Below are 144,179 nucleotides of genomic sequence, written 5' to 3'. Positions count from 1 at the left end.
GGCGGGGCCTTTTGTTGATCCGCCAATAAAGGATTTAGTTGTGTCCCCATTGGGTATTGTTCCAAAGCGCGAGCCCCAAAAATTCCGGTTGATTCAGCACTTATCGTTTCCCAAGGGTTTGTCGGTAAATGACGGGATTGATCATGAGTTGTGCTCCGTAGTGTATACCTCATTCGATAAAGCGGTGGGGTTAGTTCGTGCTGCGGGTCCAGGCGCGCTGCTCGCAAAAACCGACATCGAGGCGGCGTTCAGGTTGTTGCCAGTTCATCCAGAAAGCCAACGGCTGTTGGGTTGTTTTTGGAATGGGGCTTTTTACGTGGATCGGTGCCTTCCGATGGGGTGTTCCCTTTCTTGCGCGTACTTCGAGGCTTTTAGTAGCTTCGTGGAGTGGGTGACGAAGGGTGTGGCCGGGGTCGATTCGTTGATACATTACTTAGACGATTTCTTGTGCGTCGGCCCGGGGGGTTTGCCGGTTTGCGGTAATCTGCTTCATGCACTGCAGAAGGTTGCGAGGGATTTTGGGATCCCTTTGGCGCCAGAAAAGACTGAGGGCCCGGTAACGACGATTTGTTTTTTTGGAATTGAGATAGATTCGGTGGCTATGGAGTGTCGTCTTCCTATGGATAAGTTGGGGGCTTTGAGTCAGGAGGTACGTCGGGCTTGCAAGTTAAAGAAAATTACGCTGCGGGAGATTCAGTCGTTGCTGGGGAAGTTGAATTTCGCCTGCCGGATTATGCAAATGGGGAGGGTGTTTGGTAGACGGTTGGCGGCGGCTACGGCGGGAGTGCGTGCGGCACATCACTTCGTACGGCTCAAGGAGGAGCATCGGGCGGATTTGCAGGTATGGGATGACTTCTTGGGCCAGTATAACGGTCGCTCGCTATGGATGGCTCCAGCGCAGGATACGAGTGATTTGAATATTTTTACGGATGCAGCTGGAGCGGGCGGTTTTGGAGCTTATGGGGGGGGTCCGTGGTGCGCAGGTCAATGGCCGGCTAGCTGGGTGTCCAGTGGACTCACGCGGAACCTGGCCCTGCTCGAGCTGTTCCCCATCGTGGTTGCGGCGACCATCTGGGGGGACAGGCTCAGGGATAAGAAGTTTCGTTTTTACTGCGACAACATGGGGGTGGTGCTGGCCATTAACAACATCACGGCGTCCTCTCCTCCGGTAATTCAGTTGTTGCGACATTTAGTGTTGGTGTGCTTGTCGTTGAACGCGTGGGTGGTGGCGGTGCACGTGCCGGGGGTACGGAATTGTATCGCTGATGCTCTTTCTCGCTCGCAGTGGGACCGGTTTCGGCAATTGGCACCGGGAGCGGAACGTCTCGGTTTGGTCTGCCCGGAACATCTTTGGGATCTGGTCTCGGTCCCGTAGAACGATTGGTGGAAAGGTCTTTGGCGCGCACAACGTGGAGTGCTTATTCTGCTTGTTGGAGGCAGTGGGAGGAGTGGGTAAGAGAGTTGGGTGACGTCAACACGGATAGAGACAGGTTGGTGGCACTTTTGTACTGGTTAGGGGACGCTTGGGAGGCGGGGTTTTCATTGGCGAAGGTTAACCGTTTCATGTCGGCGGTGGCGTTTGGTTTTAAGTTACGGGGCTTTAGGGATGTGTCTAAGGAATTCTTAGTGGGGCAGGCTTTGAAGGGTTTGCGCCGAGGTAGGGTCGAGGCGGATCGTAGAAGGCCTGTGTCGTTTACTCTGCTGAGCTCTTTGGGCGGATCATTAGCATCGGTCTGTCGTTCTTCGGCCGAGATGAGGTTGTTTCGGTTAGCTTTTTCTTTAGCGTTCTTTGGGGCATTTAGAATCGGCGAGTTGGTTTCGCCGAGTACCAAGCAAGCTGGGGGGTTGAGACTGAGAGACGTGAGCCTATATACAGATCGGCTGGAGGTATGGTTGCGTCGGTCAAAAACTGACCAATTAGGAAAGGGGAAGCTGATAGTGTTGTTCGCTCTCCCGGGTTCGGCTATGTGCCCGGTGGCGTGCAGGCAGGGTTTTAAGCCACAAGTGGGGTCTCCGGAGTTGCCATTGCTATGTCACGAGGACGGGTTATTTTTGTCCAGATTTCAATTTGGAGCGGTATTCAAAAAATGTTTGGCGGCGGTCGGTGTCGCGGCGGACGCGTACTCATCTCATTCTTTCAGGATTGGCGCAGCAACGGAAGCAGGGCGCTGGGGGTTGGATGATGAGGGGGTGCGGCGCATCGGTCGTTGGGAGTCCAACAGATTTAGGTCTTATGTCCGCCCCCATCTGTTATGAGTTTTGCCGTTTGCACTTATAAGAATGTTTTGTGTGGTGGTATCTAACTTGTTTTCCGTTTCAGATCTGCCTCCGTGTTTGGTGTGGTTGCTGGGCCACTCTTACGTGCATTGGGGGGCTTTGAGGGCGGACGTCCGCCCGGACGGTCGCCAGTTGCGCATTCCGCGACAGGATGCGGTTTTGCATTGGCTGGGATTTAGGGGTATGTCGTGGAGTAGGGTGTTAGCGGAATTCCAGACATATGCCCGGCTTGATAGGGTCCCGGAGGTCTTGGTCTTGCACGTGGGTGGGAATGACTTGGGTGTCCGCCCTTTTCGTGAGTTGGTGCGGGATATTAAACACGATATGTTGTGTTTGTGGGTTTCTTATCCCAGGTTGGTAATTGTGTGGTCGGACATTGTCCCAAGAAAACATTGGCGGCTGGCTAGGTCAGTGGAAAGAGTCAATAAGGCTCGCATTAAGGTTAATCGCGCGGTGTCCCGATTTGTAGCCAAAAACGGGGGCATTTGCGTTCGGCACAGGGACTTGGAGTCAGGAGTGGGGAACTACTGGAGGAGCGATGGGGTTCATTTGACCGAGGTTGGGATTGATCTGTGGAGCTTGGCAATAGCAGAAGGAATTGAAAGGGCGGTGGTGGTGTGGCGGAACTCACAGGCTTAAGGTGGTCAAGGCCTGTTTCGCTGTGGCGGGGGGAGTCCTTGAGGCCAGTCAGTACAAAATTGGTGGGGGGGTCGCATCGGGGGTATGCGTCCCCCAAAAAATGTACATGGTTGAAGACTTCATCGGGTGTTATCCCTTTGAAGTGGTCTTCTGGTGGAAGGTATATCACTCGAAGGCTTCATCGGGTGTTATCCCTTTGAAGTGGACTTCTAGTGGTCGGTATAGCACTTGAAGGCTTCATCGGGTGTTATCCCTTTGAAGTGGACTTCTGGTGGTTGGAGCCATCTGCAGAGGTGAGCGGTGCCTCCGAGCTGGTTTACGGCTGGAGGTAATTGGTGGTTTGCAGATGGCTAACTCGAGGTGTGTAAAAAAGGAATATCTAAAATGGCTTCAAGGACTGCCTCTGCTCGGTCTAATGTTAACGTTAAATTGTTATTTATGATTCTGACCCATGTTGGGTCATGTGAATTATTAGGAGGAATTCTCTGGTGGATTCCTAATTAGTTATCCGAACGTTTCGGATTTAATTTGTTTTAAAACTGTGAAATTAATAAAACGGCTGCTGTGGCCATTTCACATCCAACCTCGGTGTCACGTGTCTTTTTCCTAAAGGTGGGGGTGGAGGGATTGGTAGGGATAAGGGAAGGTGCACTAACACATGACTCTACTTAGGCAGGTCAAGACGAGGCTGGACGCAGCCTGCAGGGCTTAGGAGGGAAGCCTCCATGACAGCCCTAGGAGGGAAAGGGTTAACTTTGGAGGGAAAGTTAGAGGTGGAGGAGGGACAGGGAGGAGTTAGGGGGCCGTTACGGAGCTTCCCGCTGTTTTTCGGCAGTGAGCCGGAAGCAGCGGGAGAAGTAACACTCACCCAAGTAAGCTCCCACCCTCCCGCCCATTTGTTGTTATCCCTTGTGGTATTTATTTAGTCCGTTTATGAGTGTGGTAATTTTATTGTGTGCTTATTTAACATGTTTTTCTTTTCATTCGGAGTAGGTCCTGGTGTCATGGCAGCTGGCGGGGGGAGTCCTTGAGGCCAGTCAGTACAAAATTGGTGGGGGGGTCGCATCGGGGGTATGCGTCCCCCAAAAAAGGTACATGGTTGAAGACTTCATCGGGTGTTATCCCTTTGAAGTGGTCTTCTGGTGGAAGGTATATCACTCGAAGGCTTCATCGGGTGTTATCCCTTTGAAGTGGACTTCTAGTAGTCGGTATAGCACTTGAAGGCTTCATCGGGTGTTATCCCTTTGAAGTGGACTTCTGGTGGTTGGAGCCATCTGCAGAGGTGAGCGGTGCCTCCGAGCTGGTTTACGGCTGGAGGTAATTGGTGGTTTGCAGATGGCTAACTCGAGGTGTGTAAAAAAGGAATATCTAAAATGGCTTCAAGGACTGCCTCTGCTCGGTCTAATGTTAACGTTAAATTGTTATTTATGATTCTGACCCATGTTGGGTCATGTGAATTATTAGGAGGAATTCTCTGGTGGATTCCTAATTAGTTATCCGAACGTTTCGGATTTAATTTGTTTTAAAACTGTGAAATTAATAAAACGGCTGCTGTGGCCATTTCACATCCAACCTCGGTGTCACGTGTCTTTTTCCTAAAGGTGGGGGTGGAGGGATTGGTAGGGATAAGGGAAGGTGCACTAACACATGACTCTACTTAGGCAGGTCATGGTATTCAACATAGATTTTATTTCTTTAGGTAAATGCCAGTGGCTACAAGTGCAACGTTTCGGTCATGAGACCTTCGTCGGGCACTGAGCCGTGCTGGGGACTGATTCAGCGATTATTTAGCAATTGTATTGGCGCAGCTACAATTGAATATGGCGGCTTACCGCTCTATAGGGCGCTAGAGAGACTATGTTGTATTTATTTATATACAGGGGTGTAGCTAAAGGCTCATGGGCCCAGGTGCAAGAATTCAGCTCGGGCCCCCCTACCCCTTCCCAACACCATCATCATCAGACCAAAAGCTAGCACAGGCTTCCAGTATCCGTAGTTTCAGTTGCTGCACATCTCGTATCTTCACAGCATAGACAATTGCCTTCAGATGACCCCAAAGATAAAAGTCTAAGGGGGTCAGATCGGGAGGCATTTATTCTACGGTGTTGCTATCAGTGTGTGAAGAGTGGGAGAAGAGGGTTGCATTGACAATCCAACACAATGGGCAGCACTTTGAACACATTTTATAAGTGGTCAGAAACTTGTAAATAACTCATGAAAGAATAAAGTAAAACCAAGCACACCATTGTTTTTCTTGTGAAATTCTCGATAAGTTTGATGTGTCACATGACCCTCTTCCCATTGAAAAAACTAAAGTTGGATACAAAATGGCCAACTTAAAAATGGCCGCCATGGTCAACACCCAGCTTGAAAAGTTTCCCCCCTCCCATATACTAATGTGCCACAAACAGGAAGTTAATATCACCAACCATTCCCATTTTATTTAGGTGTATCCATATAAATGGCCCACCCTGTATAATGCCCCCACACAGTATAATGCTCCCATAGCTGCCCCCACAGTATAATGCTCCATAACTTATAATGCCCCCCATAACAGCCCCATGCCATATAATGCTCCCGATATCAGCCCCCACAGTATAATGACCCACATAGCTGCCCCCATACATTATAGTGCCCCCCATATCAGCCCCCATACAGTATAATGCCGCCCATATCAGCTCCCCATATAGTATAATTCCCCCATATCAGCTCCCCATACAGTCAAATGTCCCCCATATCAGCTCCCCATACAGTACAATGCCCCCCATATGAGCTTCCCATACAGTATAATGCCCCTCCATATCAGCTCCCCATACAGTATAATGCCTTCCATATCAGCTCCCCATACAGCATAATGCCTCCCATATCAGCCCCCATACAGTATAATGCCCCTCCATATGAGCTCCCAAACAGTATAATGCCCCCCATATGTGCTCCCCATACAGTATAATGCCCACCATATGAGCTACCCATACAGTATAATGCCCCCCCCCATATCAGCCCCCCATACAGTATAATTCCCCCATATCCTCCCCATGCAGTATAATGCCCCACATATAGTATAATTCCTCCATATCAGCCGCCATGTAGTATAATGCTCCCCCATCTTATCAGCCCCCCATGCCATATCAGCCCCCATGCCGTATAATGCTCCCCCCACGCAATATCAGCCCCCATACAGTATAATGCCCCCATGTGTGAATAATAGAAAAATAACATAATTACTTACCTATCACCGTTCCCACGTCGGGTGGAGGATCCTTCGCCTCCTCCCGTGTGTGATATGAGTGACTCGGCGCAGACGGGCGCGATGATGTTGCTACATCCCGCCAGCCTGCGTCGAGCCGCTCAGGGCACAGTGAATGCTGGATCAAGGAGATGTCCGCTCCTTGCTCCAGCATTGAATGGATCCGGGACCTCGGTGAGTGACTCGCGACCCCCCGGAGGTCTTCAAATGAACCCCCAGGGGGACGCGACCCTCAGTGTGTAATGTATTGTGTTGTATTGTGCAGTTTGAGAGAGGAGGTGGGGTTGTAATTTAATGCCCCCCCTCTCCACCGCAAACAGCACGATACAACACAATACATTACAAGACAACACAATACATTACAAGGCAACACAATACAACACAACACAATACATTACATTACAGACTCTGCAGCTCACCTGGAGTCCTCCGCACCGGCTCTTCCACTCCACTGGCTGGAAGACGTGTCACATGACAACACGGTCACATGGTACACTTGGTATACCAGGAAGTGGCGGCTTCACGGCACAGAAAATTTATTTAACAAGCCTGCTATATAGCAACGGGGGCCCGTGAACCACCCCAGGCTTAGGGGCCCGGTCGCAACTGCGACCACTGCGACCCCTATAGCTACGCCACTGTTTATATATTCTGTGGTTTATGATAATATAGTCACTTTAGAACAGAGGTCTAATAAGACTGGAATGGTATCCATAGCATAAAGAACGGGAAAGGTCTGGAAAAGTGGATTGCTAAAAAATACAAAATATATGATACATATTGAGAACAAGTGTGTCAAATATATGTATCTTATTGCACATTGTGTATATTGAATGTATTGATTCTATGTGTTTTAAACAAAGAAAATTGGAACATTTTAATGTTTTATATTGTTAAATATTGCTGGCTATTTAAATCACAGTTATTGTACACGGCTCACATGCCCCGGAGGAAGCCGGAATGGCAAAACCCACGGTCGGGCTAGAGTGTTGGCGTGCCGCATCTGCTTTTATTATACACACAAAATGACTCATCTAGCAATTTAAGTAAGGGGCTAGGTGCTGTGCAGTTAAAGCATCCTCCCTAAATACCAAAAGAAGGCAACTCCTATATATATATATATAATATATATATATACAGACAAGAGGAGAAAAAGGAGCTAAGAAGCCAAATATAGTAAAATTGAGTACTTTTATTTAAACACATAAATACACACAACATAGTTTAAAAGAAGGTACAAAAGGACAAGAAGACTCTGTAGTTCCAGTAAAGCACAACAAGACAGGCTCCCCATAATGGTCCAGGGCAAAGTTACGGACACTCCGGGTAATGAGTATGGGGTGTAGGCGATAAACTAAATGATATAAATAGATAGATATACCCTAACATGGTACAACCTGTATATGCAGTGAACAGGGTAAGGGAGAAAAATATATCAATAGTAACAGTCAGTCCGCAGACTGATCAATCAACCCCACCCCTCTGTCTAGGGAGAGTCTTACCCATAGTACGTTGATTAGGAGAGTCGGTCAAGCGTGCAGGTAAACCCCTTTTACCTGCACGCTTGACCGACTCTCCTACTCAACGTATAGAGTATTGATATATTTTTCTCCCTTACCCTGTTCACGGCATATACAGATTGTACCATGTTAGGGTATATCTATCTATTTATATCATTTAGTTTATCGCCTACACCCCATACTCATTACCTGGAGTGTCCGTAACTTTGCCCTGGACCATTATAGGGAACCTGTCTTGTTGTGCTTTACTGGAACCTCAGAATCTTCTTGTCCTTTTGTACCTTCTTTTAAACTATGTTGTGTGTATTTATGTGTTTAAATAAAAGTACTCAATTTTACTATATTTGGCTTCTTAGCTCCTTTTTCTCCTCTTGTCTGCATCTGCTTTTATTGTTTGATATGTTTGAAACTTTTGATATACTGTGAGTATGAAATAAAGAAGCGTGGAGTGAAATCAATCCCGAAGGTGTTGCTCTATATTTTTTTTTTACCCCTAAAGTTACAGGTTCTCGTCCTGTCTGGGGAATTGGTGTCGGGAGCCGATACTTAGTCCGTGGAACAACAGGGCTCAGAAGAGTCGAAAACCCACAAGTGGGACTGTGAATTGTCTATTACATACAGGCTGTGGAAGCGTGTGTCCTCTGAGAATATTTTGGAGTGTTTCAATATGTAACTCCAACTTTGAATAACAATTTGTTATGAGTTCCAAGCTGAGGAGCCTTGTGGCAGTAAGCTCCTTCTAATGGCAGTTTCAGGCAGTCAGAATTTATCATTTATCTCTATGGCTGCAAGAAGAGAAGCAAGAAATTTGGAGCTCTGTGACAGAAAAATGGAGCTCAGACCACTGTAAGGTTTAAGCCGCTAGAGGCGCCATTTTGCTAGGAAAGTTTCCTGTGTCACAGGTAGGAACAGATAAAGCAGCTTTCTAGTGAAAGGATACAACTAAACAGCTTCTATTAACAGAGTTTATTGGTGTCTGGCAGGAGTTTCCCATAGTACATTGACAGTGAGCCCTAATCTACCCCCCACTCAGTCCCTGCCTACTTGCAACGACCCGCCCTAGGCGACGGGGTACAACTGGGCGACGGTCCCTACGCTCAGTAGGTGCACGACAGACAAACAGACAAGGGGACACAAGCAAAGGGAAATGGGGGAGTTGCCCACGGCAAAACACCGTGAGCAACAAGAGTGGTGAACGAGCCGAGTCAAACCAGGAGTGTACGAGGTACCAAATGCAGAGCAGGAGAGTAGTCAGTAAGCCAGGGTCAGTATGAAGCAAGGTCAAATAGCTAGAAGCTGCAGAAGGGCCAGGAAAACACACGAAAAGAATCACAAGCAAAGGAGGAACAGGAAAGGCAGGTATAAATAGACAGAGGGCGGGAGCTAGCTCCGTCTGGCCAGGCTGCGATAGGCTCTCCCACTCCTAAGCCTGCCATCCTGAGTGATGGAAGAAGGAGTCAGTCTCAGAGACATAGAATCAGGTGCAGACTAATTACCCATGGGCGTATACACAGAAGTTGTGCCTGGCAGATCCTTTACACCTCATAATAAATTTGGCCCACTTTGGCTGTCCTAATGGCAGAAATTGAAACCCATGGCTGCTTTTTAAACAAGCGTAGATTTGCACTATAATTTGCACCGATTTCTGGCGAAAATGATAATACCGTAAATCTTGCAGATCAACTATGGCCCCTGTCCACTAATGCTTAATCCCTCCAACTTTTTTTGCTGCTTTTCAAAGAGTGGCAAGCGTGGCGAGAGTAGTGAAAATTTGCTCATTGAAATGCAAATATGATCTGCACCAAAACTTGTGATCTTTTAACGCTAGAAAACTGGTATAAATTGACATTGTTTATTGGGGTAAAAAATTATTTAAATCTACAAGCCCATGAATCCAGATAAGAATACAGTTACTACAACACATTGGGGCAGATTTACTAATGCTGGTCATATACTTAAGATATTGATCGTAAGAACGATCCCACCAGCTACAGAATAGGCAGAACTGGCCGATCAGGCAGTAAGTTTTAATAAAAACTGACTTCCTTGGGCTTGCACACAATGGCAAATAATCAGCTAATTCAGCCAATCATGCCATGCACGAGTTGTTTCAGCCAAAAATATCCAACCTGGCCGACCACATTTTTAGAAGACAGAAGTCCGCTGTTGGCCATTGTGAATGATCGTTTGTGTTAATTTTACAAGCAATGGTCGGCCAATTTTGCCCAATTTTTCTCTTATGTGTAAGATTTAGATAGCGTAATCTTAAACCAGGGAGTCAGAAGATGTATTCTGACATTTAACAGAGATCAGATGCTCGCCAAATCCCAAATCGAAAATGTCCCAGATCTTAAGAGCCCACAGTTCCTCAGAGCTTGTCTGAGATTTCCATCACTGCCCCTGCACTGTTTATCTAAACCACTAAGGCTCTGCTCACATCTGCGTCGGAGGATCCGTTAGGAGCCTTTGTTATAGATTCCATAATTTTTGTTGGCAAAACAGCACAACATGGAGTGCTATGTTGTCCGACAAAATGACAGAAACCATGGCAGAAACTCAACAGAACCCATTAAGGGTAATGGGTTCCGCTGGGCGCTGTTGGATTCTGTCATGCAAAGGATCCAACTCTGTCGCTTTTCCCGTTATTCTAATCCACTGATGGTACAGAATAACGGAAATTGTAGCGCAGATGTAAACAGAGCCTAGCACTGCTTAACAATTTGATTGATACATACTGGACTGAACGGAGCCAAAATATGTTAAATTACTGACATCACTATGTTTGATGTCATTCACACATATTTCACATTAAAATATATGGGACTAAATACTGTGTTAAGTCATTTTAGTCATTATGAGGTATCGAGTTCAGTGCACTTGCAAATGTGTTTATCAGGGGGCGCTCATTCCCGATAACTGCCCTTTGTAAACAAGGCAACAATCAGCCGATGAACATGCTCGTTCATCTGCTGATTGTTTTGTTTTAAATGCCGAAAATATTATCGTTGTTGGCAGCACATCTCTCTGTGTAAACAGGGAGACGTGCTGCCGACATGATAGAAATGTATGGGGACGAGCGATCGTAGTAACGAGCGCTCATCCCCATACTAGCTCTTTGTGAAAGCAGCACCGATCAACGTGCTGTCTTGTTGATCGGCGCTCGTTATACAGGCCAAAATGGGCCGGTGTAAAAGGACCTTAAAGCAGGATCCTTAATACTATATCAATCTGGTATCTTTGCATTTATAACCGACATGAGATTATTACTGAGGGTACAATGCAGCCGGGGGCTGTCCCTCCTAATTAAAGGGAATGTGGCATGTCTGCAAAACAGAACACTTGCATTTTCTTTATTAGGACATGTTTAGCTAGCCCTTAGACAATACAGTGAGGTCAGTGGCCACTGCCATATGATCTGCTACACTGCTATGCTCAATATCTCCCTGACTAACCAGTATGTAACTGGAGAAACACGTAGGAGCTGGAGCTTCATTTAGGGAAACAATCACAATATTAGGGATAGGTTCCAGAGACAACAGGGTCGTTCTTTTCAGAACTAGTGCCCGGTGTGTTGTCAACAGTGAGGCTTAAAGAGGCTCTGTCACCAGATTTTGCAACCCCTATCTGCTATTGCAGCAGACAGGCGCTGCAATGTAGATTACAGTAACGTTTTTATTTTTAAAAAACGAGCATTTTTGGCCAAGTTATGGCCATTTTTGTATTTATGCAAATGAGGCTTGCAAAAGTACAACTGGGCGTGTTGAAAAGTAAAAGTACAACTGGGCGTGTATTATGTGCGTACATCGGGGCGTGTTTACTACTTTTACTAGCTGGGCTTTCTGACGAGAAGTATCATCCACTTCTCTTCAGAACGCCCAGCTTCTAGCAGTGCAGACACAGCCGTGTTATCGAGAGATCACGCTGTGACGTCACTCACAGGTCCTGCATCGTGTCAGACGAGCCGGCACCAGAGGCTACAGATGATTCTGCAGCAGCATCGGTGTTTGCAGGTAAATCGATGTAGCTACTTACCTGCAAACACTGATGCTGCTGCAGAATCAACTGTAGCCTCTGGTGCCGATGTGTCCGACACGATGCAGGACCTGTGAGTGACGTCACAGATCTGCACTGCCAGAAGCTGGGCGTTCTGAAGAGAAGTGGATGATACTTCTCATCAGAACGCCCAGCTAGTAAAAGTAGTAAACACGCCCCGATGTTTGCACATAATACACGCCCAGTTGTACTTTTACTTTTCAACACGCCCAGTTGTACTTTTGCAAGCCTCATTTGCATAAATACAAAAATGGCCATAACTTGGCCAAAAATGCTCGTTTTTAAAAAATAAAAACGTTACTGTAATCTACATTGCAGCGCCGATCTGCTGCAATAGCAGATAGGGGTTGCAAAATCTGGTGACAGAGCCTCTTTAAGGGACAGACAGAATGCCATTGTGCAAGCTCATATGATCCAAGCCTACCCTGCTGTATATTCAAGGAACTATAGCCCTGTATTCATCACTGTGAATAGATATAGATGTGTATGTCCAATAATACAACAGTATACACAATACTATATTGATATTCCATTTTATATGGGTTATATTAAAAGCTAAGTTTTAGATACTAATCCTTCCTCTACTAACAAGTCTTTTTGAATCGACTTTTATAAAAAAATAAAATTTTTTACTTTTTACGATACAGCTTCTTTGTATTCTGTATACATAGAAGCTGTATCGTTCTCTCTCAGCCGATTCCGCTTAGGTCCTGTGTTTCCTAAGTTATGAACTTAGATATGATCGATATTAGCGTTTTGAGTCTGCTGGGCACTTTAACTACAGCATACTATGTATTCATACTTTTTGGTACTGTTACTTTTTTGTAATTATATGATCTACAATGTGAATTTACAATCAGGATATCTACACCTAATCATCATAGGTATTCTGTCTGTTTTTATGTATTTTTTAAATTGTGAGCTCAATAAAGATTAATTCATATGTTTATGTAATTTGGTTCTGTGCGTTTACATTTTTGGAATTTTGAAATATATAAACCATGTAAAATGACATGATTATGATAAACAAAAGTTCCAAATGTTTCAGTTCTGAAAATGAATTTAATGCATTTCTTCATGTAGATTTTGTGGGCTGCCATGTGGACATTCCTCTTTTAGTGTAGGCATACTTCCATTTGTGTGCAAATCTGAGTAGACAAAAAAAAGCACAGGATGCAGCATATACAAGACTGCAGGGCATGCGAAGAGGAGAGGAGGGAGAAGAGAGCATGGAAAACTTTGTATAGGCTGTTATGAAGGCTGGGTGACTTGTGACCAAAGACAGTTCTCCACAGATTCCAAAATGTCTGCCTACGGTTGCAACTTTTATTCCAGTTTACAGTAGGAACCTCGGTTCACAAGAACAAATTTCCGCTAAATTACATTGTGACAGGAAACGTTCCTATCCAACTTTGAGACCATTGATATTTGAATTATTTATATAGCAAAACTATTTTGCAGTTGAACATCTGAACAAAAACAGTTTTCATTCAGAATCTTATATACCTTAGGATCTAACATTATAATCGAATCCTCTGGTGCCAAAAAAAGATACAGCTGAGTAAAAAGAATCTTGTTAAATCACATTTTGTAAAGATAGAGATACTTTCAGGCAGTGTGTTCTTGAGAAATAGAAATAGATGATAGATAGATTGATAGATAGATAGATAGATAGATAGATAGATAGATAGATAGATAGATAGATAGATAGATAGATAGATAGATAGATAGATAGATAGATAGATAGATAGATAGATAGATAGATAGATAGATAGATCATAGTAAAGCAAAGTAAAGCAGCAAGGATTTTGAATAAAGCCTTTCTGCTCCTTTCTGTGGTATAGTATCAATAGGAGAGTTCATGAGAATTGCTCCCACATTTGGCAAGTGAGCTGACCCTGAGGCATGGAGGTTTTATCATCTGGCTAGGTACCTAGGTACAGCGGTGGTAGTTAATTTCCGATAGACACCTTTGAATACAAATACCCCTGTAGAACTTTTAGTCCAAAACCTGCTTTTTTTCCCTTGACCCTTGACACATTCAAAAAACCTTTCACTGAAGAGCTAACCAAAAGCATCATACAAAAGAAGAGAGGGAGCCCGTAGCAAACCTCAAAATTGAACTTCCTCCAGTTGCTGGTTCATACCACCACAACCCTCTATCCTTGTACAATGGAGCGTGGTATTTGTTTTCTCCCATCTTCTTCTAAGTAAGCAGTAATTTTTGTATAACGGTCAATTGATTATTTAAAGAGGCTCTGTCACCAGATTTTGCAACCCCTATCTGCTATTGCAGCAGATAGGCGCTGCAATGTAGATTACAGTAACGTTTTTATTTTTAAAAAATGAGCATTTTTGGCCAAGTTATGACCATTTTTGTAATTATGCAAATGAGGCTTGCAAAAGTCCAAGTGGGTGTGTTTAAAAGTAAAAGTCCAAGTGGGGCGTTTTTAAGTCGATCTTACCTGCAAACGCTGATGCTGCTGCAGAATCAACTGTAGCCTCTGGTGCCGATGTGGCCGTCACGATGCAGGACCTGTGAGTGACGTCACAGATCTGCACTGTCAGAAGCTGGGCGTTCTGAAGAGAAGAGGATGTTACTTCTCTTCACAGCGCCCAGCTAGTAAAAGTATTAAAAACGCCCCGATGTACGCACCTAATACACGCCCACTTGGACTTTTACTTTTAAACACACCCACTTGGACTTTTGCAAGCCTCATTTGCATAATTACAAAAATGGTCATAACTTGGCCAAAAATGCTCGTTTTTTAAAAATAAAAACGCTACTGTAATCTACATTGCAGCGCCTATCTGCTGCAATAGCAGATAGGGGTTGCAAAATCTGGTGACAGAGCCTCTTTAACTGTCTAAATACAAAACTATTGTATTCTTACATTTTAATATCATGCATTAATACATGGAACAGCAGAAACAATAATAGAGGAGGCACCTGGTGGCACACAGACTGCTATATCGGTAGACATTACAATCCGGGATTGTAGTCTACGTGTGGAGCCTCCAGTCACTTCCATGCTCCACAGTATTCTTCTCTAAAATAAATGCTTCAATCTAAGGACTGTGTTGGAAAATACAGATTTTTTTTTCGGTACTACATTGATTCTTCACTAGTGTGCATGAGGCCTGATGGTCTTATGTTTCTCGCTAGCATTTTTGGTCATAAGAGAAGGGTTTAAACATTTTACATCTAAGAAGCCACAGTCCTGCAAGACGTAGGTCATATATTGAGCCATGATCCTCCTTCCTGCTCCCAAAAAATCCTGCTTAGACCAGTCAGAATGCTGAAAAATGTCAACCTAGGGCAGCATTAAATCCAGAAATAAAGGAAGCCAAAAAGCGCTACTTCATCACAAATTAAAGATGTCCTCCAGTAGGTAATACGTAATTCCGTTTCAATAAGGATAATAGGGTGACGCATTTTGACACCGAACTGTCGTCTTCATCAGACCATGTAGCCCTAGGGCAGGAGCGTCTTGATATTGGGGATGTGAGGAACTTTTCCTGGAGTCAGTGTGTTGAATTTTTATTTGGGCTATACAGTGTGTAGCGCCATTGCATATAATCTTTATATATGTATTTCTGAGTGGATTGCTGGACTTTATTCACTGAAATTGGGTGCTCCACTGAATACAGGTTAGTGCAAACCATATGTCAGTACATTGTCATTTATTTTGCTAGTACTGTATTTCTATGTGGATTGGCCGCAGGAAAATCTGCACGTAATATGCATTATGTGCATGTGACTTTTTGTTGTGGCTCAGTATGATTCTGGTGGTACCGAATTTATATCGTTTTTTATTATCATTTACTACTTTTAAAAAATAAAACTAATTAGTTAAACAACATTTTTTATGTCGATGAGGGATTGTTTTCTGCGGGGCGAGCTGTAGTTTTTATGCATACTACTTTATATTCACTTTTTATATCATTTCTTTGAAGAGGTAAGGGGAACAAAAAACAGCAATCCTGGTGTTCACCCTGTGGGTTACATAATGTTATATTGTAATAGTTTGGGCATCTACTGTTGCGGAGATAATAATTATGTTTATTCTTTTTTTCTAACAATACTTTATGGGAAATTATACACTAAAAAAATGGAATTAACAAATTATAATATTTCTTTCAGTTCTACTAGGGGAATTGAACATACAAACGACAGATCGTGTCATGGGGAGGGCGATCAGATGATCGAGGTGGCATCTTAGCGGCACCTAAGCAATTAAACTGACGGGATATTTTTCTATTAAAAAGGAGAAAAAAGAGAATTTTCTTTTGCTAACTTTAATATTTATTGAACTTATTAAACTAAATGTAACTTTTTTTCCCCCTAGGGGACTTGAAGCAGCAATCTTTTGATCGTTTTCATAATTCTTTGGATTACATAGTATTTTAAAGCATTATTGCCTGCGAGTGTTATACAGTGCCAATCATGGCCTCGTTCCGCTGTTGATCACATGAGCACAGCCTCTGTGTCTGTGCGATTAATATTACATACATGTACGATATGGATCCTTAACTTAATGCATTCAATGTAGTTCATAGAGCGTTAAGGGTTTACTTTTGATCATTTGACAGAAATGGCAGATCAGGGACATAGTTTAATAAACAACTTGATAAAATGGCAAAATGAGCTTGCACAAAGCAGAGGACAATGGGTAAGCGGGGTAGGCAACTACCTTGGGCGCCACCTCCAAAAAAAGGATTGGGGGTGCAATTTTATAAAAAATTTTTTTATAGGGAATTGAGGCACATCAAATGTGTGCAGGGCTGTTTAAGGACCTGCACATATAAGGTCACAAGACCAAATGGGTGCAGGTTCTGAAGCCATGGGGTGGAGAAGCAAGGCTCCATGGAGCAGGAGAGAGTGTGATCAGCTTTTTGTGAGCGTATGCGGTTTGTATGTGTTTAGGGGCCTGGTCTGGGGTCTGTAGTTATTTAGGAGGTCTGGGAGGGTCTGTATTTTTTTTAAGGGGTCTAGTCTGGGGTTTATACCTTGGGGTCTGGGGCATGTATTTTTTTTTGGGCTCACAGAGTCTGTATTTAATTTAGGGTCTGTACTTGTTTTGTGGTCTAGTATTTATACTGGGGTTTCGTCTGAGGTATGTATTCATTTTGGGTTGTGATAAAGGAGTCATATGCACATCTTGGAATGCATTAAGTTTGTTGGTGTTTGGGGGAATAACCTATGTAAATGATGGGCATATGCATCCGTTATCACACTGCCTCTAGGAATCTCACTGATGTCACCACTCAAAGTAGGCAAGTAAGGTGTGTGAGTCTTACGTGTGTGTGTATATGTTGTATATGTGTGTGCTTGTTGTGAGTGTAAGCCTATCCCTGACTGTACATATGTGTTAGTGACTGTATGTCTGTCCCTGACTGTCCATATGTGTTAGTGACCGTATGTCTGTCCCTGACTGTACATATGTGTTAGTGACTGTATGTCTGTCCCTGACTGTCCATATGTGTTAGTGACGGTATGTCTGTCCCTGACTGTCCATATGTGTTAGTGACTGTATGTCTGTCCCTGACTGTCCATATGGCAGCATTCCTGCACTTTTAGTTACTGCCAGACTAGTTGTGGACCAGAGATTGGGGGATCAGAACACACTGGAGCTTGAGAAGGTGAGTAAACTACTGGAGACCAGGTACTTATTAACTTTTACTTATTGACGTGTTTATACTGCCATCAGCAGATTTGCTGGGAAGAATCGTGCTGCATCTAGCACAATTCTTCTTTTCAAAAGGACGAAAACCACAACAGTATATAATGGTGCCCATTGTTAGTCAACGGATACCACGCCGCTTGATGGATATGACAATGCGCTGTAGTTTCCATTACAAACGGAAAACATGATACAAGCGTGAACAGAACTTTACCCATTTACTTTCATAGACCGCCAGAGATGTCCTAATGAACAACTTTACTACCAATGACCCAATCACTACCATTTTGAATTGATTTTATGCTAGCGGAGCCGGAAGGCAATTTGCCTTATCTGCCTAGGACACCAAAAGAGAACGCAAACAATTGGCCAAACCCGCCAAACACTGCTAACAAGCTGAAGACCAACATCAGTCGGTCTCCAGCCGTTGTATAAGTGAAACTTTAAAATAATGTTTGCAAAAAATGGTCGAAATCATACATTTTGCCTTGTTTTCATCTCATGTGTATGATCATCTTTAAAAAATATCCCTGCCACCTGGTTCCTGAGTCAGAATCATGCCACAGACACCTGATAATATATAACTTTGTATCAGCCCAATATCAAAACTACGTCTTATTCTTCCCATTGAAATGTTCTATTTGTCTTTTTATTTGTTCTTTTTTAGTTTTTTAGTAACCTGCTGTAAAGTGTTAATACACTTCAAATGTATTTGCTTTTAACACTTAATGTAGCCCAGCACCACTTGCTTTATTTGAATGTGGCTCTAGAGATACAATTCTAGAGTCTGTGGGAAGTTTCAGACTGAAGTCATGCTTAAAGTTTGAAATACGTTTTTATTTAAAACATACAAAAACATGTTGAGAAATTGTGATTTGACTACAATGTAGTTAAAAATGTAATATTATCATCTCAAAAACAGAAATAAAAACGCATTCATTCAAGTAACTCATTGGTGGATTTTAGCTGCATTATGTGGTCAAAGCAGTGATATGTTAAAAGACTAGACGGGCTCTGTTCACACTGGCATTGGGTTTTGTTCAGTTGGGTAAATACAAAAATGCACGATAGAAACGTATGCAAGAAATAATACTTCTGGCTTTCAGTCTTCACATGGCAAGCAGGACGTACATCACTATAGGTTTTTAGATGGCAGGCCCTCCATACTGTACATTAGGTTGGGTTTCCACTATTCAGATAGTGAACAGAACAAAAATAAGCACCGTGCTGCAGAGTAGAAGCTGGTTCAAAGCAGGAGCCTGAAAAACAAAATATGTCATTTAAAGAAAAGGCACAACGTTCTAAGATATTTCAGTAATGCACATCGGGATACCTCCCATTCCAGAATTGCACTATGCAAGATTCAGTCAACATTTGACATAAGTGGGTTGACAACATAGTTAATCATAACTAAACATCATAAACTGCCCAAATACCACTTTTCCATATGTCTATGGGACACCAGCCAAATCTAGAAATGTTTAATCCCTCATGGTACATTTTAATATGTTTAGGTACGTAGTGTAGTAATGACATTGAATAGTAGCATGTTGGATACCAGCGTGTTAGACCACCGAGGGTTTCCATCTTGAGTTTGATGGCTTTGAATTGGTTGCTTTATTTGTACAATATTTATTCCTTTGCTGAAGAAAAAAAAAAGTTCTAAACTGTATACATATTTCCAATTTTATTACCAAGAGTTGAGATCCTGCAGCAGCAAGTGGTATGATATCACTTAAAACATTTGTCCAAAATATGTCCCTAAGTTGCACCACTGTAGCCCTAAAAAACATAAAAAAAAAGGTAATGTTTACCAATTTGCATAGTTGTCACTCGCTTTTAGAATCCTAGTTATGAACCCACCGCACATGTGTCGCCAACACCTGTAAAGACAATGTCATCTACTGGGAATAGATGTTACAAATGTTATGGTGAAGATGTTGAAGTTTCATGAGGAGACTTTTTGAAGAGCATACCTGCTCTAGTTCTGAAGACAAAGCTTCAGCCCCTGTACTCTTTGGGTTTAATGCTGATAATGGGATATTTTTGGGGTTCACATCTCAATCCACTCAATGTCCACGTCCTAATTTATTTGAATAAGTATAGTTAGAATGTGAACATTCATGTGGATTGATTTTTGGATACACAGAATGATCCAATGGCAATGTATTGTTATTGGGACACCCAGTTAGACAAGCTGATGATGACACAGAGCTGGGAACTTTTTTCTGTGATTTTTCCCTTGCACATTTTTAGAGTATGTTAAAGAGACTATTATACAGTTTCCCCTGGACGTCCTATATTATTATAGTCAATAAGTTAAATAACAAATTCACTATCTTAAAATTAATATCAAACAAGAATGTAAGACTGGATGCTCTCTTAAATCCAGATATACAGAACACATCAGTAACGTCAATTTAAAAAAAAACACCATTACCTGAATTGTATGTCTGTAGAAGCTTTTCTTGGAGGAAGCCAAATGACTGATACATTTGATTTCATCGTGGAATTTGTGTGACTCACTGCACTCTGTTGAAACATCATAACATATATGCAAATAAAATATGATTAAGAATAGCAGAAAATAATTATACCATCTGAACACGTTAGAATAAGGACTTGTGTCATGTTTTATTTCCATGATAACCCATGTCGTCTCCTGCTTCCGCCGCATTGTATCCTGGAGCCTAATTTACAAGTATGTATTTTCTTATTATATTATATATATATATTATATTATTATAATTTTTATCATTTCTCACTCAGGTTTGTTGTTTTACTGTAAAGTGTGGGTGATAAAGCCCCACGTTTATATGGAACATTACTTTACATGCTATTGTATTTTGGGCCCATCGTGGTATTGTACCCAATTGATGTGATGATTTGTGCACTGTGCCTTTGACTGTGTGTTATTGTCTGCAGTTGTCTTCCCCCTATGTGACCCTTCTGGAGAGTGTTCAGTCTGGCCACAGGGATGTATGGTGTTTGTAATATGTGGTCAGCCTGGCCTTTGTACATTATGTTGCACTGTGACATTTGGTTTTTTGATTGCAGGTGCGGCTATTGGTGCTTTACTTGCTGCCTTCTAAAACCTTAGGTACTAAGATGTACGGCCTGGATGCCATTTTGTCTGCTTTTCCGTGCCCTGACATGATGACGACTCAGGGTGGCGACAGATGCATTAAAAATGGCGGTGAACCCATGGGCTACCGGCAGTCGTCTCCCTACTGTGTGTGTCTCCGATTGTGTGAGCAATGGTGGTGATGAGCAGGAGCTTGCCCATGAACAGCAAGTAGCAGTCAGTCATTTTGAGGCCTACAAGGCCTGAATAGCCGGACCTCCCCCTGTACCAGGGAAGGGCACACTTGACTCCATCTGCAACAGTATCACAGCAAGCCAGTCATCATACAAGCCTGTCTAAAACCAGTGCCTCCCATATTGGGAGGATCTGAGTTATCATGTGGCGTGTGCACCATCAGCACCGGTCTGAAAATTGAAGTTTGAGTAACTAATCTCCTGTTTCATGCCATCTTTTGCTGTGACATTCCCATTATGGCCTTATACCACCTGTGCCGCATCTTATATTACTGGGAGAAGACTAAGGGATAGGAACTATAAAGAAAATGTAGTGGAATAGGCCAGAACATATGCGGGGCCTGTTCCCCCATGATTTGCTGCACCCTTGTTTCCTCCTACCTGGAAAAGTACAGAAACACAGCACCTGTCTCATCTCTCATGCACAAACTTGGGTTCAACAGGACAGTACCAGATTGCTGGCACTGTCCCGTTGTCTTGGAGTGGTAGGATTCTGTCATGACCGAAGTAATTAGTTGTAAATAGATTTTGTAGGCTGTCTGGAAGCTCACATGTAACTTTCTCTTAGTAGAGGTAGAGAGTGACACAGCAGTTGCTGTATCTGTAATAGGATTACTTTGTCTGGAACTCTTGCTAATATAGTTATGGGGACACTATGATTGGCACTGTTGTATGATTATTCTGGCACTGTCATGGGACGCTGAGCCTACTACTTTTACGGACGCGCTTGGCTAGCTTTGCTAATGGATAACTGTGGCTAACACTGTTATGAGGGCACTGTGGCTATCACTGACATAAAGAGACGATGACAACTGATATGTGGGCGATGTGACTACACTATTATAGGGTCACAAGCTTCTGAAAAAGGGACAGCTCCCTAAGCACACTGCATGTGCCTGCCATGGTTTCCTAGCTTAAAAAAGTGTACATTTACATTGGGTGCCAATATTATAATGTCACATTGTTGCATTTCTGTATTGGCATCTATTAGCGGTAAATGGCACCATTATATTGGCACTATATGAATCTCATGGATCTCCTCTGGGATTTATAAGACTGTTGTAATGCCCAAAAGGAAATAACTAGAATATTGCACCACTGAAATAAGTAAGATTGTGCAGATTCATGTGAATTGTATACTACCTTCTCTATATGAGGAAATAATACAAATAAATACTGTGTGTAAACAGCTTACGATGGAAAAAGAAAAAGGGACTTGGAAAGCCTAGATTGAACTAACCTCGGGAGTCATACAAGTCAGGGTCTGTACATCTGTGCCATTGACAACGAATGTGCCCTGGGCAGTGCTACCTCTAGGTGCACGAGCCTGAATCATGAAACCTTTGAAGTCGATGCTACCGGGTTCTTTGCTGAGAGTAACTGCAAAATAAGACACAAAACATAATGTTATCCTGGACCACAGTGACAAGAGAGTGACATAAAATTCAGCAACCATCCATCTAGAGAACATCTGAGTATTAACTATGGTGGCGGGACTGAAATTATTTTGTTCAAATCTAGCCATAAACATAAATTTATCACCTTCCCACATAGTAAAGTCCTAATAACACAGAGGTGTCCACCATTAAGTTAAACAATTTGTCATGATATCCATTCAATACAATCTTGTCATCTAGTGAAAAAACATATACGTTCAACCTATACGTTGTTTGTTTTTTTAACATGAACGACCGGTGGCTGATGAATGACGTCCGTTGGGGGCATCGGTCAGAGGTATAGATTTTTTTACAAGTTGTTTAACACAACGTGCCATAAATCATAGGAGGTGCTGGGTTTAGAGATAAGTTATGAGAGGACATATCTGTATGTAGCTGGTACATGTGAAAACGTAACCCTGCTTAAAATGAGAAATAGGATTCTGAGAGCGCATTTACATATGTCTGGCCCCTTGCTTTTCTTGTCCACTGGCGTAGTATAAAAAGACAGGAGGTAAACTAATGACAAAACTACTCTCATAGTTTCCTGTGAGGCCAGTTTTGTGCCCGGTGGCATCAGTTGTGACGCTGGACGTCTCCCCATGCTGGACAGAGAAACAATTCATGCAACTTTTTTCTGTGTACGCTAGACAGGTGCACAATTTTTGCAACAGTTGCGTCCGGCTCAGGCAAAAGAGAACTGACTGGACACAACTAACCTATGTAGACCCACCCTAACTATAATTAGAAAATACTAAAGGGATTTTCTGAAATTGTAAAAAATATAGTCTTACCGCAGGAATTATGCTACAATAATAATCGAAAAAAAATAGACAATACTCACCTGTTACATCCCCCACCGCTTCAGTGGTCTCTGCCAAATTTTGTTTACTTTATTGCATTGATGACATATCCATATACCCACGTGACCGCTGCAGTTAATTACAGGACGCATCGGTGTACAGCACGAGACCGCTGAGGCTAGTGATTGGCTGCAGCACTCACGTGGTTATACGGACAGGTCATCACTGTAGCAAAGTAATAACAGATCGGCGAGGACCACCGAAGTGGTGCGGGATGTCACATGTGAGTATTGCTTATCTTTTTATTATAGCATAATTCCTGCTTTTAGGCTATTTTTTTACGAATTCAGGAAAACCCATTAAACGTCTTAGTTCCTTGTACGGTTATCACATTTATTTGTAAGTCAGCTACATTACAACAGATTCTGAAGCAATACTTGGCAAAAGGCATACTGAGGTTATTTAACACTATAATTCTAGTCTAAATGTGTACAACCCCAAGGAACCGTATGTTCAATAGTAATTTCAGATCTTTAACTTGCCCTATTTAATTTTTGGTTTTTGGTCATCTTGAGACAACAGAAATGAACTACATTAGAGCCTGGATGATCCAGACAATCAGTTCACGGGCTGATCACTTACCTCTAAACCCTAATGTTCCTGTGTGGTTGACACTAGAGAAGCTGAGACTATATGGAGGAGGGGAAGTTTGAGCATCGGCACCATGCCTTGGCACCATTGTTGCACAAGCAGGTTCGACTTTTCCACTTGGATACCCATCGGAATGCATGGGAAGAAACATGAGCAATAGTAAAGTAAAGATTTTTGCAGGAAGTTCCATCTTAGCAATACTGTGGAGCACAGAAATACAAAGTTTAGTACATATAATAAAAGGAGACAAGCAAGTGTTTCAATATGTAACTCCAACTTTGAATAGCAATTTGTTTTGAGGTCCAAGCTTAGGAGTTTACTGAATACAGATTTAAGGGGAGCAGTGTGACGGTAAACTCCTTCCTCCCCCTGAGCTCACCACCAGGAGGAGGAAAAAGACGCAGGGAATAATGGACAAGTGATCATCCCTGTATATCTCAACACTGTGAAAATACGGGATACAACAACTGTATACCAGAATCATTTCTGTGGCCGAAGATGTGACAGGATGGCATGTTTAAATACGGCCTCTTTGAAAATACCTGTGTGTACCTGAGAAAGAAGTCAGACCAACTTCAAAACGTGTTGTACATTGAATCAATAAACGGTTTTATGATCTTTATGATCCCTCGCTCTAAAATTCAGTTTGGTGGCCCTCAATAGTTTCTCCCTTTCTTGTAGTTTATTCTAAGGAGGAGCAGACCTTAGAGAGGGGATTAATTTGAATGAAACCCGCACCACTGCCCTTCTCCCACGTCCTGGCACAAGCTGCTGTCAGATGGACCCATACAGCAAGCACATTAGTTTTTCTTTGTACAAAATGAAGCATTGTTTTATATTGTAGCTTTTGAACTGAATGATGTACAACATGTATAGAATATAGTGCATGGGGTATCATTTTGATAATAGCATTTAATACAACATATTTATCTGAACAAGTAAAAAAAACAAAAAAAACTTTCAGAGGGTCAGAAAATTGCAAAATGTGTTTATAAATATGGTGTATTTTTCTAGTGTTTTTACAGCTTTTTATGGAGTGTGACACGTGCCCACTCTGGCCATCTATGCGCTAAGCCCCACCCACCACTCATGCCACTTTTTAGTGGCGTGAGCAGTGCAAATGCCTAAAAATGTTAAACTTTTTGCGCAAATTATGATTGTTGAGGCAGTTTATATAGAAAGAATAATAAATTTTTCCCCTCATATAGTACACACAACTATAGTATGAACACGTTTAGTATAAGCACATATAGTATAAACACAGAGCATATGCATATATAGTAAATGCAATAATAGTATATTCACAAACTGTATAGTGTAAACACATACTGCAATACAAGCAAATATAATATAAATATATAGTATACACACATATACTGTAGAAAAAACACATTTAGGCCCTGTTCACACAGAGTTTTTTTGACGCGGAAACCGCGTCGGAGAGCGCGCCAAAAACGTGGGAAAAAGTAGCGACTTGCTCTATCTTTGGGGTGTTTACACCTTTGACCTCCCATTGACATCAATGGGAGGCAGAGAAAGCGTATTTTGCTGCGTTTTTGCCCGTGGAGCTCAATGGGGGCGAGCGAAAAACGCAGCGAATACCGCGGCAAACGGCGTGCAGTCAGATCAAAATTTTCTGCCTGCAAAAAAACTCTGTGTGAACTAAGCCATATAATATAGGTGCATATCGTTTGCTCACATATAGTATAAGCACATATAGTACTGTATAGGCACATGTAGCATAAACACATGGCATATGCATATATAGTATATGCATGTATAGTACACGTATATATAGTGCTCATTTTAGATTTATTTACAAAATTCTAATGAATCTGGGAAAAGGGGATATAGGGTGGGCAGGCAGAAAGAACAAGGGAAGGGGTGCAATCTTCACATTAAAAAAAAATGTTCTGCCTTTCTTTATACAACCAATTAGATGCTGTGACCAAGCTGTTGATACTGCTATGGATTCGGTGTCGGATGACTACCATCCTTTTGTGCCATGGGGGGGTCAATAAAAAAAGTTATTGTCCATCTGAGCGCTATCACCGATTAACTTTAAAGACAGAGGAGGGAAAGCTGTCACATTCGGGAAAAACTCTGCGTTGGGCACCAAAAGAGCTGGTCCTGTTCCTATTACAATAAAAAGTTTCTTCTATTTTCATAGAGTGAAATCCAAACGAATAAAATCAGTTTTGTATGTTTTCTTAATGCTAATGTCACATTCAGGACCTGATAATATATAGCGTGACATGGATCCCAATACCAATAACATGGAAGTTACTCACCTCCTGGAGCTCACAGTGGGGAATTCTTCAGTTTCACTGCTTGTACATAAAATTTTGTCTACTTCTCTCTTACTATTCTCCACCCTCTGGAAGTCACTCGATGATTCACTATGAACCTTCAAGTATTTCTTAATATTATGAAATCCAAGCACATATTAACTATTAAACTGAGAACAATGCACAATAAAACTCAAGTTGGAACATTAATCGACTCTTCCCAGAGTACAGGCATTTTATTACCTAATAACTCACTAAAATCTCTAAACTACAGTGTTGACAGGTGAAAACTGCTGTGTATAAACATGTACAGTAGATTGGGCAACAATAAAATCAAGGCCCTTTAAAAAATATATATTTTTATGAATGTATTATTTCCACAATAACATAATATAAAAAAAGAAGGGGGATGGGTACAAATTGTGCTGATCATGCAATGTATGATTATACACGGATTGAAGAAGACAAAATCTTTTGATCTCTGCTTCCCGTTGCTATCAACTCTCCAAAGAATTAAAATTTTGTACTCTTAGACTCTCAGTAAAATTAATTACTTCATTAATAATCTCATAATACCCACTCTGCTCCTGATCTGATGAAGGGGTAATCCCCGAAACACGTCATTGTGAGACTATTAATCAATTTAGAGAATATTCTGAGAGTTCTCGCTAGCTCTGACTTTAAATACATTTATATAGAGCTCCTATGTAGCTCCATGGTTACAGACTACAAACAAACCCTGTGTAGTCTGATCCTGCAGTCATGTGTTGCTACCATCCATCTGTTCCCCCTACTGTCTGCTCACTGACATTGGTTTTGTTATTTTACTGATGTATTTTGTCATTAGTGTCAGGCTAGGGCAATGATGTCATGATGCAACTTCGTATATTCACTATGGAAACATATAGTTGCAAGCAAACATTTGACTATATAAACAACATGGTAGAGTAAAAAACCTAGACCGCATGACCACTATTAGGGTCAGTTCACACAGTTTTTTGACACGTTTTTTGACGCGGAAACTGCGTCAGAAAATGCGCTAAAAAACAGCCGAAAATGCCTCCCATTGATTTCAATGGGAGGCGGAGGCGTTTTTTCCCGCGAGTTGAAAAAGCGTCCCACAGGTAAAAGAAGGGACATGCCCTCTCTTCGGGCGTTCATGTCTCTGACCTCCCATTGACATCAATGGGAGGCAGAGAAAGCGTATTTCATGGCGTTTTTTGCGTTTGGCGTTTCTTGCGTGCAAGCAGAGAAAAATCTGCCTCAAAATTCCAAACAGAATTTTGAGGCAGATTTTCTGCCTGCAAAAAACTCTGTGTGAACCCGGCTTAATACATTGATTTGTAGTAAAATTGTAAATATGAACATGAGATTCTTAGTAAACATTTTGATCAGATTGTATAAACCCACTTGCCACTTCACGGCGACCTCTTTTGAGCTGGTCACTACTCTGTTATGTGCAGTATCGCATGGCAACCAATGCCACCACCACACAGCACCTGCAGAGGGAGCAACCCAGGGGCCATACAGCACGCATGCTACTAGGCTAAACGACCTTGGCTCTGAACCACGTACCCCAAAGGAAAAGCAGTGCAGCAGCAAAGTCTCAGTGGACAAACTGTGAGCTAATAGGTAGTAGCCCTTAAAAGAGGTCGTCGTGAAGTGGTAAATGGTCTTATACAATTTGATCAAAATGATTACTAAGAACCTCATGTTCATATTTATAAATTTTGCTTAGTCGCAATAGATCAATGTACAACATGTGGACGTGCAGTCCAGGTTTCTCTCTCCCTTGATAGATATATAAAGTTGCTTCCTTGTTTTTCCTTGGCACCAGCACTATACCTGTGGGTGGATGTGAACCAGAGCCAATGTGGCTTATCCCGGCTGCATGGGTGCAGTGTGGCCCCTGTGTTGCTCACCCTACAGGTGCTGTGTTGAGATGTCATTGGTTGCCATGCGATACGGCACCTAATAGAGTAAGGACCCATATTCAAATTTATACATTTTTCTTAGCCGCAATAGATCAATGTATATCAAGTGGCTGTGCAGTCCAGGTTTATCAATCCCTTGTCGTAACTTTTGACTATAGTCTCAAGATTCCACTGGGTGGAATAATTGAAGTTGCATTGCAACCACAAATTTAACTTTTACCATAAAAAATAACATTAAACAATAAAATGGAAACAAAAACTCTTATGCAGACAAAAAAATGTATTCTGATGGGACCGCTGCAGACTAAGTTCACACTTGCGTTGTATAATCCGTTTTAATATCAGCCGTTATTTTTTTAACGGATAGTATCAAAATAATGGTTTGGGGAGGGTTTAATAAAACCTTGTTCACACGTGGCAGAATTTTTTTTAAGGCACGCCCTATATGTTGCAGATTTTTTCTGGAGTGCTGCTACGCATTTAACCCTCTGCAACAAATCGGCGACACTAGATTTTGCTGTGGATTTTGAACAGATTTGGGCATTATACTGTATGGGGCAACTGTATGAGCATTATACTTTATGGCGGCATTATACTGTATGGGGGAAGCTATTGGGGCATTATACTGTATAGGGGAATTTGTGTGGACATTATACTCTATGGGGGCATCTGTGTGGGCATTATACTGTATGGGGGCATCTGTATTGGCTTTATACTGTATGGGTGCATCTTTGGGGATATTATACTGTGTGGGGGCAGCTATTTGTCATTATACTGTGTGGGAGGCATTATGGGGCATTACACTGTGTGGGGGTCAGCTATAGGGGCATTGAACTGTGCGGGGGGTTCTATGGGAGCATTATGCTGTGGGGAGGTACTATGGGAGCGTGATACTGTGTGGGCTGAACGGGGGTGTGTGGGCGGGGTTAGATGTCTCTCTTTGTGATACTTGAAAGTTGGGCGGTATGCATACCCTGCCGTGCTGTAAAATGTTTATGTGTCGCCCCAGCCCATTAGTAATTCCATTTACGTGTGCATATCATACGACACAAGCTTTAGAAATACCCAGGGACGGACTAAGAGTATTATGTAGCCCTGGTACACAAACACCACCAGGCCATATTTAATAGCACCCCGCCCCTCTACATATATCTCGAAATATGTAAACCACATAAAAAAATACAAGAAGGAAAATGAAAGTGGAGCATAGATACACCTAAACACACTTTCAGGGACAGACGTACGCTCACTTTTTCAGTCAGGGATAAGTGTATGCTATCACTATACATCCACCAATATAACCTATAAAACTGCCATACAGTGATCATATAGTGGTGAGATACCAGTCCTCCAGCGCTCTGCAGAGTATTATCAAGCTGCAGACTATACAAGAGAATACAGTACTGATCAGACGCAGGCAGGATTAATTAGAATTAAAGAATATCTGTCACTTCTACTGACGTGTCTGTTTAGTTAACACTTGTCATAAAAATAACAATTTTAATAGCATCTTTTCTTAGAACTCTGCATTGTGCTATTTTTCCTGGAAATTTGTGAATAAATTGACAACTGGGTGTTACTGTTGTCCTTCCTTGAATGACTTTTGATATGTAATAACCACTGCATACGGGAACACCCCACCCCTCCCATTTTGGAGATGCTCTGACTCAGTCGTCTTGCCGTCACAATTTGGCCCTTGTCAAAGTCGCTCAGATCTATGTTTGCCAAACTTTTCCTGCTTTTAACTTCAAGAACTGACTGTTCACTTGCTGCTTAATATATTTGCCATTCTAACGAGATAATCAATGTCATTCATGTCACCTGTCGTGGTTCATGGGAACAGGCTGCACCCTAGATTGTGTAATGTACAAGTAATGATAACGTGTAAAAATGCAATGGATAGAAATTGTTCTCGAAAAGATTTTAGTTGCTCTTACCTCAAAGAGGATTTCTTTTTCTGAGATATTTTTAGAGTGCTTAATAATCATCTTGTAAGTGCTGTTTTATAGTGATGCTTTACATTATAGCTTATATTAGAAAATTTAATTATCAAAGTCAAAAGGCTTAAATTGACTGTCTGCCTTTTTAAAACGCCACAAAGAGAAACACAATGAAAATGGGGTGCAAAACCAGTGTCAAGAGAGACTATGAAACAACCAAAAAAAGTGACAACCCACAAGAGGTATGCAGAGTGCTTCTGCGATTTCGTTCAGTGACGGTGGAAGGTCTCGGTACCTGGACCCCCACTGATCAGAACTTCTGATATGTCTCTATGACATATTAAATGTTTTTAAGTGCAGATACTCTTTAAGGATAACATTATCTCTGACTGCAGTTATTACAGAGTTTAATGTACACAGTAAGTTAAACTCTCCTTAGTGGTGGAAGCCTGAATTTTTTATTTAAAGGGGTTTTCTGTGCTTAGAAAAAAATACAGAAAATGACCTGTACCGTATGTGTATGACTGCTCACCAGGTGATGCCACTATAGGACATATACGGAACTGGGATGAAATCTAAGATGTCACAAGAACTGTAGCATTCAAGAATAGAGATGGCGGCTTTTGTTTTTGGCAATATTAATAAAACTGAGATTTATAATGCAACTCTACGGAACCAATTCCGAGAGCTGGAAAAGCCCATGAAGCTAGGGTCTGGTGGGATCTGACAACGTTCCACAACTATATTTCTAAAAAGATAGTTTCCCAGAGGCTTGCGTATAAGGAAAATTCCTACATTTGACTGGAATGCATTGCTGTCGGAATGCTCGCTTAATTTAATGAGTCTTATTACTAGACATGAGGAATTGGCTGAGCTACAGATGGATATAAATAAATTAAAAGAGGAAATGAATAAATCCTCCAGCTCACCAGAATATCACACTCTTGAGATGAGAACCTCTAAATATGTTGAACAATTAGAGAAATCCATTGCTGAAGTTAAGAAATCGAAATTCCAACGGGACATCGTGGACTATGCTAATGATGAGGTGTACAATTGGAATAAAATGGATAATTCTCATCGTGGAGCAAAAGCAATTCTGAAGAATCACAGGAGACATGGAAAATATAATGCAAGCTCTAATAGGGTCAGCTTTAGTTCTACTGAACAAGAGACCACAAATTGAGCAGATGGAGGGTCAGATATCGACACCACAAGAGGTTCATGGGCTTCCAGGCAAGGATCCGGTGACAACTGTAATCCTCCAAAAAATGGGGGAAGAGAGGGGGTAGGAAGCACAAGACCAATGGATGTGGAACAACCTCGTCGCCTAAGGAGCCAGAGACACTAAAGCAAAATATGGACATTATCAAGTTGCCATCTGTGTCCCTCGCTACAGCACAAACAGAAGTTTTGTCACTGGGTCTCAACTTTGTTCCCAACCGAGACTTCGATATATTTAGCACACTCCTTGATATAAATAAATGTATCCGCAATTTGATGATCAAGAGACATTTTTTTGTCATCATCAGATATTAACTCAACAGAAACCAAACTGGAATTGGATCCGATAGAAACAGGAACCAATGTTTTTCGATTCCTAATGTTTCAAGAGCAAACTGCTTTATTGTGCTTGGAAAATCTAGTTGTGGGGGAACAGCAACCAGTAATTAGTCTGACAGAAAAATGTGCAACTCCGAATCCAAGTTATTATCCCATACAGTCCAGGACAGAATCCAAGGACAAATTCCAACTTTCGATGGAGAGAGAGCTGCATAAGCTATATGACGCCAGTAAACTGAATAAAATTAAGCATAATTTGTCAGCCACTCACAATGTCACAGTGAAATCCTTACAGGATAATCCAGATATTGTCATATTAGAATGGCAGATAAGGGGGTGGGCGTCACGGTGATGGATACCATCACATATAAAACACAGATTTTGAGTTTGCTGTCAGACACGGAAACCCACAGAAGGTTGGATCGCAATCAGACTGATACTTTCCAAAAAAATCTGAAAAGTATACTTCATGTAGGCTTGGGGGAGGGCTCAATTTCCAAGAAGCAGTTTGATTATCTCATGATAGAATTCCCAGTTACCACAATCCTGCATGCCCTTCCAAAGATACATAAGGGCATCAATCCCCCACCCATGGGTCCCATTGTGTCCGGTATTGTATCCCTTACCGAGAGGCTGTCAGAGTGGTTGGATTCACTTCTCCAGCCTCTCGTTCTGAGGGTCCATGGTTACCTTAGGGACACTAGAGATGTTTTATGCATCCTCCATATTGAGATCTGGGGCCATGATTAGGCTTGGTTTAGCTGTGACGTGGTGTCATTGTACACCAGCATACCGCATGCAGTAGCAATTAAAGCCTTAGAACACCATCTTCTTAAATATAGCTCATATGGTCAGAAATTACAATCATTTATTGTGGAGGTTTAAATTTTTCTCATGACCCATAACTACTTCCAATTCAATGGGCAATACTTCTTACAACTAAGAGGAGTGTCAATGGGGGCTAAATTCTCACCGTCGATGGCAAACTTGGTCATGGCTTGGTGGGAGGTGTATACCATCTTTTCAACAAATAATCAATTTTCGTGTAATATCCACTGGTATGGCAGATACATCGACGACGTCCTATTGATATGGAAGGGCGATGCATTTGCCATACCTGATTTTTTTGTCCTATTTCAATGATAACAAATGTAATCTCAAATTTACACATATTTTCCACTATAATACAATTCATTTTTTGGATCTGATGCTGACAGCTACAGCAGGAGAGAGGATGTGTTCACAAACATTTCATAAACCCATATCGGGCAACACTATCTTACATGCCAAAAGTAGCCACCCAAAACATACAATCTCCTTAATACCAGTAGGTGAAATCACAAGAGCCAGGAGAAATTTCAGTCTGGATCAGGGCTTTGATAGTAAACAAATTAAAATGTATCACAGGTTGAATAATAGGGGCTATAAGAGCTGGACTCTGGAAAGGGCCAAATCAATAGTGAGGCTCAAAACCCAAGATGATTTACTCTTTAATAAGAAAAAAAACATTCCATACCCTGAGTTCAGATAATCCAACATTAGTTCTCCAATATAGCAATCAATTTAATGAAATTATAGATATAGTGTACAAGTATATACCTATTTTGTTTGAAGATGAAAAATTGGAAACAATCCTAAAACAGGGATGACGTGTAGTGTCACATAGAGCACCCACTTTGGGTAACATGCTCTCTCCTTCCCTTTTTATGTAACGTAAAACTAAAACTACATGGTTACAGCACTCTAGTTTCTACAAGTGTGGTTCTCACACATGTAAGGTTTGCTCGTTCACAAAACCTTCCAAGAGTTATTATTATCATGTCAGCAGCGCGTCTCCCTGTTTACACAGGGAGATGTGATGCCGACAACGATAAACTTTTTACTTTTTTAAAACGATACGACCAGCAAATGATCAAGCGTTTGCTCGTTCATCTGCCTGTTTACACAGGGCAATTATCAGCAACGAGCGTTATATGAACGCTCGTCTGCCCGATAATCGCCCAGTGTAAAACACCCTTAAGGTACAGCTGTAATTACTCCCTATCTGCTCTGCTATTCTGTTGCTCATTGATTCTGCATTATCTGCTGATTAGCATGTAAACCAGATCCTTTCATACAAGGAGGGAGGGGGGCTAGCAGGGTGCATAAGACGTATCTGATGTCTGACCTCCTGTACACTACAGGGTGGGGGAGAGAGGAGAAAACCACATGTTAAATGTACAGAAGGTCACACAAGTAGGAGATAAACACCAGGAGCATGGTCATGTAATTGCAAGTGAGACTGGCTTACAGAAGCATTTCAGCTACAGACAGTACATTAGTGACTAAGCTTACTGCAGTTACACCATTTGCACATCATTTTTAAAAATTGGAAAACCGTAAGGGCTCATGCATGGCCATATTACTGCACTGTACGACCCCTTTTAGATAAATGTAGTTACAATATAGCACCCACTAACTTCCATGGGGTCCTACTGCATAACTCCCAGCATTTGCATCCCCGTTCATGGGACACCTTTCAGCCCTACCCCTGATCCAACCAGGAAAGCCCATAAACCATTCAAAGTACGCCCACTTTTATGCCGGTATTGCATAAGCCCCACACATTAATACATATTTGTGGGATAATCCTATGAAAGACGACACATTTGGGAAGTATGCCTTACTGTACATCCGTATGCTTCCGATTTCATATAGAAACATAGGTACGGATATAGCCATCTTTATCTTGACTCCGATAAATTGCTGCAGTGTAATTTCACACAACAAAAGCCAATGAAAAGTCATTGAAAAAGTCAAGATAAAGGATCTTGCTGCTGTGTATTTAATGCATTAAAAGTCAAGATAAAGACGGCTACATCTGTAGGATCTTGCGGAATCAAACAGAATAAACTGGTGGCATGTTCCACTGGATGCCGTATTAAAGAGGATCTGTCAATAGTTTATTAATTCCCTATCTCCTAACTAATCTAATAGGCGCTGTGATGCTGATAACTACAGTGTAATTATTATTTTTTTTAAACTTTTATTATTTGCAAAGTTATGTGCATTTTTTCTAAATAGGCTAATTTGGCTATACTTGCAAAATGGGAGGTTACTCTCTTTTCACTCTGGGCGGTGTAATGTTTTCTGTATGACGCTGTCCAATCAGCGTCATACAGTTCTCCTCTTCCCAGCCCAGCAAAATACAGCCTGATCCTATAGTATACATCTTCCATTCCCGACTGTGTTTTCAACTGGTGGTATCGCCGGTTGTTCCACAACTAGTGGCGATCCTGGTGTCATATGAAAGACTAGAATCTCAACTTTCATATGCCACCAGAACCACTGTTCTAGGTGGTCCACAGCCCGAGATATGGCTATTTGGATTGATCCCCCTTCCTTCCAGCCTTAGTCTCTCACACTGTGTGTAGCAGCTTCCTGCTGATAGGACAGCGTTATAGGCTGTGAGGTAGCTCCACCTCAGGAGAATCGCTGCTGTTGACACCCACTTGTCTAGTACAGGCTCATTCACATATTTAGAAAATAGCTTATTAGATTAGCTAAGAGATAGGGCATTACTAAATTAGTGACAGAGCCTCTTTAAGGCAATATTCTCCCCTAGAAGTTTTTCTTTAGATAAATGATAACCCTATAATACGGCACTGCATGGAGCATCATATAAATTGGAAAATATCACTGGCACTCTTGTGGATAATTCATTGTAAGACTTAACTTTTATTAAATTTTATATTAAAAATAATAGTTTGCTTTTAGGCATCCAATTCCACCTAAAATAAATGTTGCGTGTACTGGGCTATCTGCTCTAAACATTCATTCATCACTAAACAGTAGTCCTAGTAGAAGAGATGGACAGTTTAACCCCAAGTAATGGGAGGCTAGCAACAATAGTAATTGCCTCCTTCTGACACCTTCATAGATTCTACAGGTGTGACTGATGTTCTTCTACTAATAAAATTCTGCATATACTGAGATGTATTTTAGGTCTCTACGCATTTCGCCTGTAGTGTGCCCCACAGGAACTTTAGAAGACATTTACAACTTGCTCAAAAACAAACCTATGCGCCCTGGAGTTGTGATGGTAAACACTGGCCGCTACGATGAGAGCTGCGCGTGGTGGCTCGGACCCTGAGTAGAAAAGGTTAAGACCACCCCACATCTCTGTGACATGTCCCGGGACTCTCGCCCCATTGGTCCATATAGACCCATAGGATTCCTATACAGTGGCACACTCTATGGCTATGTAGGGATTTTAAAGATATATTATAAAATGAACCAGTACAGTCCTATATTAATTTTTCTGAAAAATGGCATTGAAGGACATTCCTTAAAGGGGTTGTCTGCTTTGGACAATCACTACTTGTTAGAAAGGTCTCTTGAGAAAATGCAGATCACAAAGTGTCCTCCTACTTGGAACCCCAGTGATCTGCTGTAATTTGTGGGGAAACTTGAAAGTAAGTGTTCATTTTCCCTGCAGCGCCACCAAAGGGGAAATGAAGCATTACAGTGCCTATTCATATCAATGGGCTTTTTGTGTAATACAGCACAGGAAAGGTCCTCCAAAGTGAAAGACGCTCTTATTAACTGTTCTCCACTCCAATGTTCCAAAAGATGAGCATCCTGAACACAGGACCCCCCCCCCCCCCTCTATTAATACAGAGTTGTATATTAGTGTATATGAAACTGGTCTTTCTAAACTGGACAACCTCATTAATTAACAGGACGGTTTTTATGGCAACAGACACTTGCCTAGGCTTGTCAATCTTTTAAGCTATAGTTTGACAGAACAAAAAAAAATGTTATCCTTAGATATCACTTCCGGAGTAATGGAATATTCCTAGATGTTGTATTCTGTCAGAAACACAGAAAACTCTTAACTTCATTCATTGCTAATGATCTTCTCCCAACCAAGTTATTCACACATGGAAATGGATCCCTCAACCCTAAACCGTGTAGCTCCAGTTTCCCAGATCACACCCAGGCTAAACAAAGGCTTTTTGTGATGAACCTCTTGACATTCACCTGTTGTTATTATTAAGTACCTGAGCTCCTGTACTGTGTAAGTGTTATTATCCTAAAGAACAAGAAGAACGAGATCAAGCTTCCGCACTTATTTTTAACCCTTGCTTTTTGTTGTAGCAGTATCAGACGGGGCTTTGTATGCTTAATTTCTCCTTAAAGAGGCTCTGTCACCAGATTTTGCAACCCCTATCTGCTATTGCAGCAGATAGGCGCTGCAATGTAGATTACAGTAACGTTTTTATTTTTAAAAAACGAGCATTTTTGGCCAAGTTATGACCATTTTCGTATTTATGCAAATGAGGCTTGCAAAAGTCCAAGTGGGTGTGTTTAAAAGTAAAAGTCCAAGTGGGCGTGTATTATGTGCGTACATCGGGGCGTGTTTACTACTTTTACTACCGTGTTTCCCCAAAAGTAAGACAGTGTCTTACTTTCTTTTTATCCCCAAAAGCCCCACTATGTCTTACTTTCGGGGTATGTCTTATATTGGGAAAAAATTGTCGAATTATTATTTATTTTTTTTTCACAAACTTTATTTAACTGTTTTACATTTTTTTTTTTAGTCCCACCAGGGAACTTCACTATGCGATGTGCCGATCGCATATATAATGCTTTGGTATACTTAGTATACCGAAGCATTATTGCCTGTCAGTGTAAAACTGACAGGCAACCTATTAGGTCATGCCTCCGGCATCGCCTAACAGGCAGATGCTGAAGGCAGACCTGGGGGTCTTTGTTAGACCCCCGGCTGTCATGGAAACCCGACGGCGACCCGCGATTTGTTTGCGGGGGCGCCGATCGGGTGACAGAGGGAGCTCCCCCCTCTGTCAAACACATTAAATGCCGCTGTCACTATTGACAGCGGCATTTAATGGGTTAAACTGCCGGAATCGGCGCGCGCTTCGATTCCGGCAGTTGCAGCAGGAGCCAGGCTGTGTATAACAGCCGTGCTCCTGCCGCTGATCGCGTGGGTACAGTCTCAGTACCCGCGCCATCACAGGACGGATATATCCGTCCTCCTGCGCGAACTAGCAGCTGCTGAGGACGGATATATCCGTCCTTCGGCGTTAAGGAGTTAATACTGTGTGCATTACCGTATTTTAAGCAGGAGGCGGCAATACCCCCGTGTTTCCCCGAAAGTAAGACATATGTCTTACTTTCGGGGTACGGCTTATATTAGCCGACCCCCCTGAAACCCCCGATACGTCTTACAATCGGGGGTGTCTTACTATCGGGGAAACACGGTAGCTGGGCGTTGTGACGAGAAGTATCATCCACTTCTCTTCACAACGCCCAGCTTCTGGCAGTGCAGACACAGCCGTGTTCTCAAGAGATCACGCTGTGTCGTCACTCACAGGTCCTGCATCGTGTCAGACGAGCGAGGACACATCGGCACCAGAGGCTACAGATGATTCTGCAGCAGCATCGGCGTTTGCAGGTAAGTCGATGTAGCTACTTACCTGCAAACGCTGATGCTGCTGCAGAATCAACTGTAGCCTCTGGTGCCGACACGATGCAGGACCTGTGAGTGACGTCACAGATCTGCACTGCCAGAAGCTGGGCGTTCTGAAGAGAAGTGGATGATACTTCTATACATAACGCCCAGCTAGTAAAAGTAGTAAACACGCCCCGATGTACGCACATAATACACGCCCAGTTGTACTTTTACTTTTCAACACGCCCAGTTGTACTTTTGCAAGCCTCATTTGCATAAATACGAAAATGGTCATAACTTGGCCAAAAATGCTCGTTTTTTAAAAATAAAAACGTTACTGTAATCTACATTGCAGCGCCGATCTGCTGCAATAGCAGATAGGGGTTGCAAAATCTGGTGACAGAGCCTCTTTAACTAAGACAGCAACCAGATGTTATGTGCAATTCAATAAAGAATTAAAAAACTCCCATTTAAATTGCGCTATAGTGATCAAAGCACTATTGAGCCTCTGTTTTGTGCATGTCATATAACTATTAAACATTAAAAGCAAGTCCACAGCACTCACCGGAGAAATTCCACCAAGGACGGAAAGCAAAATTCAAATGTCCAAAAATCCTGTCTCCTGTATCCTGACCTCTACATACTGCAAAAACTTGATGACAGCATCCATTAGCATATAAATAAAGTGTTTATTAACACATCCCGATAACAACAACGTTTCGACCCTTATAGGAGTCTTTTATACAAAAACATATAAAAAGTGCAAGTATATATAAGGCCATAAATATACAACTAGCCAATTAGTGTGAACAATTCCATGTTCCTCCCCATCCTAGACAACCTGAGTTGCGGTTTTTGTGGCGGAATCGCTGGTTTTCCGCCGTAAAAAATGCAGCATCTGCTCTTTGTTGTGGGTTTTACCTCCCATTGAATACAATACAAAACGTGAAACAAATATGCAGCGATTGACACGCTGCAGATTAACAAAAACGCACTGCAGGTAAATTTCAGAGCGTTTTATCCCCGCTCAGTATTTACGCAGCATATGGATGAGATTTGTTTAAAGAGGCTCTGTCACCAGATTTTGCAACCCCTATCTGCTATTGCAGCAGATAGGCGCTGCAATGTAGATTACAGTAACGTTTTTATTTTTAAAAAACGAGCATTTTTGGCCAAGTTATGACCATTTTTGTACTTATGCAAATGAGGTTTGCAAAAGTCCAAGTGGGTGTGTTTAAAAGTACAAGTCCAAGTGGGTGTGTATTATGTGCGTACATCGGGGCGTTTTTAATACTTTTACTAGCTGGGCGCTCTGATGAGAAGTAACATCCTCTTCTCTTCAGAACGCCCAGCTTGTGACAGTGCAGATCTGTGACGTCACTCACAGGTCCTGCATCGTGACGGCCACATCGGCACCAGAGGCTTCAGTTGATTCTGCAGCAGCCTCGACGTTAGCAGGTAAGTCAATGTAGCTACATCGACTTACCTGCAAACGCTGATGCTGCTGCAGAATCAACTGAAGCCTCTGGTGCCGATGTGGCCGTCACGATGCAGGACCTGTGAGTGACGTCACAGATCTGCACTGTCACAAGCTGGGCGTTCTGAAGAGAAGAGGATGTTACTTCTCATCAGAGCGCCCAGCTAGTAAAAGTATTAAAAACGCCCCGATGTACGCACATAATACACACCCACTTGGACTTGTACTTTTAAACACACCCACTTGGACTTTTGCAAACCTCATTTGCATAAGTACAAAAATGGTCATAACTTGGCCAAAAATGCTCGTTTTTTAAAAATAAAAACGTTACTGTAATCTACATTGCAGCGCCTATCTGCTGCAATAGCAGATAGGGGTTGCAAAATCTGGTGACAGAGCCTCTTTAAATCTCATCCACTCTGCTGCTACTGGATTATGCTGCGGAAAATCCGCAGTATTTATGCTACGTGTGAACTTACCTATAATGTTGTTGCAGCCTGATTATTATATTTAATACACTTCTCTAGGATGGGGAGGGACATGGAATTGTTCACGCTAACTGGCTACTTGTATATTTATGGCCTTATATATACTTGTACTTTTTATATGCTTTAAAAAGACTCTGTGAGGGTCGAAACGTCGCTGTTATCGGGATGTTTTAATAAACACTTTATTTATTTGCTAATTGATGCTGTCATATATCTGGCATTTTCATTTTCATTTCTCCTTATTGACCTCATATATTTTACATTCCTTTACATTTATGTTTTCAAGTGGGAAATAGTTTTATGATGTATTAGTTAGGTTGTTCGGATCAAGTGAAGATTATGTCCCTTTAGGACAGGGGTCTCAAACTCATCCAGGTAAATAGAAAAAATGGGAAGTTGACGGGCCGCATTACTTTCAAATTTGATACAATACAAAATTATTGTTAATTAATTCGTTATTTTAACCCCTATAATAATACTACATTACTATAATAGTACATTACTATAAAAATACTACTTTACTATAATAATACCGCTAGTTTTAAACTTACCGGAAATTTGCGAGTTTACTCCACGTGCTTATTTTAACAATCCAGTTTTCCAGTTTAAGGCCTCATTTACACGAGCGTATTATACGCGCGTGCGACGCGCGTGCTTTTCACGCGTGCCGTACGCACCTATAATAGTCTATGGGGCTGTTTAGACGATGCGTGAATTTTGCGCAGCGTGAGTGCGTTGCGTAAAACTCACGACATGTTCTATATTCTTGCGTTTTTCACGCAACACGCACCCATTGACTTCAATGGGTGCGTGAAAACAACGCATGCCACACTGACGGTCCTGCGTTGCATGCGCGAAAATCACGCAAGAGCTGTCAAAAGGATGAATGTAAACAGAAAAGCACCACGTGCTTTTCTGGTTACAAACATCCAAACGGAGTGTCAAATTAGAGATGAGCGCACCGAACTTCACCGGGTTCGGCCGAACTCGTTTTAACCGAACCCGGCAAAAAATGTTCGGGTACGCGACGTCAGGAGACAGTCACTGCCCACGGTGCTGAAAGACTTAAACTGTTTCAGCACCATGGACAGTGACTTTCGATCACAATATACATATACGTGTAAAAAAAAAAAGAAGTTCTGACTTACCGATAACTCCCGGCTTCTTCCTCCAGTCCGACCTCCCGGGATGACAATTCAGGCCAAGTGACAGCTGCAGCCAATCACAGGCCAAGCACAGGCTGCAGCCAATCACAGGCTGCAGCGGTCTCATGGCCTGCCGCGTCATCCTGGGAGGTGGGGCCGGATGACAAGAGAGGGACGCGTCACCAAGGCAACGGCCGGGAGACCGGACTGGAGGAAGCAGGCAGTTCATGGTAAGTGTGAACGTCTTTTTTTATTCACAGGTTGGTGTAGATTGTGATCGGCATTCACTGTCGAGGGTGCTGAAAGAGTTACTGCCGATCAGTTAGCTCTTTCAGCACCTTGGACAGTGACGGGCGTCGACTACCTCATCTCTATGATGGCGGCTGCGCGAAAATCACGCAGCCGCGCATCATACACGGATGACACACGGAGCTGTCAATTGCCTTTTGCGCACGCAAAACACAGCGTTTTTTTGCGTGCGCAAAACGCACACGCTCGTGTAAATGAGGCCTTAGTGTCGCTAAATGTAGTCTGGCGGCTTAGTTGGAAGCATTTGGCAGACACAAGAATGTCAAGATTGGGAAGCCCTTTCTTAAATAGTGCCGCAATGCCCTCGGTAGATAATGCCACAGTGCCCTCTGTAGATATTGCCATAGTGCCCTGTATAGATAATGCCACAGTGCCATTTGTAGATAATGCCACAGTGTAAACAATGCCACATTGCCCTCTGTAGATACTGCCACAATGCCCTCTATAGATAATGCCAGTGCCCTTTGTAGGTAGTGCCACACTGCCCTCTGTAGATAATGCCAGTGCCCTTTGTAGATAATGCCACACTGCTCTCTGCAGATAATGCCACAGTGCCCTCTGTAGATAGTGCCACAACCCCTTGAAGATATCGCCAGTTTCATCCCAGGAGACCACTTTAGCCTGTGATTGGCTGCAGAGGCGGTCACATGAAGTGTCATCTCAGGAGGCTGGTCCTCTGACGTCATCCAGGCCGGCCTCTTGGGATGACGTTTCATCCCATGTGACTGCTGCTATAGCCTGTTATTTGCTGCAGTGGTCACATGGGATCAAAACATCATCCCAGGAGGCCGGCCTGGAGGAAGAAACACAGACTCCTAGGTAGGTAGAGATGTTTTTTTTTATTCAGAGTTGTGTTTTTTGAGGCAGAATCGCTGCAAACCCTCCACAAAAAATGCCACAACTGATATTTGTTGTGGGTTTTACCTCCCATTGAATTCAATGGGGGAAAACACGCAGCAAATATGCTGCGAATACGCAAATACAATTGACACGCTGCAGAAATAAAATTCTGCATCGCAGGTCTATTTCTGAGCATTTTTTCCGCTCAGTATTTACGCAGCTCTTTGTTGAGATTTGTTCAATCTCATCCACTTTGCTGCTGTATTCTGCTGTTTTTTCTGTCCACAATTCCAGACGGAAAAACCGCAGCAATTCCGCTACATGTGGACAAGCCCTTAAAGTAGCTCTGTGCCTGGGGAGTCCTCGGCGAGAGGAGGAGCTCCCTCTGCTCCTCCGCTCTGAACTAATGCTGAAGCAGAGAGCTGACGGTTCCCTGCTTCAGCATTGTGTTCAATTGCATCTGCGTCCGGAGGACGCAGATAAAGTTGACAGTGGGACATACCCCAGAATCCGGGACTGTCCCGCTGAATCCGGGACCGTTGTGAGGTATGCCCTGGGGGAATGTAGCTCTATCTACAGGGGGGGTATGGGGCAATATCTACAGGGGGATTGCACTATTTACAGGGGGCTGTGTGGCCATTGCTCACCTACCACCAGTGGACTGCGCTACTTCATGACGGAGCGCCGGTGCATTCTTGTTTAGACCTGCTCGCTCCTCTCCCGAGGGAGCTATGATACACCGTGTGCCGCAGATGACAGCCTCACGGGCCGCGTGTTTGAGACCCCTGCTCTAGGACATAAACCTCACTTGACACAAATGAGATGGATGGATCAAGCGAAGAGTATGTGCATCTGCGTTCAGATATTCCAGTCAGTTGTGCAGCTTGTTTTTCAGAGGTTTCCAAACAGCAGAGGTAAGTAATGTGTAGCCACTTTTTCAGAGAGATATGCAACTTTTCAAAGAAAGGAAAGAAAGAAAGAAAGAAAGAGCCCTGTCTGACGGATCCCCATGATGACGCACAGCTCTTGTAAATACACTTCCAAGAATATCCATCAGAACATTGGCGACGAGCGATCCAACGCAAAGGTTGATGGCAGTTTTCCCAGTCCAAATTATTTGCAAGTAAATACACCGCGTTCCAAATTATTATGCAAATGTTATTTTTCGCTGATTTTCCTAAATAGTCGATGCAAATGACAGTCAGTATAATCTTCAAGCCATCAACCGTTGGAGTATAATGCAAATTTTATTGAACAAATCTCCTAATAATAACCGGGTTTTTTTTAGAAGTAAAAAACTTAAAATACACTGTTTCAAATTATTATGCACAACAGAGATCAAAATATTTTAAAGGTTGTAAAGAGAACTAAAATGGTAATTTGTTGAATTTGCAGCATCAGGAGGTCATATTTACAGAAATCAAAAGCTCTTTCAATGAAAAAAAACTTAGCAGGCCAAGTTACATGTTAACATAGGACCCCTTCTTTGATATCACCTTCACAATTCTTGCATCCATTGAATTTGTGAGTATTTGGACAGTTTCTGTTTGAATATCTTTGCAGGATGTCAGAATAGCCTCCAGAGCTTCTGTTTTGATGTGAACTGCCTCCCACCCTCATAGATATTTTGCTTGAGGATGCTCCAAAGGTTCTCAATAGGGTTGAGGTCAGGGGAACATGGGGGCCACACCATGAGTTTATCTCCTTTTATGCCCATAGCAGCCAATGACACAGAGGTATTCTTTGCAGCATGAGATGGTGCATTGTCATGCATGGAGATAATTTTGCTACGGAAGGCACGGTTCTTCTTTTTGTACCACGGAAGAAAGTGGTCAGTCATAAACTCTACGTACTTTGCAGAGGTCATTTTCACAATGTCAGGGACCCTAAATGGGCCTACCAGCTCTCTCCCCCTGATTCCAGCCCAAAACATGACTCTGCCACCCTTTTGCGGACGTCGCAGCCTTGTTGGGACATGGTGGCCATTCACCAACCATCCACTACCCCATCCATCTGGACCATCCAGGGTTGCACGGCACTCATCAGTAAACAACACGGTTTGAAAATTAGTCTTCATGTATTTCTGAGCCCACTGCAACCGTTTCTACTCGTGAGCATTGTTTAGGGGTGGCCGAATAATAACTTTATGCACACTTGCAAACCTCTGGAGGATCCTAAACCTTGAGGTTCGCAGGACTCCAGAGGCACCAGCGGCTTCAAATACCTGTTTGCTGCTTTGCAATGGCATTTTGGCAGCTGCTCTCCTAATCCTATTAATTTGTCTGGCAGAAACCTTCCACATTATGCCTTTATCTGAACGAACCCGTCTGTGCTCTGAATCAGCCACAAATCTTTTCACAGTACGATGATCACGCTTAAGTTTTCTTGAAATATCCAATGTTTTCATACCTTGTCCAAGGTATTGCACAATTTCACGCTTTTCGGCAGCAGAGAGATCCTTTTTCTTTCCCATATTGCTTGAAACCTGTGGCTTGCTTAATAATGTGGAACATCCTTCTTAAGTACTTTTCCTTTGAGTGGGCACACCTGGAAAACTAATTATCACAGGTGTCTGAGATTGATTACAATGATCCAAAGAGCCCTAAGACACAATACCATCCGTTAGTTTAATTGAAAAACTAATAATTAAATGTTTATGGCACTTAAATCCAATGTGCATAATAATTTGGAACACGGTGTAGTGCTTTTTAATTAATTTGATGACCGGTTTTATTCGTACCAGCTATAATAGGCTGGAGTGTCTTCTCAAAGAAATGTTGATCCATTTTAATTTAAAGTGTAGCTAAACGTTTGACAAACTTCTGACATGTCATAGTGACATGTCAGAAGTTTGTATTGGTGGGGCTCATGTGAGCGCTCAGCCGCTTCGTGTCTGTTCGGCTTTTTCCGGAAAGCCAATGTATCGGAGTACGGGCTCATAGACTTTCTATTGAGTCTGTACACGATACATTTATTTCCGGAAAAAGCAGAACAAACACGAAGCAGCTGAGTGCTTATACGAGCACTACAGCTGCTTCGTTCTAGTGATTGGTGGGGGTCTCAGTGCTCGGACCCCCTCCAATCCAAACTTCTGACATGTCACTATGACATGTCAGAAGTTTGTCAAACGTTTAGCTACACTTTAAGGGCAACAAACAATTGCAATTAATGGGGGAGATTTATCAAGAGGTCTTATAGTATAAGTGTATGACGCTGACCAATTAGTGACCAATCAGCGTCAACTTGGTAAAAAATGATTGTTTTTAAAAATAAAAACCACTGTTATCTACATTACATCGCCGATCACATTATGTAGGAGATAGGGCACTTATATTCTGGTGACAGAGCCTCATTAAACGGTACCAGTCCCGTTGAAAATGCTGACCTATCTGCAGGCAGCATGTTATAGGGCAGGAGATGGTGAGAAGGTTCATAAATAAAAGAGAAAAGATTCAGTATAACTTGTAATTTATTCATTTAAACCTCTGCTCATTCTGGGCTTAGGACTCCAGTGGCTGGTCTTAGACTGCGATTGACAGGCTTCCCTGTAGGAGGCCGGATTCACACGAGCGTGTGCGTTTTGCGCGCGCAAACAACGCAGCGTTTTGCGCGCGCAAAATGTCCACAAAAGCTCTGTGTGTCATCAGCATATGGTGCGTGGCTGCGTGATTTTCGCGCAGCCGCCATCATTATGACACTCTGTTTTTATGTTTGTTCATTCATAGTTTTGACTACTGTAGCTCGCATCACGCGCGGCACATGGAATTGCGTCAGTGTGCCGTGCGCGGTTATCATGCACCCATTGACTTCAATGGGTGCATGATGCGTGAAAAACGGGAAAATATAGGACATGTCGTGAGTTTTACGCAGCGGACATACGCTGCATGAAAATCAATGACAGTCTGAACGGCCCCATTGACTAATATAGGTCCGTGCGCCGCGCGTGATTTAACGTATTATACGTTCGTCTGAATAAGCCCTTGGTGTGAATACAAATATAAGAACTCGGCAGTAAGGTTTGTGGTGAAAATACTTTGTAATTTTTATTATGCAATCCACTTATAAACGTATAACATCACCATTATATATTAGTACGCTTTATTCAAATGTTCTAAATCCCATATAGTACCATTGTGAAAATATCAATTTTGATGTACATGTCCACCATATCAAATGTAATGGCCCGAAAAATACAAGTGGTATACTCAATTCTATAGAGTGTAGAAACAAACTAGTCTACCTGTTTTGGTCTAGATTTACAACACAAATATCAGAAAAAAACCTATCTGGGAGGTTGCCCCAAGTTATATTCTGCATAGGGAAAAGAAGAGGCCTTTAGAGACCAAAACAGGTATAAAAATTACAACATATTTTCACCACAAACCTGAGTGCCAAGCTCTTATATTTATAATGAGAAGGAGTGGACTCTTACTCGAGCGCCATCATTCGTCAGAGTGCCGTATATTTCCTATATATATATATATATATATATATATATATATATATAAAGAGGCTCCGTCACCACATTATAAGTGCCCTATCTTGTACATAATGTGATCGGCGCTGTAATGTAGATTTACAGCAGTGTTTTTTATTTAGAAAAACAATCATTTTTGACGGAGTTATGACCTATTTAACTTTATGCTAATGAGTTTCTTAATGGACTACTGGGCGTGTTTTACTTTTTGGCCAAGTGGGCGTTGTACAGAGGAGTGTATGTCGCTGACCAATCAGCGTCATACACTTCTCTCCATTCATTTACACAGCACATAGTGATCTAGCTATATCGCTATGTGCAGCCACATAAACACACTATAACTATTACTGCAATGTCCTGACAGTGAATATACATTACCTCCAGCCAGGACGTGATGTCTATTCAGAATCCTGATACTTCTGTAGCGTTTCTGTGACATTTACAGCAAGGCAAGCGTAATCTCGCGAAATTACGATGTAACCTGTCATTTCAAACGAGATTACGCTTGCCTTGCTGTAAATGTCACAGAAACGCTACAGAAGTATCAGGATTCTGAATAGACATCATGTCCTGGCTGGAGGTAATGTATATTCATTGTCAGGACACTGCAGTAACGTTATAGTGTGTTTATGTGGCTGCACATAGTGATATAGCTATATCGCTATGTGCTGTGTAAATGAATGGGGAGAAGTGTAAGACGCTGACTGGTCACTGATTGGTCAGCGTCATACACTCCTCTGTACAACGCCCACTTGGCCAAAAAGTAAAACACGCCCAGTTGTTCTCATTAGCATAAAGCAAATATAGGTCATAACTCCGTCAAAAATTATCGTTTTTCTAAATAAAAAAACACTGCTGTAATCTACATTACAGCACCGATCACATCATATACAATATAGGGCACTTATAATGTGGTGACAGAGCCTCTTTAAGTTACAGTAGCCAGAGATTCTTACCGACTGTTGCAACATGATCCAGGCTGCAGCTCTGTCAGGACAGACAGAAGAGGTAGGGGGAGGGAGTGCAGAGAGGCTCTGCTTCTGCTCAAAATGGCCCCTTCTCCACTGCTGGGATGTAACAGTTAGCTGAAGGAGTTGCAAGCATGTGTAATGTGTGTAACTATATGTGTGTGCAATGTGTATGTACTGTATGTGCTTGTAATGTGTATGCTTGTGTATATGTGTGTGTCATGTGTGTATGTACATACGTAGGTATATGTGTGTGCGAAAAGTATGTATGTGTGTATCAGCAGTACTATATATTTGTGCGTCATAGCGGTACTATAAATGAATGTGGTATAGCGGTACTACGGTATGTATATTTCCAGTATAGCAATATATATGTTATGCTACTTATATACATATCTATGTATATCTATATATAGATATATATATATATATTTTAGTTAAAGGGGTATTCTGGTTGTAACAAGTTATCACTTATCCACTGGATAGGTAATAACTGTCAAATCTTCAATAAGGGCCATACCTAAATACGAAGCTGTGGGACAATGGAATGCACTTCACGTGAGGACTACATATTCACTGTCCTTGACAGAGCTGTATCGCTGTATTTAGGCATTACTTCAACCAGACTAAAGATTCAACGTGCGCCCCCCCCCCCCCCAACATGTAAGTACACACATCTAGAATTTACTGGATATTTAGGTATTTACAATTTATCACATAACCGACGGATAGGTGAACTGTCAGATCGGTGGGTGTCCGGCGGCTGGAACTCCGACCGATATCCAGGAGGGTGGTCCCGTGTGCCCCGTTCCTGTTGTTGCCATAGACTTTGTATGAAGGGGCAGGGTGCATGCTCAACCGCTGCTTCATACAACAAGCAGGCGGTCCTGCTACTGGGGGGAACAGGAGACCCCCATCTTGGCGATCGTTGGAAATCCCAGCCATTGAAACCCCACTGACAGCTATCACGTATCCAGTGTATAGGTGATAAAGGCGTAATCCGGTTATACCAAAATATCACCTATACACTGGATAGGTGATAGCTTTTAAATCTGTGGGGGTTCAATGACTGGGATCCCCAGAACGGGTGTCCCGTGTCTCCTGTTCCCCCTAGCAGTAAGTCTGTTTACCAGGAGGTGTTAAATGGAGCGGCGTTTGAGTATGCAGCCAGCAGCTCCATTCAAAGCCTATGCCAGTGACGGAAACGGGGCACACTTTCCTTTAAAACATGTTTCACATTACTGTACTGTAAAGATGCATAGCCTTGTATATACCTCATAATGTGGGGAAGATCTGGCAGCTGGAGTACATGGTGTGTAGGAAGAAGTTAGCTCATCTGTATTACTTTATGGTATGGTGTAATCTGTGATCCTTTTAAGTGCTAGTATGACACCATCTCAAAGATTGCACCACTACTAGTTTCACAGTTCCTTTTTATGTTGACATTTTTCTGTTTGAGGTATGTTGTGGTTGGCAAACATATGGAAACAGACAACTAGTTTTAGGACAAAATCTCTTCCTTTTTATGTGATGTCTGGTATGTGCTGTAATTTGTCCAACTACACCCACCTTCCTCTTACTAAACATTATATTGGACTGGAGACTCTAACTAAGGTCCATTGTTACAAGTTGTGGAAGGCACCGAGTAGAGCAATTACAGTGGCTAGTGTAGTTGTTGCCGGGTTTTATGGATTGGCATTCTGCGAAAGAAGGGGCCCGCTGAGGCGCAAAGTGCTAAAATGCAGTCAGCAGGTTGGATCATAGCTCATTCTGCAAAGACATTCCATGTGGTAGGGGATGGCTCCCATGTAGAGACACTTATGTGGCTTACAAGCTCACGCATAATTTGACGCAGTTGACCCAAGTATGACTCCTGCGGTGGGTGAGGGGCCCTTACCTGGTTACAAACCTGCTTCACCCTGATTAAACTGTTTGTACTTTTCAACTGATAATAACTCATAGGAACTACTGGTTGACTGTCAACATGTCTGGTGAAAGTTTTTTTTTAAGAGGCCACAATACCATGTAGAGGTTTAAAAGATGTTCCTGGTGAGTCTAGTTGCTAACTTAAGGCCAAATGCAGACGAGGCATATTACGTGCGGATTTGCTGCTGTTGACGCAATCCTGTGCAAAATATATTAGACAGAAGGTTTTGATGGGTGTATCAACGGACACCCTTCAGTCACTTGTCCAGATCTGAATCCATTAGTTATATCGATGTATCGGAAAAAAGTAAGAAAAACACAGCTATGGTTTCCGATTGTCTTTCCATTCATCGGTCCTCTGACGAAAAGGTCGAACAGAAGATGAATGGAAGCCCGACGCGGATGTGAACAGGATACAGTTTATAGAAATTTTCCTTTTTTTCCCCGAGAAAAATGTAAAATTCATAAATGACAGCAGCCACCGAATCACAGAAAAACTTTACATGTGAACATACCCTTAGGTGTCATTAAGCAGTCCTAAAAATACAGGCTACTGGCAGGTGAGGAAGATGCCACTTTCCCCTGATAAGATACATTACAAAGTTTCATATATTCACATTTACTACTGATGTATGCACAAATAATAACAATAGGTACGCTTTAAGCACATTCATAAATATGCCCCACTTAGCGGCACGTACTGCCAGCATGAATTTTGTATTGGAGGGATGAAGAGGTAGAGTACCTATTGCCAAGTATAATCAAGATAAAATATGTGCTGTCCATATGGAGACAGCAGGTACAAGAAATGAGACAAGATAAACTAATAGTATAGGCTTTATTGCACAGATTTACAGGAGACCACAGACAAACATCATTGAAACAATCTTATCTGAAGTATACACCATGCAGTATCTCACACGTTCTGTCTGCACTGACCACATACTGTTTTCACAATGAAATGGTCAGAAAGACATTAATATACTTTCCTTTGTAACAGACTTAAAGAGACTCTGTCACCAGATTATAAGTGCCCTGTCTCCTACATAATCGGATCGGCTCTGGAATGTAGATAACAACAGTGGTTTTTATTTTGAAAAACGATCATTTTTGAGCAAGTTATGAGCAATTTTAGATTTATGCTAATTAGTTTCTTAATGACCAAATGGGCGTTTTTTTACTTTTTACCAAGTGGGCGTTGTGAAGAGAAGTGTATGAGGCTGACCAATCAGTGACCAATCAGTGACCAATCAGCATCATACACTTCTCATTGTTCCAGCCCAGCTACTTTCCCTGCACAATCACTCTGAGCTGGAACAATGCGGAGTATGACGCTGATTGGTCACTGATTGGTCAGCGTCATACACTCCTCTGTACAACGCCCAGTTGGTAAAAAGTAAAAACACGCCTAGTTGGTCATTAAAAAACGAATTAGCATAAACCTAAAATTGCTCATAACTTGCTCAAAAATGATCGTTTTTCAAAATAAAAACCACTGCTGTTATCTATATTACAGCGCCGATCAGATTATGTAGGAGACAGGGCACTTATAATCTGGTGACAAAGCCTCTTTAAGTAAATATGATGTTACTCTGCTTATAATGGACACATCTGACCCAATAGAATCCGCAGTTCTACCCATGCATATCTTATAAACGGATACTCTAATGTCTGACCCCCATCTTACAGTAGTAATGCTCAGCAATTATAATCCTAGTTCTCTATGTACTGCCTAAATCCCCCTTTATAATAATGTGAGAGCTTCTGCCGCAGCACCATTTTTTACCAGGAATCTGATGACTTTATTTACAGTATTAAGAACAGAAGCACTCAAAGTACTGTGTAATATGGTGACCAGTGGGCGCGAATGGAATTATTGTAGGACTGACTTGGGTTATGTGCAAAGTGAACAAGTATTTCACACAAAGTTTCAGACACTGTTTCAGTGATTAACAAACGACTAATCCCTGTGGTAAGTTTTGTAACATCACTACGAGGTCAGTTCCTTGCATACAGTTTCTCCAGAGCTTGAAATCATTCCATCCTCCTACTTCTTGATAGGATATAAAAATTCCAAAACATAAAATGAATGAAATAGCAATAAAATAATTAGTAGTGGGGTGATCTACAGGTCATGTAGGACCTCGAGCACCGCAGATATAGACCAGGCTTGTGTCTCACAGCTGAAGGGACAGTACTGACCATTTTCGTTGGTTAGCTCAGGAAGACCTTTCCAGGAGGATCTGGAGAAGAGAAATTCTCAACATTACAATGAAGTAGAGATAGGATGACTGGAATTACATTATTGAGTAACATAACTTGTAAGCTTTAAAAAAAGACAGAAGTCCATCTGGTTCAGTCTATTTTCCTGCAATGTTGATCCATTGGTAGCTAAAAACCCCCATGTGACAAAAGCCAATTTTCCTCATTTTAGGAAAAAAATAATCCCTAAATCAACGACCGATCTACAATAATCTGGTAACCATAACTTGTTATATTATTACAGTCATATAACACATCCAGACCACTTTTGAACTCTTAAAGTGAATTCATCATAACAACTTCCTCTGGCAGAGAATTTCATAGTGTCACTGCTCTTACAGTAAAGAATCTCCTTCTATGTTGTTGTAGAAACCTTCTTTCTCTAGACATAGTAGATGCCCCCTTGTTATAGTAACCGTCATTTTTGGAATATTACATGCACTTTTTTGGGGGTAAAACTGTCAGGCAATCTGCTGGCGCTTCTCATAGTCGGAATGTATTCCGCTGCCAGTGTACAGGAGCAAGAGAATCTGAGCTCCATGTGTATGTAGGGTCCTGGCAGTGCAGTGTGTGGAAGCTGCATGTCCTGTGCTGTGTGTACAAATCTCTATGTTATCAGATGACTGAACTGTTACACATTATACACAGACGTCTGCCAAATCTGACTTTCAGTGAGTACTGACACAGACACTGGTACACACAGCATATTAAATCTGCACAGTTTATGCTCTGCCATGTTCTTCTAGCCACATCCCTACTATGAACAGGAGCAGCAAAAAATAGTAGTCATACACATTAGATGAATGCTGGCCAAACCCACCGACTTCAGCAGGACCGGCCGACCATCCAATGTGTATATTGGTGTCCCGGCACTACCACTATGGCAGCTGTTTGGGGAAAGAAAGATCAGGCTGTTGGATATCAACATGCCCAATCCTTTTATTTCTAAGGAAAAAAGCCACGGCTTACTCTCTACTCCTGAGCCCAGCGTGAGTGTGCATGAGGCTCTGGAGGAATAGCCGTCGGCTGAACGTTCAGCCAACAACTATCTAAAATGCATCTTAAGGGCCAATTCACACGAACGTGAATCTCGTCCGTGTGCTGTGCGTTACAACACGGCCCAATTGATTTCAATAGGGCTATTCAGACATGTGTGAGTTTTCACACAGTGAGGCTACATTCACATGAGCGTATCAGATTCACGCGCGTGAAAAAGGCTTGTGGATCTGGTCCGTTATGCATCAGTGTGCTTTGCGAGTGGCATGCGTTATTCACGCACTCGCAAAGCACATCTTTTTTTGTTTTGTTATTCATTTCAATTGAATTGATGCACAAATCACGCATCGCACACAGATGTGCATCTGTGTGCGGTGCGTGGTTTTCACGCACCCATTGACTTCAATGGGCGCGTTGGTGCGTGATAACGCACCAATATAGGACATGCAGTGAGCTTCACGCAACTCACTCTCGCTGCGTGAAAACTCCTGCATGTGTGAATAGCCCCAATGAAATTAATGGGTCCGTGTGCTGCGTGTCATTTCCATGCACAGCACATGGACGTTATTCACGTTCGTCTGAATGAGCCCTGAGAATCCGTTGCGTGAAACTCACTGCATGTCTTATACTGGTGTGTGAAAAGCCGCCCATTGAAGTCAATGGGTGCGTGAAAACCACGGATGGCACAAGGATGCACATCCATGTGCTGTCCGTGTTTTACGCATCAATACATAAAAAAAACAAGTGCTTACAAGTGTGTGAAAAACGAATGACACTCGCAAAGCACAATGATGCATAACGCAACGCACACGGACAGATTTACGCACATTTTATATGTGCATAAATCTGTCACGCTCGTGTGAATGTAGCCTGACTCTTTAGCAATGACACTGAAAGGGCGCAGATACATCCCCATTAACCCCTAATGCTCCACACCTCTGCTATGTGGTAAGCTGAGGGGAAGGCCCTATGGCTAGCAATATGATAGAGCACTGTAACTGGAAATGTGATGGGGCAGTGTGGCTGGCATTGTGGTAGGCACTAAAGTACTGAATCTGTACCATATGACCTAAATATGACCCATAGGAAATGTACAGTAAAAAAAAAATTAAAAATACAGTAAATTCCTTGGTATAATGATATCATTAGACAGTTCTGTGTATTGACCTTTGATATATTTAAACATCATAAGAAAAAGATTACTGAATAGTTACATATTTTCTCATTTAGAGTTTATATATAGATATAATCCACAGAAACTGTTGGGTAACTTTGTGAACACATTTTTTTTACTTGCACTGGTCCTGATTAGCCTGTATTATAGCTCAGAGCTGTATTCACTATTCTTTTGGTTTCTACAGGAAACAGTCAACAAGCTTGTTGACAGATCCATCTATAACTGCTTAGCTGGGCTGATAAGTAGTGTGCACTAGTACAGTTAATGTTTCCTACAGAAGATTACTGTCAGTGCCAGAATACAAATCACCAGAGCAAGTTCTGTGCAGACATTGAGCTAGAAAGGGACAATGGAAGATTACAGCTCAGACATTTGCAGAATTGTAAATGCAGCTCTGAGCTATAATGCATACCGTGTGGTGAATGCATGGGCCAAGTATCTGGCAAACAAGCTTTCATATGAACGCACGTTCCCAATCATTGCCCAGTGTAAACAGGGTAACAATCAGCTGATCAGAGTTTGCTCGTTCATCGGCTGATCGTATCGTTTATGTAAAATGAAATATTATCATTGTTGGTAGCACGTCTCCCAGTGTATACAGGGAGACGTGCTGCTGACATGATGGAAATGTATGGGGACAAGTGCTCGTAGTAACGATCGCTCGTCCCTATTCATAGCTCCTTGTGAAAGGAGTAATCGAGCACTGATCGACGAGCTATCTTGTTGATCGGCACCCGTTTACACGGCCCATGTAAGAGAACGCTAAGGTTTAGTACAAGATAAGGAATTCAATGTGTTTACAAAGTTACCCGTTTTATGTACATTAATATGTAAACTGTAAAATAGCTTCAAGGTGTTAATGACATTAAAGGGGTTTTAGTACTAAGATAACCCCTTTCCATATGCCCTATTAGGACGTATGGACGTTATAGAATTGCGTCTCCTGCTCGGGACCCCCGGTCTATATGCCAGAGAATCACTAAGTATAAGCAGCTCCTGCTCCAGTGGATTCGGCCCATACATCTATTACATGGGTAGCCATTAATTTAAATAACTACCTATACTACATTTTCCCTGCAGAGGCCGCTCCAGGGGAAATGTATGGCTGGCCACAGTTTCCACTGTTAATAACAGTTGATCGCTGGGGATTTTAGAAGCTGGAACCGTGGTGGTCAGTTGACCATCAGACCGGATTAATTAAAAAAAAAAAAAAAAAGCGGTAGTGTTCGTGAGACAACCTCTTCTAAATGCTAGAGAGAATTTACAACATAGATTTTACTAAATACACTTTTATTCCATAGAACTCCTATGAGGCCTCAGGATGGACCCCGACCATATTCTTTTACCCTGGGAGTTATCTTCTCTGTATTAAAGGGGTTGAGAAAGGCTCTGTGTAGCTGAAACGTCGCATGGGTGAATACATTTTTGTTACTTTGGATGTGATCCCTGGATCTCTTATTTCTACATTGGTGACTATTACGGCAGGATCCAGTCCTGTTGGGCTTTGCACTCCATATCATCATTTTATTCTGGTGCTGTAAGGCTTCGTTCACATTAAAACAACGGAACCCTTGCACAACGGAGACAAATGGAAACCATTGGCACCAGATCCGTCACCGTTGAATTCAATGGTGATGGAAACTGAAACCTTTGGTTTCCGTTTGTGTCAGTCAGGGTCCTATTCCGAAGGAAAGCTCAGACGGAACGTGACCCTGGCAGATGTGAACGAAGCCTTATTTATTTTTTTACTTTGATACCTACAGGATATGTCATAAATGTCAGATAGATGTGGGTCCCACCTCTGGGCCACTTAAACCCCGTTCTTGCTTTTTTGGAGGTGCTCACGCTGCTTCCAAGCCACTTACTGATTACATGGTCGGGAGTTACGGAAACAGCGTAGCTCGCTGAGCTACGCTGTTTCAATAACTACCATAGAACTGAATAGAAGTTACGGAAATAGCGTAGCTTTCATGCTACGCGGCTTCTGTAACTGTCATTCACTACTATGGGAGCTACTGAAACAGCGTAGCTTAGCGAGTTACGCTGTTTCCGTAACTCCCGACCATGTAATCAAGAAGTGGCCGGAAGTCAGCGTGAGCAGAAAAAGCTAGACCGGGGACTAGGGGGGACCGTTCTATCTGACATTTATGACATAACCTTTGGATATTTCATAAATGTCTTTCATGGGATAACCCCTTTAATGTAACCACCTTCCGCTTAGTAATGCCCTTTATATACCCAAGAGCAGTGTGGGTAGAGACAAGACAACAATTCCATTGAAGGGATACAAAGCTGCAGCATCACACACACAGTGTAAATTAACAATGTCCTATATGTTTCAAACGGCTTTTTTTGGTGCATTTTGTTGTCACTAATTACTACAATACTGCAGCTTCAGGATAAGAATAGGTAGGTGATTTTTTAGATCATTTGTATAGGTGTGTTTGGAATATACTTGTAGCTTTTGGAGTGGCAGAACATATATTTATAAGCGATTAAACTATTGCAATGTTATTATCAGTCTATCCTCACCTCTCCAGATGTGTATAGTGACGAGACAGCACATTCTTCACTAACACCACTGTTTTCTGGTAAGTCTCCTTGTCTATCAACTTGGCAAAGTGCAACTTGGCACGCAAGAAATACCCAATGGGCCAGAGCCATTCCTGAAAAACAAAGCAGACGTCAAGATCTGGCGCAGCACAGACAGAAATGTAAAATAATTCAAAAAATGCACAAATGGCCTTACTGGTCCCTGGTGGTAATTAAATCCTTTTGCAACATTATAATTATCATTATCCAGAGCATTGTCATAGACTCCACAGTAAACCATGTCGCTAAAAAAAAACAAAAAGAAAAAAATCAATTAGTCTTCTTATAAAGTGTAATAATGTCTTACAATTATTACAATTATTACCAACAAGTATCACCTTCAGGCCTCATGAACACATCGGAGCCATGTACAGGAGGCTGTAAGGAAGAACTCCGAGTCCCTGCAGCGCTGAACTAAGGAGCCATATTAGAATAGCTTGATAATACAGCATCTGATGAGGTCTGTCTGCCTCCGTATAAAATCGGTAGCATGCAGAGGTAAAGTATAGCAAAGTCCCATGCACCTCTATGGACGCTGTATTACGTCTTCATAAAACTCAGAGGTTCTCTGGAGCAATAATACAGCCGTTTACATGGGACCTAGACTAAGTTATATACTGGGAAGAGATTGATCATTGTATCTACACTTTACAATCAGCGACAGAAAGTCCTGAAAACTGTAGTAAACAGATGAGAAATTTTCTTACGTCACATAAAATGCCGCCTGTCAAAAAGAGCTGTGACATAGGGGTGACAGGGTAAGGCCTGGTATTTGTCTGCTGGTGTGACAATCATGAATGACAAAAGCATATATAGATCAGGCCTGGGGGGGGATCTCGTGAATGTCTGGTTAAAAGTTGAAATGGTTTCACAGGTGAATGTATATAATAAAACAAGAATTATGCATTTTGGGTGCAGGTACCTTATAAAGGTGCCTTGAAGTCAAGATAAATGAGGACAATTTATTCTGTCTTCGTTTGTTAATGAAAATACCCAAGGGAAGTAATAATGACAGCTAAGCCTGCATCTAACATCTGCTCACGGGAGATACTGAGATGGAAGCGGAACTATTCTCGCAGAAACCCTTTGCTCTCCTTCTGGGGCATTACCTTTAATTGTTTTAAGGAATTTCCGAGATTAAATTAGGATCAAAAGAAATAAATAAAAGAGAACAGACATATGGATCTGATTTACCTTGTGGCTTTTAGCAACCAAGCACAGCTTAGACCCTGTTCATACCTGCATTGGAGTGGAGAGATCCGGCCGAATATACCTGAAACAATAGCGCCTGCTGCGTTATTGTTTTTGGTAAAACCACGGACACCACGACGGAACTCATTAAAGTTAATGGGATCCGTTGGGCGCCGTCGCACAACGGAATTCTGACGGAGCAGAACAATAGAAAGACCGACACAGATGTGACAGAGGCCTTAGATTTAATTCTTAAAAGGGTAATCCCACCTCAAAAACTTATCACCTATCCAGGGAAGGTTGAGCGCGGTGCTCCATTCATTCAGGGGACCCTAAACCCCCCATTCTCTTGATCGGTGGGGATCCCAGAGATCAAACACTTATGACCTATCCACGGGATAGGTGATATGTTGTTGTGGTGGGATAACCCCTTTAAATTGCACTACTTCAATGAAAGCTGCACTGGGATTGATTGCCATGGGCGACAAGGCCACTTTTTCTTAATCAGTTTTTATGAAGCTCCTACGCCACTTTTTTTCTGGCACCAACAGAAAGGTTAAAAAAGTGGTTGTAAAAGACAGCAGTCCAACCTGATTTTATTCCTAGCTTACTGTAGAGCTCATCAAAAAGGCATGCGCCCTGGATTTTCTATACAGGTCTATCATAACAATCGCTGCCCAGGACCTGAGCGTGCAGTAGACTGCGCGAAGATACCCATTGATATTCTGATCAGTGGGAACCACATCAGCGAGACTATGGGGGAGGAGTGGGCACCACCACTCCTAGCAACATCTGGATTCTCCCCGTGTATGCCAGGAATGTCACTTTATGGCTGAGTTTACACAGGGCGATAAACTGACACCAAACTGTGGTGCAGTTTTTCGGCCAGAATGTCCGCTGCGGCCTGGATGATGTCAGAGAGCCGGCCTCCTGGAATGACGTTTCATCCCAGGAGACCGCTGCAGCCAATCATGATTGGCTAGAGCGGCGGTCACATGGGATGAAGCATCATCCCAGGAGGCCGGGCCGCTGACGTCATCCAGGCCGGCCTCTTTTAATAACGTGTTATCCCATCTGACGGCCGCTACAGCCTGTGATATTGGCTGCAGCGATCATATGGGATGAAACGTCATCCCTGGAAGCCGGCCTGGAGGAGGAAACATAGACTCCTGGGTAAGTATAATTTTTTTTTTTTTTGAGTTGTGTTTTTTGCGGCGGAATCGCTGCAAAAAGACGCAACAACTTATATTTGTTGCGGGTTTTACCTCCCATTGAATTCAATGGGGAAAACCCACAAAAAAATAAGCAGCGTTTACGCAAATACAATTGACATGCTGGGGAATAAAATTCTGCATCGCAGGTAAATTTCTGAGCGCTTTTTCCGCTCCGTATTTACGCAGCGTGTGGATGAGATTTGTTTTATCTCATCCACTTTGCGGCTACTGTATTTGCTGCGGATTTTCCACAACGAATGCCGTTGCGGAAAATCCGCAGTGTTTACGCAATGTGTGAACTGACCCTAAAGGTTATATCGGTGCTATACTTCGGTGCTTAGTAGGGCAAAGGGGAAAAAAATTATTATTTGCATAGAACCGACAGTTCTAAACTGAGGATTCATCAGATTTTTTATTTTCACTTGTGATATTATTGAGTTAATTAAATAACTTCTGTTCTTTGTAGGCGCTTAAAACTTATATCCTTTTCAAAATGTCAGTATTTTGTAAGATATTGTTGGAATGGAGAGTTGTATGCAAAACATTTTCCTGCCCAGTGCAAATGTAAGGATTGACAGTCTGTCGGACAGCCCTGTAATAGCCTCAACACGGCCATTTCTAACTGTATACGGCTCTCATAAGAACAGAACAATATCACACAACACTTACTGCCAGTGCCTAATATGTTTTCTTCCAAAATAAGATTGTCATGCATTGGATGGGACCTGCAAATTAGCTTATTTATTACTCATCTTACTATAGTCTTTCTCCCAAGTATTTATACCAATAGCTGCTAAACTTCTACATGTTATAATAATGAATACACTTAATAAAAGAGAAAAAAAAAATCAATAAGATAAGACATCCACTTACTCTGGATCCAGCGTTTTCATTCCCAAAGGTCCCATTAATTTCTTCTCTACGACTTCAAGAGCTTTCCATGCTTTGGGAGCTGTAAAGAGCTCTGGAGCCTGAAACATGTATCAATAATTGTATTACCGCAGTGCATGATATCCAGGATAATCCCAGTAACCCATGTGTTAAACTGCACGTTTTCTTATTAGAGAGGTTTTCTGGTTTGTATGACTGGCGACCAAACATCAGAAACATTCAATGTTGTTACTGCCCCCTGGTTCCTGGTCCATGATGTCTATGCCAATCGCTGCCTGCCATGATGACATCACGTTACACAGCAGTGAATGGCCGCAGCGGTCTTGTTGAATTTTAGAAGTTGGACCAGAGGCAGATGGTCAGAGGTGATGCAGTCACAGAGCAGAGTTAATATGGTGAGAATATTACGGCAGTCATTAAGAGGCCTATTCTATAGCATCGTATAAAGGCAGTGCTGTAGAATGTATCGTTCCACTCTGGAATTGGTGCGTGGCTTGGCTACCACTCGAACGACTGAGACTGGAGAAACCTCTGATCCCGGCTGTTTAACCCTGTGATCACTGTCGTCACCCTCTTGGTGACATGACCGGGGGACTGAGAAACCCTTGTGCAGACCTAGAAAGGACCTCAGGACTGTCTATACCCTTAGCCTGTTAGGGCACACAAGTCTTACCCTAGGAAAAGCCTGTGTCATAGTGACACACAGCACAAAGTATTAGTATAGAGAACTATGTAAATATATGTTCGAAAACTACGTTTGTTAAAAAAAAAACAAAAAAACTTACATGTATTAGGTGTTAATAGAACAGGTTTAATTTAACAGGTATTATTTGTGTGAACCATGAACAAAGGAATAAGTTATTTGGTGTGAATGAGGCTGATCGCCTCTATGCCACGCCGCATTGATAACACCTCAGCAGTGCCACAGGCTGATCGCCTCCATGCCACGCCGCATTGATAACACCTCCGCAGTGCCACAGGCTGATCACCTCTATGCCACGCCGCATTGATAACACCTCAGCAGTGCCACAGGCTGATCACCTCCATGCCACGCCGCATTGATAACACCTCAGCAGTGCCACAGGCTGATCGCCTCCATGCCACGCCACATTGATAACACCTCAGCAGTGCCACAGGCTGATCGCCTCCATGCCACGCCGCATTGATAACACCTCCGCAGTGCCACAGGCTGATCGCCTCCTTGCCACGCTGCATTGATGCAGTAATTCATGCAGAGTCGGAGCCCCGACCAAGTATTGAGGGCAGATACTGTACATACTTTTCAGTAGGCCTACATTTCGGTATTAAAAATCATTTTTGAAATTGGGCTTATATAATATTATAATTTTCTGAGATACTAAATTTTGGGTTTTCATTAACTGTTACCATAAAATCATCAACATTAAAAGAAAAAAATGCTGGAAATAGATCACTCTGTGTGTAATGAATCTATATAATATATGAGTTTCACTTTATGAATTTAATTACTTTAAATGACTGAAATAAATAAACTTTTGATGATATTCTAATTCATTGAGAAGAATTAGTAGTGCCTGGTCCAGAGTGTCATTGTACAGGGAACGGAGTAGAATATTTTTCTGTGCTTATATGTGTTTATCGGTCCTTCTTTGTCGAGATGGGTGACGGTCCCTGTGTTTAGACATTAATGTTGGGAAAAGATGTTTAAGATATTGCAAATCCCGATATGGATTTCTCAAACGAACAAGTACATTGAAGAGAATACTTTAATCTCTGATTCCTACTCACCACCACCATGGCAATAGTGAAGTTTGGCCGGAGCTGGTAATCACACCAGGGACTAGAGGCTCCATAGCTATCTTTATAAATGCCACGCTTGTGAACCAGGTCTGGACGTTGTTCATTAGGATCAGAAGGGTTCTCTGAGACATAGAAGCGTCTCTCAAAGTGATCCTGTATGTGCTGATTCCACTCACAGAAGGTAAACAATACGTCTTTCCCTGAATATACCAAACATAAAGCGGTAAAGTCAAAATGTGAAAAGAATGGAGTAAGAAGTGGCCGATAACTGGAAATGACTAGGGGCCTGAAGATGCAGATATGGCACCAACAATATTCACCGCTGTTGGTCTTTGTCTTTCCTGCACAGGATAGTTTGTCAAAACCAGAACATTAAGGCTGCATGCACACGTTGCGTAATTTGCCACGGAAAATACGCACCACCACCGCAGCAATACGAAGGAAATTCGCAGGTAAAAACCGCACCACAGGTCAATTTACGTGCGTAAAAATCCTGCAGCTTGTACATGAGATTTCCTGGAATCTCATGGACTATGCTGGTACTGTATTACGCTACGGATTTGCCGCACGCAAATACGCACGGCAAACCCGCACGTAATACACATTGTGTGCATTGACCTTAAAGTTTATTTAATTATAAAGTGAACCAGCCACAGGCTCGGAATAAGGCCAGAAACCCATAATCAAACTACCTGTCTGCATACATGTAATACAAATAAAAATGGTGTGATTATCATGACACCGTTTATGTGACAGAACTAGCAAAGTAAAGAAATTCTGTGTGTGATCGTATTGCTCTGTAATATCTTTCAAAGTTTCTCACCTTCCCTCTGGACTGTGACCCCTTTGTACGGATATACATTCTTCTCATTCAAAGCATTTAGCCAGCGTACGGTTGATTTGCCGAGGCCGACAATCTCCACAGCAGAACCGTCCCTGCATCACAAATTAAGAGGAAGGGAGACACCGCCATCTAGTGTTAGAATATAAAAAGCACAGCCTAGAGGAGATGCTAGTGAAGAACTACATGAATGGAACTTAAAGGGACTGCCCACTCAGCCCCATTAGGGCATTGAGACATTATTGGGAGGGGGAGGTATATCTTCAATAAAATGAAGACTTTTAAATATTTCTGTAGTGTGTATAGATATAAATTTTGGGAATCATTCCCCTTACAAGTAAGAGATATGATAATAAGATCAATTGGAGGAGGGAAAGGTTAATGTGAATTTCAGCTGATCATGTGACATTTAGATGCAATGATAAGTTAACGCTCTTGCCCATGTACATTGATTTATATCAGTGCATGTACAATGTTCTTGTGTATCATCTGTTTTTTCTTATGCAATATCAACATGTACAAACCTTAACAGTCTCATCGCACATGGCTGCAGTTTGTTACAATGTATCAGTATAGATATGTTAGAGCTGCCACCCCTTCAACTGGTGTTGTATGCCACCTCCTCCATCCTGTAGAATTGTACAGCATGGGTATGTTTCTTGAGGAGAGCCCTGTCTGGAAGTGGTTCTCCTCCAATCGATCTTAATGAATAAGAATATGTACAATAGACAGTGCAGAAGATCAGGTACCTTGGTGTTGCTGGGATTCCTTTATTTCGGGCTCTTTCACTTTCCCCCATTTTGTCCATCCATGTCCCACAGTTTAGTCGGTTCCCTCCATACACAAAGCCAGTTATTGGATCAACCCCAGCACTGATGTTAAAACCTATAAAGTTAAAACAGTCAGGAAGTAAAGAGTAAGCTTATTATTGTGAGGTTGCATTTGTCTGGAGGTAAAATATTGCTGCCAGTGGCGTAACCACCGCCGTAGCGACCACTACGTGCCCCGGTCATCGCGTCTGCCTGCGCTGAGCGCCAACTGCACAGGCTGGAAGAGGCCTGAAGAGTAAGGTGCTCCTTTCACTGTGGGAATGAGGCGAAGTGAGTAATACCCTTAATATTTAAGGGGCACTATTTCTGTATGGGCAGGCAATAAGGGAGCATCACTACTGTGATGCACTAAGGGGGCATCATCACTGTGAAGGGCACACTAGGGGGGCACCCTTAACATGTGGGGGCACTAAGGGGGCATTATTACTGAGGGTAATTAAAGGCATTACTTCTATATGTAAGTACTAAGGGGGCATCATCACTGTGAAGGAGCACTGAGGGGGCATAAAGCAAGCGGGCATTTATAGACACAGATTTCAGACACCACAATGCTAAATTTACATTATAAAGTAATTTCCAGGGTCAGTGTACTGCTGAGACGATGTAGTGTAGATTATTATTCATTCTAAAAGCTGTCTTAAATAAAATAAAAATTGGGGGCATAGGCCTTTGAGCTTGTTCCCCTTGCTCTTCAGGTGCTGGTCTGGTTTGGGGCCTACATTTTTTGTCTAGCCTGAGGTCTGATCATTAAATGCAATGAAAGTCTTAACTTTTACATAGAGCTGGTTATTGTTCATGCTCGGGGGGGGGCCTTGAAAAGTTTGCTAAGGGGCCCAGTCTTGTCTTGTCCCTGAGTGCTGCAGTCACAGAACTGACCTTCATCTCTCATGTTTCTGTCAATCTGGGGTCCTGCATTCCTTTCTCTGAAGTTGATACCTTGTGCATGGCGCTGCAGGGCTTCTTGAATGACCTCATACAGGGGCTGGTCCTTATAACAAAAAAAAAAAAAAAGAGAACAAACTCCTTTTATTTTCAACAAAATCAATGGAAAATGGAGAAAAAACTCATAGGTGTGAGAAGAGCCTAATAGTGTACCATAGGGATAAAACAAAAGGTTTTTTATGAGGCTTCTCATCCTGCATAATATAACAACTCTTGCGCAAGACTAAGGGCTCGTTCAGACAAGCGTAATACTCGTCCGTGTGTTGTGCGTTGAAATCACTCCCAGCACACGGACACATGCAATTCAATAAGGCCATTCGCACATGCGTTGTTTTTCACGCAGCGTGTCTGTTGCTTGAAACTCACTGCATGTCCTATATTGGTGCGTTTTCACGCACCTAGTCGCCCATTGCAGTCTATGGATGCGTGAAAACCCACGGACAGCACACAGACGCACACCCGTGTGCTGTCCGTGTTTCATGTATCAAAGACATTAAAAAACAGAGAAATCATTTTTTATTTTTTTTAAATGAAGTGCTTGCACGGATGTGATAAACGCACGCCACACGCAAAGCCCACTGAGGCAAATATGAAACGCACACGAACAAGAAACTTAGGAAAAACGCTGTGAATGTAGCCTAAGAGAGACAATTGTTTCCTGCGGCTGAAGGGTGAAACCCCTCCAACTATGTTTTATTCACTGGACGTCTTCTGAGGTACATTAATCTTAGACCAGGAAACCCTGATTGTCAGAAAGCAACATAAATCTCTCTGGTTCTCCAAAATTTGTGAAACTTTAATGAAAAATGAATTTTTGTAGAAAAAGCGATGGATTGAATTATCCAACACCATCCGCTAAGTGCACGGCAGTGTATCTCATCTGCCACTAAACGCTTACCATTGACTGTGTGAATATAAATGTATAATATATGGGTTTACTTTATAGCTCTTATTTCATTCTACACTAAAAGTGCTGCAACTTTGTCATTTTAAAGAGATCTTGGGAACCGGGTCAGTACGGATTTTGTAGTTTAGCTCTTGTAACTTATAAACCATCATGTATTTCCAGCTCAGTAAATGATCGTAGGTGAAATAATAAAATACCACTTGTCCAGCAGGCAAAGGAGGGGAATCATCTTTGGGGTACATCCTGGAGACTGGACACTTGAGTATTGATATGCCGTTAGGCACAATGTCGCAGTAATCTTGTACACATTGCAGCCACCACCACACGGCATCCCGGCAGTTATATCTGGAGTAGGTGCCTTGGCCGAGAAGGTTGGGGATCAGCCCATGTCTCAGAGTGCCAGCAAATGCCAGAATAATGTTCCTGAGGATACAATAGTTACAATTACTAACATGATCCAATTCTGCTGAACACAAATACTTTATGTAATGGGCACACAAATGACATAACTGCTTGATAATGAAGTGGAAAACAACAAATATACAGTACGAGATATAAGGAATGTAACAAAACATGCAACTGCGCAATGGTACAAGGTGTAAGCAATCTTTTGTGCAGCATTTTCTCAGGAAAATTACATGTGACGCATCACATGACATGGGGACGACATTAATGTGACAGTTGCGTCACGCTACATTGTAATGAAGCCTTATTATTGTATTGCAACAGTAAGTTGCTCATATAGGAAATAATTCTATAATGCCTGAATTATTGATCCAGCTAATAATAAATTACAGCAGTAATAAGCTGAGAGTCGCTGTTACAGGTAAAACCAGAAAATTCATATTTTGGCCATATTGGAGAAAATGACTGATTTACTGTTGAAAATATGTTGTTTCCAGTGTTGGGGTCTATAAACATCCAGTGGGAACATTATACATGAGATAAGGGACGAGAAGTGAGTGGAAGAATCATGTATAAGATGATTAACAATGTGATCTCTACAATGCCGATTATATAAAAACAGGCCATGTAAAAAACATTCTTCACCCACCTCGCCACAATGTGCTGTCCAGTGATGAGCAGCAAACCCCTCAGGGATATAAAAGTGTCTCTGCCCCAGCAGCGGAAAATTCCAGAGGAGAAATGAGGAAGACCTGGAAAAAAGGAGACGCTATCATGGAGGACTCATTAGACCCGGCACTTTACTATCTTATTTATTGTATTGGTTTATTTGGGTCCCCTAATACAGCTTCAAATGAAATGCGGATCTTGGAAATTGAATGATCAGCAATTCCCTCATGTGTTATTAAAAACATCCCTTTATCCTTGGAAGTGTCATGGTAATAACTGGCAGGCCATGCAGACCAGCCATCAGTATACAGGGAAGGGTGTTTTTTAAATCAATTTTCCTCAAGGAAACCCAATATCAGAGGCCAACCCATCCTAGGGCACCAGAGTACACTTACAATGTAGTGCGTTTTGCCATCTCTGCCGCAGGCACCAATGGATTTGGAAACCCACCTTTAAGAAATCCTGCAGGTCAGGTCTTAAAGCCGCACGGTTTTTACAGGTGAGACACGTTAAAAATGTGCGTTACACCTGTAATAACTGCATAACAAACACAGCAGTTCCAGGTAAACCGCGCATTGTCTTGACCACAAAGCAAACTGACGTCCCGTGTAAATACACCTTTTCCCAAACGAGAAAGCACACTTGATAATTATTAAATTTAGTGAAACTAATTGTCACCTGTGCATTATTAAAGAGGACCGGTCATGTCCCCAGAAATGTTAATCTGCTACCATACCCGCTTTGTTTCCTTCCCCCCGTTTTCAGCACCGTTTATTGCATGCGTGTAGGAGCCTCCGTTCCTCTGTAATCCGCGTCCGTTCCCCCTGCATTCAGCCCGTTCAGGTCGGCGGCTGATATGCTAATTTATGAATACATTTCCAACTAGGCTGTATACACCATCCAGTGTCAATGGGGCGTGAACCTAAGTCGCTCCATCAGAGCAGCTTAAGTACAAGCCCCGTTGACAACTAGGCTGGGGAGCGGTGCAGCCGACATGAACGGGGGAGTCTAGGGGGAATAGACGCTGATTGTAGAAGAATGGAGGCACCTACAAACATGAAGTAAACGGCGCTCTAATCGCAATGCAGGTATGGCAGCGGATTAACATTTCTGGGGACATGACAGGTCCTCCTTAAGGAAATGCTCAATACATGACATGTGACATGGATTTCTGCATCCCCACTCAGATGAATGAGATAGTCACAGAAAATTCTGCAACAAATATGCCGCGTTTAAATACCCTTAATGTTTATTTACATAAGTCGTTATCTTGTGAGATTTTGGCTGCAATTTTGATAAGCCCCACATAAAATAGCCATTTTTGCAAAAACTGTTGCAGTTATACCACGATTACGAAAATTGCGGCAAAAACGCATCAAGAAAATAAACCCTTACGGTTCCATGAGGACTGAATTGGGAAGCACTGTTTTAAGTGAATAGGCTGCCATGCTTTATAACCTTACAACGTTCACAGAAAAGAAGTGACAAAGTAGAGAGATTCATACATGCAGTATTGACGCAGTTTTTGTAGCCAAAGTTAGGAATGAATACAAATGGACAAGTATAAAGGAATGACTTATACTTCTCCCTTTTTGTATCCACTCCTGTGTTTGTCACCCCAAAAAATTGCACCAAAAACTGCATGTGTGACAGTCTTAAAGGGGTATTCCCACTGGGTTCACACTTCACTTGATCTGCTCCATCCGGAACCAACGGTTCTGTTGCACAACGGATTTTGCCGAAACCCATTGACTTTAATGGGTTCCGTCAACTTTCTGTTGGGGTGTCCGTGATTTTACCGGACGCAATAGTGCAGCATGCTGTGCTATGGTCTCCGGTAAACTCCGGCAAAATCTGCGGACCTGCGATGGAGGACCCTGACGGAGCCTCCGACGCAGGTGTGAACAGAGCCTTAGACATTTCTGGCATATGCAGTTATATGCCTCTTCCCATGACGTCACCCCTGCTCTAATACAATACACCAGTGATTGTCTGTCCGCTGTCTCTAACATCATGTCCTCTCTCTATCTGAAACTGAATCTTTCTAAAACTGAGCTCCTTGTGTTCCCACCATCTACTAACCTCCCTAAACCTGATGTCTCCAGCTCAGTGTGTGGCACTATCATAACTCCTAAGCAGCACGCCCGCTGTCTCAGGGTTAGTTTTGACTCCGATGTTTCCTTTACTTCTCACATTCAATCACTTTCACTCTCCTGTCATTTTCACCTTAAAAACATCTCCAGAATCCGCCCTTTTCTTACTGAGGAAACAGCCAAAACTCTCATTGTTGCTCTGATTCACTCTCGTCTTGACTACTGTAACTCATTACTAGTCGGTCTTCCCCTCACTAAACTCTCCCCTCTCCAATCTATCCTCAATTCAGCAGCCAGGCTCATATTTATGACCAACGCCTCTACTCTGTGCCAGTCACTGCACTGGTTGCCCATCCCCTTCCGAATAAAATTCAAACTTATTAATTACTTTCACCGACAAAGCTCTCCGCAGTGCTGCACCTCCTTACATCTCCTCCCTCATCTCTGTCTACCACCCTACTCGGGCTCTACGTTCTGCCAACGACCTCAGATTAACATCTGACATAATCTGAACCTCCCACTCAGAGTCTCCAAGATTTTTCTCGTGCTGCACCCGTCCTCTGGAATGCGCTACCCCGGACAATCCGATTAATTCCCAATATCCACAGTTTTAGACGTGCCCTGAAAACACATCTATTTAGACAGGCCTGTAACATTCCCTAATCTGACTCCTTTCCCTGGCCCTCCATTACATTAGTAATGAGGCTCCTTCATTTAGCAGTATCCCCCACACTCCTTGCACCCTAATACACGGACACTGGCTGGTGACCGGCTCATGCAGCATTATGTGTACTATCCCATGTGTATAAAAGATGGCTGGACCATTGTACTTAAGCATGTTTTACACTTTGTGTCTCCTTTATTTCCTCATAGATTGTAAGCTCTTGCGGGCAGGGTCCTCACTCCACTTGTTTGAATTGTAAATTAGTTTTGTCAATATGTAATGTCTGATTTTGTCTGTACAATATACCCCCTGAACTGTAAAGTGCTGCGGAATATGTTGGCGCTATATAAATAAAATGTTTTATTATTATTATAGCTCTGGTACGCGCACCTATATCCAGAATGGTTTTGATGCGGCGGGTAGGGACTAGTGGAGAGAGGGCTGCGCATGCACATGGCTCTCTCCATTCTATTCAAAAGGAAGTTACGGAAACAGCCAAGCAAGCGCTGCTTGGCCGTTTTCGTTACCACCATACAACAGAATGTAGAGAGCCCAGCGAATGTGCGGCCCTCTCTCTACTAGTCGCCACCTGGAATCGGCAGCATGTGGAGGCTGCATCGGGTGATACGGTGGTCGGGTGATCCCCTTTCTCGATATAGGTGCGGGTCCTAGAGCTATCAGATATTTATGGCATATCCTGTGGACATGACATGAATGTCTAAGTTGGGGGATACCCCTTTAAGGTCCGATGTTACTTTAAAGTCTATAGTGAAATATAGTAAAACACTTTACACAGATTTACTACTGTGTCTAGGTCTAGATAGTGTCGAAATATGCAAAAAATGTTGTCGCAAACTGACACCGTTTGGCGGAATTCTGATGTTTGCACCTCACTAGAAACTATTTTAAAGTCTTCCGAAAAGGGTGCGTAAACTTAGAAGGAAAGGGGTCGTGGCCTAAAATGTCCCACAAAAACTGCCACAAAATAAACCAAAAGTGGCAGAAAGAAAAGAAAAAAAGTGTATAACAGGTCATACAAGATGCGCCAAAATTATCATGCAGCATGCACCACTGCGATAAAATCGGGTGCATTTTGTGTCTGCCTGGTCTAAGCTTATGTGAGCAAATGGGTTTTGGTTTGTGGCATTTTTTTCAAAATGCAGCATGTTTTGGGTATGGCTTTTTTTCTGGAAATTTTCCAACGGACTTTTCTATAGGAATAACACATCAGAGAAAAAAACATCTTTACTGCATGTAAAAAAATGCCATGAAAAATGTTACATTTAAAAAATCCTGACGTACTTACATGCAGTTTAAAACAGCAGACGAAATCTCTGTGTGAAGAAGGTCTAAAGAAACACTCAGGGCAAAACGGACACAATGTGATGTGCCTAGTGCAGGGTCTGAATGGGTTGTGCATGACACACAGGTTCTCTCTTTGAAGCCATGTGTCATGCACCGCCCCCTCATGTCTTTACATTGCACCGGCTAATATATGCCACCTAATATATGCACAGTAAAATCTTCTATATTGAAATATGATCTTCATATATAAATCTGAACCATACACACAAGCACTAGCAGGGGGTCTACTACGTCGGAAATTACCAGCAGCCAATGAAGGACAACACTGCTCCTTCTCTTGCGTAATATTGTTGGTACGATATGGCACATCTGGTAAAGAAGGGGACAGGACTGGAAGGGCAGGAAATCTTCCAACTCCACACATCTGAACTGACCCCAGAGCCAAGTGCCTCACCAACGTAGATCCATTCTGTACAAAGCTATGGGAGAGAGATACGTGAATATGTCAAAAGTTACTTATTGGAAGACTTCAAACTTCAACTATAGGCATTTTCCAAGTAGAAAGGACATCAATTCTGGAAGGTCAACTGCGTTTCATATTTTGTGGCACGCAGTACTTATTCATAGTATTAACCCCTTAACAAAGACTGGCAGATATACCGGTCATGGGCAGGTGGTATTTCCCGCATTTTGACAGATAGATCAATGTACTGCCCAGTGTAACCACGAGACCAGCAGCAGCACCGCTGTTATACATAAAACAGGAAAATCCATTTAAAGGGATTATTTATTTTTAAGCTACCCTATCAAACGTTACGCTGATAAACTTGGATTTAAGTGTTGCATGTAAAGAAAGACAATTGACTATTCTACTCTATCTTTAGCTTAAAATGCATAGATTAGTTGCTACAGATTATTGAGTGGTTTGTTTCATACCAGGACATCTGTTTCCAAGCTGCTTCCAAAAGGGTTGTGTAAGCCCCAACCAAAATGGCATCAAAATAGCATGGGATAAGATAACGTGGAATCTGCTTCAAGTAAGAGAACATTGCTGCAAACCATTTGCCCACCTTAAATACAAGGAAATAGATATTTAATATTAAAATCATCCGTGCAGATAGTACATAAAGTGTAACAATAAATAATATTAATATTAAATATTTAAATTACAATCTAAAATAGTTACAGTGAGTTTCAATTTACGAGCAATGCTGTAAAAAAAAAGTGTTTATGCTATTCCAAGCAGGGGATTTTCCTAGTACCTAGTAGTTATTTAATAATCTGGCACCCTGCAGCCACCACTAGGGGGAGCTCATTACATAGCGATTAATAAAGCTAGTATAATATTCCATAGCAGCTGTGAACATCCATAAGATCCGGTGATCTCCACCAATTGGTGGTTGCAAGCAGTTAAAATATTATTTTAAAGAGGACATCTCAGCTCTCCTGACATGGATTTTTTTTAGTAAATACTTGCATTTCTTATGAAATAACAATTCTGGAGCATCATTTCTTAGAACTCTGCATTGTGCCATTCTTCGGTTATGCCTCCTGGAAATGTATGAATAAATTGACAACTGGGCGTTACCATTCCCCTTGTCAACAGGATGTGTCCATTCAGTCTCATGCTGTCAGCACTAATTGGACAACGTCAGACTGTGCAGGAACAAGGCTAATGGAAACAACCAGTTCTCAATTTATTCATACATTTCTAGGAGGAATAACAGAGGAATGGCACTATGCAGAGTTTTCGGAAAAGATTCTCCAAAATTGTTATTTTATGAGGAACGAAAGTATTTACTAAAATGTACATGTTAGGAGAGTTGACAGATCGTCTTCACCTCCATGGCTATGCAGGGTGTTTGGAGCTCTTTAACCCCTTAACGACCAAGGACGAAAATGAACGTCATGGTCGGCTGCTAGTTCCCGCACCATGACGTTCATTTTCGTCCGCATTTCAAACTGTCACTCTGTGTAAACACAGAGTGACAGACCCGCGCTGACAGCTGTCCTAGACAGCTGAGACATCAGTCTCGCCGGACAGCGGACCATCGCCGCTGATTTCGGCAGTTAACCCCTTAAGTGCGGCGACGGATTGCCGTCGCCGCATTTAAGTGGTTTGAAGCACATCGGCAGCTCCCACGAAGTGATCGTGGGGGCTACCGATGCTTGTCACGGCAATCGGAGGTCAGATAATGACCTCCGGGTTGCCATGTATGGAAGCCTCGGAGGAACAGCCTCCGGCCGTTCCTCCTCTGCTTCCTGTCAGTGTGACAGTCACGTCACAATGACAGAGTACATTACACTACGTGTGTAGTATAATGTACTCTAGCAGTGATCAAAGCTGCAAGACTAAATGTCCCCTAGTGGGACAAGAAAAAAAAGTTAAAAAAAGTAATAAAAATGTTTTCAAAAAAGTGTAAAAATAAAAGTTATAAGTTATATAAACACTAAATGCTTTTTTTCCTATAATAAGACTTTTATTATAGAAAAAAAATGAACATGTTAAAAAAGTACACATATTTGGTATCACCGCGTTCGTAACGAACCCAACTATAAAACTATAATGTTATTTTTCCCGCACGATGAACACCCCAAAAAAAATCAATAAAAAACTACGACAGAATCACAATTTTTTTTGTCACCACCCCTCCCAAAATAGAGAATAAAAAGTGATCAAAAAGTCGCATGTACCCGAAAATAGTACCAATAAAAACTTCTATCCGTCCCGCAAAAAACAAGCCCTTACACAGCTTTTTTGACTAAAAAATTATGGCCCTCAGAATATGGTGACACAGAAATTTTTTTTTCTATAAATAAGTCATTTTATTGCGCAAACGCTAAAAAAAAGGACCAAACCTATATACATCTGGTATCGCCGTAATCGTACTAACACGCAGAATAAAGTAAAAATGTCACCTATAGCGTACGGTGAGCGCCGCAAAAAGAAAACCTAAAAAACGGTGTCAGAATTCCTGTTTTTTGCTCAGGATTGCAAAAAAATTGAATAAAAAGTGATAAAAAAAAAAATCGCATGTACCCCAAAATGCTACCAATGAAAACTACAGATTGTCCCGCAAGAAATAAGCCCTAACACCGCTCTATTGATGGAAAACTAAAAAAGTTATGGCTCTTGGAAAGCGGGGAGTGAAAATCTAAAATATGAAAGCAAAAAATGGATCAGTCCTGAAAGGGTTAATTCATTTCTAATGAAAAAAACTTTTGACAACATGTGGGGTATTTCCGTACTCGGGAGAAATTGCTTTATAAAAAATGGTTGTTTTTTTCCTCCTTTATCCCTTGAGAAAATGCAACATTTTAGTGGAAAAAATGTTGATATTAATTTTCGCGCCCTAATTCCAATAAACTCTGCAAAAGACCCGTGGGGTCTAAATGCTCACTATACCCCTAGAAAAATTTCTTGAAGGTTTTTCCAAAATGGGGTAACTTTTCGTGGGTTTCCACTGTTTTGGTCCCTCCAGTGCATTGCAAATGCGACATGGCACCGAAAACCATTCCAGCAAAATCATAAATCCAAATGGCGCTCCTTCCCTTCTGAGCCCTGCTGTGGGTCCAAACAGCAGTTTATTACCACATATGGGGTATTGTCGTAATCGGGAGACATTGCTTTACAAATGTTGGGGTGCATTTTCTTCGTTATTCCTTGTAAATAATAAAAATTTCTATGTTTCAGAAAAAAAGTACATTTTAATTTTTACAGACTAATTCCAATATATTTAGCAAAAAACCTGTGTGGTCAAAATGCTAACTATACCCCTAGATAAATACCTTAAGGGGTCTAGTTTTCGAAATGGGGTCGTTTATGTGGAGTTTCTATCGTTCTGGCAGCTCAAAGCTTCTCCAAATGTACAGTGGGGCCTAAAACATTTTCAAGCAAAATAGGAGTCCTGAAAGCCTCCGGGTGTTCCCTTCCTTTTGGGTCCTGCTGTGTGTCCAGGCAGCGCATTAGGGCCACAATGTGGGTATTTTTGAAAACAGGAGAAAGAGGGTGATAGATTTTGGGGTGTGTTTCTTCATTTTCATGTTCGCTTTACAAAGAAATCGGTCTTCAAACTAATACTTTTATGAAAAAAGTGAAATAATTATTTTTTTCACCTGATATGCATTAAATTTAGCAAAGAACTGTGGGGTCAAAACACTTACTATACACCTAAATAATTATGTTATGGGGTCTAGTTTTCTAAATGGGGTCGTTTATGGGGAGTTTCTATCGTTCTGGCAGCTCAAAGCCTCTCCAAATGTAGAGTGGGGCCTAAAACATTTTCAAGCAAAATAGGAGTCCTGAAAGCCTCCGGGTGTTCCCTTCATTTTGGGTCCTGCCGTGTGTCCAGGCAGCGCATTAGGGCCACAATGTTGGTATTTTTTGAAAACAGGAGAAACAGGGTGATAGATTTTGTGGTGTGTTTCTTCATTCTCATGGTCGCTTTACAAAGAAATTGGTCTTCAAACTGATACTTTTATGAAAAAAAGTGAAATTTTTTTTTTTTTCACCTGCTATGTATTAAATTTAGCAAAAAACTGTGGGGTCAAAATACTTACTATACCCTTAGGTAAATACCTTAAGGGGTCTAGTTTTCTAAATGGGGTCATTTGTGGGGGTTTCCATCATTCTGAGACCTATGAGCCTCTGAAAACTTGGCTTGGTGCAGGAAAACAAAATGTACTTCAAAATGTATAAAATTATTATTCAATTTGTAAGTCCTCTAAATTGCTGAAAATTTATTTTATTTTTTCAAAAGTGCTGCCAAAATAGAGTAAAGAGATAGAAATATATATTTAATAAAAAAAATTGTACAGTATGTGTGTACATATGTCACATATTGCAGTTAAAAAAAGGGGAAAATGGTAATTTTTACAAAATTTCTTCCATTTTTCTATTTTTTAATTAATTTCCGCAAATCGTATCAGTCTACTTTTACCACTAAAATAAAGTACAACATGTGACGAAAAAACAATGTCAGAATTACTTGGATATTCAAAACTTTCACAGAGTTATTCTCTGATAAAGTCACACATACCAGATTTGACAAATCTGGCTTGGTCATTAAGGTACAAACATGCCCGGTCATTAAGGGGTTAATGGGGAAATGGAACTTTAACCCTTATAAAGATATATTATAAAATTATTTAGCAAATAATTTTGGACCTATTTAGATTAAAGAAAATAAAATTATTTGTACACTTTAGCGCTTTACTGCCTTAGACCACCAAAGATAATTTGATTAATCTCTTCAACATCCAAAACCACCAGGAACATTAACTCTAACCCACTCTAGCCCTCCAGAGATATTAGGTATTAACCCATGAACCATAACCATTGACTGAGGAAAAAGCTTTGGAGGCTTGACAAATTGACGAAATATTCTCTTTACTGGAAGGGTTTTATTATATCACTCCCACCAAACATAGAGGTGAGAAACTTTCCAGAAGAACCTCCAACATAAGTGAATTCTTCACAAGAAAGTCTATCTTGGAATCCATGAGTTCAACACCATCGTGTGGTTAGTTTGTAGGACAGAGAATTCAACCATTGGAAGGACTCATCAGTCCTTAAAACATCATCTTAAACAAATAGGGATCATCCAAATGGTTTTTTTTAATTGTAAGATACATATAGCTGTGCCTCCTGATGGACGTGCCTTGCTACTAGACCATGAATTATAGTCCCTTTTCTATTTTGGAGTCAAAAACACTGAACTAAGGTTTGGTTAGAGCGGCTCGCAGTTCTTGGATCCTCTTCTTACATATTTTAGGATTACTTACGACTGCACTTTTGGAGTAATCCTGACCAGTCGGCCACTCATTGAGGAGATTGTAAGACTACTGTCTATATACTTTATCTTTTGCTTACATCTGTGCATGCTCCTCCACGAGTAATAAGGCGGTTACTGAGGTAATCAATCATCCAATCTCCAGACCGCAGATTGTCACAAAATGGGTGTCCCAGGTCATTTTTAGGTCTGATGTCGGCCATGACAGATATTAAACCTAGTAACGCAGGAATGGTGGTTAGATAGAAAATTTCTTCTAGCAATGTACTATATATAAATTCAATGTGGTAGACATGCAGACAACATAGTAGTAGCCAGCGCAGAATATGCAAGTGCTGTATTACTTCATATGTACAGTTTTCTATAGTACGTTATTTTTATACACATTATAATCCTGAGTCACTCCAAAAATAATTGCAAAGTAAATAAAGTAGACAAAGTGTGGCCAATACAGGATCTAGAGGATATCATGATTAATGCAGAAGATCATACAAATACGGAGCATAACACCATCATATTGACTTGAGCAATGATAAAAACAATCCTATCCAAAAGATTCTTACCGACTTATTTAACCCCTTAATGACCAGCTACATTTTCCTTTTTTTGCCTTTCAGCAGCCATAACTTTTTAATTTTTTCAATGACGTGGCTGTATCAGGTAGAAATTGTATTTATTTATTTTTTACAGGTTGGGGGTAGTAAAAAATTATTTTTACGGCGTGAAAATAGGAAAAAGCGATTTTTGGCATAGTTTTCCTTGTTTATTTTTCATCCCATTCAAGTGTCACGCTAAATAACATATTAAATTAATTCTTCAGGTTATTACGGCGGTATAGATACCCAATATGTGTAGGTTTTTTGGTTTTATGTAGTGTAGGGGCAATAAAATATATTTTATGCAAAATAATAACTTTTGGGGGACATTATTTATGTTACTTTTTTTTTTAAAATCCCATTAAGGGAGAACTTTACTTACAACTTTATATTTTACTTGTAATGTAATAGCATACTCTTGAATACTAATACATTACACTGTGTCATATGACTTTCCGGTTACGTGATCGAAGAGGGGAGTTCCCTTTGATCATGCCGCGGTCACGGACGACGGCGATCAAAGATTTAAACAGCGGGGGTCGGAATGTTTTCCGACCCCAGCTGTATTTAGCAGGCTGCTCTAAGATCAGGAGCTGCAAGTTACAGCTCCTGCTTAGTGGATGAGCGCTCACAGGAGCGCTCGAACGGCCTCTTCTGCAGCGAGGCCAAAAGACGTCGCTGTAGACTATGCACCTGCATTGACGGTCGGCAGTCGTTAAGGAGTTAAAAAAAAAGGCATTTATTGTAGAAAAATATACAAATGTTTCACCAACATTATGTGTAGCCAATGCACAGACAATAGTACAATAACCTCACCTTGCAGACCAGAATACTTCAAGGGGGTCCAGTTTGGTATGTTATAACAGCCGCCCCCATCTTCCTGCTCCTCTGCATCACAGCGATATAATACTTGGTTAAGGTCAGCCAGGGAAAGCTTAGATGCAATGCTAAAGGAGAGAAATAGCCATTTGTAAGAAGAAGCGGCCACACGACATCAGAAAAGTAGCACTTATTATTAAGAATATACCCTTCATGGAGGAAACACATGAGTGACAGTAATCGTGAGGCTAAAATCTACACGTTTCTTAAAGCAGCAGTAGAAACAATCATTTAGGTCCGGATGAAGCAAATATCATAAGCTGCATGCACTACAATGATCTGCCCCCAACACCTGTGCTGTACTTTTACCCAATATTTACTGGTTTTAGTGAAAGATATATACAGATCTAGACATTATCACAGTATATAATGGGATACATCTAGTGACTAAGACCTAACTGTCTCTATCGAGTGATGCTTAGACCTATTTGCGTACAACAGTCACAGTCTATAGGAATACATTGAACTTCAGGAAACTGAAATGCAACTTTCATGCAACTGCACGGGGGAAAAAAAAATCACACACAGACTGCATGCAAATTGTTTGTATGACTGACTATCGTGTGACAAATGTCTGTGTGTAGAACTGGCTTCCAAAGGAATTATGTTTCCTAAATGTATATAGTACCTACATATCACAGAGCTCCCTATAGAGAATATATTCATTTACATGAGGCACAATCCTTTCTTTCATTTTTGGTACTGTATTATGAGGCACAATCTTTGGTTTTATGTGGGTTTTAGATTTGGTTTTACGATTTAGATACAACCATCTACTATGCTACCACCATAAGAGGAACATATGCTCTACAGCTGATATCTAAAAGTTTGTCCAAACCTAACACTAAACCATAAAAAAAGAACAGTTATCGAGAGCATAGCCACTTAATACGTACTCAGATCATAATACAGATCTAGAACTATATTTTTAGTGCCATGAATGGGATTTAATCCCATTGGGGCAAACATTTTGTTCTAGAATGGTCATCCTGCTTAACCCTGGCTGGATCCGATCCCATTCTGCATTATGGCCATCTGAATGCAGCCTAATGGAGAGTCTTAATGACGGACTGTGTTATCTTGGCATCTGCTCAGGTTTTTTCCCACAATACAAAAATGTAGTTGTAGTTCACCTTACTTACCATGAAAACTGGATGTAGTCTGTGTGTGTTTGTGTGTGGTGTTTTGTATCAGTGACTGCCACTACCGGGGATTGATAATATTGTTCTTAAAAAGGGAAAAACCTTTTATGGAATTTCCGATACATAATACACCAATACTTGACCTAAGCGTTAATTCTCTCTGAAAGACAAACAGTTGTATACAGGCATCCATATTAATTAGATGAACGTTGACTTACAGACAATTTCCTATATTTGGGACAACTATAAGCTGACTTTTTAGTCATAGTTGAAACCTGACAGATATCCGCTAAAAACAAGATCAGACAGGTTAAAATGTTCAGCCCTTAAAGGATTATTCCCATTTCAGACATTTATGGTACGTCCACTGAGCTGGAACCAGCACCTATGTTGAGAACGAGGGTCCCCCAACCCCCATCCTGCCTGGTGAGGCAGCCAGCAGCCGCCGCACCCGTGGATATGTCATAAATGTCTGAGATAACCCTTTAACTAGCTTCTATCATGGGATTGCAGACTGATGATGAATTACCTCTCATCAAAATGCATATGGAGAATGTCAGTGAGAAAATAGGGGTTGGCAGTTAGCAAAAAACATTGGCGTGTTCTCCTATGATTGGTCCTGCACATTGTAGAAGATACTGCCTGATTTATTCTTGGAAGTCTCCTTTGTTGAAATACTTGTCCATACATAATTGTTGCCTGGGAGTCGGCCGGACTTTTTTCATCTGACGTCTATAGGTGGCTTCAGTACTATGTACATTATAAGTAAACAAATCTCAGATAAGAAAAGAATTACACGTCATCTGTGTACGATACTCACGTTTCAAACGGAACCTTCAAGATTGGATGCTGTTGGTCATCATTCAGACTGCCCGACCTGAAACGTGGCCTGAATTGGATCAAATGATTGCGCAAGATGCCCACAGATTTCTGAGCATTGGGATCCAAGCTTACCCTGTATCAAATACATACATGGGACTTTATGATTAATAAAATCACTCTATATATTTGAATAAAATATGGTAGGATGAATATAAAAAAAATGAGGAAGAGAATAACCAATAATTATGTATTATGTGATTGTGCACCAAACTACAAATTGAAGCAAATTTACACTAACATAAAAAAATAAAAAAACGTTTTTTGTGTTAAGCCTGAAGCCAGCAGTTGCCCTTCTGCCAGGTTCTCATAAGAATGCTTGTTGTCTGTGCTCAGACTTTGTTCAGCATTGTCCTATAGATTTTGAGTGGCTCCAAATCATCATGGAAATCATTGATCATATCCTAATTATCTTGAAAAGTGGCACTTATGTGTATATATCTCAGTGTATTTGTATATAGAGAACAGAGCAGCTGCTTCCAGCTCTGGGCCAGTAACTACCAAGAACTGAATAGATTTTTTGAATAGATATTTTACGATAGAAAGTAAAGGCCCTTTTACACCGGGCAATTATCGGGCAAGCGAGTGTTCACAGAATGCTCGTTCCCGATAATTGCCCGGTGTAAACAGGGCAACAATCAGCTCGTTCATCGGCTGATTGCATCGTTTTAAATGCTGAAGCGATTATCGTTGTCGGCAGAACATCTCCCTGTGTAAACAGAAAGATGCGCTGCCGACATGATAGAAATGTATGGGGACGAGCGATTAGAGTAAGGAGCGCTCGCCCCATACTAGCTCTGTGTGAAAGGAGCAAACGAGCGCCGATCAACAAGCTGTCTCATTGATCGGCACTAGTTTACACGACCCTTGTCGGGCAGTGTAATAGCGCCTTTACTCAAGCACCTATGTTTTTTTTTATTTTATAGGGAAATGCTCTTCAAAGTGAGCTTAGCCGTTTAAGGCTAACTTTAGTTTGACATGCAATTGAGATAAAAAGCTATACCTGGTTATCTCATAAACAATACATTGCCGTTACAATAAATGTAAAAGAATATGTTGAATACTGTGTGATGGAAGGTCATACTGTAATAGACATTGCATCATGAAAAAGTCAGTCACTTAATTTTATCACATTAACATTACTGTGTCGACACGACAGCGGCAATGCTGCTACAACAGTCCGTATGGAGGGCATATGGCAAGGCTGCTCATGGAGAAAGTCATCATATAGCCACAAACTGATGTGAACAACCGCCAGATTAAGATAAATGAATTGCTGATTAATACCTGAATATTATTACACTTCCTGGAGTCAAGTTCTCAAAGTCTATTTCTTGGACATATTCATTGGGTCCTTTTGTTGTCATTCCAGATTGTCTGACAATTTTACTGTCTGCCAGCTGCAAGTTAAAAAATCCATTATTCATCTCAAAAGTGGAATTTGACTGAGACTTGCAATTAAAAAAAAAGCAACTGCTCTTACCTGAATGTGTTCCCTGATCTCTACAGTGTATTGTTGCAAGCCATTAATGAAATGCTCATCCTGTTTGTATGGCTCTGCACTCCGCTCCACTGTCCTGGCCTCCAGTATTACCTCTTCGATTTTTCCTTTGCAGAGGGAAACAGTAACATGCTAAAATAGTTTAAAAATGATAACTTGGCTCACATCCCAAATGTCTACTTGTCCATCAGAGATGTATGAGACAAAAACAAGGCAGGTCGGTAAGCTAAGCCATTGGCTGAAAGGATTTGAAGAAAGGACTAGCATACTTCAAATTACATTTTTCCCAATGCTTTTAGTCCCTCACAAGACCTAGGCTTATGGGGCTGCATGATGCTTGTAATGTTTAACTAATGGGGATAGATATACAGAACTTCATATTAAAGCCATCATTACTAAATCCGCAGCCATTTTTTTTCATTTAAATTCCATTGTGCTGATTTAGAAAAGCAGCTATGTCCTATTCAACAACAAAATAGGCCTGTACCTGGAATGCACATCTGTGGAACCTCCTTACTGTAGAACGAAGTTTTAGGGTCCCTAAAAGCTGTCCTAGACACGGCAACAACTGACTGGTGTGTATGGGGACAGTGACGGGTGACTGCTACAATATCCTCATCCACTTGATCCACGTAAACCTTGTTGGATGATGGGGGCGAAGAAAACATTTGAATTAGACAAGGTGGATATGGAGACATTAATGCACAAGTGTATTCTTAAAATAGTGATCAAAGTAAAATAAAGGATCACATTGTTCAAGCATGTTAGAACAATTACCTGGAGGAATCCATGGTCTGCCAGCTCTTGGTGGAGTCTATTCAAAGCTTTTTTCCCAGCAATAATTCCGCTGTTGGCATTTACCTCTCCAGTACTGGGGACAGCCACATTGGGGTTCCACTTAGTGTAAAATCTCTCCTCAGACACCACAGAAATCTGCAATGGGTTAAGTACAATCCATTAACTATATAATATTGTGTAATTAAACCCCACATTCATTTAATTTCGAGATACACCGATATAAAACCTTAATGGGAAAGACTTAAAAAAAAAAAAAAAAAAAGATTGTTGTACTTACTGTAAAAAAAACGTTCTCATTGAATTTATTGGGGGCACAGCTTATGTGTATAGACCCTTGCCACTAAGACGCTGATACTAGGTAGGAAAATGATTGGCTTTGTCCAGGCAGGCCATACCCTTCCCACAGACACTGGCTAAATCAGTTTGTGCAGCAGCAGTAGGAGAAGACAAATAACTCACAACAACATTCCACAGTCCCGAGAGAAGAACCAGACAAACAGCCAGAACAAAAGGTAAAAACAAAGGAGGGCGGGATCTGTGTCCCTCAATGAAATCAACGAGAAAGGAATCTTACGGTAAGTACAATAATACAATCTTCTCGATAATATCGTTGCGAGACAGAGCACCATGGGACGTCTCAAAGCAGTCCCAGAGGTTGGAAAGAAAAATGTAAGAAAACCAGCCATACAACCTGCCTAACGCACGGCTGCGTGAAGTACTCTGCAACCCAAACTGGCATCAGCGCAAGCCAAAGAATGGATCTGTTAAAATCTTGTGAAAGTGAGCACCACAGCGAAGTAGCAGCCTTGCGAACCTGACCGCCGGAAACATGATGCCTTACCACCCAGGAGGCACCATTAGTCCTCATGAAATGAGAAGTCCCCCGAAGGGTAGGAACTTTACCCTTGGAACGATAGGTTTCCAAAATTACAGACTGATCCAACGTGCAATGGTGGCGCTGGACCCTGCTAATCCCTTGAGCGGTCCTTCAGGATGAACAAAATGAGAATCAGAGTGCCGAAACAACTCAGTCACTGCCAGACAGATGCAGACTGCTCGTTCCACATCAAGACAGTGAAGCGCCCGCTTCCTCGGATGAGATGGGAAGGGTCAAAAGGAAGGAAAGACTATCTGTTCATTTATGTGGAAGGGAGAGACCATTATTAGGAGAAAAGATGGCAAACAGAGCGGAACACCCCCTTATCCCTATGGATGACCAGAAACTGAGACATTTTCGAGAACAAAGCATTTCGCGGAACACCCCCTTATCCCTACGGATGACCAGAAAAGGAGACTTTCAGGACAAAGCAGCTATTTCCGATATTCATCTGATGTAACGGCCACCAGGAAAGTAACTTACCATAAAAACAGCGAAAATTCTCTTAAGGGTTCAAAAGAAGCTACCCAAAGACTCCCCAAGACCACCAAAGGCTCCATGGTATGTCTCAAGGGAGGAACAACATGTGTCACCCTTTGCGAAACAGCTTTTACCTGAGAGTAAAAAGTCAATGCTCGCTAAATAAGTATAGACAGAGAAAAGATCTGACCCTTAAGGAAGATAAGCCAAGTCCCTGTTCAAGATCTGATTGCAAGAAGGACATGATTCGAAGTGTAGAAAATACCATGAAATGGGAACTGCGTTTTTCACTCCAGTGGAAATAATCCTTCCACCTACGGTGTTATACTTTGGCTGACTGCAGTTTCCTGGCCTTCAGCACAGTTTAAATAACTGGTTTACAGAGACCATGGACTACTCAAAACCGTGGCTTTAACAGTCACGCCATTAAACGCATCTGAGGTAAAGTGGGGTGGAATAGTGGACCTTTGGAAAGGAGGTCGGGGCATAGCAGAAGATGTCAAGTTGCATCTGCGAATATGTTGACCAAGTTGGTGTACCAGGCTCGGCGAGGCCAGTCCAGCTCTACCAGATTCAAGGAAACGCTCTCCATTTTGATTCTCCTATGTAGTCTGGATAGGAAGGAGAGGAAAGATATACCGAAGAGTGAAACCAGGGCATTGACTGAGATGGCCCTGGGATCCCACGCCCTGGAAACGTAGGCTGGAGACTTATGAGACAACACGCGAAGAGATCCACTTCCGTAGTGTCCCACTTCTGGCAAATCTAAAGAAAGACATCTGGATGAAAAGACCATTCTCTCAGATTCAGTCTTTCTCAACTTAGAAAGTCTGCGGCCCAATTGTTCATTCTTGGTACCGGGATAGTGGACAGAGCTGGCACATGGGTCGCTGCCCAGAGGAGGATCCGAGAGGACTCCAGCAGTGTTGCCCTGCTCCTGGTGTCATCTTAGTGATTCAGATATGCAACCACCATGGAGTTTTTGTCTGCACTTTGACCAGGGGTGACCTTGTAGAAAAAGAGTCCAATGGGAGAGGGCCATTAAGATTGCCCTCAATTCGAGAAGGTTGATTTGTAAGGTTGTCTCCTCTGGCAACCAGGTTCCCTGAACTGTGTGGAGTCCAAAAACTGCTCCCCCCTCGGATAGGCTGGCATCCGTCAAGATGACAAACCACTTGAGGGGACGAAAAAACCGACCTTTCAGGATGTACGGCGAGGTTTTCCACCAGCGCAACGCCTGACGAACCAGAGAGGAGAAGCATCATGAGATTTCCCAAAACCTTTGTGAAGACCCTATGGTTCATGGCAAGCCCAAAGGGAAGTGCGAAAAACTGAAAATGTTGTGAGACTTTAAAACAATGGAAGCGTTGATAGGCGTTTGGGTTCTAGCTATGAAACAATCGGAGATATCGCCAGTTGAATACACAGTCAGGAATGGAAGTTGTATATTATAAGATCAAGCTGTGTTGCTGGGCAGGTAAGCTGTATGCTGATTGGACAGCGTCATACAGAAAACATTGCACCGCCCAGAGTGAAAGTCACCTCCTATTTGGCTATTATAGCCAAATTAGCATATTTAGAAAAATGCTCATAACTTTGCAAATAATAAACGTTTTTGGAAAAAAAACATCACACTGTAGTTATCAGCATCATAGTGCCTATTAGATTAGTTAGGAGATAGGAAATTAATAAACTAGTGACAGATCCTCTTTAAAGGAAAGGTGTCATAATTTTTTTTTTTTATATATAAATTTTTTTTTTTTATTTAATAAAATATATTGATTTTTTTTTTCACACACAATGTTTTTTTTTATTAACACTTTCTTACTTTACTTGGGGACTGCCATGTTTTATTTCATCTGTGTATGTCTCTCTTAACGACACATACACAGATGGAATACGGCACCTACAGTGCATAGGACATAACGAACGGCTCCCGTTCATTGCGTCCTCTGCTTCTGCTGTCTCACTCTTTACTGCGCAAGCGCAGTTCAGAGCGACCCAGAATAGAAGCTGGTTTGTAGGGGGAAAGTCGGCGCCATTTTGAAGACCGGCCGCACTGCAGGTAAGGTGTGTGTGTGTCTGTCTCTCTCTCTCTCTTACTTAAAAAGAAAAATGTAATTTGCGACTCATTCCCTTTAAGGAGATTTTTGTTCCAACAATAGGCTCTCATGGTGTAGTGATGTAATATGTAATTTGAGGCCTGTAGGTAAGTAGACTGTCATATATATAAATCTATATATGTGATATCTATTAGATCTGTACAATGGCATGTCAATTCGTATTGTGGATACCAAGCAGCTGGCACCCTAAGGGATGTTGAGACACAACATGTCTTGGGTTCCCTTTGTTGAGAGGTTACACATACATGCCGTAATTGTTTTGTCACAGAGCCCCTTCAAATCCAGATTTTTCTATATTTTTCATGAAGTTAGAAATCTTTTACATAGATTTGAAATGTAATAACTAACCTGATGTGGCACCAGCTCATCATATCCCCTTGTACTCCCAGTAGCACAGCATGCCATAGAGACAATAGCTGAACTAGGCAATGAATCATAAGCAGATCGATGCTGGAAAAGAATGAGCAATTAAATTATTGGAGCATGTTCGAGTTTTACAATTGGTGCATTTTAAAGAGCCTAAATTCTGTTTAAACCAAAATCTTTAAGAACTGATAAACAGTAAAAAATAAAAAATAAAAATTTAAAAAATCTTAAGCTACCGAATTAGCTCTAACGAAAAGTTGAAATAGCTTCACGGAAAACACTACCCAGACATGTAAATACACCGTTAAGTAGATTTTAAAGACTTTTAAATTCAGTTAAGGTAATGTAAGGTTAAAAAGCATAAATATTTATTGTGCCATTGTAAAAGGGTTGCTTGAGATTAGAAAAAGTATTCATTTAAATGACTAATATCCATAATACATACTAGTGATATAACTCCAATTAAATAAATATTTTCTCACATATTCGATAAATTAAAAAAAACAAAAACCTCTTACTGTAATTGGACTTTCATTGTCATGTGTAACATCCATAAACAGTGCATGGGCAATACCAGGAACCAGTGGTCTGAGGGAAGGCTGTACAAAGGATCCCACTGGCTCCCCACCATAGCGATATACAAGACGGCCTTCCTCATGACTGTTGTAGGCACTCATAGCCTCTGTCGGAAAAAATGATTGTAGTCAATCACTTTCATGAACCATGTAAAATACAGATAGGTAAAACTGATACTGAGAACGGCAAAAATGCAATTAGTCGGTGAATGTAAATGCAGCTACCCATAAGGCTGAGCCTAAGATTGAGTGTTTTACTGATCTTAGTAGGGTATTATGCCAATGATATCATGGTGGCACTACACTTGTGATGATATATACAGTTAGGTCCAGAATTATTTGGACAGTGACAGAATCTTCATGATTTGGGCTCTGCATGCCACCACATTGGATTTGAAATGAAACAACTGAGATGCACTTGAAGTGTAGACTTTCAGGGGTTGAACAAAAATATCCTGTGAAACGTTTAGAAATTGCAACCATTTTTCTACACAGCCTCCTCATTTCAGGGGCTCAAAAGTAATTGGACAAATTAACATTACAATAAATATTTTTTATTTTTTTTTAATACTTTGTAGAGAATCCTTTGCAGGCAATGACTGCCTGAAGTCTGGAACCCATGGACATCACCACACGCTGGGTTTCCTCCTTTGTGATGCTTTGCCCGGCCTTTACTGCAGCGTCTTCAGTTGTTGCTTGTTTGTGGGTCTCTCTGCCTTAAGTTTTGTCTTAAGCAAGTGAAATGCAGCTCGATCGGGTTGAGATCTGGTGATAGACTTGGCCATTGCAGAATATTCCACTTCTTTGACTTTAAAAAAAAAACTCCTGGGTTGCTATCGCAGTATGTTTTGGGTCATTGTCCATCTGTAATGTGAAGCGACGTCCAAACAACCTTGAGGCATTTGGTTGAATCTGAGCAGAAAGTAAATCCCTGAACAGTTCATAATTAATCCAGCTGCTTCTGTCTTCAGTCACATCATCAATAAACCCTAGTGACCCAGTGTCTTTGGCAGCCATGCATGTCCATGCCATCACACTGCCTCCACCATGTTTTACAGAGGATGTGGTGGCGGCTTTGGATCATGGGCCGTTACAAGCCTTCTCCATACTTTCTTCCTCCCATCATTCTGGTACAGGTTGATCTTAGTTTCATGCTGTTCCAGAACTGGGCTGGCTTCTTTACATGTTGTTTGGCAAAGTCTAATCTAGCCTTTCTATTTTTGAGGCTGATTAATGGTTTGCACCTTGTGGTGAACCCTCTGTATTTGCGCTCATGACGTCTTCTCTTTATGGTAGACTTAGATACTGATACTACTACTTCCAGAAGAGTGTTCTTCACTTGGGTAGATGTTGTGAAGGGGTTTTTCTTCACCATGGAAAGAATTCTGCGATCATCCACCACTGTTTCTTCCGTGGACGTTCAGGACTTTTGGAGTTCACGAGATCACCAGTGCACTCTTTTTTTTCAAGAATATACCAAACTGTTGATTTGGCCACTCCTAACATTTGTGCTATCTCTCTGATGGATTTCTTCATTTTTTTCAGCCTAATGATGGTTTGTATCACTTGCATTGAGAGCTCCTTTGACCTTACGTTGTGGATTCACAGCAACAGCTTCCAAATGCAAACGCCGCACCTGGAATCAACTCCAGACCTTTTACCTGCTTAATTGATAATGGAGTAATGAGGGAACAGACCATGCAGCCCATTAAATAGCTTTTGAGATAATTGTCCAATTACCTTTGGTCCCTTCAAAAAGAGGCAGCTACATATTAAAGAGCTGTAATTCCTAAACCCTTCCTCAAAATTGGATGTAAATACCCTCAAATTAAAGCGCAGAGTCTGCACTTTAAGCCCATATTGATTATATAACTGTATATTTAATATATTTTGGTAAACAGCTAAAACGACAAAACTATGTGTATTATATGAAATAACACATATGTGCAAATGTGTTGTATAAACAGCAATTTCCGTTTATGCTTTTAAAATCACTACAGTAAGCAGTGGGATCAAACCCAAAGTGTAGCAAGACAGCAGGAGGTATATGACATTCAGTTTCAGCAAGTAAAATTACGACGCTTTTACAGTTTGCTGATGGGTTGTCACAGAATAGAACGTATCTACTGTATCATCAATAGGCAATATTAGCAGTCGGTCTATTCAAATAGAGGTCTCCTATTGATCAATATAAGTTTTTTTCTTCAATAAAATATCCTATTTTATCCGTCGTTATTTGTAGTGACAGAGATGTTAAGGAAGTTGCGGGACACGTCATATTCCAGATGCTGAACTGCTATTTTGTATTGAATTTATCAGTGACAATATATTGAAGAATTGCTGATCATACATTTCTCTAATATTTTATGTAAAAGACCTGCAAACTTTTTAAATGGTGGGACTATGCAGTGGAGTTACAATTGTGAATGTAGGATTATCCAGTTAGAAGAGCGGAAGTCTAAGCACAGTTAATGCATGCAAAATCCCAGCAGCCTACCTCGTATGAGAGAGTTAATGCCCAGCCTAGTGACAAACACATTGTCCAGATCCTCACTCCCCGTGAATAGCTCAGCCACTACATACAAGTCCGGTCGTAGCTTCCTAGCAGCATCCAGCAAGTACTACAAATAGCAGGGAAGAGCAGGAGGAACAAGAGGAGGGAGAGAAGACGAGGATTGGCATGCAAGACGGAAAACAGAAATGAAGTGCAATAAAAGATAGGATGAAGGACAAATAAAACATGAAGGGAATAAGAGCAGAAAGGAAAAAAAAGGACACGTAGCAGGAAGAGGTGAAATGATATAAACAGAAGACAAAAAAGGGGGAAAATGAAAGGATAAAAACCAAGAATGAACATAAAAAATAATGGAGTGAGAAGGAATTGGGGTAAGCAGAATGCCAGGCACAGATGTGTTTAGAGGTCAGTATCCATGCATAGACAGCGCAGTAAAAAAAAGGAGGCATGCCAGATTAGGGTGAGAAAATAGTAAGGAGCAGAGAGTTAGAGGGAGAAGAAGAAAAACACGGCAGCATTTAGTATTTGACGGCAGCATTGACATTCTTTAGAGCAGCAGCTTCACAGAGCAGATACCTCGAATGAGGCTGGTTATCCCCAGACGGTTGACAAACACATTGTCGATATATTCACTGCCTGTGAAGAGCTCAGCAATCACATAAAGATTGGGTCTGACTGACCGGGCTGTGGCCAGCATTTCCTACAGATACAAAGTGCTATGTATGATAAGGTTCCTCACACATCACCGACAAAACACACAGGTGCTACGTGTTATTACTTATATAGACACAAGAGTGCTTCACAGTCACTCATACAACCAGGAGGGGGTTAATCAATACAAATATCTTCAAAATGCAACCCGAAACACATAAAACTTTAAATGGGTAAAGTTTGTGTGGGACTTAATCACAGCACAGCGTGGTCTCGCTGTGCTGTGTGAGTAAGTCCCACACAAATGTTACCGAAGTGTCGGGAGTGTGAATAGACATCGCGTCCTGGCTGGAGGTGATGTCTATTCACTGTCAAAGACTCTTCAGTAAAGTTAATGTGGGTGTATGTGACAGCACAGCGTGATCTCGCAAGAGTACAAATGGACATGAATGGAGAAAAGTGTTTGACACTGATTGGTCAGCATCATACACTTCTCTTTACAACGCCCACTTGGTCAAAAGTTAAACGTCCAGTTGGGCATTAAGATTGTAATTAGAAATATCTAAAATTGCTCATAACTTTCTAAAAAATGATCGTTTTTTTAAAAAATAAAAACCACTGTTGTTATCTACATTACAGCGCCGATCAGATTATGTAGGAGATAGGGCACTTATAATGTGGTGACAGAGCCTCTTTAAAAAAACAAAACGTTATCTTACTCTTTTTCCCTTTTCTTTATTAGTCCCCCTAGGGGACTTGAACCAGCGATCGTTGAATCGCAAGCATTATATACTGCAATACTAATGTATTGCAGTAGATCGTGATTCTGATAGTCTCCTATTAAGGGGTGCATCTAAGGGGTTAAATGAGCGGGATTCCGCTCGTTACATTGAAGTGTTCGGCTGTATTATACAGTCAACACCCGCGTTGTATGGAGTGGGCACAGCCCCTGAGCCCGCTCCAAACTTCTCCTACCTGGCCATGATGTAAGTAACGTCGAGAAGGAGTTAAATTCTCCTCAATTGCACTGGACAGAGCTTTTTAGAGTGAGATTTAAAGCATAGGCTGACCTTTAGAAAACCTGGACATATATTAGGAAATCCGATTATAGTGCCAGCTAGCGGCAGCGAAAGTAATTTCCCTGTTACTGGCAAGTCGGTGACTGTAAAATGTATATAAAATTCTACCAAAGGAAAACCTTTTTATTGTAAAAATATTTTTCACACGAGACTGGGAATCAATTTTTATGCTTACATGCCATACACACACATCACACCTTATGTCTTTGGCTTAAAAGTGATAGAGCATGAAATATAATATGCAGAACTGCCTACCTCCGCAACGTGAATAGGGGTAGAGTGGCAGTTGTCAAGACGGACTCCATGAAAGTGTGTGGCAGTGATTTCTGTGTATTTCCTCATGTGATCCCACAGATAAGGACAGTCTGACGGCTTGTCACCATAACGCAGCTTTACACTGTCCCCCCAGCAAATAAGCTCCCTGCGCAGGTACACATTGGAGTCTGCAAAGAGAGGAATCATTTAATAGGTCATAAATGTGCAACCATGTGTAATGCGGATTAAGACTCATACCTGAGACATAGCACATGGCATATTAACTGACTAAAGTCTGCATGTAGCTAAATGCAATCTTGATACAATATTTTAAAGTACATTTTTTGTTTCATAAAAGTATCTACATAATAGTTAGCACTGATGTAATACATCTACACAGCCTGGTCACAAGTCAACAGCTCAATGGTCATCAGAGACAACCCCTTACATATTGCAGCCGCCGCGGGTCTGGTTTTGTTTGAGACCGTCTTTTCATATGAAATATAGGAACTATTCCACTGATATTATAAATAAAAACTACTCATGAAGGTTCGTATTTTTGTGTTCGCTACGTATTCTTAACCTGGCCGTAGACATTAGACTTTTTTCATGGACCCCATCTATTTCACTAAGATCGGTCAACAATCAAATGTTTATGAGGACTGAAAGACAATCCACTGATGCCTGCCATGGGGGGAAACAAGGATAAGACTAGTTGGAGACTACCTGTCTGACCCTATGGTTTCTCCCGATATAAGTGCCACCAGAGGTGTCTGAGTTGCAAACCTTCTGCCTCTTTTATATCCCACTCCCCATCAATGTCTGCAGTGTCTGCAGCAGTGTATTGGCTCAATAGAAAGTCCATGAGTTTATACACTGCTGACTTATCTTTTCGAGGAAAGTCGATCAAAAACGAAGCGCCACATTGCTCAGCCGAGCGATTCTGCTGCTTTGTTTTAGCAATCGGTTTGGTCTCAGTGTTTGGACCCCCACTAGGGCTGGGCGATTTTGCCCAAAAATAAAATCTCGATTTTTTTTCAGCACTAGGGGCGATTTTCGATTTAAATCTCGATTTTCTTATTTTTTTCTGTTTATTTAGCAGTAATACCAATAAATATTTTAATAAATTATTTTCTTTATACAAATAACTTTTTAACATATATGGCTATAATAATTATATATAGCAACTTTTAACCTCTGCAAATACTTTTTTTTAATCAGAAATACAATAGGAAAAATGTGAATGTAATTAATTAGAACTTCTGTGTTCCCTCGGCAGGGAAATGGTTAACAGAATCTATAATCAATGATGCGCTGCGTGCACTAACATCCCCCTCTGCCCGTCACCACCTCAGCCGGTCTCCAACATTGCAGACGAGAGCAGTGTAAATTGCAGCAGGGCCAGGCAGATAGTGCTGAGCGGGCACTCTGGGGCGAGATGACATTAGTGTTTGAAGTCTGAGCAGGACCCTGTCAGTACCGGCCCCACTATGGAGGGTTACATAAATGACATTAAGGCCGGAATCACACGACCGTGATTGGTCCATGTCCACCGGATTTCCCGGCCCGATCACGGTACATGTGAACGGGACTCCTGGCGTCAGTCATTTAGGCTGCAGTCACACGAGTGAAAACAAAAAATGGCCATTAAAAACTGATCAAATGTCAGTTTTTCATGTCTATTTTGCATCAGTGTCTCCAAATTCTTATTCATTTCCAGTCTGTCTGTCTGTCTTTTATGGCTGTACAAAAAAAAAAAAAAAAAAGACGGATTTCGTTTGTCAGGTTTTTTTTGTCCCAATTCCCTGAAAACACGATAGTGCCGAAATGTCCCTCTAGACAGTGCCCACATATAGTGACATAGTGCCCACATAATGCCACCCCCCCAATATAGTGCCTATGTAGATAATGGCACACCCCCATGCAGATAGCACCCCTCTCCCTTGTAGATCACACCCCCACATGTAGATCGCTCCCTCCCCCTCCTCCTTCCTTGTAGATCGCGCAACTGTAGCTGTCACTAGGAGCTGAATCCCCGGCCAGAGGTTGACGGCGCTTTGGCCGGGGATTCAGCTCCTAGTAGGAGCTACAGTCGTGCGAGCTACAAGAGGTGGTGGTGATGTGATCTTCAAGGGGGAATAGGGGTGCGATCTGCAAGGGGGGCGGGGGTGCGATCTGCAAGGGTGTTTGGGGGTGGGATCTACAGCGGGGCGGTATCGCTATATACTAGGAGTCTCTGCTTCCACAGAACTGTTCCGTACTGTATCATTTTGTTCAGTACAGAGCAGACGTTCCGTGGGGAAGCAGAGAACGGGGCGGACCAGGCAGTGATGAGGCGGCGGGGCAGAGAATCCTCCTGCAGCATGGCACAACGGCGTCATTAAAGAATCGATTCAACTATTCTGTTAAAAAACAGAATCGTGAGAGTTCTTGAGGTCGAATTAATAGAATTAATTTGATTAATCGTCCAGCCCTAAGGCCTCGTTCACATCTGCGTTGGGGTCCCGTTCTGACGTTCTGTCTGAGCTTTCTGTCAAACCGCGTACTGTACTCGACTACGCTATTGCTTCCGGCAAAACTACGGATCCAGTGCACAACAGAGACAAACGGAAACCATGGGCACCGGATCAGTCACCATTGAAATCAATGGTGATGGAAACAGAAACCTCTGGTTTCCGTTTGTGTCAGTTTGTGTCTATTCAGGGTCCCGTTCTGACGGAAAGCTCCGACGGAACGTAAGAACAGGACCCCAACGCAGATGTGAACAAGGCCTAAATCCCACGGATCAAAACTTCTGATATGTCACTATAACATGTCAAAAGTTTTTTTTACAAGTTTAGTTACCCTTTAACAGTGTTAAGTTATCACACTGCAGCAAGTTATCAAGAGTCAAGAGAAGACTACATTCAGATGAGCGTCGGCAAGCTCGGACGTGACAAACTAACGTTTTTCACATTTGAGGTGGACCCGTGCGGGACGCGTTATCACGCATCCCCGATAGACTAGAGTCTTTGGAGGGAATGCGTAACACGCAGTAAAATAGGACATGTCCTATTTTTTCACGGACTCTTCAGACGCTCCATTGAAAGAACGGTTGTGAAAGAACGGCCCCATTGAAACACATTTATCAGTGTGATAGCCGATGTTTTAACGGCCGTCACACAGACGTGATACACGCTCGTCTATATGAGCCCTAAGGGTCCTTATACAGCAGCCCATTTGACTGTAACAACGAGCGCCAATCAACAAGCTACTATTAGGAATAATTGGGGATGCTCGTCCCCATACAGTACTATCATGTTGGCAGCACGTCTCCCTGTTTACACTGGGAGATGTACTGCCGACAACAATGATATTTTTTGCTGCAGAAACGATACAATCAGCCAATGAACGAGCGTTTGCCCGATAATTGGCCCGTGTAAAATGTCCCTAATGCAATAAGATTTTGTATGGATGAGAATTCAATGTAAACATAGATGCTTTAGATACCGCAGTTAATTGCAGAAGCTAATGCAGTAAATAATGCAAGAAAATCCTGCATATCGATCTGTAGAATATAATTTTCCATAAATAATCTTGTAAAACAGAGTATTTAAGAGAGTTCTGTACATTATTCCATAAATGTGAACTCTACCTGGTCCAGCAAAATTCCGCAGAGGATCATCCGCCATGACCCAGCCATTGTGAGCCAGGAAGTAGCATCCTTTGTCTGGCTGGTGCATGAGTTGCTCCTCGTCTTCTATGGACATTTTTCCAAATGGGAAAGTGAAATAACTGGAAATAAAAGAACAAACGTGACTGACAAACATAACCTCAGAATACATTGAAGGCCGCTTTATACACCACGAAGGATCCCCCTGACTGATATTATTGTGCGAATAGCGTAGTCGACTACGGTAATCATTCCGTCAAAACTACGGAACCCCTGCACAACGGAGACAAACGGAAACCATTTGCACCGGATCCGTCACCATTGAAATCAACCTCTGGTTTCCGTTTGTGTCAGTCATGGCTCCATTCCGACAGAAAGCTCAGACGGAACGTTGGAACGATGCCCTGACGTAGATGTGAACGCAGCCTTATGCATTATGTTTAACGGATCCGGTTGTTTTTTCTGCACATGCGCAGACTAAAAATGAAAGCAAGAAAGATGCAAAGATAAAAACGGATCCGTTAAAAACAGAGTATAACTGATGACAAACTGACACAAACGGAAAGAAAATAGTCCGTTTTTTTGACGGATCCGGTAAACTGGTCAAAAAACAAACATGTTTTACCTTCCGTTGCATTCAGTCTGGCATCAGTCCGTCTGTTTTTTTATTTTATTTCAACGGATCCGCTAGAAATTATGCCACAACGCAGATGAAAACGAAGCCTTAGGGCCTGTTCACATCAGCGTTGGCATTCCTTTGATGGGTTCCCTCATGGGTTCCCTCGGAGGTTTCGGTCAAGTTAACCCCTCAACAGAAAGGAAAACGGAAACCTTAGCTTCCGTTTCCCTCACCATTGATCTCAATGGTGACGGAAACATTGTTAATGGTTTCCGTTGGTCACCGTTGTGACAGGGTTCCGTTGTTTTGTCAAAGCAACGGAACCATGTCAACCCTTTTGTCTGAGATAAAACATGATCTGTTATATCTAAAAATGTAGAAAATGGTCAACTCCAACTATTATGAATGGTCAAAGTAAAATGTTCCCCAGTTCTAGAATGTTATTGTAAGTAATATCTGCTAAAAGGACTATCATTTACTGTGGTTGCCTTGGGTCTATGTTCAGCCAGTATTCCCAATTTTCTACGATAGGATTTCCAGGTCTAGGGGATATTAAACTCTGTGGTCTAAAACAATGGTGAGTAACTGGGGTCTCCTCATGTGGCAGACCTGTGGCCCCCTGATCATCTGGGTACGGTACAATGCTCCATGCATACGCTCCTTTGGCCTGCCAAACACACCATATCCTTTTACTGAGAATGAGATCCCAGGACAGAGCTGGCCATACACGCACAATCACTCTTTATAGTGAATGGGAAATACAAAAATGACTAAGTGCTTTAACTGTATCTTTGTTTCCCATAATGCATAGCCCTTGGATGAAGTCAAGTGCTGCATGGTGCAATAAAAGATAAATATGTAATACACCTAAACAGATCAACTTATACAAGATTAAAAGTTTTTCTTTTATGAATGATCAAAATAGGATGATGATAACAGTGAGTGAATGTTTTCTGGGTGGTTCATGCAAACTACTACCTCAAAACATGGGCGTATAGGCCGGCTGCAGATGTAATATGAGTGACGGCAGCACAATTTTGGATCTGTGACACTCGTGAATAGGCAGAAATAACTAATTGAACAAAACTATAAAATTGAATTCATATTCTTACTGTTAACCCCTTCCCCCTGCTTGCATTCTGGGCCCTAATGTCCAAGCCATTTTTTAGATTTTTCCATTGTCACATTCGAAGAGCTGTAACTTTTTTATTTTTGCGTCGCCATAGCTGTATAAGGTCTTGTTTTTTGCGGGACGACTTGCAGTTTTTATTGGTACCATTTGAGAGTAGATGCGACTTTTTGATCACTTTTTATCACGTTTTTTTTAAGTCAGGATTAACAGAAAACAGCAATTTTTCCATTGTTTTTTATTTTATTTTTTACGGCGTTCACAGTGCGGGTTAAATAATGTAACAGCTTTATAGTCGGGGTCGTTACAGACGCGGCGATACCAAATATGTGTAACTTTTTTGCTTTATTGTAGTTTTTTTTAATAGTAAAGCATTTTGTAAGGGGAAAAGCTGGGTTTTTCATTTTTTTTGTTTCACTTTTTTTTTTTTTATTAACTTTATTAAACTTTTTTACTAGTCCCACTAGGGGACTTCACTATCCTCCGATCGCTATTATAATACACTGCAATACTTTTGTATTGCAGTGTATTACTGCCTGTCCGTTTAAAACGGACAGGCATCTGCTAGGTCATGCCTGCGGCATGATCTAGCAGGCATTCGCTCCAGGCAGACCTGGGGGTCTTTATTAGACCCCCGGCTGCCATAGAAGACACAGACACTCGGCGATTTTATCGCCGGGTGTCAGTGAGATGAGAGGGAGCTCCCTCCCTCTCTCCAAAACCACTCAGATGCGGTGCTCGCTATTGTGCACCGCATCTGAGGGGTTAAACAGGTGAGATCGATACTAATATCGATCTCACCCGGCAGAGCAGGGACGCCCCCAGCCCTCAGCTGCCTCTGGCAGCTGAGAGCAGGGAGATTTCACGGCTCCCTGCTCTGTTTACTTTATTCTACAGCAGCGACGTAGAATAGCGGCGCTCTAGAATAAAGCCCACTAATGACCGCCGTAAAAAGACGTATCGGCGGTCATTAAGGGGTTAAAGTGTACCTACTGTATACTTTCAAAAACTGTTGACATGTCAAACGTTTTAATCGGTGGGGGCCCGAGCACTGAGACCCCCACAGATCGCTAAAACGAAGTGGCAGAAGAGCTCAGGTGAGCGCTGTGCCGCTTTCTTTCTGATCGGCTCAGCCTCGGAAAGCCGAGTGAGAAGTGTACGGACTCACAGACTTACTATTGAGCCCGTACACCCCTTGCTTGGCTTTCTGAGGAAAGCCAAGCAGAGCCGAGCAGAAACAAAGTGGCACAGTGCTTACTTGAGCGCTTCTGCCACTTCGTTTTGGCGATCGGTGGAGTTCTCAGTGCTAGGACTCCCAACGATCAAAACTTTTGACATGTCAAAAGCTTTTTGAAAGTATAGAAGAACTTTAACTAAGGTTCTGTTCACATCTGTGCTGGAGGCTCCGTAAGGATCATTTTTTCAGGACAAAATGATGGACAACGTGTTGAAAACTCGACGGAACCCATTAAAGTCAATGGATTTCATCTGGGCCATTGGTTTGCATGATGTGACAGATTAGGCGCTTCCATTTTTCCCATTGTTCTGCTCTTATGACAGGGCAGAACAACGAAAAACAGAAAGCAGATGTGAACAGAGCCCTATTAAGCATGAAATACATTAGTAAGTTGCAAATAATTCAATAATTAAGATCAATAAAGATAATCATCACGATATTGTAACACAAATGAGTGATAAATTGTAGCATTTACTTAATTATCATCCCAAAAAAAAGTACATGTGGGGCAATACAAAAACTTGATGTTTCGCATGATATGTACAATTTCTCTAGGAGTTATTTCTTTTTTCTTTGTATATGACAGATTCCAAACAATCACGTTGAAATGCTGTTACCTGGTGACAATGGGATCTTTCCTTGTTATGGCTCCAAGCTTTGGACCGTTATTTGTCAAACGTTCATACGTCATGGTCCCCAAAATGCAATTCACTGCCTAAACACAGTACAAGAATAAAATAACAGAATATAACTGTCCATTCTGGCTGATGGGGGTGGGGCGGGGGGGCTCATGAGCGGGAGACCAATCTCTATGATGTCCATATGTTCTAAAAAGGCATATGAAAAAGCATTGTCAAGACGAGATGCAATGAGCCTTTGTATAAAATATTACTATTTTGCTAAGTGCCGATCTAGGGGTAGCAGAGGGGTAAACACTACAGACACTAGGGCTGGGCAAGTAATCGTAAAAAAAAAACGAAATTGAAATTCAGCGTATATAACCATTCAGTGTCATCTTGCTCATTTTATTCCGGCTTGAACCAGATCTGCGTCTTCAGGAACTCCTCCACTCGTCGCGTGAGTATGTATTTTATTAGTTTTATTAGGCTGTGTGGGGGAAATTATACTACGTGGGGGCAGCTGTGGGGCAAAATACTGTGTGGGGTAGCTATGGTGGCATTATACTGCATTGGGGGGCACTATGGGGCATTATACTGTGTGGGGGCAGTATAAGGTGGTATATTATACACAGTAGTATACAGCAGGACCAGGAGAAATATGTTAATTCAATGGTGTAGTATGCAAAAAGAGATGTGGCCTGAATAATCGTTCATTAATCTTAATCGAGGTTACATATTCAATTAATCAGGATTTTGATTTAGGTCATAATCGGCCAGTCCTAACCGACACCACAAAATGGTTTCTATGGGATTGACACCTTTCAGACCCTCGTTTCCAGGAAGGCCAGTGCTGCAGTTATGGAACACCAGCAGATTGTGCAGTGTTATATTAGTAATGCATTTACACTGTATAGATATTTTGTCACACTGTGGTGAGAACAGAAGAGCACTTTGTAAACTGTGTATACTAAGAAAAGCAATAGCACACAATCTTATTTCTAAAGAGACCTGCTCATGGTGGAAGTTCATCTGTCTGTGTTTCTCAGCATTCAGTTCTTCTAGCCTCTTGCGGAACCAGGTGCAGCATTCCTCTATAGCCGCAGGCCCATTACTGCAATAATAAATAAGGTATACACAGCGGTCTACAAATGCAAATATCATTAAAGGGGTCGTCCGGTTTCAGCAAATTAATGGATACACAGGTGCACGGCTCGTTACAGTTACAGTCTGCGTATCAGAGACGTGTCTTCTAATGATCCCAGCACCTGCGTGTCCATCACATGACCATGGACAGAATTTTATCCAATGGAAATAAACCATAAATGTTCCCACTGTATAACAACAAGGAGAGATGTTGGAAAAACTTGAGGAATTATTACCGAAATTATATTGAAAAATTGTATAACTTTAAATGAAATTTTTAACATTCAATTTGCTGAAGCCGGAACAAACCCTGTTAACTGTTTTTGTTATAATAGCAAACTTCTAAGAAATCGACATAAAATCTATATAACTGAAACCTACCTGTGTGGAATGAAAGTGGTGAGAGCTGTGTCCATATCTACGGTGCTTCCAAAGCGTCTATATTCTGGATCCTGGATAATCACTAGCTGCTTTTTATCAGATTTTGCTCCCCGCTTCTGGGTACCTGCAATACAAACACATATATCATTACATACATCAAGTTTTCCAAACACCAACGTGCCAACTGTCATTATATACTGTCATTCACTACTGCAGACATCCATATATCAGCGTTCTGGGGTGTGCGATTGTGTACGAGAATGCAGAACATGTCGCAGTAAATGAAGACAGAAATAAATTTGTCTCGAGTGTGTTCTTTACCAGAGGTGAGCAGTGCTCTGAACTGTTCCACAGCTTTAGTCACATTGATTTGGTAAAACTCCCAGAGTTTGAGTTTGGGGTATATCTCCTCCCATATGATGCCACGGATATTCTGCAGAAAATACAATGAGACAGTAAGCACATCAGACAGTCATGTAGTAGAGGTCTGTGGAACCAGTGTTAACACGTATACAATCCTGTGATTTCACTCAATTTTGTTATCCTGTTGCTATATATATATATAATTTGAATATTTATTCCTACAACAGTGTTTACATACAATTTCCTTATCCCACTTTTATTCTAGAAGCCACACCTAATATATCAATATTTCATGCTAGGCTAAGCCAATGCATTGTCACCAAGTATGTAATTCTATTTACTCAGCCAGGCACGTAAGTTATATTATATCACATAGAAAAATCACAAGGACTAAATTGGGTCATCCACCTTCCAATGATCATAAAATCTTTGCTGCCTGATAATTGGACTAAATTAAATGTTTATGTTCTTTTTGCTCTCATGTTTAGGGTCAGTTCACACAGAATGTTTTTTTTGCGCTGATTTTGACACAGAAACCTTGATTTCAATGGGATTCAGAGATCTTTTTTCTCTAGGGTGGCTTTTTGTCGCTCACCAAGAAAAACCCAAAAAAAACGACATGCTTTTTCTTCAAGCAGTTTCTGCCTCTGACCTCCCATTGAAATCAATGGGAGGCAGAAAAAATCCGCAGTGCTCGTTTTGAGTATTTTTTGCTGCAGTTTTTACACCGGATTTTGATTTGATTCAACGGCCGCTGGAAGAAAACGTTGCAAAAGAAAAACGAGGACAAAAAAAAGAGCATCAGATTTTTTTTCTGCCTGTCAAAAAACAGTATGAACTAGGCCTTACATCTCAAACACAGTTGTTTGAGAGTTTTTAACTTTTATACTGCAGGGAGGCTTTTGTCCTAGGGACTTGTGAGCTGGCAGGTCCCTGAATAGCCACATGCATCAGGGTTGGTAACTTTACATTCTCTCATACAGGAAGTCAAAGGTGAGTGATTCATAGGCTGATCACTTTTCTTTACCCGAGTTTTCACTCAGGGCCAGTTTGGCCAGCTCAGCCTTCAGCAGGAGTATCCAGACATGGTACTCTGGAGAAAACTGTGGCACAAGTAAAGTAGTAAAGTCTGGCAGTGAAATATGTAAAGGTACATAATAGGCCCTGTTCACATCTGCGTCAGGGCATTCCGTCAGAGAAGTCAAGGGAATGCCATACACAATGGTTCCGTTGCAACACGGATACCACTGGCGGTTAATGGAACCGTGGGTGTCAATGTTTTTACCGGAAGCAACAGAGCCTCCAACGCAGATGTGAACAGCCCCTTATGCAGTTACGTATATGTGTAGCAAAATAAAGAGCAAATTCCTCTCAATACCGGAGAGTATTCAATCCACTTTAAATTAATCTTTTCAACCGGATTAGATGTCCATGTAGTAAGGTATGTATTACTCACCGCATACGTACAGTAAGACAGTCTATAAAGTATGTGATCAGGTTGCAGGGGTGTTGTGCTTCCACCTTACCTCAACACTTCAGTGTCTTTCTAGACAACAGCGAAGATCAACAACAAAAGAAGCACACCAGCTGAGCGGTGACAACCTCCTTCACAGCCCCGCTGCAACGTGTTCACAACAGATAGACAATACTTTTCAGACGATCCCGTATGTATCCTGCACGCAAGATGCGGCACGATCCTGCATGTAAATAGTGAGTAACACCTTTACGTATTTCTCTGTTGGAATTTAATTTCATTGGTGCTCCACAATTTTCTCTAAATGATCACACCCTTTACCAGTGGACCTTTGGGTATTCCTTGCCTCCGCTATCCACTAGGTAAAATGCAAATCAATTTCCCACTGCCGGTATTTTTATATACTTCTACTGTATTTATTGTAATGAACTAAACAATAACAGCTGAGCAAGCTAGTACAAAAGAGTTCTCTCCTGTCATCACAAGAATGTGCATATGGACCTTTTTCATGTTTTTCGAGTACAATGCCTGAAGTTCCCAGCAGTCCATTTGCTCTAACTTACATTTAGCTGCTGGTCATTTTGAATTAACGCTGGTAGTCCCCGGGCGGCATACTTTCCATCCGCCACACTGCAGGTTAGGTGCCATAGAGCCCTGTCCAAGAGCCATGCTGGCTTAAGGTGCGGGGAGTTCACAAGGTTGTAGCCACACTCGGGGTGTTCATGGATCCATTTGCTGTTAGAAGCTGTTGAAAACAGGAAGAAAATCAGTTCAGTTAATCTGTGTAATGAATATGGGGTCAAATATAAATATACTCACTAATTTCTACCAATGTATTGTGCATAGCTCATGTGTCATAATCATTAATCCAAAATAGATATATGAAGGCGTGAAGCTGATCCTGCTGCTAGCCTGACTGCCGAGAAACAAGATCTCCATTCAAAATGTCGACAAGGAGGCAAGTTCTGAGGATAAAAGACTGGCAATATTTATTTACATGTGCTCTAATATTGTAAGAAGACGGCTCAGATGGGATGAATATAGGACTGTCTCTAAATGTATCTCATGTATTAAATCCCATGTCTGTATGTAGGATCTGCATATAAATAAACCACCTCCCTCCTAGTGATCAGCTCCTGGCCACCAAATATTAGTACATCATATATGTGAAATGTTAAATAAGATTATCTCAGATTATATTTCTTGTGTTTTCTTTAAATATATTCCATTTTAGGAACACAAGTCGCGGCCAGTGCAAGACACATTACAATGCTCCTGTGGAGACATGAATTGAACTGAACTGAGTCCATTGCTGAACATTGCATAGACAGAGAATCTGCAGTCGATAGTGCCAGGGCAGTGGTTCTTAACCTTATTGGAGGTACTGAACCCCACCAGTTTCATATGCGCATTCGCCGAACCCTTCTTAATTGTAAAAATAAAATATGATTTTTTCAAATTCAAAACATAGGTTTATTTTTACTGGTGCACAAAATGAACCGTACATCAACATCACTGTGTTCAAAGACCAAAACCATCAAAACATGATTTTCACACAAAAACATAATAATTAATATTTACTGCAAATCAGTGTGACTTCTGCTGCTGCCATTCAGAGACCAGTTCAGAAATGCGCGGCTTCACCTTGGCAAGTGCCACTCTCATGTCATTTTTGCAAAAACAAAGTCTGCTCCTTTTCTTCGTTTTTAAGTCCAGCATCCTCGAAAAGGATTGCTCGCAAAGATATGTTGTAACAAACGGTATGAAAATCTCCAGAGCTTTCTTAGCAATAACAGGGCACGTTACCATTTGTTGACAAAACGTTGAGAGCGTTGTTGTTCACCCATGCTGGATATGAATCTCTTGTAGGGAAGTATCCGTCGAGAGACTTTGCAAGCTCATCTAAGTGCGTGGCTATTGCATGCTTCAGTTCCGCGGGTACAGAAATGTCTCCGATTCCAGATACATCTTCGATCTTACTTACACAGTCGTCCAGCAGGGGAAAGTTTGCGAAGTTATCATTCTCTGTTCGTCGTTTCCATAACGGTAGCTTTTTTTTTAAAAGCCTTCAGGTTTTCTTCCGCTTCGATGATGTTGACTCCACCGCCCTGCATCTGTTGATTGAGATGATTGAGAGCTGCGAAGATATCAGCCATGTACGCTAAAATGAGAATGAACTCAGAATTTTTGAAGCAATCTGCATGACAATGTTGGTGCTCTTGCAAAAACAGGGCTAATTCCACACGCACGGCAAAAACACGATTCAGCACCTGTCCACGGGATAACCACCGAATGTTAGAATGGTACAGAAGTACCTCGAATTCAGAGCCTATTTCTTTACACAGCTCACTGAAGATGCGGTGCCTCAGAGCACTATTTCGCACATAGCTCACGCATTCCACTACAATTTTTAATACTTCAGCCAGTTTTGGAGGCAAGGTTTTTGTTGCCAACGCATGCCTGTGCAGAATACAATGCGTAACAATAATGTGTGGTGCATCGGCTTTCACTAGCGCACCAAAACCAGACTTTCTTCCCAGCATGACTGGAGCTCTGTCCGAACAAACTGCAGAAACCATATCCCACGAAAGATTGTTGTCTTTGAAAAAGTTATCCACAAGTTTCGGCTGCCTTAGTTGTTATTGTAAGAGGCTTACAAAATAAAAAATCTTCCTTTATCACGTCGTCTTTCACATAGCGGACAAATACAGCAAGCTGGCTTAGATTGGAAACGTCTCTGGTCTCATCGAGTTGAAGGCTGAATTTTGCCGGGCTTGAAATCAGATATGCAACTACTTGAGTCAAGATGTCTTTGCTCATGTCCTCTATTCTGTCGGTGATGGTGTCATTTGAAAGAGGAATTTGGGAAAACGTAACTTCAGAATCTTTTCCCAGCATGATATTCGCCATCTTCGCCATGGTTTTATGAGTGTTTCACCAATGGTGTGTGGTTTGCCCTGCTTTGCGATCAGGTAAGCAACTTTGTACGATGTTGTGAGGATCGGTTTGTTGATGGGTACGAAGCCAAGAACAGGCAGAGTAGCCTTTTCATCGACTCTGGCTCTCTTCACCTTGAATTCAGCGAGTGTTGTATTCTTGTATTTTCCATCTCCATGCAGCTTAAGGAAGTGTTCTCTTAGTTTTGCCGGTGCTAGACTAGAATTGCTCAACTTGGCATTGGAAATCATGCAGTTAGGACGCTGACTCCCATCACGTTCCGTTCTACATCTGAATCCATATTGTACATATTCGTCCGACCACTTTCTTTTTGTGCTTGACATAGTTAGTATGAAGGGATTCAAATTTTAAGAAAGAAATCACACGACGTACCATCACGACAGTCACAAGTCGACTACTGAGCGTACCAAATTCCCTGCAGCACAGAGAGGCCAAGCGATGTAGCGTGATCACCTGCAGCCAATGATGGCCAAGCAGGGCGTGTCATCACAAATCATATGAGTCGGATATGTGTCTTGACCTCCGCTGAACCCCTGAGACTGACTCACCGAACCCTTGGGGTTCGATCGAACCCAGGTTAAGAACCACTGTGCCAGGGTTAATGTGCCTTCCCACTACTAATTTCTATTACTAATTCAATTTAGTTGTTGGGTTTCATTCATTATCATGGTTTTAGGAGCTGACCTATACCGATCATTACTTCTTGTATTCTTACCTATACCGATCATTACTTCTTGTATTCTTACCTGTGTGGTTATATACAACATCAGTAATGCTCAGCATGTCCCATTCTGTCCTCATCTTCTCCACCAGTTTCCCAACATCCCTCCAATCATATGTCTTCCCTGCTCTGGAGAAGTCCGGATTTAGTTGCAACTGGTTAGCCAATGAATAACAAGATCGAGAAGTCCCCAGGGTCTGCAGGGGTGTAAAATGCACCATATTGTAGCCTACCAAATAAAAAATACACAATAAAAAGGAAGATAATTAGAATTATTGCCGACTTCCATAATAAAAACTATTGTCAGGAATATTATATTAGTCGAGGCTGGAAAGTGAAAAAAATGATGCCAGCCACTGATGTTACCTGACTCCTTGGCTACTCTTAGTCTGTCCTCCCACTCATCAAATGGCCCCAAGGATTTGGAGAGGAAAGTCTGAATCGTGACGCAATCCAAGGCAAGAATGCGGTTATCAGCTCCGACTCTCAGTACCGGATCCACTACAATGTAACCGTCTCCACTCTTCTGCTTCCTGTAGGAGAAAAAGAATACAGCTTTGAGTACAAGGTGATGCCAGGGAATGGAAACATTGTTTTACACGGGGTGATGTTAATCTTAGGATCAATTTACACATAGTTTTCTTGGCGCAGAAAATGTGTTGGAATCAGTGCCAAAAACCGACCCAAATCACTCCCCTATTGAATTCACCTTTGGCCGCTGGCAGAAAAAAAAAGTGGCATGCTCTTTTTTCGAGTGGTTTCCACCTTTGACCTCTCGTTGAAATCAATGGATAGCAGAAAAATCCCATGGCGCTCGTTTTCAGCATTTTTGGGTTTTGCCCACGGTTTTTGCATTAGATTCAACGGCAACGGGCAAAAAACGCATCCAAAAAAATGCTGGCAATTAAAAATCAGATTTCTTTTCTGCATGTCAAAAAACTCGAGTGTGAACTAGGCCTTATACCGATTATCCACCAAAATTTCCTGATGGTGTAATAACATTAGTAGAACAGCCCACTGAGAGCTCCTATTAAAAAAGATTTCTCTTCTTTTTGACCTACTGTATGTTCGTTTTCATTCATTTTCAGAATTTGTTACTTGATATGTTTACTTCATTACATGATTGAACAGTGCTGGAAAATATGCCGGCCGAGCTCTATTGGAGTGTGAGTCATTTAGTGTAAATGAACAATTCTCCTCTGCAGACTCCTTGGTGTTTTCCTTTTAGACGTTTCAGGGCTAGACACCAATTTATTAACCTTCTCTCTGCCAAGCGGTCAACCACCATAATAGTCTCACTTAGGCAGCCTATGTGATAAAGCAGCATACCGCAGGCATCACCAAGAATAAACCCCTTGCATGTGTGAACAGGGCCCATTATACCGAAGTAACCTGATCTTCTAAACGGCTGAAAAACAATCCAATTGAAGTAGTAATATTGGAGTCCCAAGTCACTACAGAATATACGACAAAGTACATGTGTTAAGTACATGTCGATTGTTGTACAGAAATTCAGGGAGTAAGGTGCCGGATTGCCCTAACGCGCGTTTCGCGCTTAGCTTCGTAAAGTGGTGAAAAATATTGTAGAGCTCCCCTCCTCCCATCTGTCCCAAATCTGACACACACACACACGCACGCGCACACGCACACACGCACGCACACACACACTGTAAAACAAAGGCAACAGAACAGTCTGCTCTACCCAGTCAGTTCTTCCTCACTTCATTGCGCTCAAACAACTTCCTCAGGGCCTTACACAATGGCCGCTGATTTGCATCATGTACATATAAAGGGCTGCTTTAGTCACTTGCTTTTGAAATCCAACACATGTCCACATCACTAAACCTGCCCACAGACAAAGACTTTACCCCAATACTAAAAATGCTCAATTAAATTTTTTTTATAATCAGGACATTGGGAAAGGAAATAAACAGGACAGTAAATTCTATGTATGTAGCATCTACCACGAACAACGAAGAAAGAAACGGAAGCATAAACCAGATGTGTTCCGATCGATCAAGCATAGTTTCATAACATATCAATTATTATCGACAAATGAAAATCACTTGGTTAATTAACCCCTTGCAGTCACAACCATTTCTCCTTTTTTCGTTTTCATTTCCTGCCTTCCAAGAGCCATAACTTTTTTATTTTTCCAGCAAAGGAGTGGTGTGAAGGCTTGTTTTTTGCAGGAAGAGTTGTAGTTTCTACTGGCACTATATATGGGAAACTGAAAAACATTTCTTTGTGGGGTGGAATTGGGAAAAATAATGAATCCTACTTTTTTGGAGTTTCGTTTTTACGTCTTTCACTGTGTGGCAAAAAACAACTTCTTAACTTTATTCTGCCAGGGTAAACACGATTACGGCGATACCAAATTTATATAGTTGTTTTTAAAATGTATTGCAGTGTATTGAACCAGCAATCTGACAATCCCCCAGGGGGACTAATAAAAAGTGTAAAAAATTGTTTCATAGAGTTTTCAGTGGTGTACAAAAAAAGAAAAAATATTATCAAATGCTCAGAAAACCCCCTCTTTCCAATTTGTCCTCTCAAGTAATGCAAAAAAGAAACAAAATTGGTATTGCCGCGTCTGTAAAAGTCCGAACTATTGCAATATTACATTATTTAACTCGCAGGGTGAACACTGTAAAAAAATAAACCGCCAGAATCACTGTTTTTGTTTACTTTTACAAAGAAAAAATTATTTGTTAAAACAAAAAAAATAACAAAAATTAGCGTTGCACAATTCTGAGAGCAATAACTTTTTTTTTCAGCAATTGAGTAATCTGAGGTCTTATTTTTTGTGGGACAAGCGGTCGTTTTTATTGGTATGATTTTTTGTTAAATACGACTTTTTGATCATATTTTATTAACAAAAATGTAGCCCTTAAGTTAACAAAAAAACAGCGATTCAATAACAATTTTGTTTCTTTTTTACATTACTTGAGAGGACAAATTGGAAAAAGGGGGTTTTCTGAGCGTCTAATATTATTTCTTTTTTTGTACACCACTGAAATCTCTATTAAACAATTTTTTACACTTTTTATTAGTCCCCCTAGGGGATTGTCAGATTGCTGGTTCAATACACTGCAATACTAATGTGTCACAGTGTATTATCATCTCTACAGGCTCCTGTTAAGCCCTGCTAGAGGCAGGGCTTAACAGGGGCAGAAAGATGGCAGACCTGGACTGCAATAACAACCAGTCAGCACCCCGCAATCGCATCACAGGGGCCAATAGGCTTTTGGAGGGGCTGCCCCCCTTCTTTCTAATGGCTTAGATGCCATGGTCGCTATTGACCACGGCATTCTTGAGCTTAAGCGGCTAGGATCAGAGCGATCCTTGTTCATGGCCGATAGTGCGAGGTGTCCGCAGCATATGGAGCGAGCACGTGAGCCCACTCCATACTTCAAACCCCGCACCAGGACGCACTATTGCTAGTTGCTCATGATAAAACGACCTGCCTTTGCTCTGGCCTTATTAAGCCTCGTCATAGCGACATTGAATGGACCCAAATTACCATCCTCATCAGTGCCCACATATTTAAACACAGAGGTCATATTAATGCCTGTACAGGCTGCAAGTAAGGAGATTTCTCATTTCCAAGCAGCTGATTGGTCAGTTTGGGCAAGCTGTGGGAGTGAGTGTAGCACATCCTCTGCCGTGAGACTGTTTCATGAATGCTGCGGCGCCCAGACAATAAAGGCCCTTTTACACGAGCCAATGATCGGGCAAAAGAGCGTTCATATGAACGCTTGTTCCCGATAATTGCCCTGTGTAAACAGGGTGCCGATCAGCCAATGAACGAGCAAACACTAGTTCATCTGCTGATCGTATTGTGTATGTAGCAGAAAATATTATCGTTGTCGGCAGCATATCTCCCTGTGTAAACAGGAAGATGTGCTGCCGACATGATGGTAATGCATGGGGACGAGCGATTGTTGTAATGAGCGCTCGTCCCCATACATTACTGATCATAGCTCCTTGTGAAAGGAGCAAATGAGTGCCGATCAACGAGTTGCCTCGTTGATCGGCGCTCGTTGTTACGGTCAAAATTGGCCGGTATCAAAGGACCCATAATGATCTCCTGTAGTGTGGACTTGGTGGAGCTTGCAGGAAACATATGGTAAAAGGCCAATTTGGAGTATTTGTCAACGGAGTAAAAATTATTCCAATTTATAACTCACAGACAGTGTTAGTGCTCTAAATAGGAGAGGATTATCATATAAGATGTGCCCAACCCCCAATCATCGATTTTACTTGGACTGTGCAAATCTGACGTTCGGGGGGATCTGTATAGTACATGAATGTAACATGGATGTCTGGGGGCAGCGGGTGGGTACACACCTTATTTGACATGTTCCACTGTTCCAGTTCCACTATTTTAACGGTTATTGAATTGACTTCAAACTATGGCATGGTCTACTGCCCTGGTCCTTAAGTGATAGATTTCAGGCTTTTAGAAAGGTAGGGTTTGCACTACCCAGTACAATCAGATTAATACCGAACATCCACAGCTTTATTTGTGGCCTTAAAAAGTCATATTTTCTAATTTGACTTTCCTTTTTATACCCCCTTCATTATTCCTGATAAAACGATACCTTTGTTTTATTCAGCAATATCTCTCCCACTCCTTGTGCCCTAATGCACTTCATATCTGTGATACACATATACTGGCTGGTGACTGGCTCATGCAACTTTATGTGTACGACTACTACTACCTCATTTTGTATAAAAGATGGCTTGACCATTGTACAAAACATGCACTTTTTACATTTTGTGTCACTCCTATTCCCTCATAGATTGTGAGCTCTTGTGAGGAGGGCCATCACTCCTCTTGTTTGAATTGGTAACTACAGTACTTGTCACTCTTATGTCGGATTTTGTCTGTATATGTTCTTTCCTAAAGGGGGATGTCCAGGCTCGGTGATATTTTTTATACTGATGACCTATCCAGAGGATAGTAAATGATCAGTGGGGTCTGACACCGGGACCCCACACCGATCAGCTGTTCTGGCTGGCTCTGACCACTGTACAGCGGCCATGCTGTACTGCTCCTATTCAAGTGAATAGGAGCAGAGCTGCAGTAACCCAGTGTAGCAGCTATACAGTTGTCGGAGCCATCTGCTTCCAGCACTGACCCTGCATAGCTTCTGGCACCCGGAACAGCTGATCGGAACGGGGGTCGTGTGTCGGACCCACATTAATCATATACTGATGACCTATACTGTGGATAGATCATCATTATAAAATGCAGGCCCCAGCCTGGACAATATAATTGTAAATATGTTATCTACATAAATAAATATATATATATATTTTTTAATTATTATTATGATTATTATTATGATTATTATTATACTGATCCTTAGCAAAAAATACTCTTCCAAAATGCGGAGAAGAACAAGAGGAGTATTTGAACTCTGTTGGAACATATTTAGGACGATCTCTGCATACACATATAACCGTTGTTTTACTAGTCAGTTAGGTTGTGAACATTGATATGGATGGTGATTTGGATCAAAGACAGTAATGCTCTACAGATTCCTCCACTCCCTTCATGTACAGGTCAAAGAATGCGAGCAATCCTTGTTACAGGCCTTTGTAGGGTCAGACAGGGTCCACGGTATTTTACTGTTGAAAACTCATAGTAAAAAGTAGCAAAAGAGGTTTAAATAAGAAAAAATATGTTTTTCTTGGCAAAGGTCCCCAAATACAAATTTTCACTTTAAACAGAATTTTGTTTTTACTTACGATAAGTTGAATCTGTACTGAAATGATCCAGCAGTCTGCAAATCTAGTTTACAAAACTTGTCAGAATCCTCTTCCCGGCCGGTTGGGTTGTGCCATTGCAGTGGATGAAAGGTGTCACGTTGAAAGGTACCACCAGGTAGTGGGTAGTTGGAATACACAGCGACATCTTTCCCTTGTAGTGTGGGCCCCAACCGGAATTGAAGCTCAAACCCTAAAAGAAGATGGCAAGTTGAGCCTAGGTGAAGATTTATGGGAAAGATTTTTGTTCAGTTAGCTGGGGCAAGCTAGTTTTTCACCCTGTACCCCTTGCAATAGAGAAGCACCATCAAGTACAGGAATGGACGCAACATTGTAAATCTTGGTCTCCTGTAAAAGCTCTCTAGGTGCCAGTTTGATTTTTCTTTTGAAGAAAAAAAACAACCTAAAAAACATTAGGAAATCAGAAGAAAATTAACAGCTACCTGCCTTCAGATTTGTCCATCCTAGATCAAATATAATAAGAAAGAACCAATAAATTGTAAAGACTGAATTTATTTGCAATAACTATGGAAAAAGTTATTTTGATTTTTTTCCTCTCTTTTTGGTGTGACTTTGCATTGCACTTTTTTTTATGATGTTAATTTTTCTATTATAAAGAAAAAATAAAGAATTAAAGAAAAAAAAATGGGAAAAAAGCATTTATGGACTGAAAATGAAAATCTCCATCCATTTCATAAGCAGAACATCCACAATATCTCAGCTTGAAATGACTTTCACTTCCACCAGGTTATTTTGATTAAAGTGTATGATACTAAAAGGTCACCTCCAGGCCCCATTCCAGCCGGGTTAATGCAATGACCGCTAATAATAGTCTGCCCTACAAGATTCTAAGTCATTGGTGTCTTGTTTCTAAGGGCGATGACACCAGAGAAATATTTGTCTTAAATTAACTTGGCCTTTTACCAACATAGAGGTGTCGGTAGTCTTAAAGCGTGGAATAGGGTTAGATATACACTGTAATGTCCTCCATACAAACTGGAGAGTAACATGCCTCAGCTTTTCATGACAAAGACAACAAAGGTATTTTTTGCATAACGGTTAATTAAAAAATTAAGACTAAGTAACGTAAAATACAAAAACGCGGCAAAGAAAAGTGCAGGTAGGTCAAAATTTGCCACAAAATATCGGATTCCAATTCTGCCTGAAAAAAACTCTGTGTGAACATACCCTAGCTCCCCCTAATGGTAGTGATAGACACATTGCACTCCTCCATAGTGAATTATTATGGATCTTTATAGAACAAGCATTAGGACCTCTAAATTTTAAGAGTGACTGCAGTTTTAGCGCTCCCTGTCAGGCTGAAGACGGCTCACATATACATTCCATGAGAGATGTCTTCAGCATGACAGGTAGCGACGATCACAGCCGAAAGGTGTGGGGTGCCCAGCTGAGCGCTTCTGCACCTTCGTTTCAGCGACAGCGGGGGTCTCAGCACCCGGACCCCACCAATCAAAACTTCTGATAGGTCTCCATGCCATATCAAAAGTTTGATGAAAGTGTAGTCACTCTTTAAGTATATATGGTATATACAGTGAATTTGGAAAGTCCAGATCTTTTCACTTTTTAAAAATTTTGCTATGTTGAGGCCTTGTGCTGAAAAATTTTTAACGTTTTTCCCCATTATTCCGCACTCAATAATTACAGTGAAAAAATTATTTTTGAAATTTTTGCAAATTTATTAAAAATGAAAAACTCAAATTTTGCATGGACATAAATATTCAGACCCTTTGCTATGACACTTAAAATGTAACTCTGGGGGCCTTCCATTTCTCTAGATCTATGAATCGTTTCTACACCTTCATTGGAGTCCACCGGTGGTAAATTCATTAGATTGGACATGATTTGGAAAGACATAATACCCATGTCTACAGTATATAAGGTCTCATAGGTGACAATGCATATCAGAGCAAAAACCAATCCATAAGGAGGAAAGAACTGCCTGTAGAGCTCAGAGACAGGATTGTGTGGAGACACAGATATGGAGGAGGGTACAAAAAATAATAATTCTGCTGCACTGAAAGTTTGCAAGAACACAGTGGCCTCCATAATTCTTAAATGGATGAAGTTTAGAACAACCAGGACTCTTCATAGAGCCGGCCGCCCCACCAAACTTTGTAATCGGGGGAGAAGGGCATTGGTAAGAGGTGACCAAGAACCCAATAGTCAATCTGGCTGAGCTCCAAAGATGCTGTGTGCAGATGGGAGGAACATTCAGAAGGTCAACCATCACTGCAGCACTCCGTCAATCTGGGCTTCATGGCAGAGAGGCCAGAAAGAAGCTTCTCCTCAATAAAAGACACATGAAAGCCGTCTGGAGTTTGCAAAAAAGCAACTAAAGCACTCTCAGACTGTGAGAAACAAGATTCTGTGGTCTAATGAAACCAAGATTGAACATTTTGGCCTCAATTCTAAGCGTCATGTCTGGAGTAAACCAGGCACTGCTCATCACCTGCCCAATAATATCCCTACAGTGAAGCATGGTGGTGGCAGCATCATGCTGTGGGGGTGTTTTTACAGTGCCTGGGACAGGGAGACTGGTCAGGGTTGAGGGAGGTTGTATGGAGCAAAGTACAGAGATTTTATTAATGAAAACCTGATCCAGAATGCTCTGGACCTCAGACTGGGCCCAAGGTTCACTTTCCAAAAAGACAATGACCCTAAACACACAGCCAAGACAACACAGGAGTGGCTTAAGGGCCTCTTACACCGGTCGATAAGCGGCAGGTGCAGTGAGCGCCGGCGCTCGTTTTCTCCTGTCACACGGAGCGATGGATGGGGATGAGAGGTCGATACTCCGATCGCTCGGCCCCATACATTATCATGTCGGCAGCGCGTCTCCCCGTTTACACACCAAGATGTGCTGCCGACAACGATAATATTTTACTTTTTAAAAATGATACGACCAGCAGATGATCGTGTCTGAATACTTATGTCAATGTAATATTTTCGTTTTTCCTTTTCAATAAATTAGCAAAGATTACTGACATTCTGTTTTTTCTTTGTCATTATGGGGTATTGAGGGCAGAATGATGGGGAAAAACTAGAATTCTTTTCATTTGAGCACAAGGACTCAACAAAACAAAATGTGAAGGGTATGTATATATATATATATATATATATATATATATATATATACATACACACACACACACACACACACACACACACACACACACATACACAGTATAGATGTGAATAGGTGAATAACACTTGTTAAGTCATTTTGTAATATTATGTATTACTTTGTTGTATGCATTATTGGTGTTTGCCAAAGAAGTGCTTTAAGAAGCTGTGTCTGTGTCATTTATTCATAGCGTATATTAGTAAGCAATCCCTAGATTCCCAATAGGCTTTGACAAAGCATCAATTGATGTGAAATGGTCACTAGCCGGGTTTATGTTCCCTCATGTTGTTTATTCTACTCCATTGCTGTTGGACTGTCATGCTGTTTTTTTTCAGTCACTGTAAAGTAGTATTTTTCGGTCAATGTTACTGAATAACGGTAAGGGCTCATTCACACGAGCGTGATTCTTGTCCGTATGTTGTGCGTTGAAATAAACACATAGCACACAGTTCCATTAATTTCAATGGGGCCATTCAGATATGCGTGAGTTTTCATGCAGCGAGTGTCCGTTGCGTGAAACTCACTGCAGGTCACATATTGGTGCGTTTCCACGCACCTAGTCGCCCATTGAAGTCTACGGGACGTGAAAAACACGGACAGCGCATAGACGCTTTTTCGTGTACTGTCCGTGTTTCATGCATCAATTACATAGAAATGCGGAGAATGCGTTTGCTCGTTCATCTGCTGATCGCTCTCCTGTTTACACAGGGCAATTATCGGCAACAAGCGTTCTATAAACGCAAATCTGCCCGATAATTGGCCCGTGTGAAACCCCCTTAAGACTAAACAAATTTTACTATTGAGTATCTAAGTGTCCCTGTGACAGAATATTATTTGGAGGGGGGTATATGGTGGGGCTTTTACCTTAAAAAAAAAAAGTGAATAGCTCACCACAACCGATGCCCCTGTATATTACCTAATGTAGGTTCAGACATGTGTATAGGACGTATCCTAGAATGAACAAGTAGTTCACTTTCATCTGTCTGGGTAGAAGGAGCCATGGTGAACTAAACCATTAACCCCTTCATGACTGAGCCATTTTTTTATTTTTCATTTTCGTTTTTCACTCCCCGCATTCCAAGAGCCATAACTTTTTTATATTTTTCCATCAATAAAGTGATGTGAGGGCTTATTTTTTGCAGGAGGAGTTGTAGTTTCTTTTGGCACCATTTATAGTTGCAGATAATGTACTGGTAAACGGAGAAAAAAATTATTTGCAGGCTGAAGTTGGAAAAAACTGCGATTCCTCAATTGTTTTTTGGGTTTCGTTTTTACGGCTTTCACCGTGCGGTAAAAAGGACAACTTATCTTTATTCTATGGTTCAATACGATTACGGTGATATCAAATTTATATAGTTTTTTTAAAATATTTTACTACTTTTATTGATAAAAAACTTTTTGTTAAAAAAAAAAATGTTTTGTGTCGCCACATTCTGAGAGCCATAACGTTATTATTTTTTTAGCAATTGAGCGCTGTGAGTTCTTATTTTTTGCAGGACGAGCTATAGTTTTTTCAGGTACCATGAACTTTTTGATCACTTTTTCTTACATTTTTTTTGAGAGCTAAGTTGACCAAAATACAGTGATTTGGGTATTTTTTACGGCATCCACCGTGCGCTTTAAATAACGCTATATTGTAATAGCTCAAACTTTTATGGATGCAGCGATACCAATTTTGTTAACTTTTTTTACATTACTTTATCGGAAAAATGGGAAACGTTTTGTTTTTTTAACTTTACATTTTTTAATTTTTTTTCACTACTAAAAACGGTTTTAAACTTTTTTTTTTTACACACTTTATTAGCCCCCCTAGGGGACTTGAACCAGCGATCGTTAGATCACTGGTAGAATACACTGCAATACTAATGTATTGCAGTATATTGTCATTATGGCAGTATATTGTCATTTTTACAGGCTTCTGTTAAGGCTTAGCAGAAGCAGAGTGAAGGCAGTCCTGGGGGCCTTCATTAGGCCCCTGTGCTGCCATGGCAACCGTCGTCACCCCCCGATCTCGTTGCGGGGGGGGGGGCGGGCGATGAGTTGTTGGAGGGGGCCGTCCCCCTCTTTTCAATGCCTCCGATGACCGCAGCATTTGAGGGGTTAAACAGCCAGGAACAGCGAGATCGCTGCTCCTGGCTGTTAGTCCTAGGTGTCCGCTGTAAAATACAGCCGATACCCGCAGCATATGGAGCTCGCTCAGCGCGCTCTAAACAGCACTCCCCGCACCCGAACGTAATAGAACGTCCGGGTGCGCGAAGGGGTTAACCAAACAGATGTTTCACTTTTGGCCCTAGAGGCCAAAAGTGAAATTGGAAAAAGTACTTCATGACGTGGCAGGTATTTTGTGCTGTAAGAAAGTTACATGCCAGCAAATCTATCAGCGGATGTTGCATGAAACGTCCGGTGCAGTAGGAGAGCTCTACTATGCCAGGATAACACACAGAGGCAATATCGAAAATTAAATACATTTTTAATTAAAAAACATATGTATTTGCATGATGAAATCTCTAGGAATATAATTCTCCTCTGAATGGACACATTCTTTTTGATAAATGGCAAGTTATCAATTGATAATAGTTTAGAGTTCGATGGGCTGATTGACAGCTTATTGGGCCTTATAAACGGGTGTTGTTTTGTCTTCTGGCCCTTGTTGCATCGGACAACATTTTACTAGGCATGGTCGTAAACGTTTGAGGTGGTATCTGCCAAAGGTACAGTTGGATGACCAGTCCACTTAAAATGTCATGTCTATGGCCAGCTGCTCCCGACTCAGTATTTACATGGCAAACAAACATGTTACTTTGCATAAACCTTAAAGATCTGGCCAAGTGGATTACAAGCAAATTAGCACGTGTAAGTAAATGCAAGGAGTCAGCAAAGACATGGTGGAATAATAGAAACAAAGGCAGCAGCTGGGGGGGCTGGGATCAGACTAATATGCTTGTGTTATTCCATCATCCATACTGTCCAACTCAGGGTTTAAACTGGACGTTTTAAAAAAGTGAACTATTATCGTTGTTGGCAGCGCATCTCCCTGTAGACTCACTGCCGATATGATAATAATGTATGGGGACGAGCGTTCGAAGTAACGTCCGCTTATCCCCATCCATAGCTCCGTGTGACAGTAGCAAACGGGCGCCGATCAAAGATGTCTCGTTGATCGGCGCTCGCTGCACCGGCCGCTTATCAGCTGGTGTAAAAGGGCCTTATGAGATAGATAGATAGATAGATAGATAGATAGATAGATAGATAGATAGCGCAATGAGTATTAATTTTCTCTGTCCAATAATTTATGTCAAAGGTTGGAGTCTGAAACATTGTTTTTTAACCGCTTATGAATCTTCTACAAACATAAAAGAACAACTTCTGCAGTTTTGCCTTTTGCAATTGCTTTCTGAGTGTCAACATTGCAAGTGTCGTAACAGCAGTTTGATATAATTTATTACAGCAGCGCAACTGACATTTCACTCTTAAGTTGACCTGTAACCCCTAAATATTCTTATCATAGTGATCGATTTTTATAGCAGCGAAAACTTTCTGATACTACACATGCAGGGCTACAGGAACATTCACATTCTCCACTATTGCACTGCAGGTCTGTCAGCAGGATGGTCTAGCTTATTGATGGACCACAGGTCTGCTGATAGATTTCTAGTGCAACTACAATGTCATTTTCTGCATCCCTGCGTGCTCTGACTGGTGGAGTTGGCTATTCCAATATTAGAAAATTGCTACTTCAGCAAAAAGCATTCGTCATGGACATGCACAGTGTCCACCAGAAGCAAAACATTGCAAAGAAAATCCCAATGACGAATTTCCAGATTATCACAAAACATACTGTGGGTGAAGAGTCCACTAGGAAGAGCTCCATGCTGCACAGTCCAGGGTTTTACCTTGTTCGAGCCTAAACAGCCTTTTCTCTAACTTCTCCATATCATTGAGCATCAGAACCCGGACCTGCTTAGTGGGCTCCATTGTGGTTTGCTGCTTCTAGATTCCTTGTAAGACCACGGGCAGTTATGACATAGGAATATGAGTGAGCCCTGTAAAAAAAATAAAAAATAATAATAATAATAATAATAATAAAATCAGATGCATTAAATAAAGAAAAGCAAATATAACAAAATCGCATAAATGAGACTGCAACTTACATTGCGGAGACCTGTCAAAGCTAAATAATGAGAAAGTGTGGTATCCCGTCCCTGCAGGATATACTAGACTACAGGCTGGGCTCTGTGTGGAAGGTGTGTTGCCATGCACAGGGTTGTCAGAGGCACAGTGTGTCCATACAGAGGAAGCACTCATAACATGATGTTGGCATGTAAAAAATCCTTGTAATCCAGCAGACAATCTAAATATATATGCAACTCACCTCCTCCTCACGTACTCCTCCTTCAAAGACCCTCCAAATGTCCCTGAGACTCCGAGAGAATGCAGGACGTGCAGATTGACAGAGTGAGGACAGTGCAAAGAGCGAGAACCTCCCAATGTCCTCAGCACATCTCAGCCCTCCGCCTCTATGCCCACTAATAAGCACACATCCACGGCCTGGACCCTCCCTCTTCGCTGGTAGGATAGTACAAATACAGCTGAGATCTGTCTCAGTGCTGCCACAGCTCACACCTCCCAGTGTATTCACAGTATATATCCCCAGTGCATGTACAGTATATACTCCCAGTGCATTCACAGCATATACTCCCATTGCATTCACAGTATATACCCCCAGTGCATTTACAGTATATACCCCCAGTGCATTCACAGTAGATACTCCCAGTGCATTCACAGTATATACTCCCAGTACATGTATAGTATATACTCCCAGTGCATTCACAGTATATACTCCCAGTGCATTCACAGTATATACCCCCAGTGCATGTACAGTATATACCCCCAGTGCATGTACAGTATATACCCCCAGTGCATGTACAGTATATACCCCCAGTGCATGTACAGTATATACGCCCAGTGCATGTACACTATATACCCCAGTGCATGTACAGTATATACCCCCAGTGCATGTACAGTATATACTCCCAGTGCATGTACACTATATACTCCCAGTGCATGCACAGTATATACCCCCGGTGCATGTACACTATATACCCCAGTGCATGTACAGTATATACCCCAGTGCATGTACAGTATATACCCCCAGTGCATGTACACTATATACACCCAGTGCATGTACACTATATACCCCCAGTGCATGTACACTATATACCCCCAGTGCATGTACAGTATATACCCCCAGTGCATGCACAGTATATACCCCCAGTGCATGCACAGTATATATTCCCAGTTAATATACAGTGTATATACCCCCAGTGCATGTACAGTGTATACTTCCAGTGCATTCACAGTATATACTCCCAGTGCATTCACAGTATATACTCCCAGTGCATTCACAGTATATACCCCAGTGCATTCACAGTATATACCCCCAGTGCATGTACACAGTGCTTGTATAGTATATACTCCCAGTGAATGTACAGTATATACTCCCAGTGCATTCACAGTATATACTCCCAGTGCATGTACAGTATATATTCCTAGTGCATGTACAGTACATACTCCCAGTGCATTCACACTATACACCCCCAGTGAATTCACAGTATATACCCCCAGTGAATTCACAGTATATACCCCCAGTGCATGTACACAGTGCTTGTATAGTATATACTCCCAGTGAATGTACAGTATATACTCCCAGTGCATTCACAGTATATACTCCCAGTGCATGTACAGTATATATTCCTAGTGCATGTACAGTACATACTCCCAGTGCATTCACACTATACACCCCCAGTGCATTCACAGTATATACCCCCAGTGAATTCACAGTATATACCCCCAGTGCATGTACACTATATACCCCAGTGCATGTACAGTATATACCCCAGTGCATGTACACTATATACCCCCAGTGCATGTACACTATATACACCCAGTGCATGTACACTATATACCCCCAGTGCATGTACACTATATACCCCCAGTGCATGTACAGTATATACCCCCAGTGCATGCACAGTATATACCCCCAGTGCATGCACAGTATATATTCCCAGTTAATGTACAGTGTATATACCCCCAGTGCATGTACAGTGTATACTTCCAGTGCATTCACAGTATATACTCCCAGTGCATTCACAGTATATACTCCCAGTGCATTCACAGTATATACTCCCAGTGCATTCACAGTATATACCCCCAGTGCATGTACACAGTGCTTGTATAGTATATACTCCCAGTGCATTCACAGTATATACTCCCAGTGCATTCACAGTATATACCCCCAGTGCATGTAGAGTATATACTCCCAGTGCATGTACACAGTGCATTCACAGTAAATACCCCCAGTGCATATGTAGTATATACTTCCAGAGCATGTACAGTATATACTCCCAGTGCATGTACAGTATATGTCCCTAGTGCATGCATGTACAGTAAATACTCCCAGTGCATTCAAACTATACCCCCCCAGTGCATTCACAGTATATACTCCCAGTGCATTCACAGTATATACTCCCAGTGCATGTACAGTATATATTCCTAGTGCATGTACAGTACATACTCCCAGTGCATTCACACTATACACCCCCAGTGAATTCACAGTATATACCCCCAGTGAATTCACAGTATATACCCCCAGTGCATGTACACAGTGCTTGTATAGTATATACTCCCAGTGAATGTACAGTATATACTCCCAGTGCATTCACAGTATATACTCCCAGTGCATGTACAGTATATATTCCTAGTGCATGTACAGTACATACTCCCAGTGCATTCACACTATACACCCCCAGTGCATTCACAGTATATACCCCCAGTGAATTCACAGTATATACCCCCAGTGCATGTACACTATATACCCCAGTGCATGTACAGTATATACCCCAGTGCATGTACACTATATACCCCCAGTGCATGTACACTATATACACCCAGTGCATGTACACTATATACCCCCAGTGCATGTACACTATATACCCCCAGTGCATGTACAGTATATACCCCCAGTGCATGCACAGTATATACCCCCAGTGCATGCACAGTATATATTCCCAGTTAATGTACAGTGTATATACCCCCAGTGCATGTACAGTGTATACTTCCAGTGCATTCACAGTATATACTCCCAGTGCATTCACAGTATATACTCCCAGTGCATTCACAGTATATACTCCCAGTGCATTCACAGTATATACCCCCAGTGCATGTACACAGTGCTTGTATAGTATATACTCCCAGTGCATTCACAGTATATACTCCCAGTGCATTCACAGTATATACCCCCAGTGCATGTAGAGTATATACTCCCAGTGCATGTACACAGTGCATTCACAGTAAATACCCCCAGTGCATATGTAGTATATACTTCCAGAGCATGTACAGTATATACTCCCAGTGCATGTACAGTATATGTCCCTAGTGCATGCATGTACAGTAAATACTCCCAGTGCATTCAAACTATACCCCCCCAGTGCATTCAAACTATACCCCCCCCCCCAGTGCATTCACAGTATATTCCCCCAGTGCATTCACAGTATATACACCTGGTGCATTCACAGTATATACACCCGGTGCATTCACAGTATATACGCCCAGTGCATTCACAGTATATACGCCCAGTGCATTCACAGCATATACTCCCATTGCATTCACAGTATAATCTCCCATTGCATACACAGTATATACTCCCAGTGCATGTACAGTATATACCCCCAGTGCATTCACAGTAGATACTCCCAGTGCATTCACAGTAGATACTCCCAGTGCTTTCACAGTATATATGCCTAGTGCATGTACAGTATATATTCCCAGTACATGTATAGTATATACTCCCAGTGCATTCACAATATATACTCCCAGTGCATTCACAAAATATACTCCCAGTGCATTCACAAAATATAAAGTGCATTCATAGATTATAGTGTATGGCCAATTTAAGACCTTGTTCACATAGATACAGTTGTTATATTCATTTTTAAAGCTTATATTCTTTACATTTTAAGCCCTAATGCACACGACTGTGTGTGCCGCCCGAGTCCCGTCCTTGATCCATGGAAAGATAGGACATGTTCTATCTTTCCACGGATCGGAGAGTCGGTCCGGGAAAACATGTTTTCACGGACCCGATTCACCCACTAAAGTGGATTGGTCCGTGAAAGCTATCGGGTGCCAATTGGATGCCGTGAAAAACGGCCAGAGTGGCACTCGGTCGTGTGCAACTGGGCTTAGAGTACGTCCACACGTACCGAATTTGCTGCTGAAAATTTCCCCAGCAAATCGGCAGGGAGCCCAAGGGAAACGTGGAGTGTGGAGATGGTGACGATTTACTGGCTGATTTTCTGCTGCGGAAAATAGCAGTGAGGGTGGAGGAGACCATACTCACCTCCCATGGTGCTCCCCTAGCAACGCAACCCTGCTCACCGGATCGGTCTCTGTACAGCCGGCCTTCTGTGACCACTGCAGCCTGTGATTGGGATGAAATGTTATAACGGGAGGCCGGCACCCGCAGGGATCAGTTGCGGGAGCAGAGATGCGGCGCTATGGAAGCACCTTGGAAAAAGTGGGTGGGGTTTGTCCACTTCACCATTGAAAATCTGCAACAAATATGCCACCATTGTGCAGCAGAAATTGACATGCTGCGGATTTGAAAATCTGCACTGCAGGTCAATTTTTGTAGCGTGTGGATGAGAATTGTTAAAATCTCATCCATTTTTCTGTTACTTTAATTCAGTACTAATACTGTACTACTGTCTTTTCCATGCGGAAATCCAGAAAATAAGCAGCAATTCTACTACCTGTGAACATAGCCTTAGGCCATCCGGAACAGGGAACGGAAAGGCTGCATAATTGCCGCCTGTAATTTCTTTGTGGATATTCTGCAGCATTTATGCAAGATAAATTGACATGCTACAGATTAAGAAAATGCACCGCGGGTCAATTTCCACATCTGTTTTCTGCTTTTTTCTCCACAGATTGTGCATGAGATTTGTTAAAATGTAATCCACTCTGCTGGTACTGTAATACGTTGCAGAGTTGCCGCACGGAAATTCTACAGGATTTCCATCCCATGTGCAGAAGGCCTTATTCTCCTTAAAGAGGCTCTGTCACCATTTTATCAAATCCCTATCTCCTATTGCATGTGATCGGCGCTGCAATGTAGATAACAGTAACATTTTTTTTGTGTTTTTTTTAAAACTATCATTTATGGCTAAGTTATGAGCAATTTTATATTTATGCAAATGAGCTTTTCTAATGGACAACTGGGCGTGTTTTCTCTGATTTCCAACTGGGCGTGTATTGTGTTGTTAGCAACTGGGCGTGTTTAATTATAAAAATAGAAGAAGAGGGGGGAGGAATCCTCCAGCTCACCTGACACTACGGATGTGTGTCTCAGCAGCGCCCGGAATCTCGTGTCGGCACACGTTGAGGTACAGAGGAAGAGAAAGGAGTTGTTCCAGCGCTGTATGAAGTGGTTAAAATGGAAGCAGGTTTCCAAGTTTAATTGTATTCAATTAAAATAGTCCAGAAGAATAGTCCAATGTGAGGGTAAGCGGGCGGTAATGTCCTCAAAAGCCTACGCGTTTCGGATGCTCCTGCATCCTTAGTCTTGGCTGTGGTGTCTGTTTTTGAATAGCGCGCGTTGTCTCGTATTTATCCCGGTTTGTATAGTACAGCTGATTGCTGAGTGCGTTCCATTGTTGTTATCCCTGTGGAACGCAAGCCGGAAGTAAGAATGGTTGCTGCCCGTTCTGTTGTTTGTGTTTTCACTTGCGTATTCTCAACTGGTGACAGCATTAATATCGTGATCTAGAATATAGGGTTATGTAAGTTCAACCTAGCCTGAGTGTGTTATATATTTCAGATAGCGTTTTATTGTGTGGAATGGAAACTACACCGACGGAAGACGCCGTCACTTTGCCTACTCGTTATTGTCCAGATAGCTATCTCACATACGATGGTGCACATAAGATTGGTAAGTATTTATTTATTTCTAGAATTTCAAACAGGTTACTTGGGCAAGTTGATGTGCATAGTCCTATAGGTGTCAAAGTATTATACTTTGAATTTATAAGATGATGTATTTTATACTGTCAATAATGTTACGCTGTTGTAGTTATATATTGTGATGATTGAATGTAGAATTTAGGCAGTGTTGTTTAATCGATGTTAAATTCTGGCTTAACGAAGGACAGAGACAGGCGCTTACTTTTGGTGATGAGGATGTAACCAGGGAGGGAGGTGAGGGTAGGACAACAACTGGAACAAAAAATGGTTAAAAACCTAATTGGTGAATGTGACTAACGAAAAGTGGTTTTAAAAAATATGAACAGTGATGTACATGGCAAAAAGCACATGTTATGCATGTACAGGCTGTAAATATGCGGGCAAGGAGTCCTGGAGTAATATGGTAATAGATGGTCTTCAATAATATATTATTTTGTTAAAATTTTTATTATTATTATAGTTATTATTGTTTGTCTTGGTCTTGATAACTACGAGGGGGGGGGGGCTAGGAGATCTATATGTTAATACTGGAACATTAGGTCTCTTCTAAGATTTAGGCCATCTGGATATCTAGTTTTTAATCTGTAAATCCAAAATGCCTCCCTCAGGTGGGTTTTATGTTTGAGGTCACCTCCCCTTTTTGGGGGGTAGATTTTTTCAATAGCGTAGCAACGTAAATTTTTTGTGTTACGGTTGTGTTGTACAATAAAATGTTTTGATACATTGGAGATGTTAGTGATATTGATATTTCTCACGTAACTAAGGTGTTCAAGAATTCTTGTTTTCAGTTTTCTGTTTGTACAACCCACGTATTTTAGTTGACATTCAGTACATTCTATGACATAGATTACGGATTCGCTGTTACAGTTGATATAATTCTGGATGCTGTATGTATCTGTTTGTGTAGAGTTACTGAAAGTTTTAGTTGGATGGGCAAAAGAGCAAGTCTTACATGGATGTTGCCCACATCTGTAGAAGCCTTTTGTTTCTAGCCATGTTGTTTTAACATTTTCGTTTGGTGTGAACAGTGACGGAGACAGCACGCTGCCCAAAGAGGGTGCCTTTCTTGCCACGATACGACAGCCTTTGGCCAAGATGGAACGCAGACCGTCATCCTCTTGTAGGATAGGTAAGTTATTTGTGACTAATTTTTTGATTTGCATAAACTGGTTACTCTGTTGTAGGATTAAAGTAGGTTGGGTGTCCTTCGATTGAATTTTAGGATTTGTTTTGGTATGTTTATTGTTGTATGCGAGTAAATCAGTTCTGGGTATTTTGGTCATAATTTCACTTGCTCTATTGAGTGACCATGTGGGATAGCCTCTTGCTCTGAGTCTGGTTTTGATTGCCTTTTGTTCAACTTCAAACTGACTTTGGGAGGTACAATTCCTTTTGGCACGATGTAGCTCTCCCACAGGTATGGCTTTTATGGTCTGCATTGAATGATTACTTGTTGCATGAAGGATATTATTTGAGGAGGTAGGTTTTCGGTGAGTCTGGGTAGAGATTGTTTGTCCCTCTTTTCCGTTTAATTCAAGATCTAGAAATACGATATCAGTGCTATCAAATTTGTAGGTGAATTTAAGGTTGCAGTGATTTTGATTGAGGGTTTCTACAAAGGCCGGGATGGTGTCAGTGTCTCCTTTCCAGATTAGTAAAATATCGTCAATATACCTCCCATACCATTCAATGCAGTGGCCGTATGTATTATCGGTAGAAAAAATGTAGGACTGTTCCCACCAGGACATGACTAAATTGGCTATCGATGGAGAGAACTTGGCTCCCATGGATACGCCCTTGAGTTGGAGGTAATATTTTGTGTCAAATAGAAAGTAATTATTGGTCATTAGAAACATTAATACTTCCAAAATGAACACTTGGAAATTTTTGTCATACAAACTATGTTTGGTTAAGTGGTAGTCAAGGGCGGCATAAGCAATGTGATGTGGAATAGAAGTGTATAAAGACACGACATCACACGTGAGCCAAGTGTAATTTTTCTCCCATTTTTTGTTGCATAGTGAATTAAGGACATTTTTGGTATCCTTTAAAAATCCCGGGGCTGTTTGTGCTAAAGGTTGCAGTAGTGTATCTAGCCATTCCGACAATCGTTCTAAAATTGAACCTATACCTGAGACAATGGGTCTCATTGGTGGTGGAAAAATCAGCTTGTGAGTTTTTGGAAGCGCATGAAAAATTGGCGTAATGGGTTGATCAACAAGAATAAATTCTGCTTGTTTTTTATTCATGAAACCTCCTCTTTGGCCATCATTTAAGAGTTTGTTCATGCGATTTTTTATGTTGTCTACTGGGTTGTTCTCCAGTATTTTATAGGTTGTTTTGTCACATAGCAGTTTAGTAATGGATTGTTTATAATCGATCTTATTCATTACAGTAACACTGCCTCCTTTGTCCGCCATTTTTATCACTATGTCTTTGTTGTCGTGTAACGACTTAACCGCTTGTTTGTGCTGGATCGTCATATTTGTTATTGGGTATTGAGATTTGAGACTGTCCGCCAAGTTTTGTAATTCTTTTTCCATTACCGTTTGGAAACGGTCCATCGAATCAGTTCTAGAGTTCGTTGGGTAGAACTTGGGGTTGGAAGTACGAAAGTTTGGGGCTGTGGTCACCGTTTGATTGTAGGTTTCCGTACGTAGGTGATCCAGAGCTGCTAAGGTGGTAAATTCTTGAAAGGAGAATTGTTCAAGACTAGGTGGCGGATGAGCTGGAGGTACGGACTCTTCAACAGATGTGGTAGGGGGAGATGAGGTTGGAACATCGTCCAGAGGGAGGGTCTCCTGCCCAAGGAAATGTTTCTTTACAGTCAAATTGCGAATAAATTTGTTAATGTCCAATAGCGTATTGAAAAGGTTGAAGTTATTTTTTGGAGCAAAATTAAGACCCAAGGATAAAACTTCAGTTTGTGCCATGGTTAGAGTAAAGGAGGATAAGTTGGTGACGTTCAATTCTAGTACTGTTGGAATTTCCGAGGGCGCAGGCAACGATTGAAATCTTGATTTATTCGATTTGTGCTTCCTGCCCCCCCTCCTACCTCGTTTTTTGACTGGTAACTTTGGTTTTGTGTTCTGTGGGTAGAGTGTGGGCGAGTTGTTAAATTATCATCTTCTGACAGGCCGTCAGCGGAGTCCGGTTCTGTAGAGCTAAAACTCACTCTATTTGGTAAATCCCTGTATTGGTTGCGATATTGGTTCCGTTTTTTGAGGATGGGTCTAGGTCTTGTGTTGTTTCTTGTTCTCTGGTTCCAATTATAAATTTCGTTATGTGTGTAATCTCTCGTATCTCGTTGAAACTTGCTTTTTTTCGTTTCAGCAATGGATTGATCTAATTTATCAATGGCAGTCGTTGTACGAATTTGAAGAAAAGAAAAGGAAGGTGAGTCAGAGTGCACATCAATTGATTTTCTAATATCGGTGATATTGATGTCTAATTCGGATAGTTTGATCTCCTCTTGTTTAGTAATTAGTTTCATCAAATTTATGGAACATGTGGAGAGGGTCTGGTTCCATTCCTTTAGAAATTCTTCTGTGTAGATAAATGTTGGAATTTTTCTGAGGCGTAGACCTCTAGGTATCATATCTTTTGCGATATAGTTCTTTAAGGTTGTAAGGTCCCACCAAATTTTGGCCTGTTGTGCGAGGTGTTTTTCTAAAGTGTGGAATAGATCTTCAAGTTCTAGATTATTTCCGATGTGAGTATCTTGATTGCCAAAGACTTTTTCAGCTAGTTCAGAGCGAGACATTTGAACCCCAGGGGGCATGTTGGCTGATTGATGCGTCATGTTAAGACCAAGAATGTTCTCCAGGACCCTGTTGCAGCAGTGTAGTGAATTTAAAAACAATGAAATTCACACTACAAAACCAAAAACCATAATCTTCGTTTCTGTGGTATATATGATTTTTGTATTAGTTGTCTAGACCCTTGTTATATTAATACATCTATACAAAGTCACGCTTACGATGTACACATCTATTGTGGACCCTCCGGTGTTCTGTATTAGAACATGAAAAATTAGGGAGCTCGTAGGAAAAAGCCGATGGTATCACAAAAATAGAAGAAGAGGGGGGAGGAATCCTCCAGCTCACCTGACACTACGGATGTGTGTCTCAGCAGCGCCCGGAATCTCGTGTCGGCACACGTTGAGGTACAGAGGAAGAGAAAGGAGTTGTTCCAGCGCTGTATGAAGTGGTTAAAATGGAAGCAGGTTTCCAAGTTTAATTGTATTCAATTAAAATAGTCCAGAAGAATAGTCCAATGTGAGGGTAAGCGGGCGGTAATGTCCTCAAAAGCCTACGCGTTTCGGATGCTCCTGCATCCTTAGTCTTGGCTGTGGTGTCTGTTTTTGAATAGCGCGCGTTGTCTCGTATTTATCCCGGTTTGTATAGTACAGCTGATTGCTGAGTGCGTTCCACTGTTGTTATCCCTGTGGAACGCAAGCCGGAAGTAAGAATGGTTGCTGCCCGTTCTGTTGTTTGTGTTTTCACTTGCGTATTCTCAACTGGTGACAGCATTAATATCGTGATCTAGAATATAGGGTTATGTAAGTTCAACCTAGCCTGAGTGTGTTATATATTTCAGATAGCGTTTTATTGTGTGGAATGGAAACTACACCGACGGAAGACGCCGTCACTTTGCCTACTCGTTATTGTCCAGATAGCTATCTCACATACGATGGTGCACATAAGATTGGTAAGTATTTATTTATTTCTAGAATTTCAAACAGGTTACTTGGGCAAGTTGATGTGCATAGTCCTATAGGTGTCAAAGTATTATACTTTGAATTTATAAGATGATGTATTTTATACTGTCAATAATGTTACGCTGTTGTAGTTATATATTGTGATGATTGAATGTAGAATTTAGGCAGTGTTGTTTAATCGATGTTAAATTCTGGCTTAACGAAGGACAGAGACAGGCGCACTCAGCAATCAGCTGTACTATACAAACCGGGATAAATACGAGACAACGCGCGCTATTCAAAAACAGACACCACAGCCAAGACTAAGGATGCAGGAGCATCCGAAACGCGTAGGCTTTTGAGGACATTACCGCCCGCTTACCCTCACATTGGACTATTCTTCTGGACTATTTTAATTGAATACAATTAAACTTGGAAACCTGCTTCCATTTTAACCACTTCATACAGCGCTGGAACAACTCCTTTCTCTTCCTCTGTGTTTAATTATAATCTGGTGACAGAGCCTCTTTAAAGAGGCTCTGTCACCAGATTTTGCAACCCCTATCTGCTATTGCAGCAGATAGGCGCTGCAATGTAGATTACAGTAACGTTTTTATTTTAAAAAAACGAGCATTTTTGGCCAAGTTATGACCATTTTTGTAATTATGCAAATGAGGCTTGCAAAAGTCCAAGTGGGTGTGTTTAAAAGTAAAAGTCCAAGTGGGCGTGTATTATGTGCGTACATCGTATTATGTGCGTTTAATACTTTCACTAGCTGGGCGCTGGGCGCTCTGATGAGAAGTAACATCCTCTTCTCTTCAGAACGCCCAGCTTGTGACAGTGCAGATCTGTGACGTCACTCACAGGTCCTGCATCGTGACGGCCACATCGGCAGCAGAGGCTACAGTTGATTCTGCAGCAGCATCAGCGTTTGCAGGTAAGATCGACTACCATCCCCAAAAATCTGTTGGTTCAGTCCCAGTTCTGGGTGTATGTGCAGCGTAGGTTCCCACCTCATAGAGGTGCCTTTTCGTGGCAGGTGTGCTCTCCCAATTTAGTGTTCGCAGTGTGCTGTATAAATTTGCAGTCACAGGCGTTCTTGCACCTGCGTACACGTTTTCTTTCATTTTGTTGGAATGTGCTGTTCAAACTTTTGTGTTGTTTATGTGATTCATATATGTGCGGTATTGTTTCCGGTAATCCCTGTCAGAACTGCGACGGAGGCCACTAATGGAGTCTAAAACGCTAACGTGAATAGCGCCTTACTGTAGCTCTGCTCCTATTCACTATTCAGTACCCCCACCTATCAAATACTGGTGACCTATCCTGTGGATAGGTCAGCAGTATAAAAAAAACGCTCCGTAATCATATGAACTAGGCTGTTGTATGCAGAGGTTTGTTTTTACTTATAGTGCTGGGATTTGTGTTTTCTAGCTCTTACCCTATCCTAGTACTGGATTTCTCCTGCTCATCAAGGGAACAATTCTGGTAATAGATAAATATTGAATGGAGAAATGCTGCAGTAGTAGTAGTTCCCTAATACATACATTAATAATGATGTACTCAGGTTTTATAGCAATGATCAGCGACATACAGTATGTAGAATCGAACAACCGGAGTCTTGTATAAGGGTTTCCAAAAACAGTGCCACTGCCAATCTTGTCCATCGGCTTTGTCTGGCATTACAGCTCAGCCCTGTTCAAGTATATACCAGACAAAGCCCATGCACAAGAACGGCTCTTTTTTCTAATCTGCCCCTTAAAGGGGTGACAGCAGCATGTCCTTGGCTTTGGGTGAATGCACTACACTTGCAATGCCCCTGGGAATGTCTCAATATAGCACTTCTCACTAATGTACACCATGGGAAATATCAGAAAGCCGTTTATGAAGTGAAGCAGAAATACTTGAATACTACCAGTAATACTAAGAATATGCAACCATTAGGCACAGTCCCAAGAAGAGAATCAATCCAATTGATTCTGAATTTTGCTATTGGTAGTTTTTAAATTGGTCTGATATTCTCCTATTCTTCAACTGATCCAACTATGTAAAATGAGTCAGTGCATTATTATTAATGATACAATAATAATAGTTTAGAATCACTACTGTTATAGTTAACCCTTTATTAGCTCATTGTTAGGTGAAGGTGATGTTGAATAAGGGGTTAATCATAGTGAACTATTTCTTTCAGATAAATATACCTATGAAATATAACGTTTTGTTTTTTTTGTCTCTATTCATGTCTAAAGCTAAAGATTCTGTTTGTTTTCTGTTCCCAAGGTGAAAAGCATTATGGAAGCACCCATACACATTAGATGTCAGGGATTTCAGTGGAACTGGAGATCTGTTGTGTATGAGTGTGTCCCGACTCTCCCCTGATGGCAGTTGTTGGGGGAGAGAAGGAAGGATCAGGCATGTTGGATTTCAACATGCCCAATCCTTTGTTCCCACCGGAGATAAGCTGCTGTCAGACTATTCTAGCAGCGGCTTATTACCCACTGTAGATAGTGTCAAACAGCCCCCCTCCCTGGGAGTGCCACACAGCCTCCCACCGGGGAGTGCCACACAGCCCATCCTCCCAGGGCGTGCCGCACAGCCGCTCTTCCCAGGTAGTGCCACCCAGCCCCCCTCCCAGAAAGTGCCACACAGCCCCCCTCCCAGGAAGTGCCACAAAGCCCCCCACCCTGGTAGTGCCACATAGCACCCCTCCCTGGTAGTGTCACACAGCACCCCTCCCTGGTAGTGTCACACAGCACCCCTCCCTGGTAGTGCCACACAGCACCCCTCCCTGGTAGTGCCACACTGCCCTCCTCCCTGGTTTGCCACACAGCCCCCCCCTCACTGGTAGTGCCACACAGCCCACCTCCCTGGTAGTGCCACTCAGCCCCCCCCTCCCTGGTAGTGCCACACAGCCCCCCCTCCCTGGTAGTGCCACAAAGGCTGCCTCCGTGGTAGAGCCACACAGGCTGCCTCCCTGGTAGTGCCACACAGCCCCCTCCCTGTAGGTAGATTTTTGGGCTCCCTCTAAGAGTTGAATCCCCAAACAGAGCATTGCCGACTCTCTGGCCGGGGATTCCATTTCAGGAGGAGCCCCTGATGTCACTGTCCATATATGGACAGTGATGTCAGGGGCTCGCCTAGAGGCAGAGTCCCGGTGCAGAGCCACTCTGTCTGTAGCCTGGTTTAATCATACCTCCCAACTTTCAAGTATCGCAAAAGAGGCAACAATTTTTTTCCTTTTAAGCCACGACTCTAACCCCACAACCACATTATCATGCTAAATATTTGCACCCGCACAGTATAATGCCCCCATACAGTATAATGCCCCATAGATGCACCCATACAGTAGAAAGCCAATACAGATGCCCCATACACTATAATGCCCACACAGATGCCCTATAAAGTATAATGTCCCATAGCTGTCCCCATAAATCACAATGCCCCCATAGCTGCCCCCATGCAGTATAATGTCCCCATAGCTACCTCCATACAGTATAATGCCCACACAGATGACTGCATACAGTATAATGCCCCATAGTGCCACAATGCCCCTGTAGTGCCACAGTACCCACTGTAAATAGTGCCCACATAGATGGTCCAAGTGCCCACATACCACCACAGTGCCCACACAGTGCCACAGTGCTCAATGTAGATAGTGCCAGTGCCCACATTTAAAGTGCCACTGCCCACATATTAAGTGCCAGTGCCCACACAGTGCCACAGTGCCCATGTAGATGGTGCCCATATAGTGCCACAGTGCCCATGTAGATAGTGCCACACCCCCTTGAATATAGTGCCACCCTGCCTGTAGATAGCGCTAACCCGTCCCTGTATATAGCTCCATTGGGGCTCCCTCTAGGAGTGGAATCCCCAGCCAGAGCATAGGCAACGCTCTGGCCGGGGATTCCGCTCCTGGAGGAGCCACTGACATCACTGTCCATATATGGAAAGTGACATCAAGGGCTTTTCCAAGACAGGAGTCCCCGGCCAGAGAGCTTGCACCGCCGCTCAGGACAGTGGGACACCGCCTAGAATCGGTGACTGTCCCACTGAATCCAGCACGGTTGGGAGGTATGGTTTAATGGAAAAGCAGCAAACAAAAAGACAGTGTCCAGTATTTAGGACATGCGCACACTGAAGTGCCTTTGTCTGAAGTTGCTTTTAGGATAATAGATGATAATTCCAACACTAACCAAAAGTGAAACTAAAGAACTAGTGAAGAACATTGCTTACATCCATATAAACCATAAAGTCTACCTACATATTGTCCCCACCCATGGATCCTGACCCAGTTCATATGGTCCATTAGGTAAAGTCTAATATTGTCACTTAATACAATCTCTATGAGACCAGGGACTGCGTCAGACTTATAACAGGGAATGCAGTTGGGGAGATTGCTACAGAGCAACGCAAATTTATTAAACGGATGTGAATGCACAAAGAAGAGATTAGAAAAAATACGTGGCCACTCTTCATCTTGAATAGTTTACAAAGAGAATACAATAATATGGCTCCTGGTTAGTGAGGTATGTAAAAGTAAAGCATCAAAACAGAAAAGTATATAAAAAAAAACTAGAGCATAAACTAGAGCATAAACTGATATGTATCAATCACTGCATACTGGGAACACCAAACAAAATCTGCCGTTTTGGAGATGCTCTGATCCAGTCATCTAGCCATCACAATTTTGCCATTTTAAATAGTTGCTCAGATCTTTACCCTTGCCCCTTTTTACTGCTTCCAACATGTCAACTTTAAGAAATTACTGCTCATTGATGCCTAAAATATCCGACCCCTTACAGGCGCCATTGTCACGAGATAATCAATGTTATTAAATTCATCTGTCAGTGGTTTTAACCCCTTATATACATGGCATGTACATGTAAGTGACAGCCGCCAAAGGGGAAGTATGGAGCAGGGTCAATAGCAACCGCGGCATCTAAACCGTTAGAAAGGGGAGGGCCGCCCCCTCCGATAGCCCATCAGCCAATGGCTGTCATGGCAGCGTGGGGGGGCTAATAAAGGCCCCCAGGACAAGCCCTCATACGACTGAAATTAAAAACCAAAAACTGGCTGCGGCTCCAGGGGGATAATCTTAATGTTGATTGTGGTGTGAATATATATATATATATATATATATATATATATATATATATATATATATTTATCACATGGCTTTAATATTCATTAAGTGTGGCGGATGTTATAACATATATACTATGGTGGACACCTTAATATATATGGTAGACATTATATATGCATTGTGACTGATGTTATTGTATATGCACTGTAGCTGACGTTGGCTAACAGAGGAATATATGCGCTACAGATGATATTGTAGGTGCAGCCTATTGATCCAAAGCTGCGGCTATGGTGAGTAAAATATTAGTCAGTGACTATACATTTTGTCTTTTATGTTGTTTTGCACTTGTGTGCAAAATAGTTTATTGGTACTGACAGGAAATCTTTGCAATTGGTGTCAGTCATTTTAATGGTGTTACACTATTTCTAGATTAATATTGGGAGCAGGGGACGGTGCTCATGGCGTTTATATCACATTACATTGAATGTCCACATTCTCCATCTTTTTCATTATGTGGAGTAATTCTTAATTCCTGGATTAAAAATAAATAAATTGACGTACTTCTTTTGTGATCTTTGTTGCTGCAGGACTAATTTATGTAAGGACCACGGTCACCCAGTAAGGGTGTTATTTTATACTTTTAGTAACTGTTTATATTAGATTTGATCATTTTTGATGGGAGAAGGTTAATTTTACTAGTCAGCATGACTTGCCACATGACGATTGTTTCCTTTCGGTAACGTATTATGAATAACACAACAAATGAAAGTGAAAATAATGTAAGAGAACTTCCTTTTAATCTTTAAAGAATAATTCAGTCGATAAGGCTTTAAAGGTCTAAACTTGACACAGTCTGCGTAATGTCTACCGTCATGGCAGCCTGCTTTTTCTTTATGATCTACTTTGCTGCAGGATCAGGAGGTAAGTCAACCAGTCCATGTATTAACCAACCTCATCTGAGCATCTAAAGGGGGGACCAAGTCACAATATTTACCCTCATATTTTTTCACCTGAAAATAAATTTTGTTTTTAACATCCAGACATCTCAGTCTGCGCTTCAAAGCATCAAGTTACCGCTAGTGAAGGGGACACTGCGGTCCTGCCTTGCCAATTCTTGCATGGAAAGTCTACTGCTAATCTGACAGCGGTTTGGAAGAAGGCAACAGATGAAGCTGAGGATGTTGTAGCACATAACCAGAACAAACATGAAACATTTAACAATCAAAGTGCAGCGTATTTAAATAGGACTGCAATGTACAACGACTGGGTCCAGCGCAAAGATGCTTCTCTGAAGGTGAATAGGATCAGAACAATGGATGCTGGGGAGTACAGTTGTTGGATTGAACAGTCTTCAGTAAGCCCAAGAACTGCCTACAAGTGCTGCACGATAAGACTGCTGGTGGCTCAGGAGTGGAAAGGTGAGGACCCTGGCCAGGCAAAGGCTACTGTAAGCAAACTGTATTGTATAATGATATGTTAGCTTCATATCACCACTACAGGCCACTCCCACATGGCATATTTTGGTCAGTATTTTGCATCAGTATTTGTAACAAAGAGCATGTATCTATCATATCTTGTTAGATCTTAATAGGAGTAGAATAGACTTGGAATAGCTCTGCCAAGTGAATAGCTAAGGGGGGCTGGGTGGCAATAGCTAAGGGGTGCTCGGTGTTGTAGGTGGCGGAAATGAGAAGTCAGCAGTCCTGGGAGAATGACAGTTCTGCAGAAGCAGGCAGAACTGAATATTTTGCCCTGTGTAGGAATACATAGTTACGCTTCTGAGAGCTGTACATGCCCAGTCTATGATTATTCATTTTTTAGCGCCCTTAAGGCACTGTACACATAAGAAGGTTTAAATCTATAACAAACTAACACATGATAATAACAAGGAAGTACAATAAATACTACTGAGTCACAGACTGGTACAGACAGAGGACCCTGTATGCGAGGGCTTACAGTGTGCAAGGGAAAGAGACGGATGGTGAGGGTAAAAGTATTGGAGACAGGGTTATTGCAGGGTGTAAGATTTTCTGAATAGGGGTGTTCTCGAAAAATTTGTTGTTTTTGAGAAATTAAATGGTTGGCGTTTGATGTTTTGGGTAACAAATTTTAGACTATAGTGTATGAGTGAGAGATAGCTTGGGGACGATGGGACTGGCTGAGAGGAGTGGTTTCAGAGTAACAAGGAGAGAAGAAACGGGCAGCGGAGATGAGGGTGGATTAGAGTGGTGCAACAGTGTTAAAGGAAAGGCCAAATAGGAAGATATTGCAGTAATCTAGGTGGGATATGATGAGGGCATGTAAAAGCATTTTGGATTACTCAAGATTGAGCAAAGAGCGGATACTGGAAATGTTTGTGAGCTGGAAGTGGCAGGCCATGGTGAGGGCTTGGGAAACTAGGAAAAGTGTGGAGCTGTTGGATCTTATTGATCTATTATTCTGGTAGGGAGATTGAACGGGATGGAGGAAACATGATAAATTCGGTTTTGACCATGTTTCATTTCAGTAAGTGGGAAGAGAAGAAGCAGAAGAGTGTTAATTTGAGTATCAGCAGTGTAAAGTTGTATCGAGTCATGAGATTTTAAAGAGACTCTGTCACCAGATTATAAGTGCCCTGTCTCCTACATAATCTGATCGGCGCTGTAATGTAGATAACAGCAGTGGTTTTTATTTTGAAAAACAATCATTTTTGAGCAAGTTATGAGCAATTTTAGATTTATGCTAATGAGTTTCTCAATAGACAACTGGGCGTGTTTTTACTTTTTACCAACTGAATGTTGTACAGAGGAGTGTATGACGCTGACCAATCAGTGACCAATCAGTGACTAATCAGCCTCATACACTTCTCATTGTTCCAGCCCAGCTTCTTTCACTGCACAATCACACTGTAACAAAGGGCTGGAACAATGAGAAGTGTATGACGCTGATTGGTCACTGATTGGTCAGCCTCACACACTCCTCTGTACAACACCCAGTTGGTAAAAAGTAAAAACACGCCCAATTGTCTATTGAGAAACTCATTAGCATAAATCTAAACTAGCTCATAACTTGCTCAAAAATGATTGTGTTTCAAAATAAAAACCACTTCTGTTATCTACATTCCAGCGCCAATCAGATTATGTAGGAGATAGGGCACTTATAATCTGGGGACAGAGCCTCTTTAAAAGCTGTTCTAGGGCAGAGGTATAAATAAAGAAATAGAGGGGTTCTGGGAAAAAAACATGAAACGCCATGAAAGAGAGGACAAGAGGAAGAGGTGGCATGCGAGCCGGAGACAATGAATGTGCTACATGAAGACCTGTTGTCTTGATAGCAGATATGCTATGATTTGTTTTGCAATCTGACTCATTTCAGTAATCACTAATGACCTGAAGCAACTACTTCCTATTGAAGATAACCATTGTAATTGAATTAACTCACCGTGTAAAGGTACCTTTAGGACTTGTCCACACATAACGAATTGATGCAGAAAATTTCTAAAACTAGCAGACATTCCGCTGCGGAAAAACGGCACCATTTCCTGAGTTTTTTTTTACTGCAGAAGATGCTGATTTTGCCGCATTTTTTTCCAAGTCTGTGAGACGGTGATATCTCCTCTGAAAAAGGCAGCAATTCAGTCCACTTTCCGCAGCAGGAATTGACATGCCGAAGAACTAAAACTACGCACCGCAGGTGAATTTCGGAAATTTTACGCCACGTGTGTATGAGATTTGTTAGATCTCACCCACTTTGCTGCTACTGTATTCTGCTGCGTATTTTCCGTCTGCAATTCTGGACGGAAAATACGCTGCAATTCTGTTACTTGTGGACAAGCCCTTCCGAATTCCGACTTTTCAGACCACCGACAAACTATCCTCCCAGCAACACGAGGAGCATCACTATTACCTAGTGCCACGGCTTACAAGACTGAGCCCTATGGAGCAATTCCTATTGTAAATATTGCTGTGAGTGGCACTTCCATTTACAGATCTGTGAATGGAAATGACACTCATATCAAGAATTTTATTATTTCTTCTTGATCTTTTCACGCTATGAAGTTATTATTAAATAAGTGACACATGCCAATAATTTGCTGCTGTAAACGGGCCTAGAAAAAATGGCTTCTAAAACAGGCAGTAAAATTGCACATAAGTCACTTGATGTCCATTACAACTGCAATCAATCTGGATGCTGAGCGCAGAAACACTTCACCATCAATTGTATATTCTCTAGGAGGGTGAAGATGTACCTGTACATTGTAGATTTAGGGGGGGGGGGGTTGAGCCAGGAACTCTGAGCGGTCTACTGTGAAAAGCAATGTGAAAAAATGATTAATGTTCAACTTGCTTTTCTATAGGTATTAAACGAATGCCACAGCAGCATCATGATCCTTATATTATTGAGATCAAAGGGTGAATTCCAAGGTCAAATCCGAACGAGTCTGGGGGGAGGGACTTTCAAAGGTTTACGATAGGGCCTAGTATTTTCTAGAGACGACCTTGACTGAGAAAACAGTTACGAATTTAAAACTGATGTCAATTTTTTTTTTTTTTACAGGTGACAAGAATCAACTTGCTGTGGCTTGGAGCATTTACATCTTTTGCCTGTCTCTTTGTCTTTTTCTATTATACAGCTGCAGACCACAGAATCACCCCCTGATAAACCCGGTGTAATCTAAAGAAACAATTACTATTTGCAAATATATTTTTAGCAGCTTTTTGTATGGCATGAAGAGATGCATGTAGATTAAGCTATATAAATAATAAGAAGCAGACGTAATATATGTGATAGTTCACAACATGCAATATATGGATATATCAAAGGTTAATGTGAAAACAAGGCTTGGTTTTCTAACCAAAACAGTATATTATTTAAGTGTTTGAACAAATAACCATTGGCTTCCTTGTATCTTCTAACCAGATCTTGCCATTTATAATACTGCTCTCCTCTTATTATGCAGAGAGGTCCACAGGGCCCAGATATAAATGCCACCTCGGTTTACCCTTGAGTGACTGGAGTTATTTGCACATGAATGTTAGTATTATAGCAAAATAAAGTCACACAATAAATCATAAAGTGTTTCTTTTCTAATCACCTGTTAGCAAAGGCGTAGCCGCTTTTGGGCTCTTCTTCAAATTTTCAGCTAGTGGTCTAGGCCGGGGTATGAACGAGGTCACTGCCAACATCCTCAGTAATCTAGGGCAGTGAATTGGCTAGGGCAGTGAAAGGGTTAGTGTCAGCATCTCAGCTGTTGTAGGGCAGCGGGAGGGTAAGGTTGTATACTTGATGTCTAGTGGGTTCCTCATCTCTACAAGCTTCAGCGCTGTCCCTAGACAGGAAACTGAACGATGAACACATTCAGATTCTCAGGCCTGATTTACACAAGCGTGTGCGTTTTGCGCATGCAAAAAATGCGGCGTTTTGCGTGCGCAAAAGGCACTTAACAGCTGTGTGTGTCATCAGTGTATGATGCGCGGCTGCGTGATTTTCGCGCAGCCGCCATCATTATGACACTCCGATTGGATGTTTGTAAACAGAAAAGCACATGGTGCTTTTCTGTTTACATTCAGAGTTTGACAGCTATTGCGCGAACCACGCAGTTCGCACGGAAGTGCTTCCGTGCGGCATGCGTGGTTTTCACGCACCCATTGACTTCAATGGGTGCGTGATGCGCGAATAGCGCACAAAGAAAGGACATGTCGTGAGTTTTACGCAACGCACTCGCGCTGCGCAAAATTCACGCACTGTCTGCACTGCCCCATAGACTAATATAGGTGCGTACGACATGCGTGAAAAGCACGTGTGTATATTACGCTCGTGTAAACGATGCCTCATTCTTTCCTGCACTATTCAGTTATCAGTGTGGGGCAGAGGGGAAGGAGCGGCTGTAAATGAACAGCTGCACAAATATCTATATGACTGGGCAGAGCACTTTGTATGTTTTTAAGCTGAATGACTGCACTGCCCATTCTCCCGCCCGTTTTAAAATCAGCGAACTCACGTGGCAATTTTTTTTTATCCACACCCCCTTGGAGATAGTGCCACACCCCCTATAGATAGTGCCATACACACCCTATAGATAGTGACACACACACACACACACACACACACCCCTGTAGATAGCTCCATTGGGGCCCCCTCTTGGAGTGGAATCCCCGGCCAGAGTGTCGGCAAAACTCTGGCCGGGGATTCCTCTCCTGGAGGAGCCCCTGTCGTCACTGTCCATATATGGCCCTCCTCCTCAGGGCAGAGCATCAGCGATGCACTAGCTGGGGATTCCACTACTAGAGGGAGCCCCAATGGAGCTATCTACAAGGAGATGGGGTGCAGCGCTGTCGATAGGGTGGTGTGTGTAGAGCGCTATCTTCAGGGGGTGGCACTGGGGGCTTGTGGGGCACTATCTACAGGAGGGGTGGCACTATCTACAGGGGTGTGCGCTGCACTTTCTACAGGAGGGTGTGTGTGGCACTCTCTGTAAATTCGGGATAGTCCCGACAAATTCGGGACTATTGGCAAATATGGGCCTCCTAACTACATCCCCCAACGTGAGGAGAAGCTTGAATGGACCGGTGGTCGACCATTCAATGTTTATGAGAATGACAGAAACAGCCGAGCGCTGTACTCTGTTGTTTCTGTCATTTCCATAGACTGCTCGAGAACTACTCCATATAATGTCCTCCTCACTGCGGTTGAGCAGTGAGAAGGAACGTGGAGGTTTGGGACCGCCATTCTCACGATTGGTGGGGGTCCCAGCAGTGAGGAGTCCTGTGGATAGATGATAATTTAGGATTCTGGAAAAAAAACCTTTATGCCAGTATTAATTAATATGCCCTTGTATCTCTCCACTTTACCTGGGCTGCCCTGTTATAATGACAATTATCACTGTAGGGTAAATTTACACGTGGCAGATTTTTTGCAAAAATGTCTGCGACTGAAAAATCTAATGGGTTGTTCTAGGAGCCGGGGAGCCTGCAAAGGCCCCTGCCTCTGCCATGTGCATGTGCCTAATGGGTTGCTTGGCAGTAAAGCACTGACAGGCAACAATACACAGCAATACAGAGGTAACACGTCCAACACATGTTTTTCTAAAAAAATGTTGTCTATAAAAAATGCTTATTGTGTAAAAGTTATAAAATATTTTTTTTAAAAATAATGTATATATGTGTTATGATAAAAAAAAAAAAGATATTTATGCTGTACAATGAATGGTGTGACAAAAATAAATAAATTTAAATGGTGGAATTGCTGTTACATAGTTACATAGTTAGTACGGCTGAAAAAAGACACATGTCCATCAAGTTCAACCAAGGGACGGGAAAAGGGAAGGAAAAATTTCTACACATAGGAGCTAATATTTTTTTGTTCTAGGAAATTATCTAAGCCTTTTTTAAAGCCATCTACTGTCCCTGCTGTGACCAGCTCCTGCGGTAGGCTATTCCATAGATTCACAATTCTCACAGTAAAGAAGGCTTGTCGCCTCTGCAGGTTGAACCTTTTTTTCTCCAGACGGAGGGAGTGCCCCCTTGTTTTTTTAGGGGGTTTTACATCGAACAGGATTTCACCATATTTTTTGTATGTTCCATTAATATATTTATATAAGTTAATCATGTCCCCCCTTAGTCGTCTTTTTTCAATGCTAAATAGGTTTAATTCTTTTAATCTTTCCTCCTAACTTAGATTCTCCATGCCCCTTATTAGCTTCGTTGCTCTTCTTTGTATTTTTTACAACTCCAGGGCATCCTTTCTATGAACTGGAGCCCAGAACTGAACTGCATATTCTAGATGAGGCCTCACTAATGCTTTGTAAAGTGGTAATATTACATCCCTGTCCCGTGAGTCCATGCCTCTTTTAATACACGACAATATCCTGCTGGCCTTTGAAGCAGCTGATTGACACTGCATGCTGTTATTAAGTTTATGATTTACAAGTACACCCAGATCCTTCTCGACAGTGTAGCTCCCCCTAGGACATATGATGCCTGCAGGTTGTTGGTACTCAGGTGCATATTTATCTACATTAAACTTCATTTGCCAAGTGGATGCCCAAACACTTAGTTTGTTTAAATCTGCCTGCAATTCATGAACATCTTCCATAGACTGAACATTACTACATAGCTTGGTGTCATCTGGAAAAATAGAAATCGTGCTATTAATCCCATCCTCCATATCATTAATAAATAAGTTGAATAATAGTGGTCCCAGCACTGAACCCTGGGGTACACCACTTATTACCGGGGACCATTCAGAGTGGGAATCATTGACCACAACCCTCTGGATACGGTCCTGAGCCAATTCTCAATCCAATTACATACTATCTAAACCTATAGTCCTTAATTTACCCATTAGACGTCTATGAGGGACAGTGTCAAATGCCTTTGCAAAGTCCAAAAACACTAAATCCACAGCGGCCCCTCTGTCTAGACTTCTGCTTAACTCTTCATAAAAACATATCAGGTTGGTTTGACAACTTCTGTCCTTAGTAAAACTGTGCTGGCTGTCACTTGTAATACTATTTTTTGTCACATAATCCTGTATATAGTCCCTCAATAGCCCCTCAAACATTGCCTCCCCCAATTTCATTCTAGAAAAGTTAACGTCTTACACGCCCCATTGAAAGTTCAGGGCGCTATTTAAATATCGGGCGCCAAATATAACGGCACCGTAAAGGGCCCCAGGGTTTATGCAACCCTGCCTATTAAATGCTGCACTCAGCTGCACATGTATGAGCAGGTGAAAGGTTATCTTGAAAGCAGTTTTCCCATGAGAGACATTTATGACATATCCACAGGCCCGCACCTATTTCTAGAACGGGCCCCCCCTAAACCCCGTTCTGCCACTGTGTTGCGGCTGAATTCCAAACATGAAAAAGGTTACATGGGCGGGAGTTCCGAAAACACAGATCATAACTTAGTTGTGATCGATTACAGGTGGATCCTGCATGTCTCCGACACTGAACCCTTCAGTCCCGTGGACCTGACGGATTCAGGTCTTAGCACACGATACAGTTGCTCTGTATACAGGATACAAACCAGATGTATCTCAAAATGTCAAAATATTTTTTAATAAAGTTGCACAAAACTGATTACTTCAAAAGAAAAATCCCTTTCAAAAGGTGTACATAGCCTGTAAGGGGGTTCCCTGGTGTCTATGGAACAGTTGAGTACAAGATGTGGTCAAGAATAATAATATAGAATGTGGCAGTACAATGAAAAATATGGTGTTCCTGCTAAAACCCTGAAGCCCCTCCCACATATTCGTATGTGTCTGAAAAATGAATCACGACTCATTTATTACGATTTTCCACCACTTTTCTACTAAAGCCCTGTTCACACGCCCGAAGATAGGGCATTGTCGCTTCTTTTTCCCGCTCGAGGGAAAAAAACACCTCCGCCTGCCATTGAAATCAATGTGAGAATTTTCGGGCATTTTTTGGTACAGTTTCCGCATAAAAAAAAACTCAGTGTGAACAGGGCCTAAGAAAGGAGTCGGGAAAAACCACCAGTATTGATAAATCTCCCGCGATTTGTATCAGGGAGCACAGCTATACACTGTATCTGACCAGAGGAAGCAGACATAATGTTATACAAAATATCACAACAATAAGTAATACAAAACTGACCATTTTATTTGAAGATTTCTTTAACACACACTACATTATCACAGAACCCACACACACACACACTACATTATGGCAGAACCCACACACACACACACACACACACACACTACATTATGGCAGAACACACACACACATTACATTATGACAGCATAACACACACTACATTATGACAGCACAACACACACACTACATTATGACAGCACAACACAACACACACACACTACATTATGACAGCACAACACACACTACATTATGACAGAACACACACACATTACATTATGACAGCATAACACACACTACATTATGACAGAACAACACACACAGAATACATTATGACAGAACACACACACACCATTATGACAGCACTGCAGTTACATAAGCCACATTGAGTGTAATATGATGCAGTTTATAAAAGAAGCACTAGCAATGCATGGGTTAAACCTGCCACCGCTGGCACTGCAATCACATAACCATATATCAACATCGCTCACCTTCCTGTCACCTCAGCTGTTCCCACACAGCTTTGCGTGTATCTTTTTGCTGACAATAAAGTTGATTGAAACTTTTTTTTCAGCCAGCTTTATTAAAACAAAGACAATGCACACTGTTTAGTTCAGTTATCCCTTTGTACAGGTATTCTGCTTAGTTCCCAGCCTAATAAGTTCTGACTCTGGAGAACAGGAAAAATGCATAAAGATGTAAATGAGTTTCTTCAATGTATTTTTTTTTACAAATCCCTGGTTTATATGGCAGTAAGAGATAGGGAAATGTGGTTTTCTTGCTTTTCATGCTATTTCTTGATCGTTATTATGTGAGAATATAAATTTTTATAAAAATGAATGGTTAGCTGTATACTCAT

General features: G+C 41.8%; 2 protein-coding genes across 5 annotated transcripts; both read right to left on the bottom strand.

Annotated features, from left to right (window-relative positions):
• Positions 1–18,236: 18,236 nt before the first annotated feature.
• LOC142657165 (putative defense protein 3) lies at positions 18,237–26,050 on the bottom strand. The gene is made up of 6 exons (XM_075832215.1): positions 25,920–26,050; positions 23,620–23,828; positions 21,979–22,118; positions 19,861–19,952; positions 19,115–19,202; positions 18,237–18,679 (listed from the first exon to the last, which is right to left on the bottom strand). Exons 2-6 carry the CDS (start codon positions 23,816–23,818, stop codon positions 18,614–18,616), a joined length of 585 nt encoding a protein of 194 aa, XP_075688330.1. The 5' UTR covers positions 23,819–23,828; positions 25,920–26,050; the 3' UTR covers positions 18,237–18,613.
• Positions 26,051–50,973: 24,923 nt separating this feature from the next.
• On the bottom strand, positions 50,974–143,887 carry AGL (amylo-alpha-1,6-glucosidase and 4-alpha-glucanotransferase). Of its 4 annotated transcripts, none has more exons than XM_075833342.1 (34): positions 143,812–143,887; positions 117,814–117,963; positions 110,758–110,968; positions 105,367–105,533; positions 105,026–105,229; positions 101,885–102,066; positions 99,806–99,917; positions 99,485–99,608; positions 98,969–99,071; positions 97,958–98,055; positions 94,338–94,477; positions 90,704–90,891; positions 89,295–89,418; positions 86,147–86,310; positions 85,611–85,712; positions 81,762–81,917; positions 81,472–81,622; positions 80,967–81,091; positions 80,771–80,883; positions 79,425–79,559; positions 77,400–77,530; positions 76,068–76,204; positions 71,132–71,265; positions 70,499–70,674; positions 66,114–66,216; positions 65,257–65,482; positions 64,087–64,198; positions 63,130–63,265; positions 62,363–62,475; positions 61,528–61,739; positions 59,743–59,840; positions 56,622–56,709; positions 56,405–56,538; positions 50,974–51,680 (listed from the first exon to the last, which is right to left on the bottom strand). In XM_075833342.1, the coding sequence occupies exons 2-34, from the start codon at positions 117,893–117,895 to the stop codon at positions 51,563–51,565; spliced, it is 4,599 nt and encodes a 1,532-aa protein (XP_075689457.1). In that variant the 5' UTR covers positions 117,896–117,963; positions 143,812–143,887; the 3' UTR covers positions 50,974–51,562. The 4 variants fall into 4 exon arrangements, with proteins under 4 accessions (XP_075689457.1, XP_075689455.1, XP_075689456.1 ...); XM_075833340.1 differs by lacking the exon at positions 89,295–89,418 and adding an exon at positions 88,701–88,824; XM_075833341.1 differs by lacking the exons at positions 89,295–89,418; positions 143,812–143,887 and adding exons at positions 88,701–88,824; positions 118,293–118,437.
• Between the last annotated feature and the right edge of the window lie 292 nt (positions 143,888–144,179).

This window comes from Rhinoderma darwinii, chromosome 7 (genome assembly GCF_050947455.1).
Source record: "Rhinoderma darwinii isolate aRhiDar2 chromosome 7, aRhiDar2.hap1, whole genome shotgun sequence".
In the NCBI taxonomy this organism is placed as follows: domain Eukaryota; kingdom Metazoa; phylum Chordata; class Amphibia; order Anura; family Rhinodermatidae; genus Rhinoderma; species Rhinoderma darwinii.
This window is presented reverse-complemented; position numbering and strand designations above follow the sequence as displayed.

Excerpts from the sequence above, each read along its gene's own strand:
- LOC142657165 (XM_075832215.1), bottom strand. The coding sequence starts at position 23,818 with ATGGAACTTCCTGCAAAAATCTTTACTTTACTATTGCTCATGTTTCTT. Across the intron at positions 22,119-23,619 it reads AGGAACATTAGGGTTTAGAG|TTACTCTCAGCAAAGAACCC; the intron begins GTAAGTGATCAG and ends CTTATTTTGCAG. Across the intron at positions 19,203-19,860 it reads TCTACAGACATACAATTCAG|GGCTACAGTGGTGCAACTTA; the intron begins GTAATGGTGTTT and ends TATGTTTTTTAG.
- AGL (XM_075833342.1), bottom strand. The coding sequence starts at position 117,895 with ATGGAGCCCACTAAGCAGGTCCGGGTTCTGATGCTCAATGATATGGAG. Across the intron at positions 102,067-105,025 it reads TGTTGTATATAACCACACAG|CTTCTAACAGCAAATGGATC; the intron begins GTAAGAATACAA and ends TGTTTTCAACAG. Across the intron at positions 62,476-63,129 it reads GGAATCCCAGCAACACCAAG|GGACGGTTCTGCTGTGGAGA; the intron begins GTACCTGATCTT and ends TTTGTGATGCAG.